General features: G+C 42.6%; 1 protein-coding gene and 1 long non-coding RNA gene across 5 annotated transcripts; one reads left to right on the top strand and one right to left on the bottom strand.

Annotated features, from left to right (window-relative positions):
- Nucleotides 1–66,364: 66,364 nt before the first annotated feature.
- On the bottom strand, nucleotides 66,365–92,930 carry GATA6 (GATA binding protein 6). Of its 4 annotated transcripts, none has more exons than XM_005309480.4 (7): nucleotides 92,781–92,928; nucleotides 90,621–91,537; nucleotides 84,906–85,072; nucleotides 80,946–81,071; nucleotides 79,746–79,833; nucleotides 79,551–79,657; nucleotides 66,365–67,906 (listed from the first exon to the last, which is right to left on the bottom strand). In XM_005309480.4, exons 2-7 carry the CDS (start codon nucleotides 91,516–91,518, stop codon nucleotides 67,739–67,741), a joined length of 1,554 nt encoding a protein of 517 aa, XP_005309537.1. In that variant the 5' UTR covers nucleotides 91,519–91,537; nucleotides 92,781–92,928; the 3' UTR covers nucleotides 66,365–67,738. The 4 variants fall into 4 exon arrangements, with proteins under 4 accessions (XP_005309537.1, XP_005309538.1, XP_042710757.1 ...); XM_005309481.4 differs by lacking the exon at nucleotides 92,781–92,928 and adding an exon at nucleotides 92,195–92,333; XM_042854823.2 differs by lacking the exon at nucleotides 92,781–92,928 and adding an exon at nucleotides 91,876–92,013.
- Nucleotides 92,931–93,025: 95 nt separating this feature from the next.
- On the top strand, nucleotides 93,026–142,326 carry LOC101942429 (uncharacterized). Its single transcript, XR_006175527.2, has 4 exons — nucleotides 93,026–94,163; nucleotides 123,277–123,423; nucleotides 129,342–129,410; nucleotides 134,489–142,326. It is a non-coding gene; the product is annotated as an uncharacterized LOC101942429 (long non-coding RNA).
- Nucleotides 142,327–144,179: the final 1,853 nt, after the last annotated feature.

The following is a 144,179-nucleotide window of genomic DNA, read 5'->3' as shown; positions in this document are numbered from 1 at the left end:
GTTTCCCTTGTTTTTCACCTAGGCTAAGGACCTGATTTCAGTACCAAAGCCAATGTTTAAATATCTGCTAAAGTTCAAAAAGGCAAATGGGGCGGAGGTGTGGGAGGGGAAATACTAAAAAAATGTAAAGAGAAAAATGAGTTTAGCAGAGTGCTAACGCCAAGCTGCACCCTGTTTTGCTCAGCACAACATTCTGAAAAGTTGTTTCGTTTGTGACTCCGGCACTAGGCCAGAGTCTACCCTTGGATACGCATATGTAACTTCTATTGAACTCAATGGGATTTGCATGCACATATCTGAGGACAGAATTATGGGAATCAGTGTTAGAAGCAGTTAATCAATTTCCATCTTACTTTAAAGCATGGTTACAGTCATGAAAGTGTTGTAAAATGTGTTGCCATAACAATACACACACATCAGCTTTCTGTTAGCCCAATTCTGCAAGTTGTTCTATGGTATTAACTTTTATTCTTTTATATATAAATATTTTCCATAGGCTGAGTTATGATTAAGGGAATCAGATTTTGAATCTTCTGACTCCAGACATATAAAATATCAACCATAATATTCATTAACATGGCTTCCCTCTGCCATTGAATTTTCTTTGTTTTAATTTATTTATCTATATACACACACATACATACATAAATTAAAACCAATCAAATAAGTGCAAGAGAGTTTGAGAGTGTACAATGAGATTCAAATAAATGCACAGCATGTACACTCGTGCATGTAGGATCACATGTTCAAATAACTGCCAGATTGTAGGAGAAGGGACAGGATTTGCCCAGAGGCATGGATGTCCCCAGACACAGAAATGGTATCCCTGCTGGGCAGGGATGAGGACAAAATTAGTGGACACCATAAGGGAAATGCATACAACTCAAATAGCATGGAGGACAGCTCTGTGGAACTCCACTGTGTGCTGTAGAACACTACAGGAGGGATGGGAGTGAGGCTGTTTAATCCACTGCTAAATGGATCCACCTGCCATTACTCCTAGCCTAGCATGACATGTCTGGAGGTGAGGACTTCTTACACCCTCAGCTACCAGGAAGCCTCTCAGTACACAGACCACCTACTTGGGCTGTGCATTAGTCCAAGAATTTACTTCTCTGTTGGCTTCATTATCTGTTGCCCTGCAGTTGTGTAGCCATTTACACCAGTGCAAAGTGAGTACAAAGCTGTGTAAAGTACTACCAAATTATAATGAGAGTATTTTACTCATACTTTGCATTGGTATAAATGATTGCACAAAATACAGGGCAATTGAGAATCAAGCCCTGTGTGTTTATTTAAATGCTTGGAGCGCCAGTTATAAGCACGTATTTCTAAACCAAATCTTCTACAGCCTGTCATAGGCACTTGTTTTTGCTGAGGGCTAAGTCTACAGGAATTTTTGAACCTTTTAAATAAGGCTTGAGTTATAGTACTACACTACAACAACACTAACTGTCCAGAAAATGGTGGGGCTTTATAAACTGTAGGGCTTTAGATCATTGCGAGAAAATACTGTAAAGTACAGAAGTACACAAACAAACTGCCAGATGTAATTCTATCAGACTTTCTACATCCAACCTTTGCAATGAGAATAAAGGTCATTAAAAACAACAACAACAAGAAGTAAAGTTCTTTGGGCCAGAGACTGTCTTTCTGTTATGTGTTTGCACCGGGCCCAACACAATGGGCTCTCATCCCAAACTGCGGCCCAACATGCTACCCCAATACAAATAAATAATAAACACCCAAAAATAGGAACTGAGAATGAAAGTGCCTCCTCAACCATAACAGTCTTGCTCCTAACAAGGCACTAGAACGGGGATCGGCAACCTTTGGCATGCCTCTCGCCAGGGTAAGCACCCTGGCGGGCTGGGCCAGTTTGTTTACCTGCCATGTCTGCAGGTTCGGCAGATCACAGCTCACACTGGCTGCTGTTCACCGCTCCAGGCCAATGGGGGCAGCAGGAAGCGGCGGCCAGCACATCCCTCGGCCCGCGCCGCTTCCAAAGGTTGCTGATCCCTGCACTAAAATAATGGTTCTTAACCTTTACTGCAGCCTGCACCTCTTTGGTTCTCAAAATATGTTCTCGCACCCCCACAATTAGCTTAAAATACGTTTTCGCACCCCTACAATTAGCTTAAAAACTTGAAAATAAATTTTTTGTTTGTATTATATTGTTTGTATATGACAGTAATCGTTAAATGTACAATGTTAATAAATACAAAGGTTTGATGAAACAAAGTAGTTGTACTTACGTGCCTGTGCTTAATATGTGTTTTCGATGATTTACCTTCTAAAAAAATCTGGCATGTCTTGCACCCCCAAAAAGGGCATCTCCCACCCCCAGGGGGTGCGTGCACCCCAGGTTAAGAACCACTGCACAAGAACGACTGGCTCTATATATGATCCTTCTCCTCAGATAAGGCCATCTACTAGTTGAGTAATACTACTAATGCTCAGTTTAAAGAGTGAAATTCACCCTTTGTTGAGGACTAGCACAAAGTCCATGCAATATCTAAGTCCCACTTATGTTTTCAGAATGGGGTTTAAGTGGTGCACAGCCCTTGTGCTCATTCTCTTAACAGGGGTGAATTTCACACAGAGGAAATAATTTGAAACTTGTCACTAGAGCAGGCTGAAATTGTTTTTAAAAGTATTTTCACAAGAAATGTTGGGGGGAGGAAAGCAAAACAATTTTGTTTCATTCAGAGTTTCAGGATTTTTAATAAATAAAATATTTGAATCAAAATGGAAAAAAATCTTTTTTTTTGTTTTGTTCTTATTTCGTTTTTTTCAAGTTTCCCATACACTTTACTCCCTTTCCTTACTTCTTTTCTCTGTGGAAGGAGAAATGAAGGAGGTTGTTCCTTTTCCTTGTTTCCTACTCCCCCTTAATTATTTTTCACAAGGGAAAAATATATTAATAAAGAGTAAAAAAAGAGGGGGAAATGTATTTAAAATAATAAAGTTTGGCAGAATAAAAAACATTCACTTTTTTAAGAAAAAGTTTGACAAAAAACGTGGATCACCTAAAATGCAGTAAATGGTCTGAATACTGACTATATAAAAATTCGTACTCAAACTATTTGCTCCTTGCGTGTCTTCAAGTCATATTTTATTGACTGTAAACAAGTTTTTACTGCTGACAGCTCTGCAGAGCCAATATAGTGCTGGAAGAGTGAGACAAATGCTATTCTGGCGCACACAACATCAGCATAACTGTCAACTAATTTCTTATAGAAGACAATTAAAATTCTATTACATTTTCACTAGTAATAAAGATACACAGCTTGATTTTCAGAACCTGGGTTCAGTTTATAGGCCTCACATTTAGAAAAGCCAACCTTTGACTACTGTACTGAGCATATTAGATAGGGAAGCTACTGAGAAAATAAACAGGGAACCCCACTTAGCCATTTTTAGATAGTATTACTGCACTTTTGGATCTCATTCAGCCAGAGAAATTATTCCTTATTTCTGATAGGCCAGTAGTCTTAGATGCTGAGATGTTAAGGCCAGAAGAGACCATTAGACCATAGTCTAACCTTCTGTATATCACAGGCCATTATATTTCACCCAGTTACCCCTGAATTGAGCCCAATAACTTGTGTTTGGCTAAAGCATACCTTTCAGTCTGGATTTGAAGACACCCATCACTTCCCTTGGTAGTTTCTTCCAGTGTTTACTCCCCTTCACTCATGGGAGGTGGGTATTGTAGGCTGGAGGAGGCTGTGCCTCCCAAACAGCCAGGTGTGGCCCCACCCACACTCTGCCACCAGACTCCCTCCTGCTTCCAACTCTGCAGCTCCCCCTGTGCAATGGCCCCGGCTCAGGCTGGGGCCAGGCCACTGTCTTCCCACCCTCCGGGGTTGGGGCCACGGTGCCACTTGCCCTCACGGTGCTCCGGGGTTGGGGGGGGCTAAGCTGGGGTGGGGTTGGCGGGGGGGGCCTCTGGGCTCCGGTGGGGGGCGCAGAAGGGGGGGCCTCAGGCAGAAGGAGCGGGGCTGGGGGCTAGCCTCCCCCAGCCAGCAGTTCACACGCCACCCACGTCTTTACTGTTAAAACTTTGGATCACTCTATCTGGGTGCTCCTAGAGTATACGTTTTCTGATATCATCCTACCTGCTCTATTCTAGTACAAAAACAAAACCAAGCCAAACTAGGGATGAATGAAGCAGTTTGGATAAGAATCAACCAACCCTTTGCCTGAACCTGCATCTTTAGGATCCTATTTTGATAAGACCTCAAACTGGTTTTCCTCTTTGTCCCTGAAGTTTTGTGGTTGAAAATAGCTGTGGGCACAATTTTGTGTCTGTAATTATAAGCTGAAAGTTGATGACATTCAGCTTTCTGATTGTGCCTAGAGATGAAGTCTAGTTTATTCCACTTCTGCCTCGAAACACAAAAATTGTATCAAAATAAATGTGTCTTAGCATACACCTAAATGACATCAGCTGCACATGGTCATAACAAAGGACCTGACAGACCTGGCCTACCTGTGGAAGAGAGGCTGCTAAAGACGCAAGCTGTTATGGACTAATGAACTGTAACCTGGAATTCCGGGGGAGGTGGTCACCCTTAGTCAAAGTAACCCAAGGAGGGACATGACGCATATTGAAATCTTGTTTTGAGAACTGGACATTCAGATAAGTTCCAAGACTGCTTTCAAGGTTGTGTTGTGTTTGAGTTAATATTGTTTGGGGGAAATTCAGAAAAACTTTGGAATGGGGACTGTCATACAGCCTGGGTATTAGCCTAAGGCCTGACAAAGCCTAAACCCCAGTGTAAACACATGGGCAGCTTCTTTTTTGTTGGTTCTGCATTAACAAGTCTGTCTCTTCCCTTTGCTTTAATTTTTTGTTCCAAGTTATAGCTTCAACCAAGCTACAGATTTCTCCATGTAACTGTAGAAAGTCCTGGATCCCAGTCATTACTTGAGAGGTGCATGTAGGCTGGGCGACAGCACAAGGGAACCTTCGTTGCCCTGTTGTCATCTCCTGATCCAACCTTCCTCAGACAAGGAATGTTCAAGAATGGCGCTACCACTGCAGCCTAAGCTGATAGCAATCAGCACCACCCAGCTACTACCTGAGAAGAATGCTTTGTTCTGTTCTTTTCCTCACCCACCCTCAATTTTCCTTTTCTGGCTTCTCTTATCTGAGTTTAGCTGAGGAAATTGACTGGATAAAACTAACAGCTTTGGCCCCAGTCTAGGGAAGCACGTAAACATATGTTTAACTGTAAGCATCTGAGCAGTCCTATTGACTTCAAAGGGGCTGCTCGCATGCTCAAAGTTAAGCACATGCATAAGTACTTTGTGGAACTGGGGCACTTGTGCATCAGCTGATAACATTTAGGTTTTATTCCCCCTTAATATTTCCCTCATGGAAGAGCAGAGATAAGAAAGGAAAAGTTGGTTTTGTAATTAACAGAGGGTAAGCACAAGTGAGGGGAGTGGGGATGGAGGGAAGGGATGGAGAAATATTAATGGTTTATAATTATATTGATTGATTGCAATAGCTTCATTTTATTTCTACTTATTTTAATTAATTATTCAGAGAGTTTCACCTTTAAAAAAAAACTAATAGTTTACCAACTTTTCATCCCAAGGGCAAAATATATGAATGAATGTTTTAAGGGGGAATATATTATATATTTTTACACACACAGCATAGCTACTTTATTAAAATGCAGAGACTGAAATGTTGGTAGGATGTGCTATGACAAAAGGCCTGTTTTATTTGTGGGAGACCTAGTGCGATAAAATGACTCCTTAGCATAAGCTTAAGTGAATCAAACAGGGCCCAAGGGCCTACCCTTAGGTCAGGAATTTTGCCTTCTCATTCTATATAACAAACAATTGACCACAGAGAGACAGGTACGCTGCAAGCTTGCAAAAGTTATCGTGAAACAGGGGGCCAGTTTGGAGGCTTTTGCACTATTCGGTAATTTAGTTGCTAGCCAGTTAAATCATACACATCAATGCGTCTATTAAAAATTGATTGACACAAGTGCTTAAGTCAGTGATCAGGAGTAAGATTATGGACAGCCAGAATGCCACATATAGATCATGGGCAGGTATAAACCTTATTATGGCCACAGAACATGTGCTAATATGGTTATGCATCTGAATAGTTAAAGGAGCGGTATAATAGATATAACCTAATTCCCCAAATATTGGGTTCGTCAGAGTCCTGAAACAGCATCTACTGGTTTGTGACCTGCTCTCTGCCAAACTCCATTGTTTATCTTTGTTTTCCACAACTCTTAGGGGGACGTAAGTATGCCTAGAGTTCTGAGAGCTAGCACTGCTTTTCTTTCTGTAGGTTGCCTGGTTATATTAATAAGTAGACTTATTTGGTGTGTAATTAAAGCTTGTATCAATCTCTAGCATGTATTCCATCAATCTCCAACAAGAACCTGTGCTAAATACTACTACTAATCTTGGTACAGGCACTTACAATGATTGATCAGTCTACACACATATTCCACATTTTGGTCATATAATCACACATTTTTTATGGCTATTGTCACACACTGAATAATTGGAACATTGAGAGGTATGCCTTTAACACTTGGATCAGTATGACAAGCTATTCCTTCCTTTTCACCCTCTGACATTTTCTGATTTCAGCTTGGTAGGAAACAGGGCAAGAGTCAATTCTTGTGCTATTTCCTTCCCCGTGTGGTTGTATGCTTATTCTCTTGCCTGAGCACTGCTTGCTTGACATTTGAGGAAAGCACAAGATGAGGAGAGAGGTTACCTTTGAGTGCAAGTAGAGTAGGTGGGCACATATCTGCTAACAACAGAAGCAGAGTGACAATATTTAACAAGAGAAGGGGCAAAGCAGCACTAGAGAGGATTGAAATATTGATTCTAAAAGAAAATAAAAAAAAATAGGACTGTTTGCTGCTCTACGAAATAAATAATTACTCAGCCATTCTCCACAGCAGTGCCAACTCCTGAATTGTTCAAGCAGGTTGCAGCCAGCAGCCCAGACAATGTCTCAGACAGGAAACTTGATGGGAACAATGTCTGTTATTAACCCACTGAATCTGGCAGTGAAATAAAATGAGAAATCACACCTCCCCAAACCTCAATAAAGTTGTTGCTACTGCTACAATTAGTGTTACTGCTAAAAATAATAGTAAGCCCATTCGTGAGGTCCACGCTTGAGAAAATCTTGTGACGTCAATGGGAGTTTTGCCACTAGCAAAAATTATATCTTCTTTTTTATAATGCTTTTTATGCTGTGCCTGCTTTGTTTGAACTTCAGTGCAGGAAGGATTAGGCCATCTCTGAGGAGGCAAGACAAAACTGATGAGAGTAAGTTCTATGCTTGCTACTAAGAAAAAAAAATGTAGCAGAATTTAATACCTTAACCTTAATAGTGGTTCATTTATGTCATTTGTCATAAGAGAAATTATTCCAAGACAAACAAAGAAGAGGAGGAGAGTAGGATGACAGTCGGATATGGGACTGGCCACAACCATAAAGATTACAGTGGTGGGGCCACCATAGAAGACAAACAGATGATAGGATGCTAAAGAAATTAATACAAAGTAGTCAGGGTCAGTCAGACAGAGGCCAGCCACCAACTAGATGCAGGACATCATACACAGGGACATGACCAGGCTAGTTTTCATGGAGGAACAAAGCCATGGACAGGAATGAATAGCAACAATGTACCACTCCTCATGTCTGCAAGCTGAGAAGAAAGAAAAAATCATAACAGCATCTTCCAGCCAAAAGTCTGTTAATTGGCGGTGTCCCAGCTCCAGAAAGTATTGGGTGGGTGGGTGGGTGGGAGAGAGAATATAAATATAAGTTATTTTAGAAGTCACCAACTGCAAACAGCATATATTGATATCACATACTTTCACTATTGACCTATAGTTGGGATGGGAAATAATTTCTGTAGATCCAATGCCACTGTATGGTGTGGCTTGGTACATATTTACTTTTAGAGGTGCAATTTCTCTTTTCCAATTTTTTTTCTTATAAAAAAATAATTTCACTTGTGGATGAAGTGTGCTGACTAATGTATTCCTATGGTCTGCATTTGATATAAACGGAGATGAACGTAAGTTGTTTCAGCAGTATACAAGGGCATTATCAAAGGATTTTGTTGTAGCTAATGAAGTTTATGACCTGTGTTATACAGGAAGTCAGACTAGATGATCATAATGGGCTCTTCTGGCCTTAAGTTCTATGAATAGTTTGAATTTTTTGTCTTCTCCCTTGTTAGTAGTATTCATCTCCTCCTGGATTCTAGAAGAGAACATATTTCCTAAGTCGTTTTGTCCATTTCGGTACAGCAGACACTGATTTTTGCCCCCATTCCTTTTGTTCTTAATGGAACTTATACTTAACAAGGCATCAGTATTTACTTCTTTATTTCTGCACTACCGTTGTCCATGATGTCAGTTCAGCTGTGAGAGTACAGTTTGAGACTTAACCTGTGCTCCCTCTGCTGGTTCTGCAGCTGCAGGATACACAACACTGTGGACTAAGGTTTTAAAAGATTCCATCTAAATATACAGCACCTCTTAGTTGCAGGCACAAGTGCACTGAAACATTTTTGAAGCACAATTTTAGGTAAAGAGTGCAACAGGAAATAGAGACTTTTCACACTTACAATTGAATGCCAACCAAGTGTACAGCTTGACATGTAAAATTCAGATTTTCAAATTATGTTGTAAAGTTTTTCAGGATTAAGACCTGCATATGCAGAAGTCCGCACCTATTACTGTACATTAATCAAAGCCCTATTGCTCACATGGGCCGCAACTCGCTTTCTGTGGTGATGGGGACCCTCAACTCCTATTAATTTCATGGGACTCTGTGCATGAGTAAGGACTACTTATATGGGTAATGGTTTGCAGGAGCCAGCCCTTCACTTAAATTCTATTGAACAAAGTAAGAGCTGTTCCACACAACCTTCTTTAAAAACAAGTTGTATTTTTAAATGTGCTTGGTTACAACTTATTTCTGTACACAGCTAAAGAAATCCAAATAAGCCATGGATGCTGTTACACCAATATAAAGATGACCATACAGGAATGGCTATACCAATTTGAAGAACTTTTATAGCGATATAAATGCATCCACACTAGGGGATTTATATCACTTTAACTATCCCAGCATAGTTGAAGCCGTACAACTGACTAGTGCAGATGAGGCTTCTGTCCAGTAGTAAGTGTTGGCAGGATTGGGCTCTAACTCAGGCAAATACAGTACAAAAGTACAACATAGAATAACATTTCAGGCATGGAAGTTACAAAGGCACTGGGGAGGATTTCACTTTAGTGAAGTCAATGGGAGTACTTGTGGGAATAAAGTTACGCACAGGCAAGACTGGTGCTTCCTTTTGCAAAACAACTTGAACAATTGAAACAAAACAAGAGAAAAAGCATCAGGAAGTAGCAGCCAAATATTAGTTTATAAATTCATAATCAGGAAACAGACAAATATATAAAACATTAAAGTGACTAAGTAAAAATATCTGGTAATGTGTCAAATATTGTGTAGTTTGCGATCAGTGAAGCTGATACTATCATTATCTAGAGTTAATAGTAATGTGCAGGACTGTATCCATTGAGAGTTTCTCTTTTCTTACCATCATCGTATTTAATAATTTTTAAAATTATGTTTAGCTGGGATGATAAGTAGACTAGGGAAAGGCCTTTTCAGTTATTTACAATTAATTTAATAATCACCACAATAAGTCTGTCTAGAAGAGTTTTGGCAGCCCAGTTCTCATTTGTGACCCTTTCAGGAGGATCAGCTAGCACTTCCTCATTTAGGGCCTAAATCTGTAGTAGATGCTCTACATGAGAAACCCCCACTGAAGTCATGATTTATAGCATTGGTGTGTTTTCCTGTATTGGAACTTACACCAGTATAAGAAATGTGTACAAAAATATCATTCGCTGAAAGCCAAAGTCATCATCAGTGAGTGCTCATTTCCCCTCAAGAAGTGTTGCTTAATGAAGATAAGGATTAGAGAGTTAAGCAAAGAATTCATAGCGCATGTATCTCATGGACTTGCCTATTTTCTGTTCATGAACTGTCAGAAAACAAGTTATTTTCTCAGATGGCTTTATTGTTCAAAATTATTCACTGAGGTTTTTTTTAAACAAATGTTGGTCTATAGAATGGTCACACAGTTTATTGTATGTATTCGATATGGGATATTCAAAATTTGAGCTGTTTATTTTTAACTAGACACAGAGAGAACAGAAACAGCAGTGCATGACTTGGATGAGTGTAACCTTTATAAGCGTATTTCTAGTGTGAATGCTGACCAGAATGAATTCAAAATTTGCTTTCCACTTATATATACCCAGAAACATTTACTATCCCCATCTGTAAACTCATTCACTAGACCATTCAATGGCATGAATGCAAAAAGGAAGGGGGGAGGTAAACACAGGCAAAAGTTTATTTCTTGAGGTATTTAGTCAACTTTAGTGACAATAGTGAGGATAAGCTGCCCCAGAAAGACAGCATTCACTCACTGCTGGCAGGTTTTGGACATTTGGCACCATATCAAATCCTAAGAATCTTCAAATTGGTTGTATCTGTTGACTGTGGCACATTTAATGCTGCTTATAGTTCAGTGAAGCTACTGGCACTGTTAGAGGAGAAGACAGCTCCAGCATCCCAACTTATGAATGGATATGTTTCTTTAATGTGTCATTTATTAGTCCCATTTTAAAAAAACTGATTTTTTTCACCTATTAATCCTCTCACTGAGAGTGTCCCAAATTTGGAGTCACTCTCAGTTTGAGCAAGACAAGAAAAATTCATCATAGACAGGAGATGGAGGCTCCATCAGTTGCAGCAAATAGGAGGAGTTTTGCCTGAATAAGGCCTGAGTCCAAACCTCAAAAGTTAGTCCTGTCAGTTAAAAACTAAGAGCCTCAAGACCCCATGCTTTGTTATTAAATAATGTGTCAGAGTTTTTACCTTAGAAGTGAAAGAACAAGACCCAGAGTATCAAGTATAACCAAGAAGCGCATACTGCGCTTCCTCCTTCCTGAACCTGCTCCAGGCTGGGCCCAAGGGCAACCAGAGCTCAATGGGACATAGGGACAGCTCAGCCATACTCCCTACACTGAGATGAGTTAGGAGCTGCAACAGCATTACACCACTGGAGGACTAGGGCAAACCTCTCAGGATCAGCTACACTGGTTTTAAGGCCACAATTTACCAGCAGAGCAGCATAAAGTACCCAGGGTGAGATTTTCACTTCTGATCCAGCCCCTGTACACCAGGTAAAAGGGATCTAAAAGCCCCAGAATCAGCTAGGGGAGAAATGCACAGGTGTAGAAACTAAGGGTGACAACCATGGGCTATCCTCCAAAAATTCCTTGCAAGCGCTGGTGCAGGGAGTGTGCTGGGATCAGCATGTAACACTGCAGAAATTCTGCCAGTGCTGCTGTCCACTGGCAGCCCGAAGAGGCAGCTATAAAATAAAAGCCCTCCCCCAAGAATGTCTAAATTACCAGAGAGGTTGCTCTGGCCCATGGAACAGTGTAGAAACAAGGGTGCAAAGGTGGCTTACAACCACTTCTGACCCCCTTCCTGCTGGACTGCACATTCTGTGCTGTCCTCTAAGGCCATGTCTATACTGCAGCTGAAAGATAATTCCCAGCTCAGGTATATGTGCATGCACTCGTTCTGCTCAAGTTAGCTTGTGAAAAGTAGCATGTGAGCAGAGCATCATGGGTGGTGGCTCAGGCTGGCCACCCGAGTACAACCCCATCTGAGACTGCAGGTACATACTCATGTGGTTAACCTGAGCCACTGCAGCCACATGGCTATTTTTAGCATGCTAGCGCACATACTTCTACTCATGCTGGGAATTACACCTCCCAGCTGCAGGGTAGACACACCATAAGAAGCACAAAGCAGAATCTCATCCTAAGCATTTTAAAGAGTGAGGGTCAAAGCCTCAATGGTTGCAAAGTGGTGCAGCTCCACTCTAGCACTGAATTTCCCATCATCCATTCCATATAGGCAAAAGTCTGTCCTCAGTTACCTGAGTATAAATCAATTACCCTGGTGTCATTCCATTAAAAGTCCATGAAGTAACTCCAGATTTACAAAGAGAGCAGAATCTAGCCCAATTTTGTCTTTTGTGTACACCCCCCACCTTATATATAAACCCCAGTTTTTCTCTAAATGCTCTAACTCTATTGGCCGTGCTCCACTATGTACATTTTATCTTCTTGTTTCTGTTTTGTCTAACTTCTGTGTCTGCATTCCTTTGGGGGTAAGGGCCTATTATTTGTTTGGCGTGGACCTGCCACTGCACAGCACTATGGCAATATATATATATATATATCCCTATATAAGAGCAAGTCTTCATTTCTGACTCAGTCTTCCTGCAATCAGACTAGTAATGACTTCAGTTTGCATGAGTAAGAACAGCATAAAAAGCCGAATAAAGACCCATGATTGCGCTTCAGATGATTCATTACTGCATGTGGGAGGAATGAGTTGGGTGTTCTGACATGATCTGGTGCTACTCACCTGGTGAATAAATGAACAGGGTTACCTGTAAGGAGGGGCATGGTGTACTATGATCTTCTTCTGGAGTTTAAGAAAAGGGAATTTGAAAACAGGGGAAATGTTTCTGTGAAGAAAAGTGTTGCCAAAAAAATGAAAGATTACCCAACAGAATCTGACTCATGGCTTCCAGGGTACCCTATGCAGCTCTAGTCACTGGTAATCGGCAATTCGGAAAGTTTTCTTGGTAAAGGTTTGAAATGGCTCCTCCTTAGTCAGGTGTGCATGTGTAAGAGGCCTAAAGGGCCTGAATTTACTTCAGTGGTTGCCAGCCTATGCTGGGCAGAAGTTTCTGGTCATGCAGATGACCCCTTTTGAGTTTTTTCAAAATAAGAAACTGACCCAGGGTCTCCAGCTACTTGGCCCTGAAGCTCATAAAGGCTGAAATAGTTTCTAAGGTTATGCTGACTCCATGTATTGGGCTCATCAAGCCAGTAAAATAAATAAAAATACAGAAAGCCATTGGGAAGTTTTTGGCATAGGTAGGCTCCCAGGGCAAAACTGTCCCCAAAATGGAGGGCGTATCCATTACTTAAGTCTTGTGGTAAGGATTTAAGCAGAGCATTGGGCCATGTGCTGCGAGCAATTTCTCCCTTGAAGAGAGATTGAGGTAAGCAAGCATAAGCTTGATAGGAATTAACAGGACAAAAGAAAGGGTAGTTTTATTTTTAAAGTGGTGTATATCATGCTAAAACAATACTTTGCTTAAATTAGAAGAGGGCCTTCTGAATCTGATGTCATTGCAACCACTAGCAAGAGTCTCATTGATTTCCATGGAGCTGAGTCAAGTCCTGTTCACTTAAACAAAAAAGTCAGAGTTGAACATCAAAATAAAAAATAAACCGGGGGAAGGGAGTAATAGAGAGCCATCGAAGAGGTCAAGCTAAAAAATAAAACTGTTAATTGCAGAGTCGTTTCAAGATATTGTTTTGCTGTCAGGACAGAAGGGATGTGAAAATGAGTGAGGGAAGTTTCCCAGTGGGTCTCCCTGAAGATCTACATAACTGCTTCTAAGGAAGAGAGGCAGGGAGAAAACTACTCTGGGCCCACAGGCAGTTGAACAAACTGTATGGGCACAAGTGAGTGTGCAGTATAAAGACAGGGAAACGCAAGCGTTTGGGGAATTAAGAGATTTTTTCCTAAAATTCTAAACTCTACATGCTAGCTGCAAACAATCCCTGCTCATGCATACTACCCTGACATACTTACATAAGGACAGGTTAATGCCCTAGGTAAATTATTGCCAGTCCTGCTTTACATGACCTGATTCACTTCTCCCTGGAACAGTTTATTACATCATTCCTAGGACTCTACCATGAGTCAAGTGACCATGCCTCCCAACCAGTATTAACAACACAACCAACAGTTGAGTGAAGCAATATGACACCCCCCCCCACCTCCCACCAGCCAATATTGACTTGCTTGCTCTCCTTTGTCTCTTGCGGTATTACTATGTGGCGTCCATTCCTTGCTCTACTAGAGATCAAAGGGAATGAGAATAAACATCTCCATCTTTTCTTCTAACATTCTGTCTAATATCCATGGTATTTTTATTGTGGAGAGGAGCGATTTGTAAGAAGAAATGAAAATCTATAGTGTGTCAGCTCATAGAGGCTAATGATGTTTATACAGACATACCACACTGATGGAATAGTCCCAACATTCCCTACACAGTGTAGAAAAAAAGAGTAAGAGGAGTGACCCAATCCTCCCCTCCCCCGCCTCTTTCCTGCTCAGCAACCTGTACTTGACCCTCCCGAGCCTGGCTCTGCTCAGCCTCCATCCCGCCCAGCCGGAGCCAGAACACTGATACCAGGCAGCTGATGCTCTGCCTCATCCAAAACACACACTTCTTGAAAACACACACCCACTGCATACTTTGGGGGAGCGGGGGGAGGAGAAATACCCACCTTCTGTATTGCAACTTCAGTGAATTTTCCCTTGCTCTTGGAAACAATTGGACAGGATGTACTGTGCTGCTGCTGTTTGCCAAATGCTACAAGTGTTAGGAGAAGCTGGTCCACTTCAGTGTGAATATTTTGAATGCCTGGGGCAGGGGGGGAAAGGGGGAGAAGCAAAGAGGAACTGGAGGATGTTTGGCCAAAAAATTTCAAGCCTAGATGTATATGGTTAGGCACTCAAATGCCTGTTTAAGCCCCTGGCCTTATTTTTCATAGGCCCTGAGCCTTCCCAGCTCACTGAAGAAAATAGGAATTGTAGATGTTCGGCAACCTCTGGAAGTCCGGCCATTGATATTGTCTTCTATTATTAGACATTTGCATTACTGCAGCAGCTAGGAGCCCTAGTCATGGACTCAGGGGTGCTGGAACAATGTGTATAGTGGGGGTGCTGAGAGCCATTGAACCAAACAGTAAACCCTGTCTATGATGGAATCCACTTCAAGCCAGGGGGTGCTGCAGCACCCCCCACACCCTTAGTTCCAGCACCTATGCATGGACCATTGTGCTGGGTGCTGTAGACATACAGAACAGAGATTGTTTCTTAGACTTGGGCCACAAAGAGGCCAACATTTTCCAAGCTGGGTGCCTAATGTTAGCTACAGATTTAAGTACCTGACATTAGGCACCTAAGTTTGACTAGGCTATCTTGTTGTTGAAGGTGTGAATGATACTGAAAAAACACTTTTATTGTGGTAGTGCCTATATGCCCACTGGGTTGGGGACCCACTGCGTTGTACAAAGATACAGTAAGTGACAGTCCCCACTCCAAAGAGCTTGCAGACAACACAGTTACAGAGCAAGCAAAGGAACACGACAGCCTGCAACATGGTTTGTTCTTCTGTCAAGCAAAGAAGGCCTAGAACTCATGAGGAATTTGTGATCCTGCTTAATTTGAAGTATAAACGTTTGCATCATGTTGTAATGGATGGCAATGGTCATTTTTCAGTCAACTGATATTTTTAAGCCTACCCATGTTTCCTTTCTCCTCCTCCTTTCATGATGACCATTCTGAAGACTTGAGACATGAAGATCTCCTATTCAGCTACTGATGAGGCCCACCCCTCCTTAATGTGTGAGGACTGATTAGATCACATCCAGTGATGAGATTCTTGAGACCCAAAATAGATTGCAAGGAGAATATAAAGAAAAAGATACTGGTGTCTGCGTAGGGTGACCAGACAGCAAGTGTGAAAAATCGGGACGGGGGATGGGAGGTAATAGGAGCCTATATAAGAAAAAGACCCAAAAATCGGGACTGTCCCTGTAAAATCAGGACATCTGGTCACCCTATGTCTGCGAGAGCTTTGAAAAGCCCACTTGTCAGGCAAGTTTTCATCTTTAAAACCAATAATGTAGCTTATTCAATGTGCTTACAATGTTTTCTAACCCCTGCTCATAGAACTACTTTTGGTATCAGAATTTAAAGTGCCCGATTACAATGGTACCTACGGTACACTAGTGACACTTTTATCCTCAACCCTTATAGTCAGGGATGATGATCATGTCACTCATGAGATATGGATTCCTTTGTTTCCTGTATCTTTGAATTCAGCCACAACATAGCACTATGAGTATCTCGGGATATTTGCCAACTCTGATCTCTGAATATTTTTGTGGATTTAATGGAGAATCATCCTGCAAAACTCCATTTTTCTATGTCTGGGCCTTTCCTGCTTAGGGGGTAGCTTTTAATCAACAAATACACACTCTTCACTTGGGCCACTTTCTACATTTCTATTCAAAGTCCTCGAACAGGGTCAATGCACCAGAAGAAATTTCATTCTGTGCCTGAAATTGAAAGGATGAATGGAGACCTATGTGCCAATTATTTTCTTCCCCTCCTCCCAATAAAAATGTGTTAAATTCAGATTTGTGTTCATTCCAATCTCTGTAGACAGCTCCCAAATGTTATGATTGCACAGAAGATGGAGGACTTCTTCCTGCCATAAGCAGATAGTCTTTATTCTGTAAGCCAGTCAAGCCACTGCAAACTTGGAAGTCTCCATTAAGCTGACATCCATAAGTTTCACCCTGTGTGAGTGGCACACCAATCCTTTTATGAAAGGCATTAATATGAGAGCTTTTTTGTGCGGGGGCAGGGGAGCATTGGACAAATACACAGAAAATTGTGACACTGGCACCCAGGGACCCTTTTTTACTCCTGTTTATTAGTTACCGTGTGTCAGATTAGAATGGAGCTGCCTTCAAAATGTATTGTAACAACATTCCTGCTATAAGGACTTTGATTCAAAGGGTAGAAGTCTTCTGCTTTTTCCATTCTTTTACATGCAAGTGTTAAAGAGTGGAATGGTTTCCATGCGCCTGAGATGGTGTAATGGTTATTTAATGTTTATCTTTCCTTCTGCTTTTGTTTAAAACAAAGGGCACATCAGTTAGTACTTTAGTTACCATTGCCCTAATGCATCTGATCATTTGAGATCCTATAGCTGGCATAAGAAAGCACATTTCATAGGCAGCACTAATCCCAGGTTGCTCTGTATATTGTTGCTGTGATGCTCGTAGTTTCCCCAGACCAGCTGTTCTGAAACTGGGGGTTCTCCAGTCTGCAGAGCAACACTATATTGTTTAGTTTCTTTACAAAATTAAAAAGGAGGGAGGCAAAAATTATTCCCTGCAGGCTTTTATTGTTCTGTGTCCAAAAGAGATAGTGGATGTCTTGAATCATATGGAAGGACAATTAAAATACTGTAGTTAAAGACTGTGCTCCCACAAAGCCACTGCTAGAACCCATAGATTGAAGTATTATAGCAGTCACAAGCCACTGAATCTCAACCAAGCTGAGTGTATGGCCATGAGATTTATGTAGCATCATGCATATGGACTGCCACCTGTCAGTAGCGTAGCTGGGGGGGAGCAGAGGGAGCGTCCACTGCCACTGAGCACATTCCCCAAAAGTGGCACCTTTTTAATTTTTACACTCACTCGGGGGTGCTTCCCAGCAGGGGCAGCACGTCCAGGTCTTCGGTGGCACTTCGGCGGCGGGTCCTTCAGTCGCTCCGGGTCTTCGGCGGCAGGTTCTTCAGTCTTTGGCGGCAAGATTTGGGTTTTTCTTCTGCACCTTTCTTTATGTGTTTGCTCTCCCTGCTGTTAGAACCTGGCTACGCCACTGCCACCTGTGTGCCTTTGTGGAGATTGCAATGCTCCGTGGCAGCTGAGGTAGAACCACCACTTTGGAATCATTGTCCTGTACCACAGAGCTACAGTAATTTCACTTCAGTGCCCATAGACTGAGCAGGATTCTGTACTGAGTGCTCAACCATTATTCACATGAGTTGTAGTCCACTGAACTCAGTGGACTACTAGTGCCAGCACTACTTGGCATGACTTCATGTTCTGGAGTTTAGGCCCTAAACTTATATTGATTAAAAAACTATAAAATATTCTGACATTTCACAGTTGTACAGGTATCGCTCAAGTGTCAAATAACCCTATTCTGAAAACAGCCACTCATAAACTAGCTGACATTCAGCTAAGTTGAAGTACTCTGTACAAAGACTTAAAAATATATCAGTAAAGGTCCCAGTTCTTCAATCCTTACTCATATTGTATAACATCTACTTATATGATTAGTCCCATTGCAATCCCATACAGGCCACAAATGAATAGCCTTGATTTTCTCACATCTATCAAACTTGATAAAATCTCTGTGCCTTTTTCCTATGTTGCAAGGCAAATTCATCCTGGACAAGGAATTAAACAAGGCACAGACACCAGACCAAAAACACCTTATTAGAGAAAGACTCAAGCATTTCATTTCTCCCCATCCTAAAACCTTGTTAAGAAGCTGCATACTGCATGGGGTATTATGATGGCTGCATGCTCAGGTTGAGGAGTACATTATTTTTGACCTCCCTTCCCCCCCCCCCAATTTTTCCTCATTATTACCTTTATTTTCTCTTCCTCTCACTACAAGTTCAGAAACTCAGTTGTAACTAATGTTGTTGACATTATACATTTGCCAAGTTTTGGTATTTCAGTGTTCATACAGCTCTTGTTTCATTCAGTTTCCCCCGTGTGCTTTATCCTTTTTACCTTTGGTCTTATTAATGTGATTGCCTTGTGACAGCATTTGCTGGAATATGTACAGGAGGGCTGGAACAGCTGCTGAATGCTCACTTCTGAACGATCCCATAGCTCAACAGGAGAGTGAAGAACCTCATGTTACCATCCTACTCCTACCGCACACTCCCGGATCAGCTATTCTCCTCACCAGTGACACTGATACCTTCACCTGGACTAGCCCCAGGAATCTCCACAAAGAACTTACAAGGTATCATGGTGAAACTGAACTCCCATCTCACTAAACGGGTTCAAAATCCTTTTTCTTCTGTTTATTTCTCCTTTATCCCACTGACAAGGAATTGTCAATATACAGTCATGATCTAAATACACAGATAAATAGCACATGTGTAAAGACTCATTCAAACATAGGTTATGAATACACACATACTGTACTCAGGCACACTATGCTCTACATATACTCTATTCTGTGGCAGACTCTTTCAAAGAGTTATTTTAGTCTTTTGGAAATTCTGCCTCTGGATTCTTGTTCCTCAACAGATTCCATCTCCAGCTTTGCACTGAGCCCTCTGTATTCTGGGAGAGAACTTCAGGAATTTAATCAGTATTGTTCTGAATACTCCTATACTGCAGACACTAATCAACAACGCTCATACTTTATAGTGCTCTATACCTATATAGTTTTAATGCTTTGATTTAAGTAGGGCCTTGGTAACCTGGGAGATATAATTAATTATATCTGGCATAAGAGCTCAGATTCTGGGAGCCATTCAAGGCATTTCCTTTTCCATAGATTTGTTTCCTCTCAGAGAAACTTGCTGAAGTAATGCCTTCCTCCACTCCACTGCCTCCACTTAATTTTAAAGGCACTGTTAACCTGGGGATGCCCCTCTTAATCCTTAAATGCAGAAACACAGCAAAATATCAAGAAAGAGTTAAGCAATTAATTTATAATTTTGAAAGTCTTCTCTAATCCAGCCTTCCAGTTTAACATTCATGTCCCCACATATTGTATACACCACTTTTTGTCCTTTATCTCTTCCATTTCTAAATATTTTACTAGGGTTTTGTTTTATACAGCTGAGAGGAATGCTGCTTTGATAAAAACAGCCACTATAATCTCCTCAGGCTGCATTTGCCTGGACCTCACTCTTCATCTGCAGCTTTTAAACAAAAATCTTTACTAGATGAAAATAAAGACGGTGAATTTCAATGGTACATTTTAATAATTCATAAATCAAATGAAGTTCAAACAGGTTCAAAGTTTAAAAGTTTAAAAGTTTTGCTGAAGCTTTAGAGTTTAAACTGTCAGACTTTGACAAAAAACTTTTCCTGTCTGGAATAGTTAAGATTGTTAAACTATATTACATACATAGCTATTGCTACATCTTTTTGAACCCAAAAAAGCTGTCTAAGAAAGTCTTGGTATTATAGTTTTCCATATACTTTATACTGCAAATGTAATATTTGTAACATATCAATATAGTAGAGATCATAACTATGTAGCATGGATGTACTATAAAGGTTTTTAGAACCCAACTATATTTTTCAGCAAGAAATAATTCCACTTATTAATGTTGCTATATACTGGAGTAGGAAGGGTCTTTTTAATGGGTTGGAGAATGTAAAAGAAGAGGTCTGAGGAAAACATAGAAGCGTCTTGACTGAAGAGAGTAAATTACATGTATTATGGTCTTTTGAAAACACTGAGGGCCTCATTCTATTCTCTGTTAGACCAACGTAAAAGTCAGGATTAACACAATTGAAGCCAATGGGTCTAAATCTGATCTCACTTACACTGATGTAATCCTGTTACCTTCATTTCAGCAACTCACGATTTATACTGATGCAAGATCAGTCTCAAAAGAGTAAAATATTTTAAACTTTCCTAAATTAGATTAGTCTCATTTTTCCCAGGGGCATTAGCTAAAGAACATTGTAGCGCAGCGCGATCTAATGCATACAAATAAATAGCATTTATGCAGACTCGTATCCAAATACAGGGCCAGATCCCCAGGGGGCATGAATTGACTTCAATGGAGCTATGCCAATGTACACTAGTTGAGGATCTGGCCCAAAACATTATATATATACACACACCACAACTATTAACACAGAATTAGACACCTTCTCTTTGTCTGTCTACTACTATCATTTTAACCAAGGTGGGTGAGGTGATACGTTCTCTCGTCAATGGAAGTTGGCCCAATAGACAAATGTTTGAGCTCATGCAGAGCTCTTCTTCAACCTGACCCTAAGAACAGGTCTGTGTAAGCTCAAACTTTTCTCTGTCTCCAACAGAAGCTGGTCCAATAAAAGATTTACCTCACCCACCTTTATCTCTAATATCCTGGGACCGACACGGCTACAACACTGCATACAGTAATAGACATTACATTTGTCACTTCTAATCTTTAAAGTGACTTGTAAAAGATACTGTATTAACAGGTCTGGAAAGTTAAGTAAGCTATCTGTCACGGTATAATAATAAGTATTAATGGGTTTAATTGATGACTGTCTGTAGCATAGGTTAAGTGGAAATAGGTATTATATGTGCATTAATTCTATGGTAAGCTGGGGGTGGGATAAAGTGAAGCAGAAGAAAGGGAGAGAATCTACACCTTTAATTATAGCATAGGCTGGAAATAAGAAGTGTAGCCATCAGTCCATTTCCATTTTTGGTTCTCAAATGAAATCTATTTTGTGGTAGTTAGAAGGCACCCTTTCACCCACAAAGAGTTCTCTGCCCCTTTGATACTAGGGTCTTGCCAATAAGTAAAGGGAAGCTTTTGCAGCTAAGTCACTTTTCTGCTATCTGTCTCACCCTAGATGAAGGTTGCAGTGCATCACAGCAAAGAACAGTTTGCTTCCATCCTACACTAGCAGAATTTTTTCCCCTGAAGGACCCATTGGAATAGCATGGAAATAAGCTGCAATATTTGCTTAAATTTTGTTGCGTTGGTGAACATTCCTGCCATTTGGAGAAAGTGAGCACAGTCAAATAAAGTCATTTAAAAAGGCAAGTAGATATTTGTGGCAAATAAAAGTCATCACAATGATATCGGTTAGTAGCAAGACTTGCCCGTATTATAACCCTACCACATTTCCATGTAGTTTAGCACAAGTTTCTTTTTTCTGAGTTAAAAGCTTAATTCTAGCACCTTAATATTACAAGTTTTAGAAGCACTTGTGATCAAATAATAATGTTATGACAAGCAGTAGTCATCTCTGATTGAGAGACAATGCAGATAACACAATAAGGGCACGTCTTCACTACCCGCTGAATCGGCGGGTAGCAATCGATCTATTGGGGATCGACTTATCGCATCTAGTGAAGACGCGATAAAATGGATCCCCGATGGCTCTTCCGTCGACTCCGGAAATCCACCGCGGCAAGAGGCGGAAGCAGAGTCGATGGCGGCGCGGCAGCGGTCGACTCGCCGCCATCCTCACAGCCAGGTAAGTCGACCTAAAATACACCACTTCAGCTATGCTATTCACGTAGCTGAAGTTGCGTATCTTAGGTCGACCCCCCCCTCTAGTGTAGACCTAGCCTTAGACTATGGGCCCTTTCCATCACTGGGTGCAGCCACTGTCAAATTTTCCCCTTGTTGGTTGAGTAGTTTAACCATCTGGCTAAACAAAAAACAAAACAAAACCCAACCCCTTCTGGGGTAAGCAGAAGCCCAATGAACTTCTAAAGACAAACATGGCTTCCATCATGCTATTCACTGTCCAGTCCCTCTCTAGGCCACACCTCTCCCTGGATTGCTTCTTACCCTTCAATTTTCCTGCTTCTTCATTGTCCTCTCGGGCTTTTTGTCTGGAGAGACAGAGCTTGTAGCTGCACAGGAGGAAGAGCACACAGGATTACTTAAGGAAAGGGTATGTATGTCCCCACAACAGGTCTTTACTCTTCCCAGGTCTTTCTAACTGATTAAAAGGAAACTCACTCCTTTCCCAGCATACCTTGCTGCCCAGCCTACAGCTCCATGGTCAATCTGGATAACAAATCACAGAGTTGGACTCTGAACCCCTCTTAAGGAATCAGCTTGCCCTATGATAGCCCAGTCTTACAAATACTTAAGCAAGTGAATAGCTTTACTTACATGAGGAGTCCCAATGAAGTTACCCACATGAGGAGACCCACTTGCTTAATTGTTTGCGGCATTGGGACTGGCCCTATAACAGCATAATAATATCAATAATCATAGGGTTAAATATAATCATGAGAGACAGAAAGCCTTCAGGAACAATCACATAAATGACTCCATCCCAAGATGCAGAACTCAAAAGAACCCCAACACTATTATGGTGAGACTCATAAGAACAAATTTTAAAAGAGCCTATTATGTGCTAGCCAACAGCCTGATACCAGATTAGAGAAAATAGAAAGCAAACAGCTGGCTTCTAGTCCTGGGAAGCATTTTGTTTCTTTGAAGGATCAACTGCATCTATTGGAAGAGGATTTTGCACTCTGTGGGAGAAGGATATGACCTAGCAATAATATCGCGCTACTGTTTCAGACAACAAGGTAACCTTCATACCTGGCAATATGAGCAGGTCCCTTTTTTTTACAACATAATTATGCACTTAACTCAGAGCTGTCATATTCAACCTGAACTGTAGGAGAGCTAGGAACTGAAGTGGCTCTTGAGGACAGTTGTCAGGAATTCTTCTCAGGGCTACTTTATTCAACATTGTTTCGACTGGAATGTTCTAGATACAAGGCAAGCAAAGCTTAGTTTTACTTCAATGTCAACAAATTACACAGAGTGCTTTGAACAGGTTTCTAGAATTTAAGAGTTTAGGGTTGAGATTTTTCAAAGCTGCCTACCTAGTTTAGGCATCCAATTCCCATTCAAATCAATGCTTTCTCTTACTCTAGTTTGGGACCAGACTGCTAGCTAGCACATAACTTTTTATACCTGGTCTTCCAAGTCTCACCTCATTAATGTCTATTCATACTGCACAGCAGGGTAGAGTCATTCATGGGATTAATTCTATGGGAAATTGGTGTCTGAAACTCTTATCTTTGCACAAATCTCAGCCTAGCTTTTAAAATATGCCAGTTGGATCCACTGGCTGATAAAGACAGTGTCTTTCTAGTAGGCCATTAGATTTGAAGAACTACATTGAGCTCTAAACCTTGTCTCTCTCATCAACAGAAGTTAGTCCAATAAAAGATATTACCGCACCCACCTTGTCTCACAAATATCTCTTCCCACATTTCTGTAATGCCCATCACCATAGGGTCTATATACCAAATTTAAAAAAGCATCATTTCTGGGGGAGAAAAGTTCACTATCGTATTTACAAGATAGAGAAGAAAAACTTGGTAAAATTTGTCTTATACTCATTAATACTGCACTGGAACAATATATTATTGCAGCTAAGTCTTCTAAGGTGAAATCCCACATGGGAGACATGCTCAATGGGCTTCTGCAGCACATTATGGAGCATATCAAGCTGTTGAATGAAAGGGGGCAAAGCAGTGGATTTTCCTCTCTGGATGGTACAGGCATTAGATGATAGTCAGGGAGCAGGAGAAGCTGGGGTGCAGTTCCCATTGGGTTCATGCAGATTTCCAAGCATAATACCCCCTAGGAGCCATTGCTGGTTTAACTGGAATCCAGTTCTGCCCATTTTAATCACCTATTGAAATCAATGGGACTCCTTGCAAAGTGAAAGTACTATACATCTTTAGTAAGGGTGGCAAAATCAAGCCCTACATGCAACTGCAAATCTTCTCCTTGGCATGCTAATGGCTTGGATCACATGGCTGTTCCGCTTTGAATATCAGATTTATTAGTGAAAGCCCAGATGCTCAAAGATCACTGTCCATTGATTTCAACAGACATTAGGAGCCTTAATACCTTTGAGAATCTAGGACAGTTCCAATTGCAGAGTTTTTCTGCCTTCAGTAATGCTATGCAATTTGCTATGCAGGTACTTTTTAAAATTATATTTATATCCCTACTTTCCATCCTTGCAAATCACATAATTTAAAAGTGACTGAGCTGTTTTCCCACCCCCCACCTTTGGATCCAATTAGCATAGGCCCAAATCTGCAACTCTGCGTTGAGTAGTGTTGAATGCAAAATGTATCATTAGCTTTTGTAGTGCTAACGTGCATGTGTAAGTACTACTAACTGTAAGGGATACCAAAGGGCAGTGGTCCCAAAACTGTGGGGCATACTACACCCCATAAGGGGATGTGGAGGAATGTTCAGGGGGTGCAGCGAGGCCCAGGCCAGTCCCCACAGGAGGTGGGGAGGGAGCGCCATCCAGCCCCACTCTGCCCCCAGCTCTGCTCCAGCCTCACCCATAACCCCACCCCACCCGCCACTCCACTCCCAGCCCCGCTCCCTGCTGCAGCTCCAGGCACCAGCCCTGACCTACTCCCAGCCCCAACCGTGGCCCCCCAGTCCCAACCATGGCCTCCGACCATGACTCTTGCCCTGCTTCTGGCCCTGGTTCCTGACTGTGGCTCCTGGGCGGAGCGTAGACTAGGTAAGGGTCGGGGGAGCACCACCAAAAAAGTTTGGGGACCACTGCCTTAAGGGATGTCTACACTGCATCTGGGAGGGAGCCTCCCATCCAAGGTCCAAAGACTTATTAGTGGGGTTCATGCTAGTGCTCTACAAGTAGTTGTGTAGACATTGCTTTGAGGTGGCATCTCAGACGAGCTAGTTCACTACTGTAGTTTAGCTAATTTACTCAAATGGCTTTGTTAATGCAAACAAAACAAAAAAACAGGAGTCTGTTAGTGCATGACTCCATTAGGTTTTTGTTTGTTGGGGTTTTTTGGGACCACAATGACAACCACTGAGCCAGCAGATGGAGCTCCTGTTAACAATAAGCGCTATTCCCAGAACTGTGCTTAGTCTGACACCGAAGATTAGCCTTATGCAGGGAAGTCAAAGGAAAAGCCATGTTGACTTGTATTCCCCAAAGCAAAGCCCAGGTGAGGAAGTTATTCAGGGTTTGTCAGGTGGAAAGGAACAAAATTGATAGGAAATAAGTGCTATTGCCAAATCTGAGAGGATGATATGAACAATGGAAAGCATAAAGAGAAACCCTAGAGGTCAGGCAGTTGAAATCCTGGCTTGGGTCCCAAGAGAAAGTGAATTTGTCGGTCTAATCTATTTCCTTCTTCTTAGGTTCTTATGTCTCCCATCACCGTGACATCTAAGGCTAGGTCTACACTACCCGCCTGAATCGGCGGGTAGAAATCGACCTCTCGGGGATCGATTTATCGCGTCCCAACGGGACGCGACAATCGATCCCCGAATCGACGCTCTTACTCCACCAGCGGAGGTGGGAGTAAGCGCCGTCGACAGAAAGCCGCAGAAGTCGATTTTGCCACCGTCCTCACAGCGGGGTAAGTCGGCTGCGATACGTCGAATTCAGCTACGCTACTCACGTAGCTGAATTTGCGTATCTTAAATCGACTCCCCCCTGTAGTGTAGATGTACCCTAAGCAGCTTCCACTGATGCATGAAGTGACATGACTAGCCTCTAATCTCCATTTCACCAATTCAAAATGCCACACACTATTTGGCATGAAGCTGCTAGTAAAAATTGGAGAGCCACCTGAGTTGTTTAATTATGTAATCAGGCCCACAAATTGAATGAGAGACAACGATGTGACGCAGTTGGGGGGGAAAAAAGGCGACTATCATTCTAGGCTGAATTAACAGGAGTAGCGTAAGATAGATATGGGAGGTAATTGTTCCACTCCACTCAGTACTAGTGTGGCCTCCGCTGGAGTACTGTGTCCAATTCTGGTTCCCACATTTTTAAGAAAGATGTGGACAAATTGTAGAATCCAGAGCAGAGCAACAAACGTGATAAAAGATTTAGAAAACCTGACCTATATGGAAAGGTTAGAAGAACTGGGCATGTTTAGTCTTTGGGGAGAGAAAAAAATCCGACAACAGCAGGGGGACCTAACATATCTGAAGACTGTCAAGGGCTGTTATAAAGAGGACAGTGATCAGTTGTTCTCCATGTCCACTGAAAGTAGGAGAAGAAGTAACGGGCTTAATCTGCAGCAAGGGAGATTTAGGTTAGATATTAAGAAAAACTTTCTAATTGTAATGGTAGTTAAGTACCAGAATAAGTTACCAAGAAAGATTGTATAACCCCAGCCACTGGAGGTTTTAAGAACAAGTTGGACAAACCCCTGTCAGGAATGACCTAGGTTTACTTGATCCATCCTCAGTTCAGAGAGAATGAGGGTGGGAAGGATGGACTAGATGACCTCTCAAGGTCCCTACTATCTATGAATATTCATGTTTCTGTTCTGTATCTTTCAATGCTAGTTTGCTGGATGCACATATAAAATTAAATAAATACATCAAATAAAATCCCTATGTTACTATGGGTAGTGGGGGAAACTCCATAAAAATCTTGATTCTTTGCTCTTGGTTGGCTTCATGCCTCACTACATAATGATACAGTTTTCTTCTGTGGCAACATTGCCCACACTTATTTGCCATGAGAAGCAATTTATAGAAGGTGGCAAGCTGTTGAGGTCATTAGCTCTATTTGCTTAAGAGACGCCCAGTACTGGAATTGCTCAAGGAGCATATTGCAGGTTAGGACTGTAGCGTATTGACAGAGCTGAGGGAGAACACTTGCATAGTGACATTAACCCAGTGCCATTAGCCCTACATATTTATAAGCCCCAAACTACCTCCCACAAATTTAGAAAAAAGAGGAGGTGGAAAGCAAACCTGTACAATCTTTACACTCAGAGCAGCTGGGGAACAGGGTTGGGGAAAGATGGCTCCCCTGATGATGGAGCCTAAATTACACCAGCAGCAGTGCTCTCCTAGAGACAGTCACTAGCTGAAGATCAGCCAGAGCATTGTGTGCACCGGCCCAGCCTGCAAGACGCCTTCCAAGAAATGGGACAGTGAGGAACATGGAGCCAATGATGCTAGCTTTCTGCCCCTCCACTGCCCAAGAGGGTTCCCTTACACCAGGGGAATCTCCAGGGACTTCTCTAGCACAGCTTTCTGGCTCAGCAGCACAAAGGATGTGAGGTTCCAGCCTGCTGTGCCCAGGTGAAAAATGATTAAAGTTGAAAGTCGATGGAGGATCGTGCCCATGAATCTTAAGGTCAAGGTACTAAACAGCAGACAAGTGTTGTAAAATGATTCTTCTATGTTCTGTAAGCCATGGCTCACAGAACATAAAGTGGACAATGGACTCGGCAAGGGGATTTTTCAGAATACTTAAGTAACTTAGCAACACATTTCCTGGTATTTTTTTAAAAAGGTGCTATGAAACCATGAATGCGGAGGGGATGAATCATATGAAAGTCACTCTGTTTTGCTTTGACATTGCATACAGAATGGTGAGAGAATTCAGGATTTGCCTCTATTATGTTCACTGAGATTTTATAGATTAATGGATTATTCAATCCTCCCCTCCCCACAAATGCATCACATGGCTGGAAAATTCTTCAGAAGAAGCCTCTCTCATCTATGTTATTTTGCTGTCACTTTTCCAGTGGTCAGGTAGTAATTTGCTGCCATAGATGCAATTTCCAAGAAACTGATATGTCCTGCCAAAAAAAATATTAAGTTTAAATATGATGATGCACCAAAAACCCAAGAGTACATGTGACATTGGGTTAAAAAGACCCACCTTTGTTCCCTATGAACACTATTTCATAGACAACTACATAATTAGCTTTACAATGAAAAACAAAACAAAGTATGATGATTTAAAGAGTGTGTTTCAATGAAAGTAGAAAAGAATGAGGGAAGCTGTGTCTTAATGACAATTTTCTATTATTTTTAAGTTGCCTTTTCCCCTGCTTTTGTGACCTTTCATTTAGAAAGTGAGAGTCCTGCAGCCAAAAACTTCCTAAAATCTGAGATGGTATGGTTTTAAAGGTTCCCTTTTGATGACAATTAGCATTTAATTGCAGGCATGAGACTTTAATTGTCTTGAGCAAGGTGTACTATATAGCTCTGTCCATAACCATATGCAAATATTGTTCCACCTGTTTTGAAAGATATTTATTGACACTTAAGCAATTTAAGCAAGGTCATGGACTTTTAAAACAAGTCCCTTGTTTGAAAATTTTATTGTCCATGGTATACTGTTTGACTAAAAGAATTAGCTTCCTCTAACTCTACTTAACTGACACTGTCAATTTAGCAATAATATCAAATTCTTTAAAAGAAAAAAATTGCTTCAAACTGATGAGCCTAAACCAAATTTAATAGAGAGCTAAATTAGAGATTTATATGGCCCCCACCCATCACCACAGTATCTGAGAGCCTCACAATCCTTGATGTATTTATCTTCTATGAGATAGTATTGCCCTTTTATTCTCAGTTTGCAGATAGGGAATTGAGGCATAGAGACTAAGGCCTGGTCTACACTATGAGTTTAGGTCGAATTTAGCAGCGTTAAATCGAATTAAGCCTGGACACGTTCACACGGCTAAGTCCCTTTTTTCGACTTAAAGGGCTCTTTAAACCGGTTTCTTTACTCCACCTCCGACGAGGGGATTAGAGATAAAATCGGCCTTAGCGGGTCGGAATTGGGGTAGTGTGAACGGAATTTGACGTTATTGGCCTCCGGGAGCTATCCCACAGTGCTTCATTGTGACCCCTCTGGACAGCACTCTTAACTCAGATGCACTGACCAGGTAGACAGGAAAAGCCCCGCGAATGTTTGAATTTAATTTCCTGTTTGCCCAGCGTGGAGAGCACAGGTGACCACGCAGAGCTCATCAGCACAGGTAACCGTGATGGAGTCCCAGGATCGCAAAAGAGCTCCAGCATGGACCGAACGGGAGGTACGGGATCTGCTCACCATATGGGGAGATGAATCAGTGCTAGCTGAACTCTGTAGCAGTAAACGAAATGGCAAAATATTAGAAAAGGTCTCCAAAGCCATGAAGGACAGAGGCCATAACAGGGACGCACAGCAGTGCCGCTTGAAAATTAAGGAGCTAAGGCAAGTCTACCACAAAGCCAAAGAGGCAAACGGAAGGTATGGGGCAGAGCCGCAGACATGCCGCTTCTACGTGGAGCTGCATGCCATTCTAGGGGGTGCAGCCACCACTACCCCAACCGTGTGCTTTGACTCCTTCAATGGATAAACACACAGGAAAGCGAGTTCGGGGTACGAGGAAGATGAGGATGAAGATAATGTAGATAGCTCACAGCAGCAAGGAAGCGGAGAAACCGGTTTCCCCAACAGCCAGGATATGTTTATCACCCTGGACCTGGAACCAGTAACCCCCGAACTCACCCAAGGCGTGCTCCCAGACCCTGAGGGCACACAGGGGACCTCTGGTGAGTGTACCTTTGTAAATATTACACATGGTTTAAAAGCAAGCGTGTTTAATGATTAATGATTAATTTGCCCTGGCAATCGCGGCCAGTACAGCTACTGGAAAAGTCTGCTAACGTGTATGGGGATGGAGCAGAAATCCTCCAGGGACATCTCCAGAAAACTCTTTTTCATGTACTCCCAAAGCCTTTGCAAAAGGTTTCTGGGGAGGGCTGCCTTATCCCGTCCGCCAAGGTAGGACACTTTACCACGCCAGGCCAGTAGCACGTAGTCTGGAATCATTGCATAACAAAAGCATGGCAGCATATGGTCCTGGTGTTTGCTGGCATGCAGACAACATCCATTCCTTATCGCTCTTTGTTATCCTCAGGAGAGTGATATCATTCACGGTCACCTGGTTGAAATGGGGCGATTTTATTAAGGAGACATTCAGAGGTGCCCATTCCTGCTCGGCTGAACAGAAATGTTCCCCGCTGTTAGCCATGTGGTGGGGGGGAGGGGTGAAGTGATCATCCCTGAGAATTGGGTGTGGGGAGGAGGGGGGTTAGTTGGGTTTGTGCTGCATGTTAACCCGGAAACCGCAGCCCCTCCTTTTACATTGCAAACCCATTTTAAATGGCCAACCCAATGGGTGCTTGGTATGGGAAATGAGGGCGCTACTGTTTGAAACCATCCCCACATGTTAAGAAGGTTAAAAAAGCCAAAAGACTGTGGCTTACCATGGCTGCCTGCAAGCCGAAATCTGTTGCCTGGCACTCCGTGAGTGATCTCTCACACCAAACCGGCAGGCCCTCAATATAAGAGGAAAAATGCGACCTTGTAACGAAAGCATATGTGCTGTGTAATGTGAACAGCAAAATTTAACATGAAAGAGTGTACCCATTGTTCTCTAAAATGTGTCTTTTTTAACCACCTCTCCCTTCTCCTCCACCAGCTGCAAATGTTTCTCCTTCACAGAGGCTAGCGAAGATTAGAAGGAGAAAATGGCGGACTAGGGATGATATGTTCTCGGAGCTCCAGATGTCCTCCCATGCTGACAGAGCACAGCAGAATGCATGGAGGCAGTCAATGTCAGACTACAGAAAAGCACAATATGAACAAGAGGAGAGGTGGCGGGTTGAATCGCGGGATGAACAGAGCAAGTGGTGGTCTGAAGATGATAGGTGGCGTCAGCTTGCAGACAGAAGGCAAGAGTCAATGCTCCAGCTGCTGGAGCATCAAACTGATATGCTCCAGCGTATGGTTGAGCTGCAGGAAAGGCAGCAGGAGCAGAGACCGCCGCTACAGGCCCTGTGTAACCAACAGCCCTCCTCCCCAAGTTCCATAGCCTCCTCACCCAGACGCCCAAGAACACGGTGCGGGGGCCTCCGGCCACCCAGTCACTCCACCCCAGTTGATTGCCTGAGCATCAGAAGGCTGGCCTTCAATAAGAGTTAAAGTTTTAAACTGCAGTGTGTCCTTTTCCTTCCCTCCTCCCCCACCCATCCTGGGCTACCTTGGCAATTATCCCCCTAGTTGTGTGATGAATTAATAAAGAATGCATGAATGTGAAGTAACAATGACTTTATTGCCTCTGCAAGCGGTGCTCGAGGGGGGGAGAGGAGGGTGGGGTGGTTGGTTCACAGGGAAGTAGAGTGAACCGGGTGGAGGGGGCGGAGGGTTCATCAAGGAGAAACAAACAGAAGTTTCACACCGTAGCCTGGCCAGTCACAAAACTCATTTTCAAAGCTTCTCTGATGTGCACCGCGCCCTGCTGTGCTCTTCTAACCAGCCTGGTGTCTGGCTGCACATAATCAGCGGCCAGGTGATTTGCCTCAACCTCCCACCCCGCCATAAATGTCTCCCCCTTACTCTCACAGATATTGTGGAGTGCACAGCAAGCAGCAATAACAATGGGGATATTCTTTTCGCTGAGGTCTGAGTGAGTCAGTAAGCTGCGCCAGCGCACTTTTAAACGTCCAAATGTACATTCCACCACCATTCGGCACTTGCTCAGCCTATAGTTGAACAGGTCCTGACTACTGTCCAGGCTGCTTGTGTACGGCTTCATGAGCCATGGCATTAAGGGGTAGGCTGGGTCCCCAAGGATCACGATAGGCATTTCAACATCCCCAATGGTTAGTTTCTGGTCCGGGAAGAAAGTCCCTTCCTCCAGCTTTCGAAACAGACCAGAGTGCCTGAAGACGCGAGCATCATGTACCTTTCTCGGCCATCCCATGTTGATGTTGGTAAAACATCCCTTGTGATCCACCAGGGCTTGCAGCAGCATTGAAAAGTACCCCTTGCGGTTTATGTACTCGGTGGCTTGGTGCTCCGGTGACAAGATAGGGATATGGGTTCCGTCTATCACCCCACCACAGTTTGGGAATCCCATTGCAGCAAAGCCATCCACTATGGCCTGCACGTTTCCCAGAGTCACTACCCTTGATATCAGCAGGTTTTTGATTGCCCTGGCAACTTGCATCACAGCAGCCCCCACAGAAGATTTGCCCACTCCAAATTGATTCCCGACTGACCGGTAGCTGTCTGGTGTTGCAAGCTTCCACAGGGCTATCGCCACTCGCTTCTCAACTGTGAGGGCTGCTCTCATCCTGGTATTCTGGCGCTTCAGGGCAGGGGAAAGCAAGTCACAAAGTTCTATGAAAGTGCCCTTACGCATGCGAAAGTTTCGCAGCCACTGGGAATTGTCCCACACCTGCAACATGATGCGGTCCCACCAGTCTGTGCTTGTTTCCCGGGCCCAGAATCGGGGTTTCACGGCATGAACCTGCCCCAGTAACACCATGATTTGCACATTGCTGGGGCCTGTGCCTTATGAGAGGTCTATGTCCATGTCAATTTCCTCATCACTCTTGTCGCCGTGCTGCAATTGCCTCCTCAGCTGGTCCTGGTTTTGCTTTGGCATGTCCTGGCTCTGCATATACTCCAGGACAATGCGCGTGGTGTTCACAGTGCTCATAATTGCCGCTGTGATCTGAGCGGGCTCCATGATCCCAGTGCTATGGTGTCTGGTCTGCAAAAAGGCGCGAAACTAGTATCTGACGGATGGAGGGAGGGCGGGAGGGGCGAGTGACGACATGGTGTACAGGTACAGGGAATTAAAATCAACAAAGGTGGCCCCAGGGAGAAACATAAACAACTGTCACACAGAATGGCCCCCCCAAAGATTGAACTCAAAACCCTGGGTTTAGCAGGCCGTTGATTTCACGGAAGGAGGGGGAAGTAAATGAATACAGAACAAATCTATTTTTTACATCTTAGGCTGGCAGCAGACGGTGCAGCATGACTGATAGCCCTTGGCATCTTCTGGGTGCTTGGCAGAAGATGTTGTACTATGACTGCTAGCCATCACCAAAACGGTTCAATAGGACTGCCGGCAGGACTGAGTCTCCAGGAGACAAAACATGTCTGCCCAGGTGCCTCTGACCAAACTCACTGAGGAATACAACAACGATGGATACCAGTCGTAATACACCATCTACTGCCAAAAGGCAAGGAGCTGCTGCTGTATAGCAATGCAGCCTCACGTCTGCCAGCACCCAGATAGCTGATGACGGCTACCAGTCATACTGTACCGTCTACTGCCAAAAGGCAATTAGCTGCTGCTGTGTAGCAATGCAGTACCACGTCTGCCGGCACCCAGATGACATATGGTGACGGTGAACTGAGCTGAGCTGAGCGGGCTCCATGCTTGGCATGGTATGTTGTCTGCACAGGTAACCCAGGTAAAAAGGCGCGAATCAATTGTCTGCAATTGCTCTGACGGAGGGGGAGGGGCCTGACGACATGTACCCAGAACCCCCCGCGACACTGTTTTTGCATCATCAGGCATTGGGATCTCAACCCAGAATTCCAATGGGCGGCGGAGACTGCGGGAACTGTGGGATAGCTACCCACAGTGCAACGCTCCGGAAGTCGACGCTAGCCTCGGTACTGTGGATGCGGTCCGCCAACTTAATGCACTTAGAGCATTTTATGTGGGGACACACACAATCGGCTGTATACAACCGATTTCTATAAAACCGGCTTCTATAAATTCGACCTAATTTCGTAGAGTAGACATACCCTAAGTAACATCCACAATCACACAGGAAGTCTAACGGAGCAGCAAATTGAACACAGGTCTGCTATGTTTCAGACTAGCACCTTAACCACTGGACTATCTTTCCTCTCATGGCATAAGACTATACTAGACTACCCCAATAACCAATCCTGGGTTTCATCTATATTTCCTCTTCCTACTACATTAACTGGAAAAGAAATGTGTTTTGACACAGCTTTTCCTGTCAAATATAATCAGCCTTCTCAGAATCCTGAGATTCATAATAGATAATTGTGGTATCACAATCACTTGTTTGTGACATCACCCACTGGCTCAACTGCTGCAAGCTAATAGCAATAGTCTACAGCAAGAAGTCAGTCAGGAGTTTTGGCTATCAGCAACGGAGAATAAATATGGTACATACATGTAAACAAGGTTGTGGAAATATATTTAAAATATGCCAATGTAATGGTCAGTAGTCTTGAAGGAGGTCTGAAAACATTGTTCTCCTGTTCCCAGCATAATAAGCCTACCTAAATAAAGCTATACCTAAACTAGATTGCTATTTTAATTTTTTCATTTGTCATAACCATCTCAGCTGCATAATCCCAACCCACTCAAGTAAGAGGACTCACATGCTTGGATGGTTTACCCACCATGAGTGTGCTCTGCTCCCCCAGACTTCAGTGGCATGGACACTGGAGTCAGTAGGAGTTACAAGTAGCCCAGGACCATGCAAAAATTGTTCAACCATCAGAAGATTGTGCTCTGATGATTATCGAGTAATAACATCCTCTCCCAATACTTCCATCAAGTTCAATTGTAGGCTTTGGACACCTTGTCATAGATTTCTGCCAGTTGGCATGTTCAACGACGATAGATGTCTTTCTATTGCACCCAGCTGACTCCGATAAAGTCAGTCATATCCAAGAAGCAAGATGAACCTGCTTGAAGTCTAGTATCAATGAAGTATAAATATCTAAAATACACAGATTAATATTTGAACACAATGGCCCAAATTCTGCTATGTGTTACAGGGACACAGTGATTTCAGTGTGTTTGTCTTGTTCTTGAAGCACATGTGAATTTTGTCACCTTGTCCATACACATCCCCACATGCTGTTGCAAGTACTTTGTCTAGGATATGTTCCTGGCTTCAGCCACTTTTAGTTTTGTCCGTGTTCTTAACCCTGAGAACTTTTACAAAGTGAATGTTGTTGCCTTTGACTGGACTAAAGCTTAGAGAGGATTAAATACCAAATCAGAGGTGGACAAGAGCTCTGGCTTTAAAGTATGCTTATGAATGGGACCCCCCCAAAAAAAGTTAAGTTCAGTAGATGTAAAAATGATTCTGGGGTATTCTTAGGAGGCTTCTTGCATCTTTTCCCTCCCCACGTTAGTCCAATGAATCCTGCAGAACATGCATGAGCATATTTTGCACATCTGCACAGTTTTCTGTGATCAGTGTCATTTTGGCATCTGAAGTAGGTAGGGCTTTTTTAGTGGCAATGTTTGGAATAGTAACACTGCCAGTTTTGTTTCTCCCATAAGGGATCAAAATAAATGAGCATAATAGTTCCCTTATACCATTAAGCTCCTGGAGCAAATACTTTACCATCACTTGTATTTGTGTGGGAGAAAAATCCACTTTCTCAACGGTCTGTGCTCAATGTATGCAATTTTTGCCCCCAATTCAAGAAAATAATTTTGAAGGATGGGGTTAAGGCATAAGATTGTTCAATAATTTGTTCTTCTGGCCCCAGCATGTTTTCTTAAAGTCAGGGATATTAATACAAGCAATGACAGGGATGGCTGAAAGGGAACTATAAGATAATGTTTAATATCCTAAGGGTTTGAACTTGAAGTGCTGATGCAGGCAAAACTCCCATTGTCATCAATGGGAATTTTATCTTTGTGGGGACTGCATGATCAGACCCTGAGTATTGCCCAGAAACAAATGACAGTAGTTTAGCTGAGCAGCATATGCTAAAAGAGTGTCTGGCTGTCTTGACAATCAGTAGATGATATTTTTGCATCAGATAGGCTTACCCCTCCATATTTCTCCAGGCATTCAGGGACAGTCCTTCAAGGTGCTGAACATCCTCAAATCACATTTAAACAGGCCCTAAAAGTGTCATCAGTTCATAGGATCAGGCCCTTAAAAACAACAACAACAACAAAAACAAAACAAAAAACAAACACACACCACAACAACAAAAATACATTAGCATGTTCAAAGGAATCTAAAGGGTTAAGTGCCCCACTCCCGTTGACTTTTAGTGCCACTTAGGTGCCTAACTAAGTATCTCAGCCTAATAAGACTGAGCAGAGGAAAAGCTGTGGGCTGACATTTTTACCCCTGGTATGCAACTGTATCTTTATACTCCCCAGGGAGAGTTAGAAATTTGGCTTATGTAAGTCTATTCCCTCATCAGGATTCTCAAACTATAGAAGACCTCATATAAGACACTGAGCCAAAGACATCCCTGGTGTAATGTCACATCACAAATCAGTTTGGCCCCATCGGTTTAATTGACCACAAAGCAAGCAAGAATATAATGCATTGGATTCTGATTGAAATATTGAGGATTTCCATGTAAGTTCATGGACTTACCTAAAGTAATAAAGTTATGACTCATGCAAGTGGCCTCTAGCTATTCAGCCAGAAGAATACAGCATTCATAATAGATCACTAATCAGATGCACCATGTTTTCCTTACTCCATATCGCCCACACTCCCCCCAAAGAAAATAATTGATTGTTCAGTTTTAGTTTTGAATTAAGTCAGAAGGAGGTTGGAGGCCAATTAGCTAGGTTAGTAACTTCCTTCCTGTCTTAAGCTGAACTCACTTGTGTGTACAATGAGGGTGTTGAGACACTCAATCAGGCCAAGGTCACAGTGGGGAGTGATGAAGGAAGGAAAAGGGTAGCAAATTTTCTGTCCATATGCATCCATGGGAGGGTAGGAAGAGTTAATAGCTTTGAACCATTAACATATTGAAAAATAAATGCCACATAAGAACTAACTAATATGGAGGATCCAAAGAGAGCATCCTAGCTGATTCTGTTGGAGTCTCTCTCAGGTGGTCTGTATGGCCCAATTATCTCTGCCCAAGCAAGCAGCACCATTTCTTGATGTACAGAAAATAAAATTAGTTCAGTTTAGGGCAATAGTCCACATGTGATGATTATGCTCCATGCTAACTATGCTCTGTCATATGTTCCCACAGGAGAGTTGGACTCTTCAGACATGGTGCTGTAATGGATTAAAAATAAAAAGCAAGGGATAAAGGAGAAACCCCAAAAGGATGTCTATTAATTGGCAAGATTTTTCCTGGACAATCACTCCTACTTCCCTAGGGTGACCAGATGTCCTGATATTAGGGCCATATATTATATATATACACACATACACACATACACACACACCCCACGATACTGCTCCCCCACACCCTTGGAGGGGACGGGGGGAAGTGTCCCAATTTCTCACTTGCTGTCTGGTCACCCTATGCTTACCAGCTAGTACCCCTTTTCTCTCTATCCATGGTTTAACATGGGGTCACATAGGTACAGTAAAATGAGAACCAACAAGGTTGTTGGTACACTGGATCATATGCGGTGCTACATGCATAAGCAGTAGCTTCTTCGTGGAGCCGTAGTATCAGTGTCCTACAGAAGCATGAAAATACATACCATAGTTTTGGTGGAAAGTTATCATAGAATATCAGGGTCGGAAAGGACCTCAGGAGGTCATCTAGTCCAACCCTCTGCTCAAAGCAGGACCAGTTCCCAACTATTAGACTTCCAATGCTAGAATGTTTAAAAACATTGTCTAAATTCAAATATAAAAAATAAAGTTTTAAAAAAGGACAATGGGCCAAATCTGATAGTGTATGATTTACACCAGTTTGTCACTAGGCATGATTCCAATATCAGTTTCGTCAGCACAAAATATTAAGAAATTCCACTGAAATCAAAAGGAAATGGCTCAAGTCCTGGTCCCATTGAATTCACTGGGCCAGATTCTCAGAGACTCATAGACTTTAAGGTCAGAAGGGACCATTATGATCTACTAGTCTGACCTCCTGCACAACGCAGGCCACAGAATCTCACCCACCCACTCCTGTAACAAATCCCTGACCCATGTCTGAGCTACTGAAGTCCTCAACTTGTGGTTTAAAGACTTCAAGATGCAGAGAATCCTCCAGCAAGTGACCCGTGCCCCACGCTGCAGAGGAAGGCGAAACCCCCCCAGGGCCCCTGCCAATCTGCCCTGGAGGAAAATTCCTTCCCAACCCCAAATATGGTGATCAGCTAAACCCTGAGCATGTGGGCAAGACTCACCTGCATGAGTTTTTTCCCCTTTCTTGGGATGCAGGCTTCTGATAGTTTCTGCAACCTTGACCTGAAGTAAATCCAGGCCTCCACCGCCTTTAGATCATTTACCCTGGGGCTTTGAGTATAATAAAAGCTGTACCATTTTAACTGTTTTCAAGGTAAAGATGAGGGAGAATCAGAGCAGTGGGTAGAAATGGCTAGAACAGCTTTTGGATGCCATCCCCAAGCGGTAATTTGGTTTGAGGGAGATGGAAGGAACTGAATAGCTTTTCTTCATTTATATGGTTCTCAGCTGGGATCTGAAACCATGGACAAATTTAGCCCTGTTGTAAGTGGGTGTAATTCCATTCAAGCCAGCAGAGCTGCACCTGCTCATACGAGACTAACTTTGGCCTATTAACCATACATTTGGCAATAAAAATAGTGAATTTGGGCATGCAGAATCATAGAAATGTAGGGCTGGAAGGGCCCTTAGGAGATCTAATCCACCCCTCTCCTCTCCCCCCCCCCCCCCCCGGTTAATATCCCAGTATTTCATCTGGAATCTGGCAAAACCCAAAATTAAAGTTGTAAATCTATTTAGTAAAATACAGTATTTGATTCAGCTATCAACTTTCCAAAAATCTCCCTCCTCTCACTAAGGTGAGCAACAGCCCTGCACTAGCTTATAATCTGCTGCAGTCTGCAGGGAACAATGCTAACAGTCCATCCCCTTTTGCCTCCAAAGTGGGCAAATTAGTTGTTCCTGGTGAAGTTGTGCCCTGCCACATTCATCTTCCTGCTCATCTTCATATAGCCACATCCTTATCTAAGGAGGAGAGATATTTCCTCTAACAGCACCACAGAGGACAGAGCTGATCATGTGAGAACCTCTGTCTGACATAGCCTGGGAAGGAGGAGGAAGTCTGGTTTCCTCTCTGTTACTAAAGAATTGATGCAGTGGACTGTGTAGAAAACAATTTGTTGATGTATTTTTCAGCATATAAGCATACCCACCACAATATTTATTGTTCATGTACTACAGAGAACACATTTCTCTGTAGTACATGAATAATAAATATTTAAGCATTAAAACCAATATACATACTTCTAAAAAAGGAAACCAAAAGACATTTAAGATCTATAAAGACATTTAAGGTCAGCCTACTCAGAAAGCCTGAATAAATAGATAGAGCCCACGTTTTTGACTTTCCTGGCATATTGCAAGGCCAGTTTGACCAAGGGTGGGGTGGGAAGGAGTGTGAATGTGAGTCAAGGGCCCTCCACTGAGAATGACCTGCCCCCAGAAGTACAGAACTATGGGCTGTAAGTTTAAGCATCTGGCTTCTGAATTCAGCTTCTTGGGTTAAACTCTAATGAGAAGCAATCTGTAAAATACTCAGGACCCTAACCATAACTGTTATGCAGAGCCAAACTGACTTGCACTTGCAAATGAGTTGTAAGACAACTTGTATCTGGAGCACAGAAACAGTATTAGTTGTATGACACACTGCTATTTAATTACACCAGATGAAGTTTGAGTGGACTAAGGGTTTGTCTACGCTGGCAAGTTTTGTTGATGAAACTAATGTCGACAAGGGGGGGGGGATAAACCACAACAAAAGAAAAGTTGTCAAAGTGTGTCTACATTTTCTCCCTCTATTCACAGATTGTGTCCACATTCGGGGCACCTTTGTCAACTGCGAGAGCAATGAACTGTGAGTATGTATCCCACAGTGTCTGGTGACACCATCCATTGCTAGGTGCTGTGGGAATGCAGAAACGGGAGCACAGCACATTCTGGGACATGCAAAATGTACAGTTATGCACTGCTTTGTGCCCAGCCCTCCAATGGTTTCTGGTTTCCTTTTGCGCCATTTTTCCAACTGTCATTCTTTTGTAGTGCGTGCCAGCATCTGCAGTGAGAGGATGGATCCTGCACTTCTTGCTTATGCGCTGTTAGCTGTCATGAGGACATCGCGCATGGCAGCACAGTTACTCACAAGAGTTATTTGCAAAGTTAACAGAGGATGAATCGCAGGCACCTGAGTGTGATATGGACAGAAGCAACTTATCAGTTCTTTGTGCATTCACAGAGCAGCTGCATAGGGTAGACTGTCACTTTTGGGCTAGGGAAACAAGCACTGATTGGTGCGATCGCATTGTCACGCAGGTGTGGAATGACGACCAGTGGGTACAGAACTTTAGGATGCATAAAGCAACCTTCATGGAGCTATGTGCTAAGCTGTCCCCCGACCTGTGGCACAAGGACACCAGATTGAGAGCTGCCCTTTCAGGAGAGAAGGGTGTTGCAATTGCTGTGTGGACGCTGGTGAATCCAGACTGCTACCGGTCAGTTGCAAATCAATTTGGAGTAGGAAAGTCCACTGTTGGGGCTGTATTACTCCAAGTATGCAGGGCAATAAATTGCATCCTGCTGCAGAGGCCCATGACTCTGGGAAATGTGCATGAAACAGTGGATGGCTTTGCAGAGATGGGTTTCCCTAACTGTGGCGGGGCGATTGGTAGCACACACAGTAGCATAGCTAGCGGGGTGCAGGGGAAGCAGCTGCTTCCCCTCAGCATATGTTCCATAAGCGGCGCCTTTCCAAAAGCAGCTGGAGGAGCGAGGGGGGGCGCAGGCTGGCAGGCGCAGGCTGGCGCAGCCATAGGGGGGTGGCAGGCGCGGCCAGAGGAGTGGGGGGGCGAAGCATGCGGCCCACAGCGCGGCCGGCAGCCGCGGCTGGAGGAGCGAGGGGGGGTGGGCCACGGGGGTGGCACGGCAGGGCTGGAGGAGCCAAGGGGGGCATGGCCAGAGGAGGAGCCCGGGGGGGGTGCCTTTTTTATGTTTGCTTCCCCTCCTCTTAGAAGCTGGTTACGCCACTGAACACACATATTCCAATTTTAGTGCCAGATCACCTTGCTTCTGAATATATCAATAGGAAGGGATATTTCCCCATGGTGTTGCAGGTGCTTGTGGATCACCAGGGGCGTTTCACGGACAACAGTGCAGGCTAGTCTGAAAAGGTGCATGATGCACGCATCTTCAGGAACAGTGGCCTATACAGAAAGCTGCAGGCAGGGACTTTCTTTCCAGACCACCAGACCACAGTGGGGGATGTGGAAATGCCCATTGTAATCCTGGCTGTACCCCTTACAGCCCTGGCTCATGAAACCTTATATAGGGCACCTGGACAGCAGCAAGGAGCGTTTTAACAACAGGCTGAGCAGGTGCCGCATGGTAGTTGAGTGTGCCTTTGGCTGTTTGAAAGATCGCTGGAGATGTCTCAATGGCGGGCTAGACCTTACCGAGGATAATATTCCCGTTGTCATAGCCACGTGCTGCACTTTGCATAATCTGTGTGAATCTAAGGGTGAAATGTTTGCTCAGGTGTGGCACACTGAGGCAGAGTGCTTGTCTGGACAGTTTGAACAGCCAGATGTTAAGGCTGTCAGAGGAGCCCAGAGGGCTGCTATTAATATCAGAGAGGCTTTGAGGAACCACTTTGACAATGAGGGGCAGTAACACGTCTGCTTTGGAGTTGGTGCATCCATGTATAATTTTGGGCCCAAGATCCATGCAACAAAATGCTTTAGAAACCTGTTCCTGAGAGTGAATTGATTGCTATATGCTTTTGTAGAACACAGAATAAAAACGCTGTATCATTAAATACCTTAGCATTTATTTTTGTTAAAAAGGGTAAAGCCTCACAACTGTGTGGAGCTCCAGCTATCATTGTGCAAGCTGTGGGAGGGGGTGGTGTGATGGGGAAACTCAGGAGTGCTGTGAAGTGAAAAGGAATGTGTGGGCATAGAGGGGGGTGGGGTTGGCAAAGAATTGTGCATCTGCATGTGTTGCAGTGGAGGTCGACCAGGGATCTGCTCCGTCGGCAGCTGTATCAAAAGACTTGAGCATCTCTGTCTGATCCTCCATAACTTATCATCCGCTGTGTCACTTGCCTAGCAAATGCAGCATTGGCTTCCCAGCACTCTTTGCGTTCCCTGGTCTGTCTCTCATTGTGCTGCAGCACCTCCTGGAACAGGTCTTCTTTGCTGTGACGAGGGTTCTCCCTTATCTGCCGAAGCCGGTCTGCGGGGGTGCATGGGGTGTTCGTCAAGGTCTGTGCTGAACAGAAGCGGGATTATTGCATTCCAGCAAATAATTGAAACATTTTAGTAACAAGGGACTTTTGCTAGTAGCAATCACTTTCTCTGCATGCGCCTGACGAAGTGGGCATTCACCCACAAAAGCTTATGCTCCAAAACATTGGTTAGTCTTTAAGGTGCCACAGGACTCTTTGTTGCTTTTTACAAGATCCAGACTAACACGGCTACCCCTCTGATACTTTCTCTCTGAGACTCTAGGCAGCCACACAGCTCCGCGAGCATCCCAGTCATGGTGAGTGTTGGGAGTGGGGGGGAGGCAGTTGTACGTCTGGACAAAGGTCATGGCTTACAGGGCAGCTTCGCAGGGAACTCATTCTAAAATGATCACACACTTTTTCACAAGCAGTCAACCTGCTGGCTGACATCTCACTGCTGCGGGTGACCAGAGAAACCAGGGCACAACTGCTGCATGCTTGCAGCTTTCACCCTGCTCAGCTATGTGCTGCTTTGGTCCCAGCTCCAGTGATTACTAAATGGCACGGTACAGTTTCCTACAATGGGGGAACTAAGAAGGCTGCAATCCCTTGGAATCTGCAGCAGAGGATTAACAAGTACCTCTTGGAAACTTTCCAGAGCCTCTGGAGGATTCCCTGCAGGTCTCAATGTCCATGGACACCCTGCTTGGCCAGGCAGATTAACTACACAGGGCAATTACCTGCCTCCCACTTTGATTCCTTACACAAGCCACAGCAACTTACCTGGTGTCTCATCTGCTTCCTGCTCCCCGCTGAGCACTTCTGGAGTGGAGAAAAGTTCCTGGCTGCCTGCTCACTGGGAGCGCCACCTCCTCTTCTAGCTCAACTTCTTCATCCAGAATTTCAGCCTCCGGGTTACCCCCTCTTTCTGCTGCCTGCGAAGTATCCATGGGGCTATCGGTGATGGAGGTGGGGTCACCACCAAGGATAGCATTTAGATCCTTATGGAAGTGGCAGGTCTTAGGTGCACCACCGAAGCGATGGTTCGCCTCCCGCGCCTTATGGTACACCTGACTCAGCTCCTTTATCTTCACTCTGCATTGCTGCATGTCCTGATCATAGCCCTTTTCGCACAAGCCTTGAGAAATTTGCCCATATGTGTCCTGATTCCTATGGGTAACTCGCAGCTGCGACTGAACAGACTTCTCCCCATATACTGATTAGATCCAACAACTCAGTAGTGGTCCAAGCGGGAGGGGGTTTGGTGCAATAACCAGTTATGCTTACCTGGGAAGCTCCTCTGGGAAGCCAGCAAGCAGGAAATGAGATTTAAAATTCCCAGGGCTTGCAAGGGGGAGGGGTGGATTGGCTGCAGGGCAGCAGAGTTCAAACTACTGACCAGAGCAGCAGCATAGGAATTGTGGGACACTTTCTGGAGGCCAATAAAAAAATTTAAAAAAACCACAAAAACCTGTGGTGTCTGTAACAATGCAGTTCTGGAGGGACCCAACTGAGAGTGCCAATTTAGGACAAATTGCTCCAACAGGGCAGTTACAGCCAAAGGCTGGGGTTTTTCCATCTCTAAGGCAAACCAAACCAGCCAGACGAAGAGGACTTTGGTCTCACTCCAGTGGCTAACCACAAGTCACACAAACAATTTCCTTAGACACTCCAGTTTCCCAGTATCACCACCAGTGCCACTCATCATGAGGACAAATGGTTATGAAAACCAATACCCCAGTAAAAGAAAAAGGTTCTCCTGATCCCACAGGACCAAGCCCCAGACCCAGGTCAATATACAAATTAGATCTTACCCACAAATCACTCTGTTGCCAATCCTTAAGAATTTAAAATCTAAAGGTTTAGTCATCAAAGGAAAAAGATAAAGATGAGAGCTATAATTGGTTAGATGGAATCAATTACATACAGTAATGGCAAAGTTACTGGTTTAGGCTTGTAGCAGTGGTGAAATAAACTGCAGGTTCAAATCAAGTCTCTGGAGTACCTCCCCAGCTGGGATGGGTCCTCAATCCTTTGTTCAAAGCTTCAGTTTGTAGCAAAGTCCCTCCAGAGGTAAGAAGCAGGATTGAAGACAAGATGGAGACGAGGCGTCAGCCTTATATAGTCTTTTCCAGGTGTAAGAACACCTCTTTGTTCTTACTGTGGAAAATTACAGCAAAATGGAGTCTGGAGTCACATGGGCACGTTCCTGCATACTTTGCTGAGTTACAAGGCGTATCTGCCTTCTCTCCATGGGTCAATTGTATAGCTGATGGTCCTTAATGGGCCATCAAGCAGGCTAGGCAGAGCTAACACCAACTTGTCTGGGATGTCTCCCAGAAGCATAGCATAAGTTTGAAATACAGACAGTATAGAGCCAATATTCACAACTTCAACTACAAAATTGATACACACATATAGACAGCATAATCATAACCAGCAAACCATAACCTTGTCTTAGACACCTCATTTGACCCCCTTTTTACAAGATTTGGTGCCACTACAGGACTTTGGTTGCAACCATGTTCTCTATGGTCCCAGATTATATCAATAATGTCACAGTGTCTACACTGGCTGTTTGTCGACAATAAAGGGAGGGGGGGGAAAAGTCTCTTGAAGGGGTGGAAGTTTGTCACCAAAACTAGGCTTTTTTGGGGGGTGGGGAGGAGGAGTCACATTGCAGTATGTACATTATTGCTGTTTTCGTTAAGGCAGTTTTTGGCGACAAAACTTGCCAGTGTAGACAAGCCCTAAGAGTAGCATCAAGAAGATCACATTGCCACAATCCAATATGGAGATCACCATAAGTAGGTAATGGAGGCAACCTAAGGCCTGCACCTGATAGGAAAAGTTACTCAGAGAAGATGAAAAAAGCAGTCTTGGCCATTGCTGACTTCTTCTAGATATTCAGATAGCAAGGATCCAAGAGGGCTCCTAGATTGCAAACATTACTATCCAAAAACAGCCATGTACCCTCAATTGAAGAGGTAGATATCAAATTCACAATTTCCTCTGGAAATTTCCTCTGGAAAGAACATCAGTCAGAATTTCTTCAATCTTATCAGAAATTAGTTGTAAGCAGATGGCTATCATCTAAACTGTAATTTCTGGTAAACTGGAAAACCTGAACTTGGTACCTGAGTTGGAGAAACAAATGTGAAGCCAAGCATCAGTGTGATTATGGCACTGCAACAAAAACTGTTCTGTCTCCCTTTATGACTTCATATACATATTAGACAGGGCAGGTGGCAGAATAGATTCTTCCAGAACACAGATTTTCTGTCATGAGACCTGTCACCCAGTGCTACCTTCCAGATCTTTTTCAAGGAAAAGATAACCAAGTATAGAGTTTTACTTTGTTAACATTAACAGGTCAACAATACCTCACGGTTGACAGAAGTAAAGAGGATTGACAGATCTAAGAGGATTAGTGTGGACACATCACCTTTATCCATCACTAAAATGAGACCATAGACCATTACAATCAGCCATACCATACCCATACTCCTTGGCCTACCCAGGTCTAAAACCAGAATGAGAACTGTCCGAGAAATCAGGACTCTGCCAGAACTGCCACAAAACTTTCCTAAAAAATTTACCATAAAAATAAAGAAAATTGGTGAGCTTGCCCATATCAAATATGGTTTGCATAGCACAAACCTAACAGTCATTAATTTAAGAGATGCTGACCCTGTTTTTCTGAAGGAAAGCATCAGTCTCCCTAGAAGTCCCAATGTTCTATCTACATTTTACAAACCAAAGGAGGCATGGTTCCAAGTCACAGGTCACAACCTAAAGCTACTGGATTATTTTCAGACATTGTACAATTAACAGAACTTGAACCAACAACTCACTACTGAGAATTAGGAAGAAGTGGGTTATACAAATGCAGAAACAATTAAGAACCCTTTCACCAAAACACAGGGTGAAAATCTGTCTCCTTTAACTTTTATCATGACTTCCAGTAGCCAGGATTTCACCCAGTTTCCAGAATGTAGATTAGTGAGATGTAAAATGGACATCTTGGTCATTTGGGAGACCACCTGTTAGACACATACACCTCTTGTTCAGGAATTCCTCCTGCAGCCTTTTGGAGACAGACATGTTTTGATCTGAGGGAAGTTGGTTTATGACTCAGTCCAATCCACACCAAAGTCAATAAGTTTTGATCAGGCCCTGAAATAAGATATTCTGAATTTACTCTTAAAGATACATTGGGGATCCAGAGCCAAACTTCAAAGCTGGCCACTCTTTCTTTGCAGCTTAGATCCATCTCAACTCTTATTAGAACGATGACTGAACTCTTGAGTTATGCAGGTTGTGAATAATTGCACTATTGTACCAAGATATTAAGACTCCTTATTCCCTATTTTCTGTCTGCATCACTGCCCACTTTTACAAGTAAATCTCACATACTCATCATACTTTTACTCTGTGCATGTAATATAGACCCCAGGCTGATACCCCAGTGGAACAAATATGTCTTAAAGCTGTCCTAAAGGGGCAGCTGGGGATTCCCCTAGCATTGGGGTTCCCCTAATGGTCTAGGGGGTCAACAAGCATGTTGACAAGGGGGATCCAGTGGATATAGTGTACTTAGATTTTCAGAAAGCCTTTGACAAGGTCCCTCACCAAAGGCTTTTAAGCAAAGTAAGCTGTCATGGGATAAGAGGGAAGGTCCTCTCATGGATTGGTAACTGGTTAAAAGATAGGAAACAAAGGGTAGGAATAAATGGTCAGTTTTCAGAATGGAGAGAGGTAAATAGTGGTATCCCCCAGGGGTCTGTAGTGGGACCAGTCCTATTCAACATATTCATCAATTATCTGGAAAAAGGTGGCAAAATTTGCAGATGATACAAAACTACTTAAGATAGTTAAGTCCCAGGCAGACTGAGAAAAGCTACAAAAGGATCTCAAAACTAGGTGACTGGGCAACAAAATGGCAGATTACATTGAATGTTGATAAATGCAAGTAATGCACTTTGGAAAACAATCCCGACTTTACATATAAAATGATGGGGTCTAAATTGGCAGTTACCACTCAAGATAGATCTTGGAGTCATTGTGGATAGTTTTCTGAAAACATCCACTCAATGTGCAGCGGCAATCAAAAAAGTGATCAGAATGTTGTGAATCATTAAGAAAGGGATAGATAAGAAGACAGAAAATATCATATTGCTTCTATATAAATCCGCGGTACACCCATGTCTTGAATACTGCATGCAGATGTCATTGCCCCATCTCAAAAAAGATATTGGAATTGGAAAAGGTTCAGAAAAGGGCAACAAAAATGATTAGGGGTATGGAACAGCTTCCATATGAAGAGAGATTGAAAAGTCTGAGTCTTATTAGCTTAGAAAAGAGACAACTAAGGAGGGTTATGATAGAGGTCTATAAAATCATGACTGGTGTAGAGATATTAAATAACACTTCCTTATTTACTCCTTCTCATAACACAAGAACTAGGGGTCACCAAATGCAATTAATAGGCAGCAGGTTTAACAAACAAACAAAAGGAAGTATTTTTTCTACACAACACACAGTCACTCTGTGGAACTCTTTACCAGAGGATGTTGCGAAGGTCAGGACTATAACAGGCTTCAAACAAGAACTAGATAAGTTCATGGAGGATAGGTCCATCAAAGGCTATTAGCCAGGATGGGCAGGGATGGTGTCCCTAGCCTCAGTTTGTCAGAAGCTGGGAATGGGAGAGAGGAGATGATCACTTGAGGATTACCTGTTCTGTTCATTCCTGATGAGGCACCTGGCATTGGCCACTGTTGGAAGACAGAATACTGGGCTAGATGGACCTTTGCTCTGACCCAGTATGGCTGTTCTTATGTTGCTTCCTGATTCCTCCCCTCCACAATGTTCAAATCTTTACATACATCTGAAAATAAGTCTGCATAAAAAATGGGAGAGCTTACATTTGTTGTGGTTTGCCTTATGGAGAAGGATTAGGGTTGTTTGATAGCCTGCATGCTTGGCTGCTCAGCAAAGAAATTTAAATTAATAACATGGAGTCATATCCTCTCATTGATAAATCAACAAACTAACAATATGGAGCAACATCTTTCCAAGACACTGATCTTCCTCCAATCATGGGGATTGTCAAGATGTAATATAACTCATGACAGCAACATTTTATGATGGTAGGAATGCTTATTATATAAACCAATTCATGTCTTCATAATCTCATTTATTAATGATACAGAATCTAAAGAAGAATTGCCTTCAGTTTATTTCCTGATGACTAATAGTCAGCTATTGATCATTTTCATAACATAACATGTATTTTGAGTTTAAAAATTGTTTTTCAAAATTATTTCACTAATCTGGCAAATAGAACCTTAAAGCTTCTGTTGACATGGGATGCGATGGGAGTGACATTTGTCTTTTCTGAGCCTTATCAAGACATCAGAGAGAAGCCTGTCAATGAATAATACTGTACACATGTGATTCTATGTGCTTATAAAAAGATGGACAATTCAATAACACCTCTTTCCGAGGCAAACTCACTTGTGCTCCAGTGGATTGTTTCACAGGTGTAATCTGTGTGAGCTGATTAACTTCCTTTGCACCATATCATTCAGAGAGACTATAAACAATGTTGCTTTACCATACAAAATGCTACAAATGGGAAATAAAAACATAAGGGAGGGAAGTTTCATTTTACAAACACTTCTTCCAATCTGAAGTTATAATAAATGTGAAGGTTATGTGACTGTGTATGATGTTTTTAATCTACACATCATATTTTAATATTGGTTTGTGACAGAAATACACCAAAATTGATGGAGTGATGATGTGGCTGTAATTATGAGCAGTGTTACCACAAAGGTTTCAAGAGGTGGTTTCATAATAATGATGAAATAAAGGTTAAAAATACTTTTGTATAGCACCCCCACTTCTCCCCTGCAAAAATGCTAGGGCTAGCTTCTGTGCAGCAGAATAAAAACAGGTCTCATAATAAAAAACACAATAAAGTATCATATTAGGGTTATAAATAATTTGTCCATATAAAAAAGGAATGTCATTAATTTTAGACGGTCTTTCTTACAATTTTGTTCCATCTTGGGCAAAGTACAGTTTTATTGGAACAACCTTGTGCAGCAAACACACCTTTGCTCTGCTGTTTTACTGAAGCATTTATGATTCGTTTGCATTTGGGGGGCAGGGGAAAGGTAAGAGCCGTTTAGTCTTTAGATTACACTGCTCAAACATAATCTTGAAGTCACATCAATAAAATAATTCTATGAATTATTGTCAAAAGAGCTGCTAAATAAAAATCAACTGAAGGTGATGGAGGGAGAAAGGATATCCTCACACCTCGCACTGCACTTGGATTTTGAGACCCACAAAGCACAGTGGCTGCAAACAATACATGTTTTACTTTAAAGAATTAAATAATGTGAATGCTGCCATTTCCCACCCCAAAATTCATCCTGATCCTAAAGAAGGTTAAAAAACAATACATTATTTTTGTTCCTCTTTCTTTAAGCTGTACAGGTCAGCCCACCTGCTTTGTATGTCCACAAAGGATAGCCTGAACACGGAGGGGGATATCCCACTCCCCCTCTATCATCACTCCTCCCTAAATAAAACACTTCAGAGACCTGAAGAGGAGCTCTGTGTAGCTCAAAAGCATTTCTTGCACCAACACAAGTTGGTCCAATAAAAGATTACCTCACCCACCTAATATCCTGGGACAAACTGTGGCTACAACACAGCAAGCATCACTTTTGAAATACATGCGTGTAATTTTCTTCTGCTTTTCTTAGAGTCAGCCGTGCACAAGCAGTGTTTCTCTGTGGAGAAGGGCGAGGTGTCTGGCTGATCAAAACAAGAGCCCATGCAGACAAACACCTAGTCTATCTTTATACATATTCCTGGTGTCCATTTCCTTAAGTACCTCAGAACAGCAAAACAAGAAATGGACTTCGGTTGGCTGGATCACAGGCCAAAACCCAGTGCTACAAGCATCGGGCACAATAGAGATTATTCATTCCCAGTGCAGATTTCCCTCATCATCCTCTCAGTGCAGTCTTCTCCCCCTCCAAATTACCACTGGCCAGTCTGTCCCTACTGCTGTATTAGCGTCACTGGGATTGCTTGTGTGATCAAGGAAAGCTCCATGTGAATACAGCCTTGCAGGATCTGGTCCATAAAATGGAACATGATAATAAAATGAGGAAACTGAACATATGCTTATTTACCTTGGACCAATGCCCGTCTTAAACGCTTGCTGAGCCATACCATTTTCAGACTGAACCTTTCACCTTCACTGTTTGAATGCCATAAGACTTTAATAACAGTGTTAAATAAACCAATATGGCATCTGTTGGGCAGTGCTGAGATACCAAAAGGAAACGTATCTGTGCAACTTGTATGCTGATGATGTGGAATGATCTGAAGCATAGTTGTAGGGTACCTAGTTTATAAGGCATTAGGCTCACAGAAGCTAATGATGGAACAGACCAACCAGATCACTGAGTCTGTTCCCCCACAAGGGCAGGATATCATCATGATCCTCTTAAAACGAAAAAAAAAAGGATGAAATCTGAGCCTTTTACTCCCTTCATATTTGTGTTGCATTCAATTTCCAGCAATAAATCCCTCAAGGTCAGCTGCGTTATTTCATAACACCTTATTATGGAGATTGGAACTAGCCAAAGGTGAAGGTAAGGAATCTCAACAGCACTATAAAGCAAGACAGACAAGCACGCTGGACACTAGAATGATCACAGAAAATTATTTTTGTGAACAAAAAGCAAAACGTATAGCTTTACAGTGGGGCAGGCTAACCATGGGGATGGTCAGGTCATTGCCTAGAGCCCCCGGAATGTGCTGAAACTGTACTCTGCCTAATATTTCCACACAGAGTAATAACCCATCAAAGGTCAGATATTATGCCATGACAAATAAAGGCTCCTAAGCCTCTGGGAAACCAGGACCTTCTATTTCTTCAGTCTAGTCCTTATCATGCAACTTCAAAATATATTTTTCCTATTAAATTATTGTGCTGATTTCAAGTGCCTTGGCAGAGGATGGAGCATCATTTATAGTTAAAACTCCTCAGCTGGTCTCAACTCAGGTATCTGCATTCAAGTCACTGTATCCCAGTTGAGAATTTTGCATTGCCCCTCCCCACCAAAAAAAACACCACACACACAATTTAATGTTGGAGGCTAACTCATGTTTGACCCCATCATCACCGTGGGCATTTTGAAAGGAGGCAAATGCAGAAGTATTTAGAGTTGGGAAAGGCCCACTAGACCACAGAGACCATTATCCTACAAGTAGAGCAGTGTTTCCCAAACTTGGGACGCTGCTTGTGCAGGGAAAGCCCCTGGTGGGCCGGGCAGTTTGTTTACCTGCCCCGTCCGCAGGTTCGGCCGATCGCGGCTCCCACTGGCTGCGGTTCGCTGCTCCAGGCCAATGGGAGCTGCTGGAAGCAGCAGCCAGTACGTCCCTCAGCCTGCGCCGCTTCCAGCAGCTCCCATTGGCCTGGAGCAGCGAACCACGGCCAGTGGGAGCCGCGATCGGCCGAACCTGCGGACGGGGCAGGTAAACAAACCGTCCCGGCCCGCCAGGGGCTTTCCCTACACAAGCGGCGTCCCAAGTTTGGGAAACACTGAAGTAGAGGATACAGTCCCCTGACACAGGACATAGCAGATATCAAATTGATGTCACATTTAGGGCTATATCCGATAGTTCTTTCAGAGGCAAGACTCTTGCTGAAGTCAGTGGGAGTTTGCCTATGTGAAGAATGCAGGATTTAGCCCCTGATTTTAGCCAGAAGGCTAATCTGGACAAAAGCTGCCAAACTGATTTAAAGGCAGTGGTAGAAGCCTGTGTAGTAGAAACAGTGGGCTGCTTTTCAAAGGAAAATCAGGTATATTTGTTTTACTGAAATACATGAGTTTGCGCCAATCAAAAACAGACGTTTGTTAAAAGATAATGCAGTGGCTAGGATTCTCAAGGGCAGAAGACATGAGGAGGCAAAATATTCAGATGCTTGCACCTGAATCAATCTAACCCCCTTTAATCTGCTCTAAACAACCCCTTCCATTTATTTTCTTTAGCTACTACCCCCCACCAAAGTTGCAGCTCTCTTCTGCTCACAGAGCAAGAGCATTAACAAGTTTTCAGCTATGTAGCATATTCATATTTCAAGATACTTTTCCTTGATCTGTTATTAACTTGACATAGGCCCAGGCCATGAAGTTTAGATCCAAAACCAGGCTTACTTTTATAGCCTGCAGATCCAAGATACTGGCATGGCTTTTCAGAGGGCTGGCTGTGGATTTGAACTTCAAAGTTTGTGGGTGCTCAGATGGCAGGTATTGCCATGGAGCTGTCTCTGGCATAACTAGTTATATGTACAATCTTATTGGTCTTTTACGCCATTGGTCAAAACTCCACAATGAGAAGCAGCATTGAGGTGATGCTGCTTCAGACAGGGTTGCCCTATACTAATGTAGCAACTGTCAGCAGAATTAGTACAAGGTCAGTGTCTATTCCTTGCAGGAAAGGACTCCTCCTACACACCCATATGCAAAACAAACACACACTCTTCAATACATATAGGGCAGTGTATTGCCATTTGCTGGCGTCATGAAGACTGGCAAAAATTGCCATGGCAGGAAGCATGAGCTGAGAAACCAAGTCAAACTCCGAGTACAAGGACAACTTCAAGATTACCTATCAGCCTGCTAGGTTTCCCTTCCCATGCAGGGTAGGGAAATAGGAACAGTTTTGGAAGAATTTCTGACAATGCAAGAGGGCAGCAGAACTAATTGCATTAATCAGCACCACAGAATTATTTTTGTTACTTAACAAGCTTATATACAATATCTATTTTTCTGCAAATGAGACTTGTTTCAGAAACCAAAAGTGGTCCACGTGGTAGAATCCTCATTGTAATGCTTTATTTAATTATATATCAAACCATAGAAATGCAAAACAATAACACCTGAAATTAACTTTCCTTTTTCTACTTATTTCCATCTCAAATTTTAACATTCATTACATTTGGGATGAAAGATAAACTTCATGAAAAACACAAAGCATTGGCCATATCCAGCAATAACCACTAAAGATATAAGGACAAATCCTGGTTCTTCTGTGTGCATGCAAGACCCAAAGCAACAGGAAATCCTGAATCTCCACTGTACTGAGTGGGAGAATAAAGGAGGCTGAGGAGAGTCTCTAGAAGGATTTCACAAACGCTGATGTGCCAACGAGAGCTGCTCCATGAGAACTCACTATTCGAGAGCGCAGAGAAGCACGGCAGGCAGGTCAGGAAAAGGTGGGGATTGGGCCAGCGTATCCACATCCAGCACAGATCCACTACACAGGGCTGTGGTTAAGGCTTCTACAGATAGGGTCTGGGGACTTGAATTGTATCTTCAAGTTAAGAGGGAGGATTCTGTCATCCCAACATCTACTTGATTTCCTCATGCAAAGTCCCAGTGGGGTGACCAGATGTCCCGATTTTATAGGGACAGTCCTGATTTTTAGGTCTTTTTCTTATATAGGATCCGATTCCCCCCCGTCCTGTTTTTTCACACTCGCTGTCTGGTCACCCTAAGTCCCAGCTATTCAGGCCACACCTGGAGGGGGACCAGGAATAGTGACACTAACACCAGTACTTAGCAGCACAAACCCAAGTTTTCTAATCTCACTGTACTATGAAAAGCAGTGAGGCATTTTTTTATTCCCCAGGCTCAACATTCAGAGCAAGTTTGCTGCTGTGATCTTTAGCAAATATGGTTTTGCTTGCACAATAATTCTGTTCAGAAATCACATATTTCCCGTCAAACACATGTACTAAGGAGTCACAGCTCAGGCATATCTCACTTGTGCTGACACTAGCACAGGCAGAGTATAATGTGCATTCATGCAAAACACCCAGATTTTAATATCAGGCCTGTCTTATTCATCCAAATTTTATATAGGTTCCCCTTTCATTTCTTTACTGACAACATAGAAAACATGCCATAGTCTCCCCCTCCCCCCTAGGGTGGTTCATGGAACAAGATAACACTTACAATCAGGGCGGCTCCAGGCACCAGCGCACCAAGCACGTGCCTGGGGCAGCAAGCCCCGGGGGAGAGGGCGGCAGTCAGGCTGCCTTCGGCAGCATGCCTGTGGGAGGTCCGCTGGTAAAACGGAGTGGGCGGCATGTCTGCGGGAGGTCTGCTGGTCCCGCAGGCATGCCACTGACTCCGCATTACCACCGGACCTCCCGCAGGCATGCCACCGAAGGCTGCCTCACTGCCGTGCTTGGGGCGGCAAAATACATAGAGCCGCCCCTGCTCACAATAGATTCAGTCAGCTGAAGCAACATCAGTCCAAGAGCACAGCACCTAGCAGGTGAAGAGGCAGACATCCATAGCATTGCACAGACTCTAACTAGGGCTCACTGAGTTCTTATCTAGCTAGCATGGGTAGTCTCTGGTGGGCAGTGACCAATAGGGGGTAAACTATACTCATTCAGTTATAAGCCCTGCACAGGCTGCATGAGTTCCTTACAAACGAGGTCAATTATAAGCCCTACACAGGTTGCATGAGTTCCTTACAGTCTAGAGGCTAGGGCACTGGACTAGGACTTGGGAAGCCAGCATTCAGTTCTCTGCTCTACCACAGACTTTCTATGTGATCTTGGGCAAGTCACTTAACCTATCTGCATTGCAGACCCCCATCTGTAAAACAAGACAATTTCCCTTCATTACCACACCTTAAAGATAGTGAGGTGCTTAGATACTACAATGATGGGGTTCGTATAAGTACCATAGACAAACACACAGGCTTTAATCCATTTAAATTGAATTTTTAGTACAAATAAAGTGAAAATTTGATTTCATTGGTCTACTCGCATAAATAAGATGAACTAGGCTTGGATCCAAAATAGAATAATAGACAATGTATAATGCTTTAAATTAGGAAGATAAAAGCAAGTAACCTTTATTGGAAATGGCCACATTTAAAAAATACAGGAACATTCTATACAATTTGTGCCTGATCCTGTTCTGAAGTTCCTATCTGACGCTATGTTCCTATTTGCACAAATCTCTCTTCCCTTGCAGTTTTTATTAATGAAGTGATGACCAGCCATTCTATTTTTATGTTTGATTTATTATTCTTATCTTAAATGATACCACTACCTGGACTCCAATAAAAAGAAGCTGCCATTTCCTTCTATTGAGGACCCTGACAGATGGAAGGGCAGAATATCAGGAAATGGCTTTCCTCAGTGCTGTGGATTTACAGATTTGCATGACCCTTTAACCTTCAAGAAATTCATGAAAGAAAGTATCCCACACTTGGGAGAAAAACAAAACAAAACAAAACAAATTAGGATCTGAAAGAAAGAAAGAAAGAAAGAAAGAAAGAAAGAAAGAAAGAAAGAAAGAAAGAAAGAAAGAAAGAAAGAAAGAAAAAGAAAAGATTTAAATTCTACAACAAATGCTCTTCCATTTTCTCAGAAGCATACACAGGTCAGTACAGCATTTTGAAGGCTCTATCTTGTGAGGTGCTCAGCACCCTCAATTCCCTCTGACTTTAGTAGTTGAGGGACCTCAACACTTTGTAGGATTAATGTGTATATGTGCTTTCAATCCATTATTAAAAAAAAATTAGCTACCAGTCACCCATGGTAGCTGGCCCTCCCCACGTACATACATTCAGAGATTCCGTAAATCTACTTGTTAGAATCCTCTGACTTCACAACAAAAGGCATATACCATATGACCAGAGATTATAGATAACATTAAAGGATATACTGGGAGGTGAGAGGGACACAGGTTGGTGATCAGACATTCACAGCCAGATTTTTAAAAAACCCACAACCAGGGCCAGATTTTCAGTTAGACTATTTTGGTGCAGGTTTTCCATAGAGTGTCCTCTGTGTAACGAGTCTGATTGAAATGCCCACACTTAGTGACTTTGCTTTCAGTAAATTTGATATTAGTCCTCTACTTCACTTTATAACTGCATGAATGACACACACACTGCATATGACCCATGAACATGGGAAACAATAAATATTATGGACCAGATCCTCAGCTGCTATAGATTGGCAAAGCTACCCTGAAGTCAATAGATCTAAACACCAAAATATCTAGCTTTCCACATGGAAGAGTTAACAGGAAAGACTGTTAAAAAATAATATTCCATGACGTCAGTTATGTTTATGACATGTCCTTTAGTTACCCCTACCAGTATCAGTGTTGCACTTTAGTACAACAAAATAGTGCACACATCAGAGCAAATAATGACTTCATTAATTAGCCAATAAATGTGCTATCAGAGAACTTAAGCAGCTTTTTCTCTTACAGTTCACCTTACATTAAAAAAAAATACTGTGTGCTGTCTCAGTTCTTCTGGTGGATTTTTGGAACAATACATATTCTTCCACCTGCATTCTTTTAATCATCTGTTAACTATTTATTAATAGAAACATGATGTCCTTTCCCTCAGTTGTTGTATTAATTAAGAGAAGCAGACTATACATGTACAGAAATATAAATCCAAACATATCACTGCTCAGCCAATGAATCCCTCCCCACTTTTGTTTCATAAGGAGGATTGAGGAGAACTTCTCCACTTCTTTCTTAAGAAACTCCAAGACCATCAAGAAGCAATTTAGATGTTCATACAACAGTTGCTATTCAGGAGAAGGAGGGCGGCACCGAGGAAGAAAAGAGACCTTGAGAGATGCCAGCCCAGATTCTCCCCAATGCTGTAGCTACCTGGTGCCAAGCTGCCTGCTGATACTGGACTTACATTTGGTATAGTTGGCCACAGAAGGATCACCCCAATGTAATAAATACATACATACATAATAATAACTAGCTCTTATGTAGTACTTTTCATCAGAATGTAGGAGGATCCTCTGGCACTGAAGAGGAGAGCTGCTCCTACACACCTTCTCACTGAGGGAGTGAGAGACTAGAGGGAAGGTGGCATGGCTAGGGATTTTGTGCACTCTGGCAATCCATGGCTTCATATTAGCCTTTTGGGGCTTTGAAAGGCAGCACAAATTAAAGCAGACCTCAGGCTGCCCTAACTTATGCTGGGGACTGATGTCGCACAGCATCAGCTCAGGATTGGGAAAGCACAAAGGTGTCTTTAAGGGCTTTGCTTTATTCTCAGCTATAGCTGAGAAGTTGGGCCACAGTGGCTGCAATTATTACATACTTTTGGACTGGTGCTGCTATCAGTTACACCACAGGCATCTCCACTGAGGTCGTTGGAGTTACACCTCTACAGACCTGGGCAATCAGATCAGAATTAGGCCTATTACATCTTTCTTGGATTTTTTAAAAAGTACACGATTGCACTTCCTGAATTCTGTAGTTCATTGTTCATTCTGCGCTAGACTGTGCCTGTTAGACACAGCCCAGCACTTGGGAAAGGGCTCTCAGCGGTAGGTGATATTGCCAACCCCACGCATTCAAATATCATGGGTCAAACCCTCCCCCCCAAGTCACGAGATCAATTTAAAACATTTTTTTTTAATAATAAATTCTGGGGTTTTGTTCTAATGAAAGCTTCCTTTCTGCCATGGCCAAAAGGTCCTCTTCCCAGCCCCATCTTAGGATGTAGCTATGCTCAGCTGCTCAGAAGTTGTTCTTCACATGCCTATCTGAGTGGGCCAATTTATCTCAGGCAACAAGCACCCTCTTGGGTTGGACTAGGATGGAGGAGAACAATAAGGGGAGAGAGGAGAAGAGGCATGGGGAAGACTTTTTTTCAAAACAAACTTTTTCAACCATAGATAATGTTGGAGGGAAACTAGATGAAGGAGGCCCTCTTACCCGCTCCATTTAGAAAGGATGGAAAGAACAAAAGATCAAGGCCCAAAGGAGGCTGTAAAGACAGCATAAATGATTGCCTAGGGATTTCCCACACACAGGGAAATCCCAGAGTAGTGTAGAGTTGGCATAACCAGTCCTCCACCACCCCCAATCAGAACCTCACTATAGGGGTTATGGGCAAAGAGGGTGTGGCCAGAATGCCTCTGCGCTCCAGAGAGCCATGGCTGCCAGAAAAAGCAGGGCACAACTTAGAGCAGTGTCAGGGGAGGGGACATAAAGTGTAGCTCAGCCAAACCCTCAGATCTGGCCCCAAATGTCTTTTCGCTTTGCTCTTGCCTAGTTTTTACCTTGCTTTTACAAATTCTGTAAGGTGTTCAGCCAACATGGAGAGAGAGAGGGAGAGGGAGAGAGAGAGAGAGAGTTGCTATTTTAAAACACATAGAAGACAACCAGATGGTAGCAAAGAACCGTACTTATGCATGTCTTTAAAGTTAGGCACATGCTTAAGTACTTTGCGGAATTGGAGTCTGATAGAGGTACATAGTACAGTGGGTTTATATATACACAAGGACATCAGTTTTATCTATAATCCAAAAGGTATAATTTCTACCTCTTCCCAAAGGTTCAGTGCTAACTCAGATAAAAGAGTGCCACCTACTGAATCACCATAACTATTTCCTTAAGTACATAGGGTTTCCTTTTTTTCCCATCCAACTGCTGACAAGGCTAAAAGATGCTTAACTCATGAGATCTGATGAACTCATAGGCCAAAGTGGCATTGCTACATTCCACATATTCCTTTACCTTATCTTCTTCCCACAAAATGAAAATCCCCCAGCTGTATACAACTAATTTGCTGAAGAGCTGCATTTTAAATAAATAATAATTCTTTGCAATTCTGTACCCTCTTTCATCTGTGGGTCTCAAAGCATTTCACAATTAAGGGCTCAATTTTGTCTTTTAGGCACAATCTGTGTGGGGGGCAACATGGAGCCATAATTCTCACAGGGGCGTAAAATGTACCAGGATGTAGACAGAATGCTCTATAAGTGCCACAACAATAAAGTGACCAGGAAACTATATTTTCCATGGTGGCAAAACTCTCTTTTCTTTAGAGCTGGTTGAATTTTTTTCAGTCAATATGTATTTGATGAAATACATGACTCTTTTCTGGAAATGAACATTTCTGTTTCTTTCCAAAATGTCTGGGGGGGGGGGGTTCAGCAAAAAACACAAATTGAAAACTAGGACATTTCCACTGCTTATTTATTTTGTCATTTTTTCATGGCCGACACTTACTTGTCTGACAATAATACATTTTCTGACCAGCTCTACTTTCCTTTCCTGCTGCTTCATTGAGCTGTTTTAGGTCATCACAATACAGATATACCCATTTTTTCCATTCTGTTAGTCCACTAATGTATTCTGTTGTTTGAACACCATCCTCCCCTGTTCTTCCTTCACACTAGGAAGAAGCAGGATTAGCATCCTCAGGCGGTGCTGAGTATATACGCTACATTTCCTTTTCCAGTAGAACTACGTTGGTTCTCCTTTAAGAGGTGATCTCATCAATTCCAAAGGTGTCAAACATATAACTTCTTGCTCTTGTAGCCAGTGCAGTCTTTAAATTGACCCATCTTATTTCTTCTGGTGAGTTCTTGAGCACTACCCTAGCCTACCATCATTTAGGGCTAGAGTTCATCTCCTTAAAAGTCTCTATATAAATCAGAGTTCATCTCTTCTGCTAACTCACCGGGAGTTTTGCTCTTGCCTACAGTGGGAGCAACAGCGGTCCCAATATCATTTGGATAACGAAAGACCCTGTTGTAAAATTGCATAAATGGAAAAGGCAATGTAAAAATTTCTCTGAATTTCCTAAACTTTGTGTGATTAAAATCACCAGACTTAACCTTGTGTCCGCATAGTTTTGCCTGCCAATAACAAGTAATAAATGATTAGTGCACAATGCTCGGTCCATCATTTTAGTTGCTTTGAATAGGAAAAGCATTTCCTAAATAAATGTTCTACTGCATTGTTTTGCACACAATGGGGCAAAATACGAATATCTTTCAGCTTCATTTTTAAAATGTTTACATTGGTTTGTCCCAGAAATGCTAATGCTTTGTTTATATAATGTGTGGGTTCTTAATATGATGTGTTTGACACCGTCATGCGCTCTTACACTAGCAATCTTCTCTTGTGTGTGTTTCCACTGAAGTCAATGCAACTACCTGCATGAGAAAGAACTACTCGCAGGAGTAGGGACTGAAGGATCAGGACTGATTTATATTACCACAGTGGTCATATCAGCAACAGTACAGAAGATGTGAGCATCCATAGACTTCCTCGTTGCCTTAATCAGCTATACAGAAATAATAATATAGCGGTGTCTTGTTTACAGTGGGAGCTGGGTGGGAGCTGCACTCTTAAGTTTCTTCCCTTTTGGCGAAAACTGATCACTAAGGGCTTAGAAAGACAAGATGTTTTTCCTGAATTTCGTGCTTATACAAAGCTTCCATTTAGTCCTGTGAATTTCTTGTGATGATTAATTTGAAACCATTAGTGCTTATCACCATTCTGAGGAGAGCACAGGGTTGAGTAATAGGGCTGAAGCTATAATTTTAAAGACACCACTGGCCTGATTCCATCTAACACTTGGTTATGCTTAACATGCCTTTGAAAGAAGCCACATTTTAAAGTTTTCAATAAGTTATCAAAAGTACAATTTGTGCAAACCGTTCTGTATGTAGGTGGAGTGCGATCTGAAAACTTGAAGGAATCAATGAATAATCAACCTGCAGTAAGTGATACTTTAAAGCTTCAAGGAGACAAAAGAGTAAACTTTATTTCCGGAACTCCATGGTTGAAGTCCTCAACTTGACCCGAAAAAACACAACTTTAGCAAATCAAAGCATATGGAAATTATAGGATGGCATTTCATTGATAAGATGTAAAAATGGCTCTCTAGGGGGCCACATATCAGGATACATGAAATATTTCCTTATTCTACCTGTTAAAAACAAAAATGAATTGTAAAATGTTTCACTTATTCAGTAAGAAAAACAGAGCATAACTGTTTTCGTCCACAGTCTACGGAAGACGCTAAAGTCAGTTCTAGCCACCTTCTGGTCTTGGTGTATATTCCTACAACCCTTCTTGACATGAATAATCCTTAATCAAGGCTCATTGATTTCAATAGTATTACTCACATGTAAAGGGTTACAGAAATAGACCCTTGCTTTGTAATTCTACTATTTACTGTACATAAACCCTTATTTTATATAAAGTCAAAAATTGGCAAGGTGGCAGCTGCATTTACCCGATTAATGAAGATTTGGTCCTTGAAAATCTACAACTTAAAGACCAGACTACAAAGCTTCAACTCAAATGTTATCTCCATCTTAACATATTTGTGTGAGAATGGAAATCTACCAATGGTACAGACGTATGCCTAAATGCCTTTGAAACCAAATACCTCAGAACACTAGGTATTAAATTGAATGAATGTATAACAAATGCCAAGATTCGCCAGAGAGTTCAACAACTTCTCATCTCTAACCTTTTACAGAAAAGAAGCTGGAAACATCTGGGATGTGTGTTAAGAATGAAGCCAGAGCAGGCATGCCATTGGGCAGCTGGAGGAACACGCAAAAGAGGCTGACCAAAAATTCCCTCCATCAAACACTACTCAGAGAGGGACTTAACACAGAGGACATGCAAAAAGTGGCCGAGGGCAGACAGAGATGGTGGAGCCTTGTTTGAACCCTAAACAAGGTTGGTGAAGTAGAAAAGATTCAGATGCAGAAACCTTTATTTAAGGAATTAATCATGCTCCCCTTTAAGTAAAATGGAACAAATACAGACACTGTGAAAAAGGAGCAGAGAAGAGGGAAAGCAGAAAAGTCTAATAAAAATTCTCTCTCTCTCTCTGGGACAGATTCTCCATCCTGATCACATGGGGCCAGCGGCCACAGAGAGCCACTTTCAGCTCCCTGACCCTCAGCCACCCAGCCCCAGTTCAAGAGGAAGCTGCACTGGAGCAGCTTTAATTGACACCACTGGCGTATGGTCAGGCAAGGATGAGGTGTAGCAGAGCTTTATGCTGCCAAGCCCCTTCCTTCCCTGCCCCCGCCTTGTCTCCGGAACACTCCCAGCACACCCCTTCCCAACCCTAATGCCAGGGCTAGTGCAGGGCACTGGTGCAAGAGGTGGCAGAGCCTCCTCTGCCAGGTTTGTGCCAATGGAGAGGTCCCCTACACAGAGGGAATTCTCTGCTGGTTCTCTCTGGCTGGGGTAAGACCATTTTGTACTGCTTATGGACCAGAGCATAGGGCACCCTCTCCCATTGATGTCAATGCTGCAGGACTGGGCCCTAAGTAAACAGGAAAGCAGGGGTCAAATTGTGCTTGCTTTTGAGGGGCATAGCATTGACTATAACAAGATTACTCCTGTGAACAAAACAAGCGGGATGTGGCCCTGCCGCTGGATTTTGACACCCTAGCACAGCCTACCCATTCTGAAGATTTCTGTTTTCAGAATCACCAGAGCTCCCAGTTGCTCCATATTCCTCAGGTCATTTTCCCAGCTTGCTCTTATAGGCACCTTTCATCCGGTAACATCCGCATGCCTAACAGGCATTAAGCAAGCCTCACAGCACTGCCCTGGACAGGTGAGGGATGCAGATGTATTTGTTCACACACCACTGAAATACATGCAACACAGGAACTGTTTACCAGGACGTAGCAACAGTTCACACCCATTTTTGAGAGGAAGCAGGACATTTTAGATAGGCAAACCCTGAAGTTCGGCCAGGACACTAGGCCAACCAGTATTTTTAATAATCACCAGAATTCAGGACCTCAGTTTTAGGTCCCATTTGAGAGATTCATAGAGTTTAAGGCCACAAGGGACCATTAGCTCTAGTCTGACCTCTGGTATATCACAGCCATTAAATTTCACCTAGTTACCCATGGATTGAGCCTAATAACTGGTGTTTGACTGAAGCATGATTTTGTTTGGCTAAAGCAGATCTTCCAGAAAGGCGTCCAGTTTTGATCTGAACACATCAAAAGAGGGAGAATCCATGACTCCCCTTTGTAGTTTGTTCCAATGATTAATTGCCCTCATTAATTTGTGCCTTATTTCTAATTTCGATTTGTCTGGCTTCAGCTTCCAGCCATTTGTTCTTATTAATCCTTTCTCCGCTAGATTAAGCAGCCCTTTAATACCCAGTATTTTCTCCCTGTGAAGGTGCTTACGCACTATAATCAAGTCACTGCTCAGTTTTCTTTTTGCTAAGCTAAAGAGATTGAGCTCTCTCTCACTGTACGGCATTTTCCAGCCCTTAAATCATTTTTGTAGTTCTATTCCCTCCCCAATTTTTCAGCTGCCATTTTCAAACATGAACACCAGAACTGGATTCCAGTATCTGTCTCACCAATGTTGTATATAGAGGTAAACCCACCTTCTTACTGTGTTTATACAGCCAAGGATTGCATTAGCCCTTTTTGCGACAGCATCATACTTGCAGTTCATGCTCAGTTGCTTGTCCACGATGATTCCTAGACCCTTTTCAGAGTTGCTGCTTTCCAGGATACAGTTCCCCACTCTCCATATTACCACACACTTAGAGCTTTTCAGTTGTCACGATGCGTCTTTAAGGAAGGTCAATCAGCCATACTATGATAATTTACATTTATATTGTACCTTTAACCTTCACTGATTCCAAAGCACTTTATAAATATATACGTGGGAGGGATTGCAAGTGCTTTGGCGGATAGGATTAAAATTCAAAACGATCTGGACAAACTGGAGAAATGGTCTGAAGTAAATAGGATGAAATTCAATAAGGACAAATGCAAAGTACTCAAATTAGGAAGAAGCAATCAGTTGCACACATACAAAATGGGAAATGACTGCCTAGGAAGGAGTCCTGAGAGGGATCTGGGGGATCAGAGTGGATCACAGGCTGAATAGGAGTCCACAGTGTAACACTGTTGCAAACATCAGTCTAGGATGTATTAGCAGGAGTGTTGTAAGCAAGACACGAGAAGTAATTCTTCTGCTCTACTCCACACTGATTAGGCCTCAACTGGAGTACTGTGTCCAGTTCTGGGTGCCACATTTCAGGAAAGATGTGGACAAATTGGAGAAAGTCCAGAGAAGAGCAACAAAAATGATTAAAAGTTTAGAAAATATGACCTCTGCGGAAAGATTGAAAAAATTGGGTTTGTTTAGTCCGGAGAAGAGACTGAGAGGGGACATGATAACAGTTTGCAGGTACATAAAAGATTGTTCTGCTGGCCATCTTCTTCCCTTCGTTACACCAGTGCCACCCCCTAGCCTACAACGGAGAGGTGCAGGTGCAGCTGAGGGAAGAATCTGGCCCACAGTTTGTTATCCATTCTGTTGATGTGCGAGCCAGAATAAATAGCTTTTAATACTAGCTCTCATTCCCATAGTTGTGCTGACTCTGCAGTACCAACAGGAGTAAAAGTTGTAAACATTTATTTTGTCACGAGACAGCGGGGCTGACAAGGCACACACACAGGGCGTGGCTCTAGGGTAGAAGAAGGTGCCATTTTACACAGTAACTTTTCTGAATAAAACCATACTATTGTGTTAACACAAAACCTGGTTTGTATTGTCTCACTGTAAAGCCACACAGACAGAGTAAACTACATGGTACTCTGTTCTATCTATCTATCTCAGAAGGGAAAAGGGATGAGTTCATGCAACTGTTGCTCCAGGGAATCAAAGTGTTTCATAAATGATGCTTTTTCCACTAAGGAATAAAGGGAGACATTCTCCCCTGTGCTATAGCCCATTTATGATGTTGCGACAGCATTTCAACTAATAAAGTGTTCACGTTAAAAACCCTCTTCTCCATATGCAATTCCCTTTGCTCTCTCAACCCCGAATTCTATGAGACAGCCCTTTCTGCTTACTTAGAACTTGTATAGTGCTTTCACTATCAACTCATTGTGCCAACATTAACTAATTCACTTATCAATCCTCACAGCATCCCTGTGAGCTAGGAAGAGAAACTTTATTAACCCCATTTTATGTGGCATGGAAAAACAGAGGTGCAGATTTTCAGCTGGTGCAAACTGGCATAGCTTCATTGACGTCAGTGGAGTTATGCAAAAAGAACAGGAGTACTTGTGGCATCTTAGAGACTACCACATTTATTTGAGCATAAGCTTTCGTGGGCTACAGCCCACTTCTTTGGATGCATAGAATGGAACATATATTGAGGAGATATATATACACATACAGAGAGCATGAAAAGGTGGGAGTTGTCTTACCAACTTCTTATCAAACTGTCTGTACTGGGCTATCTTTATTATCACATCGAAAGTTTTTTCTCTTACTTAATTGGCCTCTCAGAGTTGGTAAGACAACTCCCACCTCTTCATGCTCTCTGTATGTGTATATATATCTCCTCAATATATGTTCCATTCTATGCATCCGAAGAAGTGGGCTGTAGCCCATGAAAGCTTATGCTCAAATAAATGTGGTAGTCTCTAAGGTGCCACAAGTACTCCTGTTCTTTTTACGGATACAGACTAACACGGCTGCTACAGTGGAGTTATGCCAATTCACACCAAATGAAAGTCTGGGCCAGCAGCTGAGACTTATCCAAGATCATACAGCGTATTGATAGCAGAGCTACGACTACCATTCAGGAGCTCCTGCTTCCCTGTCCCACACTACTGCTAATATTACTGGAAGTCATAGGAAATATTTGCTCTTTCTTTCATCAGCAATTTTTGGGCCCAATCCTGTAGTCTTCATACCCCTCAAACTCCAGGTGACGTCACTAGGATTTTTAGGTGTGCAAGGGAGACTTGGGCCACTTATGGAAAGAATGTCATCACTATCTTGAGATGTGATATAAACAAGAAAGTAGTATTAAAAACTTGAGGAGGGGGGCAGGTGTTCAATCTTATCAGGTATATCTCACTGTTTTTATATGCTACTAGGTAATACGGTGATAGGAGCTATAGAAAATTAATATATTATATACATAAGATACATAGACAGAATGATTAGACAGCTAGATTAAACAGCTAAATATGAAGACATCATTGTGTTCTTCAAACACTGCTGCTGCGTCCTACACATTTCTATAGCTTTAAATACCGCTAAATATTTTGTAATATACCAGAGTGAAACAAAGGAGAAGTCTCATTGTACAGAAAAAAACAATACCCTTTTATTTGTAAAGCTCTGATGAAAGAACAACTTTCCAAATGACATCCCATTTAAAAAACAATGTAAACCAACCTAACTATGGGTCAGTCACTATACAGATTGCATCCTAAATCTTAAAGATGCCTCAATATCTTATGGAGTATTTACATATGTATCAGTTAGGTAGTAACGTTTCATTGCAATTTGTATCTTTCCAGCACATACTTATTCAATGGCAAAACACTGGGGATGCGTTTGCTTTTCTGCACAAAAGTTATGAGCAAATGGATAAGGGTGTTTTTCCTGAGAGAAGGTTTGTTCTTGAAAACTGTGTTTTAACAACTGGAAATACAGAAAGTGGGATGTTTTTGCTGCAATAAAAAAAAGCATAAGGATGCCTAGTTAACTTTTTTCTTTTAAATTATTTACGTACCATTAAGTTAAAATGTTTACATTCATTCATTCATATAAAAACTGTTGTTAAATCTTATGCAAATGATTTAACACTGATTGCTGCAACGCAAATTGCACTTCTTTTTTAAAAAAAAAATTATTTTATATATGGAAGAAAAATATCTGATTGCTACCCTGTTTACAAATTCTGACTGACTATATAGAGTTCAGTCACAAAATATGAACTTTCATAAACCTCAGTCACAGTGTACATTAAAAGTTATAATGCAGTCTTGCAAAGTGAGTAAATATTTTAAAACAAAAGATCTCATTAACTGACTCGACCTTGAGAGACTTGTACCAAACATTGTGATTTCCTCCAGGGGTGTACTTGAACTCTGATGCAGGAAAATGACAGAGTAATGCAGGCATACTGGATACAGACAGTGCTAACAAGAGAACTGACCTGTGAGAGGGCATCAAAGATTTAGTTCAAGATGTGTGCATTGGCACAAGCAATACGCACATTAGCGCTTTCTTAAATTTATCTCACTATCCCTTATCAAATGCTTCCCTTATCTCCCTCCCAAAAGATGACTACACCAATCAAATTCTTTGGAGAGGTGAGAGAGTGAAAACAAACATACAATCAAAAAGGCAGCATTGCTGGATTTCTTGAAGATGTATTTCTGGAACCTTACAAAAGCTCTAGGGTGCTCTTTTTGGCTGTATTCATTTTACCCTGGGAGAGGTTCACTTTCCCTTGTTTTTCTTGCATAGATGAGGAGCTGGATGCTAAGGCAGAACCTCTTTGGAAAAAACACCTCTATCATTAAGGCACAAAAACAACATCAGAGGAATGTTCTAGCCAGCACTCTCCCTGCTGCTCAGACTGCCTGATAAAATAGAACAAAACAAAAACAAGTGTGGACGTCTAAAGGCTGCAACCCAGTGCAGGTATCCAGCTTCATCTTCTCTGAATCATGCTAAAGCTAGGGCACACCAGGAATCCTGTCTCACCGATGCTGTAACTTCAGCTGTGGAGGTCAGGCTGACTCCTGTATACAGCCCTTCTTGACCTGAATACTTGAGTGTGCTGCCTTCAGGGCTGGTGCTCTCTCCTTGGCCAGACATCACTGAAGAACCCGCCTGGAGAACAGGAAAAAAAACATAAGTGTGCTTTAACTCAGACCTATCAATTAAACAAATCGGGAGTCTGGAGAGCTGAAAAGAATTTGCCTTTGTGAAAAATGGAGCCAAAGCTCCATGAAAGCTACTAGAAGTAAGTGTTCTATCTGCAATGCTTCCAAAGCCAAGAATTCTGCAGAAATGTTATCGTCCACTGCGTGCACCAGACTCCAAGCAGAGCCCATTTGCGTGGGGGCTTTGTATGAAGGATCAGGATTTGACCCCATTCTGCCACTCTTGTACCTCAAAACCTCTGATTGAAAAAAAAAAAACATCTGGACAGCCAGCACATTCACCCCAGTATATAATGGACCATTCTGTTGGCATCATCCCACCTCAAAAGCTATCAGTATTTGGGAAATATTAAATTATTATCTTTCAAAAGATGGAAATCTACCAGAAAAAGGGAGAGCTGGACAAGCCGAAAGAAATGGATATTAGTATGATTAGATTGTAATGTGCTAGTGCCTGGATGTGTGTGTACCAGTGCCCCCTACTGGATGGAATCACCTGTCAAGATTTTCAAAAGTGGCTAAAAGAACAGGCGTACTTGTGGCACCTTAGAGACTAGTCTCTAAGGTGCCACAAGTACTCCTGTTCTTTTTGCGGATACAGACGAACACGGCTGCTACTCTGAAACCTGTCAAAAGTGGCTAGTGATTTTGGGTGCCTATATTTTTGGGTACCTAGCTTGAGACAACTTAAGTGGCCTGACTTTCACAAAGTGGGTTTTCAGAACTTTCTGAAAATCAGACTCATTTTAGATGCCTCAGAAAGTGGGCACCCAAAAATAGATGTAGCCAAAATAATTAGTCACTTCTCACAGTCTTGGCCAGAACCACTCAAATGTATGATATCATCCCCATACTGCTGACAGCTAACACAGATTCACTTTTATCTTAAGTGGCAGAGGCCTATGCTTTCGAACCAAGAGGGTCTTAGCTCCATCCTTGCTGTTACCATAAAGTTTGGATTGGTTATGGTGAGCTTGAATCATGAAGTTCTCACCCTCCCATCTACTGCAACCTACAAAGATCTAAATCAGTGAGACAAACCACAGGGAAGGTTTGGTGGATGTGACTCTGAAATCTAATAATCGTCAGTCCATTTATTTTAACAGAGAAACGGAGAGTTGCAAAGATAAAAACAATCCACTTTTTCCATGCGGCCTAAGAGATCTGCTGAAAAGGAAAACTTCAGTGCCAGACTGAGAAAGAGGCAACATTTCACCTAATAAAGGAAATGTTTAAGAGCTGACTTCATGAGAAATTAACTCTTGGATAAATTGACTTTAAAATCTTAATTTACTTGTAAATGGATACTTGTTGGACCAAATTCCTATAAAAGGGAATATCTGACAGTGTGACTGCGGAAATAGCCTGCCCATTATTTAAGTGGAAAGTACACATATTTAATCCAATCATTTCACACAAAAGGAAAACCTCCCTCAGGCCCATCTCTCCGATCTTCACCTGGAGCAGCGCCAAACCAGCAGTTCTCATATATAGAAAGCAGAAACTCGCCTAAATGTTTATGGAAATTTGCACTTTTGTTCAAGTGCAGCTTCCCACAATGCTTTGTGAGTCTTCATGGTGATAGGTGGCAAGATCCACCAGTAGAGACCAGGGCGGCTCTATGTATTTTGCCGCCCCAAGCACAGCAGTCAGGCTGCTTTTGGCGGCGCGCCTGTGGGAGGTCCGCTGATAACGCGGATTCGGCAGCATGCCTGCGGGAGGTCTGCTGGTCCTGCGCCTTCGGTGTACCCGCCGCCGAATTGCCACCGAAACTGCGGGACCGGCGGACCTCCCACAGGCATGCCGCCAAAGGCAGCCTGACTGCCGCCCTCACAGCAACCGGCAGGACGCACCCCCGCAACTTGCCGCCCCAGGCATGTGCTTGGTGCGCTGGTGCCTGGAGCCACCCCTGGTAGAGACAAATTTGTCCCAGGGTAAATTTATTTTTCCATTGAAAGAGGTATTTGTGGTCAGCTGATATTTTCTGCCTATGGTAAACTGGGTCCAGTTTCCCCCTCAGTTGAGCTCATGAAAGTTAGTGAGGGTCCATCGGTATAACCTGAAGAAGAATTGTCTTTGGAAGTACTTCAGAAAGTATCCATTAATAAAAAATAATTCAGAATATCTGACTTTGACCACCAACCAGTTATATAGGTAACACAAGAAAGTATGCTTATTTCTCCTGCCATCTTTATGTTTTATTTATTATATATTATACTGCTATTCAGTAAAACAAAATTATATTACTGTTATAAATATTTATAGGGTGATATAAATGTTATCTGATCAAAAACAGTGCACTTTATGATGCAGATTTATTGCTACTCCTGAAATTGAGTTTATTCTTAAAAGGTCCATTTACCCTGGCATCATTCAAACGTTTCACAATGTTTTATTTACAACAGAATCCCGTGCCCCTCTGAAAAGACATTTTACGGATAATTTGCAGAACTGATCCGAAACCCGAAATTCTGTTCAGTGGAAAATTCGAACATTTCAAAATCAAAACAAAAAACTCCAAATTTTGAAATTTTCTGTGAACTGAAATTTTTTTTTAAAGTCATTTCAGGTCAATCAAAATGTTTCATTTTCTTAAAAAAATTGTACTATACGATAATTTTTGAAGCAAAACATCATTTCAGACCAATAAAGCTTCCATTTCAGAAGTCAAAATTAAATGTTTGGACATTATCAACATGCTTCCTCACAATTCTTTTTCTAACCAAAATGTCATTGAAATTGACACATTCCCGCAAAAAGTTTTAACCTCAAAGAAACGCCATTTTCTGATGGAAAAAATGTTTTGTATGAAAATTTTCCATCAGCTCTAATAATTTGTTTGAATGCTGCACTGCCTTTTCACATAATAATACCACATTGCAAATCCCACTGAATTCAGTAGGACTTTTGGGTGTGCAAGGAATGAATGATAGCAACCATGGCTGCTGCTATCCTTACTTCAATTGTTGTTGCAGTGTTGGGGTAGCCATGTTGCTCCCAGGATATTAGAGAGACAAGGTGTCTGAGGGAATAACCTTTTATTGGAACAACATCTGTTGGTGAAAGAGACTAGCTCTTGAGCTTACACACCACCTACCTGAAGCTCTATGTAAGCTTGTCTCTCTCACCAACAGAAGTTGGTCTAATAAAAGATATTACCTCATCCACCTGGTCATTCTTACGTCAAGTCTCTTGTGGTAGCAGATAGCTTATGTTATTTGTTATGGGATATAACCAATTTGACTGAACCCAGTCAAAATGCGCATTGTAATCTTTGGGAGTTTTGCTTAAGTAAAAAACTGAGTAAATCTGGCAAGATGTGGATCACAGAGCCTTTCACCTGTAGGTTGGTGATTCAAATCCAGTTCTGTCATTAGTGATCAAGGTTTACTAACTGATGCCTGGTCAGTGGCCCATCTGAAAAGAGTTTGATGCTCTCATTCCAATTTGAAGTGAACATCACAAAAAGCAACCAGTCTAATTGGCCTCTTTACTGGTAATCTCAACAGAATGTTAAATGGCCTGGAGACTTAGCTAGCAGAGGGTGGAATCCCACTGCCCTGATAAATAAAGGACAAATAAGTTCAATATATAAAATTTAAAAGAAAGAAAGTTTTCCTTTGGTGGTGCGCTGTCACATCCATGGGCATCTCCTCTCCTTCCCCAGGACTTTCCATTTATTTGTCCTGCTCTAATGGTCTTAGAGCAGCCTACCTTTTGGGAAGAGGCTTTTATATCTATAATATATAACATAGGTTCCTCTTTAACCAGAAAGACATTTTTAAAAATACATTGACCCTCCCTGGGAGGAAAGAGTTTAAACAATATTTTCAAATTTGAACAAGTTTTGCAAAGACTGTGTACACTAGAAATTAGTGTGAAAGGTTCCCATTCACCTATCCCTGCTGCTATTATTCCTTCGGGTAAACAGCTCACCTGCTTTTTCCTTGTCTGGAAAAAGTAATTCACTCTTTCCCTGATTCAATTCTACAAGGGTGGAGCAGAGAGATCTGTTTTGTGTTCCATTTGTGGCTTATCTGTTAACGCTCCCTCAGATACCGAGAATGCGGAGGCACTTCCGGCTTGAAGGCTGCATATCAGTGACTGACCCAGACTGGGTCCAGCTCCTAAAATGAGCCAGTACGAAGTGGGGGAGGAGAAAAGACGTGTGAGGAGGGGGATGGGCAGGGCAGTTTAGTTTAAAAGCCACTCCTAGTTAATGGAATGACAAATTCAATTTGGGGAGTTCCCCAAGTGAAACATGGAAAATAATCTTTAGCCGGTGAAATGGCCATGGCTGAATCATTAGGTTACGCAGGTCTGCTCATGATTAAACATCGCTGCTATTAGTCCCCTAACTTCTACAGACAAAGGAAATATATTATTGTGAATTATTTGAACCCATTTCTTTGCTAGTATAAGTGAGCATGGGAGTGCAATTGAAATCAATGGTGCTATTCCAATTCACACCAACTGAGGAGCTGGCTCCTATTAATAAAATGTTAACAGCTTGAACTTGTATTGCTGTAGTCTGATGATAATATTGATAATCAACTGAACTGCAGCTTCTTGAAGAAAATTGAAGGAGGTTTGTTAAGAAGAACTGGGCAGCTTTCAGAAGCATAGGCCTGCCTTACGAATAGAAAATGACAACCAGATTGGAATCTCCAGGGATGTTTGAACAGCCCAATCCTTTTCCCATTCACATTGATGGGAGTTTGCCATTGACTTCAAAGGAACCAGGATCAGGCTCCAAAACCAGTTCTTTGGATCCGGGCCTGAGTTTCTGAGGATTCCATAATCAGAGAGAAGCCACAGGTAGGATTTACAAGGGGGACTTAGGCACCCAGCTAAATCCAAGATTTAGATTCTCAAAACCCATGTCAGCCTCTACCTAACCCTGTCGGTGCCTAAATTCCCCAGCTGCCTACACTTCCACTGGTAAAGTTCCCTAGGGTCTAAATTTCTGCAGGTGGGCATGCACACAGCCACCTCATTCCTGACCACACCGAGCAGCTCATACCCACGCTCCAGCAGCCTTCTACTTATCTCACTGCAGGGCTCGATCTAGTAGACATGCTCAGAGGCCATCTTAGAGCTCATCTACCAGATTGGGCCCCACAGACAACACCCATGGAGGTGCCACCACACTTACACCAAAAGGTCCGGTGTCAGAGGACTCACCCAGAATGTGGGAGACCTGGGTTCAAGTGCCCCCCACTGCCTGATATAGACCAGGGATTTGAAACCAGGTCTCCCATATGAGTGCCCTAACCACTGGGCTATGAGGTATTCCGCTGAAGCTGTTTCCCTGTGTATAAAATAACTAAGTACTCTTTGGGCTAGCAGGAGAGAGATTGACTCCATAAACCATATGTTTTCAAACTGTGGGGTGTGCCCCCCTCAGGGGCGGAAGAGCATGATGAGTTTATTAGGAGGATGAGAGTGCCTTGGGGTTGGGGGGGTGGGTAGAAGGCTGGTCCCTGGATTCCAGCATCTTCCTGTGGATTGGGCTGCGGGCAGCGCCTGCTCCCCCATCCTCCAGGGCCTCCTGGGCAGCCCCAGGTCTGACACTGTGCACAGCACAGCTGTGACTGTGGGGATGGGGAACTGGAAAGGGGAGGGCTCTGCTGGGAAATCAGGGGTCAGGGCATGAGAATATGGGGTCTCTACTGGGGGGGTGACAGGCCAGCCGGGGGGGAGCTGCTCTGGGGGAGCAGGGCCTGGGTACAGAGGTGGTAGCACTGCTGGGTGGAGATGGGAGACCAGGGAGTTCTGCTGCTGCCATGGAGAATGGGGCTAGACAGGGCTGGTGCCTGAGGTTGGATCTGCTGCCCACTGAAGGGCCAGGCACTAGAATCCCCTCATACCCAGTGGCTCTGGTTTCCCCCACACCCTATAGGGCTGAAAAGCTACCCCTAGGCTAAGTAGCTCTTGGGGTACCCCAAGGGATCCATGCTTTCCCCACAGGCCCCTCCCCTTGGCCCTAGCAGGGGAGGCACCCTGGAGCTCACTAGTCACATGGGGATTTCCCCCTCACCCCGACCTCCTGGGCGTCTCTGAACTCAGCACTATCCAAGTTCCCCACTTTGGGCCTTTTCCCTGCACCGAGGTGGGTGTGCATGGAGCATGAATCTCCAAAGGTCGGTGCAGCAAAAAAGTTTGGGAACTTTGCCATAGACCAAGGAAGTAAGAGGCCTGGGGTCAAATCCCTGCTTCACATTGGGCAGGGATCTGAAACCGGGTCTTCTACATCCTGACCTTGTGCTCTAACCACTGGAGACAGAGTTGACCTGGCTTAGATGTTTGATTCCAGGAGAGGATCCAAAGTGTGACTCCTAAGTGGAGGGAGGCACCTCACTCGCTCGGAGGGGTGGTGCTTAGGTGACTACCTCTCCTTTGCATTTCCTACTGGCTAGCTTAGACAGCTCTCTGCCCAGCGAGCTGGCTTTTATTAATCCCATTATTAGGCACCTAACTCTCCCCATGTCTTGTATAGGAAGCCTGATTCTCTATCTAATTCAGGGTAGAGAATTCCACTTGGCAGCATGACACCTAAACGTGGGGCATTGCAACGCTCAGTCTAAGTTACCCATGTGAATTCCACCCCATGTGACTGTCTTTGGGGACAAATTCAGAGCAGCCCTGGCATAGAGAGAGAGTGAGACTCTGTCCAAGAGGCAGAAACTGAAGAGAGTCAGGCTGGAAGAGTTGGAGAAGGAAGATCAAGAAATTTGAAGTGGCAGGGTGGGATCCCAAAGTTGTAGTGAATCCTCTGCCTAACTGGTATTGTGCTTATAGTTCTCCCGCACAATATAAGATACAGACAGACACCACTACATATATTTTTTACACTAAAGCCTACAAATCTGCTGCCAATTTTATCTTGTGAGAATACAAAAGTTCTTTGTTACACAAAACCTGATTTGGTAAAGATTGGGGGTTCCCTTAATTTTCTAATCTCAGTGTCCCTCCTGTGAGCCCGCCTACCCACAGCACTTCCTCTGAATATTCTTCTTTTGAATACTATTGTTTCCTTTCCTGCTGTAATCGTCTTAATAATGATTGACTTAAAAATAAGTATGAATATAACAACAACGGAATTCTGTTGATTCAGTGAACTTACCACTATGTAAAATTACATTTTTAATGCTGGTGTAATTAATCCTTTTGCTTATACTACAAATGTGTAAGATTACATTTACTCTAATCTCTCCTTTATATTATACCAACATAAATCTATGGTTAATATGTTATTAATTTCCAAAAGAGAGCCAATATTTCAGCCTGGCAAGACTGCTGTCCATGCTATTGTCACTCTAAGGACCCAATCCTGAAGTTCTTCTAAAAGCAAAATTCCAAGTGAAATCAATGGGACTTTTTCCTTCACAAGGACTGCAGCACAAGGCCCTACATTAGACTATCACAATATTTATTTTTATGGCCCTTCTGAGAAAACTTTGTGTTCATTTCCATGCATTAATAAACAAAAACAACCAAACAAAAATGTCCCTAAGATTTTAAATTACCCTGCGTTGAGTACCGTTTTTGCTGCACAGACTCATAAAATTGCACTGTTTTCAGAGTAGCAGCCATGTTAGTCTGTATCAAAAAGAACAGGAGTACTTGTGGCACCTTAGAGACTAACAAATGTATCATATCTATATACAACTGCATAAAAACACACCCACTCAGTTACCAGATAAACAGGAATGATTTCTTCAGTTCCAGTATATTGCTTGGGCTGTATGGATGTAAGTGAGAGCAATAACTGGCTTGCTATGCTTAAAAATTATCATAACCAGGACAACAATAGACAAAGGACCCGGTCAGTCTCTGTCCATCCATGATGCGGACTGAACTTCAAAAGAGTGGAAGTGCTGTCCAGGAGCATAAGCTGCAACAAAATGTAGAGCACCGTCATGGTCCCCGTGAAAGCAAGCCCCGTTGCTCCTCATGGACACTGGACGCACAAAGTACTGGCATGCTGCAGAAAGGTGATCATATCTATTCCACAAGGGAGTATAAGTAGGCAGAAGAGGCTACCCTGCGTGGTCTCTCTACTGGCCCAAAGTAAAAAAACAGATGTAAAGGACAGCACTTCTGGACACGATCCAAGCTGCTTTACAAGGCACCATTTGTGGTGCACATTGGTTCCCACTGGGACATCAAGATTCCTGTTCATTGCACAGGTGGCAGAGGGAGAAGTGGGGCCCTGCCTGCTGTGCTCTGATGTGAATTTACATCATCCAGACAACTTGCTATAGGAGTGTGCCATATTTTATGCCCAAAATACAATGGCCAGAGCAATCCCAATGCCAGGTGAAAATAAGGGGTTGGGCAGCAGTGCTGTAGTGGCACCTCTTGCCACAGAGTTCAGGGCCTCTTTCAGCTCTTATATGGGCCCAATGCTTTTCTGAAGGAAGAATTCCTTCATTGTTGCTGCGTCCTCACTGACATCAGCTCTGGCTCATGGAGACTCCATCTATTGCCATAAAGAGCAGACTTTGTAACAGTCCTTACATTGTGTTTTGTCCTAAAGGGGTAATGGAGTACTGCTGGCAACCATGCCCACTGCAGCCTCTGCACATCTACAGAAGGATGTGGACTGGGGCGCTATGCCTTTTATATTAGTGTATTTCAGCATATTGTTGTGTGCAGTTTTCTCCTCTGCGCACTTAAGGGGGAGCATCAGTGGGATGACGTGTCTCAAGATATAGAGGCAGTATGAAAGTTTCAAATATTCTTTTATGAGGATATAAAGCAACTTCATATAGCCTGTAAATGGTTCTGTTCCATATTAACAATGGAGAAAACTCAGTACTTATACGCCTCAGAAAGACAGAAATGGGCCCAAACTAAAGCCCCTACATCCAGATGTGAATTTTGCAAAGAGCCCCCATCTTTATAACGGGTCAGCCCAAAAGCTCAGATGCAAACACTTCCAAACTTTGGGATGTTCTCAGTCTGGAGCTGGATCCAAATATTATAATTCATGGCCATTACTATTAATCAATCATATCTTTTAATTTTTTTAACTTCTTCAACTAGGGGCATAAAACCAACATTTAAGCCATTATCTTTCCTCAAGGCTGGCAGCCAGTAAAATTCCCTGTATGAAATGTGCAGTTTCAAAGCTGCTCAGCTGAGTAACTGCCTTTCAGAGAATAAGTACCTTCTCCCCCGCCCCCCTGCCCCAGCCCCATTATTTTACTTTTAAAGGAAATGGAAAAGGTAGGGCTGAAAATGAATGTTGCTGACACAAATTCTGCTGAATTTCATTTCCATTAGATTTCCACATTGCTAGGAACTCTTTTGGCAGCCTTGCAAAAGCATAACAAATGACTTTTGTACCAGCAACGGAATTCATTTTCTCTAAATGATTCATTTAGCAATAACATTTCTATGAATTTCAGGCAATAGTTTCTAAAACTTCATATATTTTCCCCTAATGTATTTTGGTTCTTTTTTGTCAATTTAGCATTTTTCTACTCCTCAAAGAAGAAGAGTTAGGGCAGTTAAAAAAGTGTCAGTACAGTGAGCTACATGGAATGAGTTTGTTAGAATATATAGTTCATTATAATTCCCAGTGAACAAGTGTCCACATTACAAAAACACCAAAAGCACAGATGGCCCTAAATGACAATATTTTTGCTAGACAAGCCGAGGACTAAATAGGCATCCCTATGAGCAGTTCTTCCAGCTGATGCCCGTAGATCAGCAGGGGGAAGTTTGCACTGCTAATGTCTGGGCTGTACCTGTTCTGATAATAGAGAATGGCCATCAATCCATCAGCTCTAAAGTCTCATGAAAAAAAATATCAGAATGGGTGGAGGGGAAGAAAGAGGTTTGGCGTTAATATAAAATGTTTTTACATTTGACCAGATTTCGGTTCCATTGATCTGAGATGCTGAATGCCCTTAATTCCCATTGCCTTCCACAGGTCCTGAGCACGCTCAGCAACTCCCCTGATTCAGACCCAGAGACTGAGCTTACTTCCATTAAAGTCAATGGTGAAGCTCCCCATGACTTCAATGACAGCAGGATCAAGCCTTAAAGACCATGACCTTCTGCTTGCACCTTCTTGCCTCTCCTGTTCCTTTCACAGGTTAATTATTGACTGCCTATAGCAAACAAGATTATAAGATCAAATGAGTGGACATGGGTATATATAGTACAGGCCATTATTCCAACTACTTCACAGATTCAATTCTTATAATGTGCATTCATGGTTCAAAATAGACAAGGGGGAGATTACTTGTTTAGGTCTCATCCAATGCTCACTGAAGTTAGTGGTGAATTTAGAACTAAGTGTTTTTTCTTATCAAATGTTTGGGAGAGGGGAGGGCAGAGAGGGAGCATGAAACCCAATCATTTTCCATTTTAGACCAATGTTTTAGTTTCAAATTTCCCTTCCTTTAATGTATTTTATGTATTGTTTGAACTCTCTGAATTCTTTCACGTCAAATACAGCCTTTTAATAATATTGCTTGATGGCATCAGATACAAAAGTCCAGCATCTCTGAGCAGTATCGTTGTAAATAAGTCCACAAACAACAAAACTTGTTTTTGTTTTGTTTTGTTTACAGTGAAACTGCATATTTCAGGAAAGAAACCATGGAAAGGAATTTGGATCGGGAAACATACCAAAAAATAATTATGATAAACAAGTTTCTTTTTACTAATAAAGGAACAGTGAAAGCCATGCTAAGGGTATCTTTTAAAGTAAATGACACAGTAAATGAAGAATACAGAAGACTGCAGGGATGTGGGGAGGGGGGAGGTGTAGATAAATAAAAGAGGTTATAAATTAAACTACTTTGCAGCTTTAACTATAGTATGTATTATCCCAAATGCTGATCAGAGGGGTGATAAGAAGGTGTGGTGTGTAGATGAAAATACGAGTTTGAAACAAACAAGATATTGTTCAGTGGACCTCCTGGGCTCAGTCCTGTGAAGTGCTGAACAGCCTCCACTCCCAGTGGGAATCTTTCCATTGATTTCCATGGGCTTTGGATCAGGCCCTAAGCACACGTCTCAATTCACCCTGCCGGCATACAGACCACAAGACTGAGTTTTGTTGCTTTTAGTGGGAGTTTAAAATTATGCTCGGGGGAGGGAGTTCTGTGTGCGTAATGCATGCACACATTTTTAAATAACTTTTGAAAAAGATGAGATGGGTGGTGCCTTGAATTATACATGCACGCTGGCCAGCATTCAAGGAATTTGTGTTATGTGCACTAATGTTATTGATGTTGTCACTATGCTGTGCATTGCTATTATGTCTAAAAAAAAACAGTTTTAAGATAAAACAATTTAAACTCTTCAAAACAAAATGTTTTTGTTCAAGCTTCGGTTGATTTAATCATAAAATGTATATAGATCTTAATTAAGAGGTCTGTAAAGTACTTCAGCTTGTCGTTTTGTTTACATTTATATGTAATTTCCTCAGAAATTCTTGCTCCTGTATCAGCTAACAAAACTGAAAAGTTTGTTTAGATTATTGTACTGCTAGATAAGATAAAAGCTGAGATAACATATTATACAGTGATCAGCTTGCTTACAAATAAAGATACTATTTTATCACTTACCCCAGAGGCTGTAGTTTGTGTGCTAGGGGAAGCATTTTTACTACAATCATCTGAGTTAGTAGAAGACGTGGATGTCGGAGTCATAGGAACTGCGTTATTATTGTTACCTGCAACAGAAGTAACTGTGATTAGAAACAAATATTTTCCAATATGACAAAATGCTTACATCCAAATATCCTATCTTACAATATTTACCAGAACACGTCTTTGACTTATTTATGTTCTTTGGTTTTCGCTTTCTAGTTTGAATTCCTTCTTTTTTCATGGCAAGAGGCCGAGGAACCTGGGGGGAAAAAATCAACAAGGATCATAAAGACTTGCATGTACGGCACTCAGCAGAAACCAAATTTTACCATAAGATCAAATGGTGCTACAACTAAATCAATTGAAATCAACTATTTTAAAGCATTTTTATGATTATATAGACTCTACTCTCCAAAAAATAACTATTTTTTCCAGTGTTCTAGCAGTGATTCCAAAAAGCCTGAAGTTTTTACTTAGGCAAAACTCTCATTTACTTCAGCCGGAGATTTTCCTAAGTAAGGACAACAGGACTGGATCCTAGGGATTTAGAGGCTGATTCTGGAAAACAGATAAACATGAAGAACCCGATCCTGTTTCTATTGACTCCAATTGTGCATGAAAAGGCCTTGACCTAAATGCTTGCAGGATGGGTCTTTAAACCGTAATATATATTCTTTTTAAGTATTTATCCATGTGAACTAATGCATCATATTCAAGGTTATCTTTATATCAAGAAAATGCGTAAATAGCTGCTTTGGAGTCTGGGTCATTAAAGGCACAATTAACATACCTTTTAAACAGAAAATATGTATTCAAAATTAATATCACTTACCTAATTAAAAAAAGCTTTGGAAAATATAATCAATTCATGTAAGTGATATGATTATAATGTTTTATAACCATCACTTAATTTCTTTTTTTTAAATGCTGGACAAAGTATTGATACATTCTAAAACCCCAATCCTTCAAACACTTATACACATGTATAACTTTACTCACAAGATTTCCCAGAGTCTAGCACTAAATGGATTCCATTATATTCACAGTACAGTTATTTTCTTACATTATTTTTCTACATTTGCTGAAAAAAGTATAACCAACAATTTACTAACAAATGACATTCTGAATCATTTTTGACTTATTCTTCAATTTAACAAACATTTACAGAATTTTTAAGATAGCCTCATTTAGGCTCTGATCCTGCAACGTTAAAGTCGAAGGGAGTTTTTCTATTGACTTCAACGAGCGTAGACTCAAGTCCGTGGAGCCTGCTCCTGTTAGCACTCAGCACACTGAAGTCAATGAATGTTCCATACGAGGATTGGGCCCCTACTAAACAGGAATCAAACGTGGACTGAAATAGCTGCCTACCCCATGAAGTTTCATATAAAGGCCACAGGCATTGCATACTGGCTCGCCCTCTGCATTCCTACGCCACAGAGTTGTGGTTGTGGTGTGACAGTTGGCACAAGACAAACCAAGCCGTCTCGATGAAGGCTAGGGGCAAGCACAGGTAAACAAAAAAATAAACAAACAAATACAAACAAATGTACTTTGCCACTTAACAGCTGGAGAAAGGAATAGACTGGTAACTGGTTTACCAAAGCTATGTGTAATACAAAGTCAATATAACAACATTTAGCTTCTGTAAGCTGCTTCACAACCTAATCTAATTAAGCCCTCCACCCACCCCAAAATGTGGGTATTATTATCCTCATTTTACAAACAAGGAAACTTATGCAAAGAGGTAATGTGATTTTCCCAATTCTGGAGAGGCAAAATTAAAACTCAGGAGTTTCTGATCACCAATTGTGTGTTCAGACCACGGGATCTCATCACTTCCTCTGATAGGTTGGATATGAAAGGCAACGTTTTTCAACAGATTTCCATCAAAATGAAAACCGGGCAGTGCACATAAGTCTCTCCGTGGAGCTTTCAGAGCACTCTCCCTTTTCATAATGTGCTACTGTAAAGTAATGGTTTTGACGCGGCACTTTTTTGTGCTGCCTTAAATTGCCTACTTTTTAAGCATTGCCTTAAATTGGTTTGAGAAAAATCAGCTTCTTTTAATGACCTTCCTACATCAGCAGTGAAAAATGAACATTCCGGTATGGCAGGGATTCTGTTTAAAGCAAAAAGACAGCTCAATTTTCACAAGCTGAACTTCACCTGAAGGGCTGACAGCTGCAAACTTTTGTTTTGACATGGAAAAGGAATATGGAACAGATATCAAAGGGACTTAATATGTACAACAAACAGTGTCATTTTTGTAAAAACATATTTATCACCAAGTGAAAAACAACATACTTCAGGAACATGCTTTACAGAACAGTGCTCACTCTCTGTGTGTGAATGTTCTAGGAAGTCAGTAAATTGGTGTGTGACAGCAAGGTCCATATTATAAACAAGCCATTTATGACACTCTTCAGTGGAGTTTGGAGCCAAGATGAAGCAATCTTATATCAGAAATAACCATATAACAAAGAGCTTTATGACTGCAGACTATATATCATAAGTGAAGCCAGTCCTCATAAACATGTGAAATGAAGGTGAATGGGTTATAAAAGTTCCTGTAACAAGCGCTCTCTTTCACATTCATCACAAGCAAGGAATTCAAGCTACATCATAAATCTGTTATTTTACAAAGTATTGCAATGTCAAAAAATCAGGGACTAGCTATGTTTGCAGGCTGAAAAGATTTGCATAAAGCAGTCAGTTTCAATGCACTGCATTCAGCCCATCATGACCATAAAGAAAGAGTCCACAACAAGAACTAATTTATTGGGCATACGCCCTTTCCATTTGTACCATTTACTGTTGGTTTGCTCGAAATATCTGGAGACCTTTGATACCACACCTGCCACACAGAAAACAAAAAATAATGTTTTCAGAATGATAAGTATTTTTCAGAGCTATGGTCAGGTCTCTTGAATTCTATCCATTTGTGTTACTAAGTAGTGAGCTGTAACTTTACATCACGGTTGTAAAGAGAATTATAAATTAAATATAATTGTTTTGACTGGGAACTATGAATCTAAAAGTCATTACTGGTTGCATACTGAAGATAATCACCAAGCTGTGGTTTCAGTCTGTACCAATTTAAGGCAATACTGATAGAACTGTAGCAAATAATTAGTACTGAAACAGAATTTGTCATATTATGGTAATTAATAAAAGAAAATGAAAGATACACACTGCTTCCAAATTCTGCTTACCTTCCTAAAGCAAAATTACTGTTGAAATCAGAGTTTTTTGTGAACAGGATTTGGCCCCAATGTATATGCTGCATTTTCTAAAATTTACGTAGTTGGATCTTATTACAATTTTTTTTGGTTTTCTTTTATTTTTGTTTGTATGAAAATTGGCATAAGTCTCAATATATTTTATATTCTCTGTTTTCTATCATTTTCTGCATCACTGTTGTAGTAAAATCTAATTTATCTAAAAAACTATTTAACTTTCAAAAAGTTTTGGCACTAAAACGAATAAAATCTTGGCTTTCCTGCTGCAGGAGTTTTACCACTGACTTCAGTAACAGTAGGACAAGGGCCAAAACACGCTTATCATCTTCAAACCATTTTTTGTTATATACTTCCAGATGTATGAATACAATCATACATATATTATTTTGGTTGTACTTATTTGGAATAGATTATGACTATATTTTTCATAGAACACTGTAAAACGTTTGTTTCATTGAGGTCAGATTGAAATCACTGCAATTTACTGTGTTCTGTGCGCACACACACACAAAAGTGAAAACCAGGAACACCATGGACCAGATCCTCAACTCGGGTATATCTGGCTGGTTCCATGGCATTAAAATTAGGAAAGCTATGATCGTTTACATCAGCTGAGGATCTGACCTCATGTGCTGCATTTATTCCTGCTAATTAGCCTTACTTAATGAAATTTGCTAAATAACCAGTTAAGAAATTGAGCATCCAACAGTAATTAACTTTTGGTTTTAATTAATTCTTTGGCTCAAGGGCACTTCACCAGATGAATGTTGACATGATGAAGAAAACGTGGCTTTTAAAAGCTCGTCAAGTGTGATTTTTTTTCCAGTTACAGAAAATATTGTAGAGGATGGTGATAGAATTGTTGTTTAACAAAGAATGGCATTTCTTTTTATACAGTAGAAATATGAAGGAACTGCAACAGCTGGGGTGGTTGAAGGGGTCTTGAAGCTTGATCAGTTTGTCACACTGTCTTCAGACACCGGGGTCCAAGCACCGGTTTGGATTAGGTCAAACATCACTTACTATAACTATCCCACTAATGGCAATTATAAAAAGGAGAATTCTCTTTCTTTACTGTCCTCAACCCAGATTTATTAAAAACAGTCTGCAGTGCCCTCTTGTTCCATTTACTCCTTCCCTCTTCAGTGCCAGTGCTGAATTATAAACTGGGGTTCTGGTCTGTAGTGTCTGTAGTGCATTTTTTACAAATTATGGTTCATTTTTAGCAGTAAAACAAAAAAACAAAGGCTTTTATCTTGTTTAAGCAATTGGTTTTCCTTTAATTATATAAACAAAAATCCCCCAGATCCAGAGAAATGAGCTTTTCACAAACAAGGTACGTCTTTAGGAATTTCTGGCTCCCTGGACAAACAATTTTCAACATTGCAAAAAACTGAAACGTCCGGTATTTTCAGTGTGTATTTTTTAAAATCTGTGTTGCTTCTTTGAGGGGGGTTTGTCAATTTTAAAAAAATACCCAAAGGGTGAACTCTTATTTCCCCAGTTTATGCTCCAACATAATTATGACCTAAAGATGAGCCAGGCAGCAACGCACCAAAAGGACAGCAAGAAGGCCGCATAGGGGGAACCTAGGTTACAGCACAACCTGCTAAGGCTAACACATCTTTTCACAGGTTAGCCTGCAACTTCACCCACGTTAAAGGGGCTTTTCCACTGTGTTGAACTAATTTTCTGCCTGTCAGGACAGGGTCACCCTGAGCCTGAGCCTACAAGGTGCTGAGCACAGTGGGCTCCCACTGGCTCCAGTGAACGCTGTGGGCAATGAAGGCCTGTCGCTGCATAGTTAGGTCAATGGGGGTTTTGCTACAGACTTCAGTGGGAACAGGACTGAGCCCTAGGTTCCTGGCAGGATCAGGGACTGTGTGAGTGGGCAGGGGAGCTAAAGGGCAAATTGTGGGAGCTAGGACTGCAGGCTCAAGCCCTAGGAACAGGGGTCGGTATCTGAAGGCCTGCGATGTCAGCAGCCGTTCACACTCAAAAGGTGTGACTCCGGTTTCGGGGGTGGGGGGGCTGGAATGTGGAACGAGGCTGGCTCCCAGCCGTCTGTGCCTGGCGCTCACTCACTCACCACTCTCTTCTGGGGTTTGATGAGGGGCCTGCTTAGGCCGTTCATTTTGGTGTACAGCCCGCAGGCGTTGCACAGATAGTTGCCGGTGCCGTCCCTTCTCCACAGAGGAGTCTGAATGGAGCCGCAGTTCACACATTCCCGGCTCTCGGACAGATCTTCCAGCAGATCTAGGAGGGGACACAGTCAAAGGAAGGCGAGTTAACAATACAACCATCCCCTGCTGTCAGACGGGGGGAGCGGGCTTAGGAGCCGCAGAAATCAGCGGGCAGAGATTGCTCGCTCTGCGGGGAGGGCTCGGGGCATTGCGCAACAAGACGGAAACTTGCCAGCCCCAGCGGGCTTTGCCCTCCGCTTCCTCCCTTTGACTCATCCTCATCAGAGCCATTTTAAAGTGAAGTCATGCAAAGCCGGGCTGAACCGAGATACCCCACCCCAACCTGCTTCATCATTTGCTCTTCGGAGCCTAGCACAGGCTCAGGTCACGGCTCTCCTGTCGCAGCAAAATGCGCCTTTGGCAGACGAACTAAAGTGACCCATTTGCCATCTGTCCCGGGGGGCTTTCTCGCGATCTTAAATCCCCAGGCCAAGCTGAACCTCCCCCAGCCCTTAGCTCCTCCGGTCACAACACAGCGCAGAGCCACTACTCTGAATCTCTCACCATTTCGGTCAGCGCTGTCCGCTGCAGCTGTTTAAAACATCGTCTGATGATGTTTTAATCAACAGGGCCTTGACACAAAAACTCTACACAGAGAGAGACCGAAGAACAACATTTTTAATTCCTTATTTAAAAAAATAGTATTAACCCACAAGGTGGGATTTTTCCCCCCCTGCGGCCCGATCCTTCTCACGTTGATCACAACGAAAATTTTGCCGTGGTGAAAACCGCAGGACAGGACTACTGGGTCAGTTAAAGATCCAATCGTGTACATTTGAAAATGAAAATCACACAGTGCAATATTTACCAATTTTCGTTTAGTCTGGCGGACTTATTTGGATTTCAGAATTTTACTAACTAACTTTTTGTATGCCTATATTGACCAGAATCTATTTTCAATCATAATTGCTCGCGGTGTTTATTTAAATTATTTATTTATAGTATAGAAAGAAGCAATAAATTAAAAGGCATTTACACCGGGCAGAGATATCTTTACTCAGAATAAATATGGAGCGGGTGTGCAAAACTATTATGTTCGTTGCCAAAATATCCACCTTTCAATGTCCACTTGGGAGTCTAACTGTAATCATAGTAAATCGGAAGTGAAGTTATTTTTGTCAAATAATTCTCAGTCACGACTGAGCAAAAGTGTTTGATCGTTTTAGAGTCTTACTGGGAAAAAATGCTTTACGACTTATTAAAACTTCAATATAAAAAAGTCTTTGCTAATTGGATTTTACTAAATCTATAGTTGAGACAAAAATTTGACCTTAGTGTGTGTGTGGGGGGTGTGTGAGAAACTAAATCTAATTATTAAGAAATATACTAAGTGGAAAAACACCTAACATTTTATCACAGGGCTCTATTAACTATTAAACAGTTAAAAAAGATATACGTGTTAGGCAAAGAATAAATAAATCCCAGCTATAACAACCAAACATTTCCTTGTCTGGAACCCTTTCTTTATCTGATTAATCTCTCCATATTTTAAAGATAAAGATCAATCTTGATATTTTGATATATATATATATATATATATATATATTGTACAGAGATCATTTAAAATGTTTCCCTCTGTATCACTTTCTTAGTTTAAGAGAGGGGGAAGCCATTGTTGCAGAAATGTAGCTTCATAATTGATTCTCGCCCCTTTTAATGCCCTGTTCTACCTGACTTTGTTCGTCATGAGGTTACTCTTTTATGTTTCACATATTAGCTTTGTGTTCCCTAAAGTGAAAGAGATCTTGTAAATGTCAAATAAGCGTTTGATATACTTGTTTGATTATACTAAATGTACTTCGCGTAGAAAGAAATTGTATTTCCCCCTCCCTGGTTTCCCCCCCTCCCAAATTTTTCTCCTCCCTTCATTTACAAAAATTACAAGTTAAAATGAAATCAGAACATGGCAGAGTCCAGAGACCACAGTTCAAATTACACTGTCAGCTTGTAACTCTTAACACATCACTAAGATGTATTAATCTTTGCACTAAAAGCCGCCATTGAATACTGTAATCAGTAAAATGCTTCAGGCTTCAAGGACACTGGAGTTAAACAGTTATTTTTTCCAATTGTTTACTTTAAAAAGTTACCTTCATACCTATGGAAAGAAATTCTATGGAGATATTTCTCTAGCCTTTAGAATAGTTTTTCCTTAATCCATGCTAGATATATTTATAACTATAATAAAAGAATATAGCTTAATTGTTCAGTAAAAGCTTAGAAACTCTTACAAGTTATGAGAATTCTGTCATTGCATTATTTATGAGAATTCTGACTCCATTAAGTTATGAAAATTCCAGGATACTCTTTCCTTACATTTTAAAAAAGAGCTTGATTGCACACACTGCATGTGTTCTGAGTGCTGATCTTTTTATTTGATAAAACGTTTATAGTTGGATCCTTTTTAAATGCGGGAGTCCAACTTGCAGAAACAGAAAACTATTTTTATCATTAGTCAGAAGTGATGTGATGGAATCGGTTGTGGGGTTTAAGTTTTACTTTTTAACTTTGTGCAAATCTCCCCCATTATTTTCCTCTACAACAGACGGATTTCTTTCCTTTGAGTTCCTACCCGGGAATAAAAGAGCGTTCATGGAAATATTAGGAGACCTACACAAATCTATAGCAGATATTGTAAACTGTATTTGTGATATCCGTATATAGTGACTGTATTACAGCAAGCACCCAGAACATTGAATGTCGTAATTATTACAGGCCCAAGTCAATGGGGATGTTTCCTGAGTTAAAGCTGCGGGAGGGAACTCCAAGAATGCTTTACAGAGGACTCTTAATAAATGAACATTTGTACTAAAGGGATAGCATAAGAGAACCTCAAACTGTGGGGGACTCTGATCCGTTTATTCGCTTCTATTTTAATGTTATATCAAGCATATACTAGACCTTGACATCTTCTTAAATAAGCTAATTGAAGGGGAAACCATACAGAAGGCATTTGTGCTGCGATAATATTTCTCACGCAAATATATGCAGTGTAGTTGTAACCGTGTTGGTCCCAGGATATTAGAGACAAGGTGTGTGAGGTGATAGCTTGTATTGGGCCAAGTCTGTTGGTGAGAGACACACACTTTGGAGCTTACACAGAGTTCATCCTTACCCAGACCTGAAGGACAACTCTGTGTAAGCGGGAAAGCTTGTCTCTCTCGCCAACAGAAGTGGTCCAATAAAAGGTATCACCTCACTCACAAACATTATAAACAGATTGCATTCACATGCTACTCTGAATGTAGTCTAAACCTGATTGGGGAGAAGGGGAGAAGAAAGGAGATTTTGAGGTTTGGTGACTGCCAGGACACCTGCACTTTGTGTTTCGGATATACACACACACACTTTGGTTGTTCCTAGTCTGGATCCTGCCTAGAGTCTCTTATTTCCTTTACAATAAGACCTTAACCTTGTTTTGAAGGCTCTGTATCTCCAGCACCCAATGCCTCCCCCAACCTTGCACGTTCCCACACCTTTTCGGTCGCAAGGTCACAAAATCATCTTCGGGGAAGTTTATGGGGGAACAGTTAGAAACATTAAATTATACCCAGTGAAATTAGCGGAACTACTTTCCCGGCCGTTTTAAGGCAGGGATTAAACATATTACACTTCATATAATATTATCACCGCTTTTCCAAAGACAGGGTTGTAGGGACCAGGGTGCGATATACCACCGACTTAATCGTTTTAACACGGTGTGTAAACGAACCAAAAATCAAATCAGTGTCTTGCAGAATACATAAAGAAAGTACATCGGGTATTTGCGAAGGAGAATCAGTGATACAGACACTCGCCCTTCCTGGCAGAATGATCTAACCCTTCTTCCTTAATCTCTTTCTGTTTAGGATTACCCATTCCTTCCTTCCTCTTCAAATCCATGAGCCTTTTCCCCTCCGCCTTCATTTGTCTATGAGAATTTCCATTCCCATAGCCCTCTCCTTAGGCAGATGATATGGTTGCATCCTTGAGGATTTGATCCAGGCCGGTTATCTCCGTGTTTTCCACTTTAACTTTTAAAGTCCTGACACTCAACGTTCGTGTTGCACGAGAAGAGGGTTTTCTGCTTTGCTTTGCTCTTTCGCTGCTATCTCTAAAAAAATTAATCATCTTCATTCTCTGTGTCACGTTAGTAAACATGAGAGTGGGACTTAAAATGCCTAAATCAAATATGTTGCATTGGAGGACTGGAGAAGGGTTGTTTATCGAAGATGAAAAGATTTTTAGGTGGTACCGTCTGTTGTTTAGAAGGAAAATGATACTGAATCCATGTGCATAAAATATTTACTAGTAGTGTGATAGGCAAAAGCAAGCGCAAAATTATATTCTGAGTGAAAGAAGTTGAAGAGATTGCAATAACCAAAAATCATCGCAAAGTAACTCAATCTTCAGCCCTACAGTTAATGTAATGACACACATAATTTCTTTTGCTAAAAAGACGCTGACATCAGTAAATTCCGCCACTGGGAACCTGACTGTGCCAGCGGTTTTAAAACAGAAATTCCCATTGATTTTAATTTTAAAATGGCTAACATTAACTGGTTTTGGATTTGCCTTTGGAAATCACAAACATCCATTGAGCAAATCTCTGTAATGTGCCTGAATCGTTTATTTCGAATAGAAGGTGTAATTTACACTGCATTTTTCACTATTTCTTAATCGAATTATGTTAATACGGGGAAGCACGAATATACAAGAAAGAGACATCTGGAAGCGACTTACATTAACCAACTCTTTTCTTTTCTTTTCTTAAAAAAAAAAAAAAAAAAAAAAGACCAGGCTTAAAACGCCGATTAAAATACTTCCAATTGATGCCATTTAAAAAAAATACAAAAAGGGAGCAATGTTTATTCCAAAAAAAAAAACAACAACAGATTTATTTGGGCATAAGCTTTCGTGGGTATAAAAACCTCACTTCTTCAGATTCATTTTATTCCAAAAGATACTTTTGTATTACCGGCCCCCTGCCTGCCATTATCACCAAAAGCCACACCATTCAAAAACACCAAAAGAATAGGGGTCTCAAAATACTTCCACTGATCCCTTCCAAACCACTGTCCCTGCACACAACTCAGGAGAGAAAACTTATTCCAAAAGACAGCTGAAGGTTAGCGGCCTTTCAGGATTCCTATTTAACAAACTTTATGCATATTCATTCAAAGAATATGTTTATGCTAATGAAACGGCTTCTACTAGCAATTTTATCCCCCCCTTAAAACAACAACAACAAACCCCACACCCCAGGATCTTAAAATTTTCTCCAAAGACACCGACCTCTTCCAATCCTCCTCCTCAAAGGATACACAAATAGGAACTAATAATTCTACTTCAGTGCCATCTGCTTCCCTGTCACTTCCTCCCCTCTCCACAACCACAGTTCCAGCTTTGCAGCAGAAAACACAGGCTGGCCACACACACAAAAATGCCGCCCCAGCTCCCCTTCCCTTGCGGGGAATTCCCTCCCTCCCCCCTGGAGTCATTTCGTTCCTGCTGTATCCCCCCAGAGCCTGGCCGGCCCTTCACACAGACCCAAGCCTGTGGCGGGGCCTGGGAGCTCTTACCTGCGCTGGGAGCCCGCACCGGGATCGGGGTGGCTCGGCTTTGCAGACAGTGCAGCATGGAGTTCTCAAAAGGTCCCGTGGGCCAGGCGGGGGTGAGCTGGGGTCCCACATAGGAGGGGTAGTGGCCGGGGTAAGATCCGTTCAGAGGCCTGCCCAGCGGGCTGTACTGGTCCCTGGCATTGAGGCTGTTGCTGTAGCCCCCCGGCTCTCGGGAGGCCCCGTTGGCCATGGGCGGGCTGGGGGAGTAAGGGAAGCGGCCAGAGGGATGCGAGCCGCTGCCGTTGCTGTACGAGGGGCTCTCCGAGGCCGGCTGGGGCCACACCGAGTGGCTGCTGCCCGGGTGGCTGGGCTGGGCGGCCCCGCTGCCCTGGAGGTAGGGGAGGGTGGGCAGCATGGAGCCCACGCGGGTGGTGGGCACGTAGACCGGGGAGCTGGCCGTGGAGTGCATGAAGCTGCCGGCAGATCCATCGTAAGGGGCCGGCGGCCCTTGGCTGGCCGAGATCGCCAGGGTCTGGTACATCTCCTCGGGCTGTTCGGCGCCGAAGGGGCTCAGCTTGGAGCCGCGGCTGGACCAGAGCAGCTTGTTGGTCTGGTCTAAATCCGTGAAGAGCAGGATGTCCTCCCAGCTGGGCAGGCTGGGCGCGTGGGGGGCTCCGAAGTGCACGTAGGGGGCGAGCAGGGACCTGCCCTCGGCGGCGGCGGGAGGAGGAGGCCGGGTCCCTTCGGGCTCGTGCTGAGGAGTCTTGGAGGAGCCGCGCTCGCCCGGGGAGCAGCAGGAGGAAGACGCCGGCGAAGGAGGAGAGGGGCCCGGCTCCCTGGCGGGGAAGGGGCAGGAGGAGTCGCCAGCGTCCGCGCCGCACCGCTTCACCACACACCAGCCGCCGTCAGTCAGGGCCATCCAGGTCCCCGTCTAGCCTCTGGGGAAGGGAGGGGGGAATAGGGAGGGGAAGGCGCGGGGGGGGGGGGGCACAAAAGAGAAGAAAAAATCCAGTTAGCAAACAGACCTCAGCGTCTCCCTCTTTGTGAGACCCGCTGGCTGGGAGCCGAGGGGACCCTCTAATCGCTCCTGTCGCTTTGCGGCGTTGTCTGGCTCCCGGGCAGAATAAAGATCAGCCAGCAAAGGTCATTAACACCCCCCAGCCCCACGTCCCACCCTCGCAGCCTCCTAGCAGGGCGCGCTAGCGGCCCGAGCTCAGCTGCCCCCAGCAATAGGTAGAGTAGGCAGGGAGCAGGGCACCAGGCTGAGCTTTCCCACCTTATCTTGGGTTGCAGATCGAAAACGAGAGGGAAAGGGATGGGGAGAGCGCTGTTTATTGTGGGCTACCCACGCGCCCCTTCCTTATTTTCCGATGCATGAGTCATCTGAATTCCTCCCACGAGGAAAGCAATTAGCAATGGCACGGGTCAGGTTCTCTCTAGCTCTTGGGAAACAGACACGCGGCGTTGCATCAATCCGTGTCTTTCCCTCAGTTTTGTTTGTTTCAGACAAAAGGTCGCAAAAGGGACGGGACGGGGGGACGGATGTGCAAAGCCCACCCAGGAGAGGTGATCTACTAAGGGCGAGGGGCATGTACCTTTCGGAGGAAGCTGGTGCCAGCCTGCGCCACTTACTCGGGGCCTGTGGAGTTGCAAGTCCAGCCCCACAATAGCACACCTTGGAAATGGCACCAATCCACAGTCAACAAACGCAAACTGCGGCACGTCAGACAACTTGGGGCCCCCGGCGGAGATCACACCGCGAGCGGGAGCAGCCAGCATTAAACAGGCCACACACACCCCCAGCCCAGCCCAGCCCCAAGTCCTCGGAGGCGAAGGGTAGAAAGCGAAAGACAGAGTTTGGAGAAGGGGGAAGTGTCAGCCGCTCAAGCAACAAAAGTGGACGCGCACGTTTCCTTCTCTGAGCTTCCCAAACCACCTCGGGGCTCTTAAGATAACCACATGAATAGCAATCCCAACACACAAACCCCCCTTGCAGACAGGCACAAAATACGTCTCTCCCTTTGCAAGATAACTAGGAGATAAGGGGCGGGTAGATAAGGCTTCCAGGCAAAGCGAGCAGAAGTCTGTCCAGAGCAACTCTTCGGGCACCAGCAGAACCTTCAGCTAGCCCGGATCGTGTTTTAAATCAAGAGCAAGAAGAAACAAAATAAGTAAGCAAACCTCTCGTGATTGCTTCGCATTGGCTTCCTTGCTTTGGTCTCAGCAGGCTTTAATCCAGTGAGCGAGGGGAGAGGAGAGCGGCAAACTCGAGTCCAGCGGCTACTGCGAGCGGCTCATGTTATAAAAAGGAGAGAGGAGGCGCCTCTCACAGCCCTGCCGGAAAACTGCAGCCAGCAAGTCCTGATTGGATTCAGTGAGCCCTAAACAAACACTGCGCTCCGGAGGGGTGCCAGTCCCGGCGCTAGTCACAGGACAGACGCACCGCTGCTCCCAGCGCTGTCGTGAGAGGCAGACCAGGCACAATGTGATGCGCTCTGAATGCGGGGGGAGATAGAGATCAAAAACCACTTTTCAGAGATATCAGTGTTAGGCAAATGCTTACAAAAGGGGATCAGTGACTAATCCAAAAGTTGCATGCTGCTAGAATGCAAGCTGGGGCACCATCGAACCCCTTTGCCCAATTATATTTCCCCCCAAGATTATTCTGTCTAGCTAAATATCCATCCATCGCTCTCTTCTCTCTGAACAGAAATAGAGACGGTTTCGGAGAGGTAGCCCTGTTAGTCTGTATCAGCAAAAACAAGAGGAGTCCTTGTGGCACCTTAGAGACTAACAAATTTATTTGGGCATAAGCTTTTGTGGGCTAAAACCCACTTCATCTGATGCATGGAGTGGAACATACAGTAGGGAGGTATAAATATACAGAAAAGATGGGAGTTGCCTTACCAAGTGGGGAGGTCAGGCTTTGTTTTCACTAAAAGCCCATTTCACCGGTGAGTTTCCCTTCCCGTCATTTTTTTCCCGCAGGTTGCGGAAAATTACTTTTAAAGAGTCAAGGGCCATGATGTTATTTCTTTCTATAGGCTGAACTTCACCTAGGTCATACCGAATCGGCCCGTGTATCTTTTTGTATGAGCCACACGTTGTTTGCCTCACATTCACATTCAGAAATCAGGTGAATCGCCATCAAAAGGTCCCCAGGGTTTTTCTGGTAAAATCAAAGCGATCCTCGATTTGTTGTAGGACTCAGGTAAAGTCAAAGGCAGGCTATGAGAACCCGCTGCGTCCACTCCAGCCATTATGGCTACGTTTTTAGTCTCTTTCTTTCTTATTCTTTCTCTTATCTCAGCTGTGTACAAACTGATACGGTACTTAGCAGGAAAGTGACTGGAAATTAAAATAACTTAGTTCCCCAGAGGTTATCAGCTGGATATCTGTCATCATCAGTTTGTACAGAAAGAGAGTCATCTGTAGCAGGGGGCTAGATGAAGCATGTCTCCCTCCCTGTAGCCATCAGAAACTATTCGTTCCGACAGACACAATTAAAAAACCTGCTGATAGAGAGTGTTTATCTTGGGCAGAGGGTTTTTTTTTCCGGGCAAGGTGAGTGGGAAGCGAACAGTTTGCATGATTGGAGATAAAATATTGGGTGTAATAGTTTGCTGGGAGCGCGCGTTCAGTGCTTTGAGTTTCACTGCGTTGCTTTATTTTGTTGTGTATATGGAAGGAGGATTTCTTGTGGAGAAAAAGAGCCTGTTTTTGGAGAAACAATTTCTCTGCTGAATTGCGGGAGAATCCTTTCAGCTCATGTTTGCCTGACTAATACTGCTCATCATGTCCAAGTGTCAGATTTAAATGATTAGGGGCTTCCCCCCCCCCCCTAATTTGAGATGCAAGTTAAACAATTTAGTAGGCAGAGAGGTCTGGAAACCGGTCCATTTTCTTGAATGCAACTGCAGGTCTTCCAATTGACTTTACTTCAGTAACCCACAATACGTCTCAGTAATGTTTAGATTTGCTAAAGTGAGAGACCCAAGCAGACTACCATAAGGTTTAATGATATGTAACAAAGGTAATTTCGTTCCATGGTGGTTATTAGCAGTAAATGTTTCTGCTAAAGTGGGTGAAAGCAATCGGCTTTAAACATTACTTTTCGTTCACATTCTCCAGCAGATCCTTGATAAAGTAAACCAGAAAGTATTACATCGGTTTATGGAGCGGCATCTAGGTTGATATAATGTGACGATACTGGATTTTCACTGAGGTGAAATTTCGATGAATGCGTCACGGATCTATCCCTCACCAATTTTATAACAAGTTTCTTGCTTAAATGGGTGTTGTGCCCGCTAAATAGTGCTACTTTATATCCTCACGCCACTCGTGAGGCAAGAAATATTCGAAGGCAAGAAAATGCCTTCCTCAGCACGTCAAGAGTCACTAAGAAGTTGTAATATTGCGTGTTTCTCCATGATCTCTCTCCTACTCCGGCTGGAGAGAAGAGGGGAGGTATGGGCAGAGACACTTTAGCCTGGCAGAGATCTGGCTCTAATGGCTCAAAGGTGACCTGCAATTTACCCTCCAGACTTCAAAACTTTTTCATCACTGATTAGCTGTCTGTTTACTTTACAGCCAGGCTACAAATTTCATTTTATTTTCTCCATTAGAGTCCGATAAGAAACTCCTGTGCACTGTGTCAGAGGCAACGTGGAAATTATCTCACCCCCTCCCCTTTTCGTTTCAGTTTTGTTCCAAAACCACTAACCGCAGGTTGGTTTAAATTGCTCATTTCTAATTGCCACTCCCCTCCCCCGCACCCCACTTCTGAAGGACTTTCACCCAGCAGCGAAAATAGCAAGTTTTTCTCCTGGGCTTTAAACCGTTCCTAGCTGTGTTCAGCTCTGGTCCTCTTCTGCATGTTTTACCTCCATCTGACGGAATGAATAACTGGACTGAAATGAGCCTGGGCGGGGAGCAGCCCCTGCTAATAATCTTGGGATGGTTGAGAAGGGAAATAGTTGCTGAAATAGACATATAGAGTAGCCATCGCTGTTTAGCCATTCCAATATACCGGCCATTAGATTGTTCCGGCTTATTTCGATCAATCAAATCATAATGCTCAAGAAAGGCTCTGTGGCTGATGAAGCCTGGATGAAGGAAAGAGTCCCTCGTTGTGTGGGTTTCTTTAACACAACACTGCAAGCGGAGGCTGGCTTCTCTCTTCTTCGGCGCTCGCTGTGGAAGCGCGTGGTTTATTTTGGCTGGATTACATCCATCTCAATTTTAATTCACTCAGTAACTACAGTTAATTTAGGGAGAGGGGGAGAGATTGTTTTTTTAGGTTATAATTCGCTTCAGTTTGCGGGTTGTGAAAGCCCCGGAAAAGAGGATTAGTGAACAATAATACACAAGTTCAACCCCCCCGTAGTCTCATTTGACAAATCTATGGGTTACACAAGTGGCTTTAAAAATAAAAAATAAAATAAAAAAAAGAGCGAGAGTACTAAAAATACAGCTCTGAAGAATATAACAAACATATTAGTGTGTGAGAAATGTATGCCCTCTTCCTTGACTACAGCTCCCTTTAACTTATGCAGCTATCCTTTGCAGAGCTTCACAAGCTTGTTTTCATATCCAATGGTGAACCTTTATTGCCAACTTTCGACTTGTTTCTCGCAAAGACTGGATTTAGTGTTATAAATGTTGGCTCTTCTGTTAGCAAAGATCATCTGTAACCCTTTGGAAATTTTCCTTGATACTAAATATCCCCAATCACCGGAAATGTGTTCTGAACGTCCTCCCATGTAACATTTATGGCTAAGCAGAGGGATTCCGCTACCATTTGTTTTATGAAATAAGCAGACATAGCCAATTTACTGTACTGCCCATTAACACAAAGCCCATGTTTAAAGCGAGCAAGCACAGGTTCTCCCAATGTTGTTGAGTGTCGGAATGTGCATTAATTAAATCGGGCTCTAGGTGAGATACAGTAAAGGTCACTTTGGTCGCTATCAAAGGATGAAATGCATTCTTTCCCGTGCCATGTTTATGTAACTTAATGTACTTTAAAACTTGCTGGTAAATTTAGGCCAGGCTGATAAGCAGAGGAGTTATTAAAGGCTACCTGCTGTGCAATTCCCCCCCATGTCTCTTATCCAAGCTCCTTTAAAATATAATGTTATCAAGGCCAGCCAATGATAGGAAGTATTTCCACTCTCAAACAACTGTGACATTACACCAGAGCAGATTGGGGGCGACACGAAAACGCAGTGGATTTTCAGCCTATTTGGTAGGCTCCTTCGAGTTCTCCTTCCCTTTAAAAATCCTTCTATTTAATACGTAAAGTTAAAACCTAATATAGTTTAAACTCTAAGCTAGGCAGACACACACACACAACATACCGCAAGAAGGTAAAAATCCCTTTAAAAACAACAACTATCGCTGTTGTTCTTCCTACAGTGCAACATTTAACTCGGTTACAGTCAGTTAGAGGGAATAAGCTATTAGGAACCAAGTTTTGCTCGGCTGGACTTCAGAGGAGCAGGTGCTAAGTAGGATTTGACCCTGGTCGCCTTCTGTTCTTATGATTTCTACCTCCCCTCATGAGTACCTGGAAAGACAAACGTTTCTCAGTCTATATCCCAGGGGTTGACCTCCCCCCGCTTTTATTTTCCAACATGTTTTCAAAATGTGCAGCGGGTGGTTGCAGAGGTGCGGAGGCGGGGCGGCAGAGCTCAGGATCGGACGCGAGGGCTTTTGGATATTTACTGCAGAGGGTGAGGAACCCGCGGGTGTGTCACCACCACCTTGAGCAAGGAGAACATGGTATCCTGACCCTCCCCCGGGCCGGGGGAAAAGCCCCTAGGATGACTAGCCACGCTTCAGGGGGAGGGTTGAAAGGAGAGAGGGTTTGGTTGCAAGCTGGGCTCCGTTCTTTCGGTGCCTGGGGTTGTTGTTGTTGGACGTTTTGGCTCCAGCCATGAAATCCAGATCAAACGCTGACCTTAAGCGAGCTGCTCAACGGGTTCCCATTGTGCTCGTCGGCGAGTCACCCTGGGCAGGCGGTGGTTCCCCACAGCAGCCGGGGGCCTGACTCGCCGGGGCTGTGCTTTTGGGTGATTTCCACGGAGCCTTTTCAGCCTGAGCTACACAAACAATCCATCGGCTTGCAGAAACCAAACCGGCTGTGTTAGGCCAGAGAGTTTTTTCTCTTCATGGAAACTCCGGGCTCACTTGTCTTTTAAAGGGTGGAGGTGTTTCTATGGGAAAGAGAATTCTGGAGCTTTTTTTTTTTTAAATAAGATTTTTTTCAGTAATAAATGGTGGGTTCTTTTTCTTTGCCTTCTGGTTTCTGAGCCTCTCCGCTGCCGGTCACTTTTCAAGCTTTTCTTCATAACCACGAGGGCAAGAAACTTTTTTTTTTAAAGTTGAGATTCGCATATTATCACCTGGCTCCAGGAGCTGGGACTTCAAATAAAACAGTCCATTAAAATGGTGAAAGTTGCATAGAGGTTATTTCTAGCAGCTCTCACACAGCCACCAATCACACTGAAATCAAGGGACTTTTGCTAAATCAGGAGTGTGTTAGAAGTGCTGAATCAAGCCCGAGGAATGCAAGGCCAGCCCTTGATTGATCCAACAATGATTGCAGCACAGTCACACAGCTTTAAAAATCATTGTCTTAGTTTGGTAGTTTTCCTCCCCAGTTTTTCCTCTTCTGGGCACAACTTTTTAAAAGTTATTATGATGTTAGCATTACTACGTAAGCGTTGCCCTATTTCAATATCTCCTGTCAAAATGATTGCCTATGTCCGTTTCCAAAGCAGTGGTTTTTTTTTTATTTTATGACACAGAGTTTATTTTTTACACAGTCAAGATAGAAACTATAATCCAGACTTGTTTTCTCAAATCAGTTGTATGAAATGTTGGTACAGCTTTGCCTTTGTGGAGGATAAAATTGCAACAAAAGCATAAGCTCTCCACATTTTGGAACATGTAAGGGACTAGTTCTTCCTCCATGGAAGTCAATGCAAATAAAGGGGTTATGTTCAGTTTGCCTGCAGCTTTCATTCCTCCAGCACTTAGAAACCACAGTCATAGGTGCCTTATGAAATGTGAGACCTGATTCTGGCATCCTTGTATTTTACTCCACAGGCTGTCATATTGATCTCAATAAGACTGTAACAGGGTCTCCCCCAAATCTGGCATGAGACCCTGCCCCTGCCTAAGCTTCCCTTTAATGTCAGTTATTCACCAGCTCCCAACCCTGTCAGGTCTCTGCAGTGACTTCGTCCTCCCGCTAAGTCCCAAAGTCCACCACTTCCGGAGTTCAACACAAAGTCCAATGTAAACCTAAAACCAAATCTTCCACCCAGACTCTTCCACTAGATACAGCCCTCCCTCTGAAGATCTGCCCTTTTCACCTTGTCTTCAGCCTTTCCCCCTACTTTAATCCACCCCTTCCATACTTCCTCATGGGGTGGCAGGAGAGGAGGAACACACCCACCCTGTACTATGGGCTCCCAGCCTAAGAAACCCTAAATTTCCCTGTCTTCCTGTCCCACAGCCTCTTCCTATACACTCCCAGCCTGATCTCTTCACTGGCTCTCTCTCTTGGCTGCTCACGACAGAGCACTCACTTGCAGATCTGCTTTCCCTGGAGTCTCCCTCAGCATTGTTCTCCCTTTGACCATAGATTTCTCTTATATTCCAGTAGGCTTATTTTCTAAGCCTTTATTTTTATATGGTTAGCTCCTTTGAGATGTAATCCTGAATTTCTTCTATCTAAGGCACACGTTCCCAACCATGTGGCCCCTGCACACCACTTCTCCACTTGGGGAGCCCATACTACACACATCACACAGCAACAAAAACATCTTTGCTCATTACAGAGCAACACTTTAGGGATGCGCATAGGCCCGGATTCAGCAAAGCACTGAAGCATGTGCAGATGAATAGATCCACTGAAATGACGAGACACCTGTTTAAAATGTGCTAAAAGTACTTTCCTGAATCAGGGCCATAATGCACAGGAAATGATGAGCCCTAACATACAAATCTAATTTACAGGGAAGTGTGGTAAATCTTCCCAAAGACCCTGGTAGGAGCCTCAACCTCATGGCCACAGGCACCCCACTGCTCTGCAGAGTGATATACCCCATAATCTTTCAGCCCCTTGGAGCCAGCCGGGATTAGCAAGGTTCAAATCAAGTCCCAGCAGTACACCTCTCCCTCAATGCAACATGCTCAGCCATGGCTTCCTGATCCCTCATTCCAAAACCTTCTGAACACAAGTTTTCTCCCCTTATTGGGATGAAGATAAAATGGGAATCTTTTGCTTGCTGCTAAGCCTTTTTCCAATGGCAATTTCAGTTAAAAAAGGGGACTAATGCAAATTAGCTAAGGCTAGTGCTAATGCAAAATGCTAATGCCTGATCCTACTAGCACTGAAGTCAATTAGAATTTTGCCATTGACTTAAATATAGTTAAGAGCAGGCTCTAATGGAGGGAGGGGACTAATGCCCTGCTCTTTATGTTTCTGCAGAGACATGGCTTATTGTATCATCAACTCAGAAAGAAATATCTCCCAAGGTTGGGGGGGGTGGGGGTTAAGGCTACACAACCATTGGAGACCTGTACAGACACAGGTCACCCCCCTCCCCTGCCTTTTATGATTTTCATCCCACTCCCATATGGTCCATTTGGGCCATCGGTGACTTCAGTATAAATATTAATACTGATGGTCTGATAAACCCTTAGTTATCTGCAGGGCTAGAAGCAGCTTCTGTAAAGTAGGTTGTCAGAGATGAGGAACAGAGCACTGTATGTGGTAGAAGTGGAATGAACATTACAGAACAGATCTAAATGTTTGAAAGACCCTTACATTAACTTTTCATTCTTCTGTGATTTTAATTTAGCCTCATTTCATTTTTGCATGATATTTTCTTGTTCAAGTGAAAAAGTAAGATAGTCCCAGGAAGCAAGATAAACTGTATTATTTTTTTACTGAGTCTAATAGCAGCATGCCTTGAAACTAGAAAGTCTATTGTCCTGTGATCTCTATTAATAATGTGTGGTGGATTGTTATTACTTCTGCTTTTGTCTCTGTGAATAGTTAACACACACTATTTTGTTTGTATTTCGGTGGTAGGAGCTTTGGGTTTTTTTAAATGTCATATTCACTTCTTTGGGTTTATGGACTTTCTACTTGCATCTATCTGGTACCTTCCACAAATTTTATATGTAGAAGGGGAAAATTCTGGCACTTGGCTCTTGGTGGGGTAAAAATATGCTTAGCTCCTTCAAGGCCTAATTCTGAATTTCTTCTATCTAAGGCAACCATTTGGTAATTAGTATCTGGGTACCTCATGCTGTTTAATGTATTTATTCTCACAACACCTCAAGGAGATTAGCACTTCTCTATTATCCCCATTTTTAAAATGGGGAACTGAAGCACAGAGACTAAGTGATTTGCCCAAGTTTACACAGGAAGTCTGTGACAGACAGAGCAGGGACTTGTATGTTGGTCTCCCCAGCCAAAGGCTATCACTCTACCCACTGGACAATCCTTTCTTTCATTCTTCCTTGAGCATCCAAAACTTCCATTGATTCCATGTCATTGGAACACTGGCCAGTAGTTCACTTTGGTACAGTCCAGTGGTGTGTTTCTCTTTGTAAAACAGAGAAGAACCATCTCATAGGGCCCAATCCTACACCCACGGAAGTCAATGGCAAAACTCCCATTGACTCCAATGCTGCAGGATCAGCCCCATAGTGACCTTAAATATAATGAAACTCCATTACCAATGAAGTAGAATGAATATCCAAAACTGGTTCACTGCATTGCAATATACAAACCACTAATCTAGTTACAATGAACTTCAAATTAGAGGAAAAAGTCTTCTATGAAATAAATGACTTCACAATTAGACAGTTCCACAGTAGTATTATTTTCAATTAAAACAGAAAATGATGACTTGCCCTCACCATCTGATTTATCCCACAGGGATTTTATTTCTTTTAGTTCCCCATACAACTTGTATTTTAATTCAGTCTTAATCACATTACTAGATAAAAGCCCCAGTAGTGATATCGAAGACACATAAAATACTAAAGCTATTACAGCCCATTGCAATCCTTATCAAAATGATCAGCTTATAAAGTGTGTTACATCCAGTAAAGTGAGATTATATTCTTCCCCCATTCTCACAAATCATTCTCTAGAACAGGTTCTTTACACCTCTGATTATTATTTTTGTAATAGAAGCAGATACCAAATACACAGTAAATGCCAATCATACCTTAATTATCCTTATTGCCAAACTAACAGTTTTCTCCAAGCAAAAAGGTCATGCAGGCATCATTTCTCCCCCCCCCACCCACCCCCGACTTTTTTTTTTTAAACACTTCAAAAAAGGAATATTTTCAGGAACAAGTGGAAACAATTTACTGTAATTATTGCACCTCACTAAGAAAAAATAGTTTCTGTGTAGAAACTGCTAAAGAATCATTACAGGGGCTTTTATTTCCTATTTCTCTGCTAGGAAAAAACAATAAATTAGTATAGCCGGTTGAACATTTTCCAGTGTAATGTTTTTTTCCATTGGAAAATGCCAATTAGTCAAAATCTAAAGATCCAGCAGGGACATAACCATTTCCACAAAATTATGCTTTTGTGGGAGAGGAAGCCCAAATGAAACATTTTGAAGCTGAAATATTATTTCAACATTTTCAGAATAAAATACTTCAATGTTTCATTTCGAAAGAACTTATCAATTATAAATGTATTTTATATTATCAAATATACTATACAATTAAAAAGTCAAAATCAAAAATAAATGTTTAGATTTTTATTAAAACAAAACATTTTAATTGAACAGAAACAACAAAAAATTGCAAATTTTGTTTCGCAGGAAATTGGGACATTTTGACTTTTTGTTCCAATTTAGGATGACATGAAATTTAAAAATATGGGAATTTCCTACACAATGGAAATTCTGAGTTTTGACCAGGTCTGTAAGTGAAAGACATTTTGAGTCTGGCCTGGAAAATCAAAATACTCAAATCACAGATTAGAGACTCCAGATTTAACAGGTCACAATAAATTATATGGCCCTCTTAATAACTCTTACCTCTCATTGTCATGAAAAAAGTAACTCTTATATGTAAAAAAAATCCAGATATTATGCACAGGCAACCATGGCTGGGAATCTGATTGTCAGACTAATTAATATCTCACAACAAAGCTCTAGTTACATGGCTATAATTTCTCTAAATACTATATTCAATGCATATGCTTCAACTACTGTTATATATTAAATATATTAAGAAGATTAAATCAAGCCTTTATGACATGAATATGGGCTGAGAAAAAAAAAACTGATATCCCTACAAAGGCTGCAATTTCAATTGTATATACTTTGGTTTGACTTCCTGGACATTAGACTATGAAAAAGGTGGTTCATCTCACCGGATTGGCTTCAATTTTAAAAGAAATTCAGCTGTACCCTTCTTGAATTGGCTAGTGAAACTTTCTTCTCTTTCCTTCCCTACAATACAAGTTCATCTTAATAAACTTCTGTGTTCCTGTAAAGACCTGGAAATTAGCCCAGGAAATACTGAATGTGCCATCTGGTTACCCTATCTTATGAGCCCAACTCAGGGAAATCCAGATTTAATTTGCATCACTGATTTAAACTGTAATACTAGAAAAAACATTGGGATTTTGTGTTTAATTGCTGTACTAGGTCCAGTTAACATATTTCACTTGTTTTAGCAACACACTTACAAAATCTTCCTCATTTGTAGCAATAGTCAAATACAATGATATAGAAATGTTTGTGAATAAGAGTGCTGAGTTCAGATCACTATGATTCTGATAGTGCAAACTCTTTATGGCACAGACTGTGGCTTCCTATGTTTTTGTATAGCACCCAGAGCAGGGCCTTGATTCTGATTGGGGTGTGTGGGTATTTCTGTAATACACACAAGTAAATAAAAATAAAATCAAGTGGGCAATATTATTAGTTATTCATGGGTATTTGTACAACTGCTGGGTATTCATCAAAATGTTTGCAAATCTTGAACCTGATTAACTTAATCATAAATTAATACCAGAAGTGTGTTATTTGTTGTACACTATCCTCCTGTTCCAGTCATCCATTCAGAGAGCAAAAACAATCCCGTGTGACTTCACTGAGCCACCAACCCACATGAGTTAGTAGCAGTTTTCTAACTACTATGGACTGAAAACAATTCACCCAGACTATTCAATAAATACTTATGAGTAATGAATACATTTGAGGACAATCAGGATTGATTCACTAATGATTCACTAACAAAACAAGGGACTCAATTTGTAATGAATAATTATTCATAGCAAATAGTTTGACCAGCTCTATTTATTTGCATGCATACACAGTTAAAACATTTTTTTATTAAAGATGATACAAAAATTAACACAATTTAGTTTATTCAATTTGATATATTTCTAATGGGACCTCTCTACCTGATCTTGATAAAATTCTTATATTGCCACTATCCCTGAATGAAAAAAGGTTAAGACCAACTGGGAGCAGGACACTGGTAAAGAAATATACATAGAAAACTGTAATCAGCGGAGTCTCATGGGTTTCCAGTAGTTGAGGATCTGGGCACCAAAGTGGTTAAAATCTTGGGACCTGAGTCACTGCTCTGTTACACCAGTTATTGTGCTGGCATGATGCCACTGAATCGGCATACACCTGATAGAGTGGAGTGGCAAATCATGCCTATATTCTTTTATTTTTTCCCAACTCCAGAAATACAGGCCATTTAGCAAGTTGCAGGAATCCGAGTGGCAACAAAAAGGGTGCAGAGAGGCACAGGGATCCTGAGAGAGATTAAAAATAAGTCTCACGCCTTTGCTTTGTAAACTGTGCTTTTGCCTGAGTCTGTTTTTCTCCTGCTTTTGACAGCACTGATTTTCTTTTGATTTGATTTACTGAGTGCTGTCGTTTTTCTGCTCTTTACTTTCACAATCACACATTCAAACCTGATAAAGTTCAAGACCCCAAATGCTTCTGCTCTCCTAGATTTACAGGGTCTCAGCCTCACTGCATCCCGAGCAGCAACAAGTCTGATTGAATCCTCATGGACTCTGCAAGGAGGAGTTAGCAGAGATAAACTCAAAGCCCTGAGAGAGTCTGAAAAGGTAGTTTCCATCCAAGCAATTAACATCCACATCAAGACAGTTATTCACAGATAAGATCTCACAGCCGAATCACCTCTTTTCTGAATCGCCTCAGAAAGCAACTGTTAACTTCCTCTCAGTGTTAGTGGTTTCATTTACATAGCTTTGTATTGTAGTTAAGTAGTACATATGTTTGTGTACATGCAAACATATGTATTATAGGTAGATTCCTACATGAATACAGTAAAGTCCATTTAATTCATTCAATCAGTGTCAATTTTTATCCTTTTAATTTAATCAAGCTGCAAGCACCAAACAGTTTGTAATACAAATAGTTTCCATCCTTTATATTGATCTCTTCTGGCAGGTGTTATTATACTGCCCTATCACTAGTAATAATGAATTGCCTTTTTATTAATAAGGAACACCAGCATTTTGAATAGTAAGAAAAGAGCCTATGGAAGGCCTTGAAGATAAAAGATGGTTATAATTAACAGCGTATTATTCTAATGTTACTAACATGTTAAGAGCTGTCATATGCAATTGAATATCTGGGATAATAATTATTTCAATTAAAATGATATAGACTAGACTGAAATAGAAGACACTGCTATATTCAGATTTATCAGAATATGTTGAATTTTTATCTTTAAGCACTTCTTATTCTGGCAAAACTCCCATTAACCTTAATAGGCATTATGCCAGCATCTAAATATCAGGATCTAACCTATAAATAGCAAGGGAGATGGAAATAACTTCAACATATATTATTTTTAGTATTGTTAGAATAAATAGATTTATGCAACACTTTTCTCTGCACTAGGTTTTTAAACAAACAGACGGGTACGCCAGACTTCAGGCAGACACGTCCAAGGACAATTATTTCCAGAAAGAATGATGGTGACAAACCAGCCAATTGTACATATGCTGTGAATACAAGAAACCAGGAGTTTTGCAGATATTTTAAAATAATGATCAAGAAACTATATGCTAGTCTAATTTCAGAAAATTGCCTCTATACTCCATGAATATCCAAGGATGACATCTCGTACATATTTTTCTTACTGATTTAATACATTAAATATTAATTTAACTAAATTAAACTCAGGTTAAAACTACATTTCGTTAATCCTTTCATGTAGCCACATACATACTGGTTTAACAAAGTTAATCTTGCACTAGTATATTTAGTTAGATTGGTATAACAACTCTGTAGATCAGCCCTTGAGGAGAAGTAATGGATCTATGCTAATGTAACTCCACTGACTTCAATGGAATCAGTCCTGACTTACACCTATATGAGTGAGAAGAATTAGGCCCTCCGACTATAATGGAAAATACCTATAAGAATGATAAGTCTTGATAGTGAAGCAGTTGTGACGTTAGTAGTGAGAAGAAGTCATTATCTCCCAGGTCCAGATCCACACAGGTACTTAGACTCCTAAATGCCAGACTTAGGTGCCTAAGGGCTTGTCTACACTTACCAGAGGATCTACGCTGTGGCAATGGATGCATCGGTGGTCAATTTAGTGGGTCTAGTGAAGACCCGCTAAATCGACCACCAATCGCTCTCCTGTCGACTCCTCCACCTGATCGAGAAGAGTCACGTAGTGTGGACTCCGCGGTAAGTAGATTTAAGCTACGTCAATTTGAGTTACACTACTCACATAAGTCAAATTGCATAGCTTAGATCGACTTTTCCTTTTAGTGTAGACAAGGCTGAGGTTCAGGTCCCTAAGTCCAAGTTTTAGATTCCACTGTGATCCATAAAACTCCTACCTAACCCTGTAGTGACCTAAACTCTCTCAGAGCCTAAGTTTTCAGGTTAGATGTTCCCTAAGCTTCTGACTCTGGGCACATGCACTGCTGCCTCAATCTAGGCATCTGGGGGAAGACAGGTGGGTAAGTGTCTATCTGGAGGGGAGAGGGATGCTGATTTGGTAGGTGTGCTCAGAGGCCACTTACGAGATTAGGTCCCATTCCTGGCTAGCAGAGGAGCAGAGGGTGCCCACTTTATTGCTTTTAGCCCAGTGGTTAGAGCACTCAGCTGAGATATGGGAGCCCCAGGTTCAATTCCCTGCTCTGCTTGAGGGGAGGAAAAAGATTTCTGGAGGGGTCACACACACCTTTGAGAAGAGTGCTCTAACCATGGAGCAGTGGTTCCCAAACTGGGGTTCGTGAACCCCTGGGGGTTCACGAAATGTTACAGGGGGTTCTCAGGAAAAAACTCCCTAATGGCGGACAGAGCTGTCCCCAGGGACCCCAGGCAGCACAGGGCCAGCTGCCCAAAGCCCCTGAACGTCCAAGAGCTAAGAAGATCAAAGCAAGTATTTCTATCACACTGAGGAGATTTAAACATCAAGATTCCTTACAAGAAATGGAAAGGGAGGTGGATATTTTTTGCTGTTTTTAAAATTAAATAGGCGGCTAGCATTGTTTTTAAAATTATTATGAAGAACAAGTTTAAGCTTTGTTGTAACGTGCGTTGTTTGCCTGGACTGCTCAAGACCTGAATGCTTGTGTAGGAGGAACTCTTTGAGTTGTCTTCTTAAATACCTTCATGCTGTTTCACATCTGATACTCCTTGATGAAACATAGGAGCCTTGTCTTATAACAGGCTTATTCAAAGTGATACAAGCTACGAAAGTGAGATCTTGGAAGAGTGTTGCCATTTTCATAATGTAATACAAATTCTGTAATGATAAATAATAATTAATAGTGTGTAATAAGCATGTCAGAAAAACACATTTTATATTTCCAAGATCACTGCTTTTATAATTTATACTCAGGTAAAGGAGAAAATCCCTGGAAATATTCATTTTTAGGAGGGGGTTCACGAGACTTGACATTTTATTGAAAGGGGTTCACAAGTTGTTAAAGTTTGGGAACCACTGCCATGGAGCTATGGGATAATCTGTTGTGGGGCTCCTTCAGTTGCTCTGCTGAAGCTGTTCCACTTTGGATAAGTACTCAAAGAATCACTGGACCACAGGGAGAGAGCACGAAAAGGAATGACTGTAGCGTGGTGGTGAGGGCATCCACATTGGCGACCCAGTGTCCAGTCCCCCTGCTCCAATGACTCTTTCATTATTTACACATCGAACAGCTTCCACAAGCGAGATTGAGGGAGCTGCACATCATCTCATAGCTCAGTGATCAGAGCACTCTCCTGAGAAGTGTGGGAGGCCCCTCTTCATAATCCTTTCTCCCCATCAGGCAGAGAGGGGAATTAGACCTGGGTCTCCCACATCCTAGGCAAGCACTCTAACCATTAGGCTAAAAGTTACAAGGTGGGCTCTGCTTCCTACTCCTCCTGCTGTTTATGAAATGAGGCAGGCACACTACTCATTCTCACAAGAAACAATTTAGGGTCTTAAGCTGCCTGACTCCAGGAAAGGGGCTATCAGTTATAGAACACAAGCAGAGAGAGGCACCGCCCAGCAACCTGGACTTAGGTGCCCATCTCCAAGAGAGGGCTGGGACTTAGAACACATCTTTCTCATCATTTCCATTTGGCTGGCTTAGGAAACTCACCACCCAGTGTGCTGGCTTCTACGGATGGGATTCTAAGGTATCCCTTTCCCCATTCATCATATAGGGAACCTAAGTGCCTAACTCAGGCTTCGTGGATAGCAGCATTGTTCCTGTGATTTTCTAGGCAGCTAAAAGTTAGGTGTTGCAATGCTCAGCATCACAGCACCTAAGACTCTTTGTGGGTCTGGGCCTGAGTGCATTAGGAACTGAAAATTCAGCTGTACTCAGCTTGGTCTGATGGTGCTCTCGAGCAGAAAGCCTGAAATCCTAGCAATAATACAGCAGATGTATCCATGGTGCATCCTCAGTCAGAACACTGAGTCTTAACACTGAATCCAGCCAACTTCCCTGATTGGACATTTTCCTTTCTGACGTACAGTGCCGCACCAAGGATGAGACTGAACAGGGAAGAAAAGAAAATCTGCGAACAGTTATATTCTCTCTCTATGTATGTGTCTAAAGAGAGTATACATGATTCTGCGATGTGCTATGAAGGTTTTATTGTCAGGCCTTTCCAATGGCTGTATTCTCACAAGGGATGAAGTACAGTAAATGATGCCAGTTATCTCAACAACAGAGGCAGATTAAGGTTTCCTGGGGCCCTGGGCCAGAGAAAGTGGGGGGCCCCACCCCAGCCCTTCTGTCTGTGATCCTGCCCTCATTCTGCCCCTTCCACCTGCGGTCCTGCCCACAGCCCCTCCCCTTTCTGTCCCTTCCCTGGGGCCCTGCCCCTGTTCCACCCAGGGTCTCCCGCATTCCACCCACACACACACAACCTGTTTGCTCCTTTCTGCTTCCCCCCCCCCCCCCCCAAGACTGGGGAAGCTCTGTCCCTGCACCATGGCCCCAAGGCCGCAGCAGAGAGTGAGAGCTCCTCCAGTTCCAGAGCTGCAGTGGGGGTTCAGGTGCTGGGGCTTCTCCCGCCACTCCCAGAGCTTCTGCAGGGGACTAGGGTCGGGGTGCCGGGGCTTCTCCCACCCTGCCCACCCAGTGCTTCTGCTGGAGAGTAGGGCTGGGTGCAGGGGCTTTCCCTGCCATCCCGCGGCTTCTGCCAGGGACGGGGCTGGGGGGGGCTTCCCCCACCCCACAGCTTGTGCCTGGGATGGCATTGGGGGTCACTGGGAGAGCTTCCCCTTCCCCACTCACTGGGCAGCAGAAGCCAGGGCCCCCCCAGTTGACTGGGGCCCCGGGCCCCATGGGCCCAGTGCCTAATCCACCACTGCTCAACAAGGGTCAATAAAAGCTTTATGCCATATCCCACCTGCCACACACACACACACACACACACACCCCAACTGTCAGATATTCTGCTCTTCTTCGTCTTTGCCTTATCTTGTCAATTGGTGTCAGCAGCCCTTGTTCTTCAAATCCAAGCGTTCTGGTCAAGCACATCTTCCAAGCTGAAGCAAACCTTCTTCATAGCCTCTTGTAACATCTCAAACCACTCCCTGTACTCTTTGGCCAACCTATTCTGCATCTCATCATCTCACATGATCCAGCCATCTCAGTCAATGCTCCCTCAGCTTTTCCATGACGGAAGCCACCTGCATCATGGCTCATACAATTTTATTGCATAGCCTAACAGCTCTCATCTCACCTAGCGTCCACCTGAGCATTCTCATTTTGGCGGTGTCAAGTAATTGTTTGCTCTTTCTCCAAGGTGAGCATTCTAACCTGTACATCGTAGCTGGCCTAATCATGGGCATATACACTTTTCTATTTAGTTTCCTTGGCATATTCTTATAGCAGAGAATTCCCATCAACTCCCTTCATTTGCACCCAGTGCACTTCATGCAGCTCCTAACATCCACATTCCCATCATAGTTCATTGTTGAACTCAGGTATCTGAATTGTTGCACAGACTAACTCTATGCTGTCTAGTTTTACTGGCATCTCATTATCCCCCTCTATGAAGCACTATATGTATTCCATCATTTGTAGACTGTTTTGTAAACCGTTTTCTTCTAATGCAGCCCTCCAACGTTCTAGATCCCTTTCCAGTTTGTATTTATCTGTGCAGCACAATATCATGTCAGCAGTGAAAAGCATGCTTCTATGGAGCCTCTCCCTTAATCGCTTGTGTCCAGGTGCCCATTACAATCACAAATAGGAATAAGTTTTAACTGATCCTTGGCATAGACCAGTGGTTCTCAACCTGTTTATCATTGTGGGCCACATATGCAGTGCACAACGTGTTACATGGGCTGCAGGTTGAAAACCACAGTGCCCCCCAAAAAACCGCCCACAGTCCTCTATGCCCAGCACCCCCACCCAGAGTGGGGCCAGGAGCGGAGCCCTGGGCACAGGCCAGACAGCAGGCGGCCGGACCACAGTGTGCAGGGACGGGCAGAAGGCGGACCTGGACCCTGCTGTGCGGGGCAGGGCAGCAGCGGGATCCAGACTCCTCTGCGCGGGGCTGGGCAGCCAGGACCTGAGTGCTGCAGCACGTGGATGGGCAGCCAGACCCCCGGTACCAGGCCAAAAGTGGAGCTCCCGGTGCGGGCCAGCAGCCAGGACCCAAGAAGGCAGTCCAGGAGTGAAGCTCCACTTAAAACCTGGGGCTGCTGCAGCACCCTGGCAAACCACTAGTTCCCAGTGCCCCTCACCGTCCAGAGCCTACCCCCCACAAACCTATCCACAGACCCACTCTCCTGCCCCCTGCGGTACTCACCAGCCCACTGCTGGTGGGAGCGCTAGTGCAGGCTGCAAGACGCTGTCTCCCCCTCAGCCAGTCCTGCCCCCTGCCAGAGCAGAGTGGCACATTTTGAATTTTTTTTTAGCACACAGCTGCAGCCCAGCTGTGTGCTAATTGGGCCGTATGCAGCCTACAGGCTGTGGGTTGAGAACCTCTGGTCTAGACCTACCTTCACAATGAATGACTCACTGTAGCTGCAGTAGTTTCTCACTACTGTTGTGATACCCTCTTGCATGTCTGATTGCCAGAGATGCATGTTCAGACTGATTGCACAATCATAAGTACCACCATATTATTTCTCTAGAAACTTTGTCATAAGCCGTCTCTAAATCCACAAACAATAATGCAGTTCCTTGTGTTTTCCCCTATACTTCTTCTGCAATATTTAGGCTGCAAACACTGCATTATTTGTTGGCCTTCCAGTCAGAAACCAGAACTAGTTGTCACTTAGTTTATGCTCCAGTTCCCCAAACAGTCTTATCCCGATAGTTCTTTCAGGTATTACCACCCTGAAATAATATCAACTATCCTATTTTTACCCCATATTAAATGGAAAACTGAATGCAGAAGCGTTGTCTTCGAGGGTAGAAAAAAATATAATTAGGACATTTAAAAACCCTCTAAATATTATATAAAAAATATTTTCCCTTCATAAAGATGCCATTTTAAAGTCAAGTGTCCTGAGATTTTCTAGGGCTACTAGCCAGTGGTTGCATGTAAACTAGAAATGTTCTTTGCTAATGGTAAAAATCTCCTATTTGTAATCCTGAGATATCAAGTTTTTAGCTAGTTCAGGAGTAAATATTGGGCCTCAGAACAATGTAGTTTTAGGTGAGTGAAATTCCACATTTGGGCGAGAAAGGAGAAAACATTTGTCTGGCAGGTAGATTTTTTTTTTTTTTTTTTTTTGTAAGCGATGGATGTTTGCAGCTCACAGCTTTGGAATGCTGGTAGCCAGGACAGAGGTGGATCAGTGGGCAGCATGCGGGTAAAGTGGTCAAGGTGCATTATTGGCGTTTCGCAGGTAAATTCTCCAAACATCCTTTCTGTACTAAGCATTTTCCATTTGGGGATGCTGGGGCTGATCTGGACTTTCCCTGAAATTGCTCCTCCCAGCAGCCACATGTCACTGTGCTGCTACACACAGGAACTGAGGGCAGGGAAATGGTCTCTCCTGTGCTTCCAATGCTCCTCCTGCTGGTGCCCAGACAGCAAGGAGGAAACAACCTGACATGAATGTATAGGGTTGAGGAGCTAGTCCAATGTGTGTTGGGGTGTGGGCCTGGGATGGGGATCTTAGACTGGATTGGGATGAGGACAGGCTGGAGGGGTCAAGGACAGAAGAGGTCAGGATTGGGGAGACGGGTGGAGACAGGGGCAGGAGGATCTGTAACCACTAATGTACAACTCCCCCCAGAATCTGGAATAGAACCCAGGATTTTTGAGTCTCAACATTCCTCTGCAGTCAGCAAATGGTTGTGAAACCCACTGTCAAAGTGTGTGCCTCATCTCCTTCAAGAGGCTCGCTCATGTTGAGGATGACAACCTACTACTGCTATCAGTTAGCTCAAGTGACAGATGTCTGTCCTTTGGATTTAAAGTTTCTAACCCTGTTGAACTATTTGGGAGTCCATATGATTCTACATGACGGAATTTCTGTTTTTTCAGTTTGCTTTTTTTAAAAACTAGGGAACTGAAGAATGAGGCAGGAGTCCTGTGCAAATGATAGTATGTGATCATGTAATTAAAGAGTGTACCATAAAGCACATACACAAGGGGGCTAAATTAAGGTTTCATCGACAACTTTAATTCTGACATTTCCTAACTTTTGAGTGGTTAATTTTGCAGTCTTAATGTTCTTTTAAAGAAGTTTTTGTATGTAACATATACACAAAATAGTGTGTGTGTGTGTGTGTGTAAGTAAGTGATCATGATAAGATAATTCCATTCCCCAGATACTTGATGTGGGTCAGTGGGAATAAGCATTGGCTTTTAAATGTGATTGTGGGTAAGTCTACATTGCAATTAGAAGACATCGGTGAATGGCCTGTCCCAGCAGACTTGGGCTTGGGCTAAGGGGCTGTTTAACTGTGGTGTAGATGTTCGGGCCTGGGCTGTAGCCCAAGCTGTGGGACCCTCCCACCTTGCAGATTGTTAGATCCCAGGTTCCAGCGTGAGCCCGAAGGTCGACACTGCAATTAAACAGCATCTTAGCCTGAACTGCACAAGCCTGAATCAGCGGATATGGGCAGCTGCAGGTTTTTCACTGCAATGTAGACATATCCTCTGAGTCCAAAAAGGGAACTTCAGCTCTGTTCTGCTTTTCACTCTAATTGCCCTTAATATATTACTGTCACTCTCATAATTCTTGTCTATGGCCTATGCTAAGTTTTTAAACTGGAAAAAAGTATTTGAAATCTTTAGTTTTGATACTTTTCACAGAATTACGGAATGACTCTTCCTTTAGGAGATGTCAACACTGTATATAAACACCCACAGCTGGCCCACATCAGCTGACTTGAGCTCATGGGGATTGGGCTACTGATTGTAAAATTGCGGTGTAGGTGTTTGGGCTTGGGCTGGAGCCTGGCCTCTGGGGCCCTTCCCCCCTCAAGGGGTCCCAGAGCTTGGGGTCCAACCCAAGCCTGAACATCTACATGGCAGTTTTGCAGCTCCACAGGCCAAGCCCCATGTGCCCAAGTCAGCTGACACGGGCCAGCTGCGCATGTTTAATTGCAGTGTGGACGTACCCTAAGAGGCGTTTTCAAAACCAATTCATTTTTACCGTGCAGGAGTAATTGCTTTCAAAGAGCGGGAAAACATACTTTGTTTGCTCCTGTGAACCTCCTGGGTTTTCAAAAACTGACATATCATTCGCAAGTGTTTACTGTAACAAAAAGCTTATGGTGAATAAGCAATTAGTCAGGAGCTGTGATTGCTGCACTAGAAGTTTTCTAAAAATGTCGGAAACAATGATTCAACAATAGCAAATCTTAGATGCTGTGTAAGATAAAATACATTGGGTGTGACTCTATAGAAGACAAAGAATCAGAGTGTATAGAGCTAAATAATAATGGGCCAGAAATCTTGTTCACTTATACAAATAGGCCCATTGACTTCGTGGGACGACTCACCAAAGTGAGCAGCTTTGACTCTATAAAAGCTTAGCTCAACATTAAATAAGAGTATGTATGCTACACCAGCTGTCTTTAATTGGATTTAAGGGTTAATACATACAACTAGCTAAATCACAGGTAAAGTATAAAGGGGTCTTCATACATTAGTACTTAAGGTAGAATTATCTTACTGCTAAAAGGAAATTATTGCAGACAGCAACATATCCCCTTTTGATCATGTAACATTAATGATGGTTCCCAGTATTTTAAAATCCGAATGCTACAATCTTACTGTACAATGGACTAAGTTATTATAAGTTCTGTGCTATTTGGAAAACAAAATACTACCGTGTGTGGCACACGACGTTCTAACAACTGGGTATCAAATTCCAGTGGGAGTTTTGCTGCAGAAAGGGCTGCAAGATTTGACCTAATTACGGTAATTGAAATGCTGTGATAAAATACCTTAGCCTTTGCTTTATAACATCAGTGTCAGACTCAGATTCACGAAAACATTACAAGTCAAGCAAGTTGGTAGTTATATAGTTACATCGTAGTAAAAATGTGAAAGATGTGTTTCTGGAAACGTGTTAATAATTAAAAATACACTTCCATCTAAATGCCCAATATCTACAGTACTTAGAAACAGCAATGGCTTAATTACTTCTGTTGATTTCAGTTATTCATTTGTGGTTCATCAAGCTGTAAAATAGTATAATTTATTGACTGCAATATAAACTGGATTCGTGCCCATATTATTCAATAAAAACAATACGCTGCAAAAACAATACAGAGACGAGGTCAATTGCCTGGAGTTCATGAGACAGTTATATCATCTATGAAACTGAATCAATATATCCTAGCTGCTGTTCATTTAAAGACAGCTCAATTACTTGCTTGGAACTCATAGTGGATTCACAAAGGTACTCAGGCACTGAAAACCCAGAGTTAGGCTCCACTGCAATTCACAAAACTCCCACCAAGCCCCGTAGGCACCTAAACTCACTTGGTGCCTACATCGTCAGGGTAAAAGTTTCCTAGGGATCTAAGTTCCTGCCTCCAGGTCTGCACACTGCTGCTTCATTTAGGTGTCCTTTTTCCTTCCTGATCCCTGGAGCGATAGACAACCTGGGGCAAGAGAACACCTGTTCACCTGCAAGGTCATATCTGGTAGGTGTGGTCAGATCATGTCCCATTGAAAATGGTCACCTTTATAACTTTCACCTCAGTGGTGAGCGCATTCGCCTGGCATGTGGGAGACCAAGTTTCAGTCCCCCCGCCCTCCCGCTGAAGGAGAGGGTGGATTTGAACAGGGGTCTCCTACCTTTCAGGAGCATGCACTAACCATATGGGATATTCAGATTTGGGGCTCCCTCAGTCTCTGCTGTGGCAACTGTTCCACTGTGGATAAATAATTAAGAGTCATTAGAGCAAGGGAGCTGGACTCTGGGTCTCCCACATGGATATCCTAACCACCAGCTACACAGTCATTCTCATACTTGCTCTCTTGCTGGCCCAATGACTACTTAATTATTATTAATAATTATCTATAATTAAAGAGTCATTGGACCAGAGATTTTTCTAGGCACTTAAGTCCCTTTGTGAATCTAGCCCCTAAGTCTTAGTTGGAGTCTTATGGCTATGTATATTAAAATATTCAGTGTGATCCTACAGATGAAATAGGAGACAAAGTAGTATTCCATGGTTCTAACCTCAGCTCATTCATTTATGGGCTGTGACATGTTGGGCAAGTTACTTAACCATTCTGTGCCTTAGTTTACAGGTCTATAAAATGGAAATAACAGCTTCCTCAATCTCAGAAGGGCATTTAGCAGCTTAATTAATCTATTAAAAATGCTTTGAGAATCTTAGAAAAAATATGCAACAGAAGATTTTATTAATTACCTATTATATTATTATTAATATTACCATAATTCTGAAAAATACCAGCACTTCCAATGCTACATTGATAATCCTTATGGTACAGTGTCTCCTTGTACTTATCAAACAGAGCAATATTTGTATGTGTATGCCTGCATGTTACGTTTGAACAGAGGTGAAATGTTAAGGTATTTCAGCTGTAGCACTAATTTTTAGTCAGAGCTTTGAATGCACTCTACAGATTCTCATCGTGTAGCACATAGAATCAGAGAGGTGGCCAAGACCAGAATGAAAACAAATTGAATTATTTTCATACTGCCAAATCATATCTGTACTGCTGCCAGCAACCTTTTGAACTGTTTTCAAAACGTTCTTTGAACATTAGCTGTTGTCTAAAGAATGTAAAAATATTTTCTTTGTCTGGAATCTAATAAAATTGAACGTAATAAAGTCTTGTGTTGCATTTGTTATGATCTTTTTATTTTATTTATTTTTGACTTTTTATCGTTTGATATTATTTACATTTTGTATTTAAATATATTTTGACTGGTGGCATCTAACTTACCATGTAGTAAAACTAGTAGTAACAGATGACCAACAATCTGTGTTCAGAGAGTGATTAGGCAAATGTTCCTTTATGAATCTGGACAAACAAATGCCTGCTACACCTTTATTGTGAATGATACTTGTTCTTATATGGTGCCTTTAAAAAAAGAGACAGACACAGCAAGGCCTAATAGACTATGCACAAGACTGGGAGCCAGGAACTCCTGAGTTCTAATCTTGGCCCAGCCACTGATTTATTATATAAATGTAAACCTTGTCTGCACTGAGTATTTTTACATCAGTGCAAACTCCTAGCATAGACGTTCTGCACTGATGTAAAAATGTTTCAAATCAAAGTAAGTCACCCAAGAACAAGTCACTTTTTCCTTAGTCAAGTCACTAAGGCCCTGTCTATACTAGGATTTAAAAGGTGCATTGTTAGCATATATTAACCAACACATTCTAAATGTGTAAGGCAACACATATTGTAACAAATGGCAAAATATCTGAGTTAAAGTCTACACTCCTTCCTAGGCTTTAACTTGACCAGTTTAGCACATGGTAAAGACAGTGTTGTTTGCATGTGGTAGACTGTGCCTTTAAATTCTAATCTAGGGCCCAATCCAAAATGCATTGAAGTCAATGGAAAATGGCCATTGATGTCAATGAGCTTTGAATCACTCCCTGAATCTCTCAAGATAGCTCATGTCATACATAACCTTTGGTTTTTGAGACTATTATTTCCATCAGCCATTACCTTCCCAAGCCACCTTGCTGTAGAATAGTATCCCAGAACAGGTGAATCTCCCTGATGCATATATCCTGCAGCTTTGCCGGGCATAAGACTTCGGTGCTAAACCCCTCACCTGCCACCCTGTGTTTTAGCCACACTATTGCATTTCTTTTCTGCTCTGGGGAGAGAGGTTCCAGTCTCAACTGGGGTTTCTAGGCTCCAATGTAATGCAAATAAATAATAAATACAATAATAAAATAATAATGTCAGTAGTTTTATTTTCCTCTGTTCTAACTGAGCACCTCCCGGGCACTCAAACATCTCTTCATGACATGACCAATATCTAACAGCTTGGGCAGGGATTTACCCATGAAACTCATGGGGCCTGTATCTTTCACTACTCTGGGGACCTTAACCCCTTTCAAATTCTCAGCTCTTCTCTAAACTTCTTTCCATACTCCAGTGAGGACAGACAAAGTCTCTCATCGTTTTCTTGATTTCAATTATTGAGCTTCATTTCTGCCTACTTGTCCTTCAAAGAACTTCTCTCAGTAGTCTAACTCATAGCTTTCCTGGCCCTATTCACCAGAGAAGACACAGAATACAGTGCTGTGGATGGCATATAGGGAGTCTACAGTTCTTTCTACAGCCAGTTAGGATCACTGATGAAAACAAGAGGGTGCACATTCTGAGATCTGCAATATTGAGGTTGAAATCCATTGTTTTAAAGTAAGGTATTTTTTCCTCTCCTAATTTGCCTAATTCCCCTAAAGCATATCTCCATCAGGTTGGTGGTTTCCACACAGATGACTCACACTATTTGTAAAAAGCAGCTGCCATACACAGCCAAAATTATAGGAAAAATACAGGAGCAGACAAGTGATTAATCCATTTTCAGGTATGTCGGCCTCTGACCTGATTCGTGTACAAATTCCCATCCCAATCAAGGGACCATATAGTAGCCTAAATACAAAAGACAAAATTCCATCCTTGGATGAATATACAGCTCCCATTCAATCGTTTCTGCATATGGAGTTTGGTCCAGAAGGGAGTCACTGTGGGCCAGAGCCTAGGGTATGGCTGATGTGCATGGGGAGTAAATTGAGAGAAGCAAAGCTAGGTTCGGGCTCACATTTGTGCTCCCCTATTCCTGGTGCTACTTGGTGAATTGCTGTAGTGTAGGTAGGATGGTAGAACTGATGGAAGTTCAGAGCAGGGTTGGATGGCACAGTGGTAAATAGACCTGAGCAGTGTCTACACCGCATCTTTCATCATTACCACCCCATATTGAGCTGACTTGGTGGATACTGGTGGTGAAGCAAAGGTCTCATTTTTGCCAGCATAGATGGAGAGATTTAAGCCTAGTTCTGCAAAGCCTTTAAGCGCACAGTTAATTTGAAATATGAGCTTAAGTCCCACTGAAAGGAAGTCAACTTTAAGTCATATCCAGCTATGAAACTTTATGGTGCCTGTGACACGGTTAAGGTGGGCCCCATCCCGTACGGGGCGAGTGCACCTGCCTTTCTCGGGGAATAGGGGCTGGTACACGAGCCTTACGTGCCTATCTCCCTCAGCTCAAGTCTGCATGTCTGGGTTTAGCTATGGGTTAGAGTGGCCCAATGGCCAGAGTCTATGCAAAATGCCCCGCTCATTCAGGGTAGTACGGCCTAGTGGCCGGAGTCTATGAAACTTGCCCCTACTGTCAGTGTGGCCCAATGGCCAGAGTCTATGGGGTCACAGGCCAGAGGGGGGCCTGGGTCCACCCGACTCCACCTGGCCCCAACCCAGGGCCCTAGTAGCGGTGATACGACCAGCTACCAGCTCAGTGGGGAGTCCCATCAAAATATGCTGAGCTTACCTGGGAGATACCACTCCGACACCATCCCTGGGTCACTACTTACTGTAGTCTCGGTCATCGTAGTCCAGGAGGCATTGGGATCTCTTAGTTCCCCAGCACTGGCCGCTCCCTGGGGCTCCATGGGCTGCTGGGGTCTGAGGCTGTGGTCCACATCTCTGCTCCCCTCTGGCACAGGCTGGAGACCGTCCTCATCAGGAGGTCCTGGCACACATCCTTCCCCACCAGCATCTCCTCTAGACTGAGCTGGGTTGCTTTATACTGGTACAGCTGGAACATGCCCAGTAGGGAGGTGGGGGTGTGGCTTCCTCAGCCCACAATATGGTGTTAACCCCTTCTCGTCCGGTGCGGGGTGAGCGCACCCTGTCATAGTGCCCCTTTAAACCACACAAAACTGCGGGCATAAAGGAGCCCTGAAAGTGCTGTATCAGGCAAAGGGAGGATTCCTCCAGCATACCGGACTTTTAGTTTCCAGTCAGCACTGCTAACCGGACACTCGGGTCCCGTTTTCTACTGGAGTTTCCAGTCTAAAAGTGGATACCTGGCAACAGGGCTGCCAGAAAAGCCTGGGGGGAAGAGGGAGAGGTGCAGGAGGGGCAAGCAATCATTTTTAAAAGTGAGAGGGCTAAGCTTTAAAGGGGGGGGCAAGTGGTGGGTGGGCTAGGGAGTGGAGAGGAGCTAGTGGGCAGGGCCATGTCTGCTGTACTGCCCAGCTAGGTTGGAGACTGTGGGGATCAGCTGACACTGTATCCCCAGCCCAGGTGACGACAGCCAGTGGTGGATTTAGAGTTAGTGGGGCCCCCAGGCCCTGTGCTCAGCTTCATTTTTGGGGCTCCTCCTTGGGACCCAGCCAAGAAAAAGACCATTCTCTCTTATCTCCTCCGTCCCCATTTTTCATTCTTTTTTTCTTCATCCTCCTCCTATAAGTAATAGCAAGTAAATGAAAATAAAGTGAGGTACCTTGATTGTTCTTGTAGTCTAACTTATTTTTCCACAGACCACTTGAAAATCATGGAGGGTCTCGATGGACCATTTAATGATCTTTCCAAATATTATAAAAAAAACATTGGGGTCTGGCCAGGAGCTAGGGCGAGGGAGGGGGCTCAGGGTTGGGGCAGGAGGTTGTGGTGTAGAGCACTTACCTGGGGCAGCTCCTGTTTGGTGCTCAGGATGGGGGTGAGGATGTGGGGTGGTGCAAGAGTCAGGGCATAGGGTGTGGGAGGGAGCTGGGTATGTGTGGGGGTGCAGGAGTCAGGGCAGGGGGGTGGGAGTGTGTAAGAGGGGTGTAGAAGTCAGGGCAGGGGGTTGGGCTGTGTGAGGGGGAATGCAGGAGTCAGGGCAGGGGGTTGGGGGGTGTGAGGGGGTGCAGGGGTCAGGGCAGGGGGCTGGGGAGGTGTGAGGGGGTGCAGGGGTCAGGGCAGGGGGCTGGGGAGGTGTGAGGGGGTGCAGGGGTCAGGGCTGGGTGTGTGTGAGGGGGTGCAGGACTCAGGGCAGGGGGTTGGGGGTGTAAGGGGGAATGCAGGAGTCAGAGCAGGGGGCTGGGGGGCGTGAGAGGGGTGCAGGAGTCAGGGCAGGGGACAGGGGAGGTGTGAGGGGGTGCAGGGGTCAGGGCTGGAGGTGTTTGAGGGGGTGCAGGGGTCAGAGCAGGGGACTGGGGAGGTGTGAGGGGGTGCAGGGGTCAGGGCTGGGTGTGTTTGAGGGGGTGCAGGGGTCAGAGCAGGGGGCTGCGGGTGTGTGAGGGGGGTGCAGGACTCAGGGTGGGCAGAGGGCTGGGGTGTGGGCTGGGGTCGTAGGAGTGCTCACAGCAGGGGGCTGAAGGGTGTATGCCCAGTGATGAGCTGCCAAAATCTTAGCAACCGGTTCCCTATAAAAAGTTTTGATTTAAGGGATGTGCCACAGTATGCATTTTTTGTACCAATAGGGTTACCATACGTCCATATTTTCCCGGGAGGAATTTTTAAATTCAGCGATTTAAGAACCAAAAAGCCTGACATGTCTGGGAAAATATGGATGTATGTTAACCCTACCTAAAGTTTTTTTTTTTAAAAGATGGACCTGAACTAGAAATGAGCTCTGTTTCACATGTGTGGGTCCTCGCCACTCCCTGGGAGTGTGTGCACATGTATGGGTCCCAGCTATTCCCTGCCCCCTCATTGAAGCAGGTGTGCAGGGTTACTGCCCTGGGAACTGCAGGGCACCAGTGCACGTGGGGCTGGCTGCAGACAGGGGCATGGGGCAGGGCTAGCTTCAGGCAAGGGGGTACGGGGATGGCTGCGGGCAGGGCAGGGGGTGCGGAGCAGGCTGAAGACAGGAGGGTGCGGGGTTGGCTGGAAGCAAGGGGGTACAGGGTTGGCTGGAGATGGGGAGTGTGGGGCTGGCTGGAGGCAGGGCAGGGGCTAACTGGAGGTAGGGGCTGGCTGCAGGCAGGGCAGGGAGGTGCGGGGCTGGCTGGAGACAGGGGGTGTGGGGCTGGCTGGCTTCGAGTAGGGCCGCAGGGGGGTGCAACAGGGGTTAGCAGGGCTGGAGACAGAGGAGTGTGGGGCTGGCTGGCTTCGGGCAGGGGGGTGCGGCAGGGACTGGCTGTGGGCAGGGGTTGGGGGCTGGCTGGAGACAGGGGCTGGCTGCAGGCAGGGTGGTGGGTACTCATGTGGAGAGTGTCTCGGAGCAGCCTGGGCAGCAGGACGCAGCCCAGGCCCAGCAGAGCAGCCGAGGACCCACCAGGCAGCAGTGGGAGCCCCAGGGCCAGGGGTCGGGGGAGCAACAGCAGCAACAGGGCCCGTGCCCACATGGCTCCCGCAGCACAGCGCCCCCGGCGGCCGGAGGAGGAATTACATCACTTCCCGGACAGAGCCCATCAAAGCCGCAGCGCTCCCTCGCAGGGAAACAGGTTAACAACCGGTTCTAAAACTGCTTCAAAATTTAACAACCGGTTCGCATGAACCGGTGCGAACCGGCTCCAGCTCACCACTGGGTATGCCCCGATTCCAGCCCCTTCCCCAAGGCCCCGCCTCTTCTCCTCCTCTTCCCCAGAGCGGCAAGCGGCGCCATGGTAAATCCCGTACTGGGGGTGGGGGCACACTGGGGGCAAAAGCAATGTCTCAGGTGCAAGGCCACACAGCACACAGTGCTGCGGAAAACCTGGGCAACACTGGGCCCATGGAACAACCCAGGGAGGCTGCTGTAACTTAGATACCTTGGGCTGTCTTTAATATGATAGGAGCTGGTGCAACCCAGGATTAAGAGCCTGCAAATCTGGTTTAACCTCCTTGCCTCCTGGGCTGCACATTCTGTGTGGCACCTCTTAGAAATACAGCTCAGAATCTCTCCCTTCGTATTTAAAATATCCCGAGAGACTTTACAAAGAGCAGTGAGTTAGACGCTGGTGGTCAGTAACTGCGTAGGTAAACATAGCAGCAGTTATGAACCCAGAAGTAACAGGTCTCTCTCTCTCTCTCTCTCACACACACACACACACACACACACACACACACAGCCATGAACATGCAATCCTGTTGTACAGAGAGCGAGAGAACATGCCCAAACCACTAATGTTATCAGTATCTCTTCTCGCAAAGAGCCACACGGGATCTTTCGTTTCCACTTGGACAGCCAGCAGAGCTTTATTCTTCTGCCATTCATGTAGGCACACACAGTGTGAATCTTGTGAAAACAGTTCCCGTACCTGAGCGTTGTGTGACCCTCATAAAAACAGCTGCGTTTTTTAGAAGGAGTGTAGCAGTGTCAGCTCTTGTATCTGAAGACCCTCGACAGCAGAAAGTGAGTGTGTACCATTCTACAGCCAGGAGAAACCTCCTTGTAATAATGTCCTGAGATTTCAGGGCGGACAAGGAGAACTATTCCAATATACACCTCCCCCCTAGTATGTGGCCAATTTGCTAAACTGGTTTCATTGATATGGGTTGTGCATGAGTCATGTACTACATTGGCAAATTCCTATGTAAGAGAATCAGATCATTTCTATGATACACACTACAGACAGGAACAAGTGTGATAATATTAATAATGTCTTGCAGTAGCATTTCTAGAAACTGGTAGTAAACAATTTTTCCATGAGCACAGGACTCACCTACCCACTGAAGAAAATTTGTATTTAAAGCATGAATGATTATGTAATTTGGGTACATTTTAAAGATGCCTTTTTGTATTATTCCCAAAATACTAATATTAGCGTATAGCCAGATATCGGCCATCTATGCCACCGTACTAAGAGTTTCCTGGGGATTATTCCTAACGGTGGCCAGAAGAATGGAAAGAATCTGCACCAGGCCTGTCATAAATACACTGCTAGATGTCTTTGTCTACCTGCCCCCAAACTGTAAGCATTCCTATTGTATTCAACTTGGGGGGTACTGTGGGTAGGGGAGGCAAAGGTACGGTCAATGTGTGTATGTACAAATTCCAAATTGCTAGCTACACCCCTCATTAACAATAGCTAAATATACTGACAAGGGGTGCAGCATACTTTGCCTTTGCTGTACCCGGACAGCTGCCACTATTTCATGATGGAGGGAGTATCTCCGTGGGAATAGTTAAACTGTCCTCTGAGGTGGTATCTACCCTCCATGTCATTCCAGTGGACAGATCCTTGCCTGTGGTTTAAGGTGTTATCAACTTAAAGGGAAAGTCTGTGGATTTCTATGTTGATAAATTCATAATGAAGTGCCCTCTGTTCTTCCATCACACACAGTCCTACTAATAAGCTGACAAACTAGGAAATGTTAGCACCGAGAGCTACTCACTCTGGACTCTATGAATAGGATCGCCTATTTGCCATTGTTTTTCCATTACCCATGTGGAAAATAAAGACAGGTTGTAATAATATTATTGAAAGGCTTGAGCTGATGCCTAATTAATGCTCCTGAATGTTATGTCCTTTTTGTTAGATCTCTGGCACCATAACTGAGCAGAGCAATAGATGAAAGGACACAGGACACAATCCTGCTCTCATTTAAGTCAATGGGAGTTTTGCCAGTACTTGATTTTTAAATCTGGTACATCTGAAAGTTTCCTCAATTCAGTTCAACTCAGATTGTAACATTATCAGCACCAAAAAGGAAAATACAACTCTGAGCAGGTATCTTTCCCAAAGTACTCTAAAACAATGTCTACACACTGCCTAGAGTCAAAATCTTTTTACTTTCCTCGGGGTTTGGGCTTTATTAACAATTAGGCAACAAATTTTAGCTCAAACTTTCTCCCCAGGCTTAGCTGCTGGTAGGGTTCCTGCCTCAGAACTGTCTAGATCCTCTCACTACTGCCTCTTCTGTTTCCCTTTTAATTGGACAAAATAACAAACCACCCGCTTCATTGAGCCAGCAGAGCTACTTAAGCCTTTCCCAGTAAGACCAATACCAACAAACAGGATAAGCGTTTCAGGCAAACACCACCAGCTTGTTACAACATAATAAAAGCTTTATAAAAATCAGGAGAAAAACCATTCCCTTCTGGGTGCTTTGTCTGTAGACAAGTCCTGTAGAGAGACCTGTCAGTTTTTTGCCGCATGAGCATGTTGCACAGTACCAAAAAATAACCTAATAGTCACAGTTAGAACCAGGTAAATACTGCAGCCAATCTATTCACAAATGTATGTTCAAATAAAGACTGCATATTAGCCTTGATTACATTCATGTTCCCTTTTCACTAGTGTATGGTGAACAACCATTCATGGCAGATCAATTCAACAGAAAGTCAACAGAAAGTGAAAGTGTTATGAATGCTCATCTGATTAGGTATTCACACCTGAATACACATGCAGGAGCCTACTTGCAGAAGTATTTGCACCAGAAGGGATTGCGTGGCCATCTTTAAAACTGCAGGTCTGGGAGTCAGCCAATCAAGAAGCAGAAACAATACCATGTGATTTAGGTGACTATTTACACCATGCAAACAGCAAGCAATCCATAGGCTGACTGATGTTCACATAAACGCATTCACCTAGTAATTACAAACAGCAAACAAATGAGTAAATATCAAAGTCTGTTCACAGATAATTTGCAAACAAAAATAAGCATTAAATTAATCAAACTAACTGAAAATAGCTGACCGACTCTAGTAGCAATTCTTTATAATTGTTTTGTCTCAGATAGCCATAACATTAAAAGGAGATTAAAAAAAACTACTAGAGATTAACAATTCAAACCTAAGAGCGACTATTGGGCAGTGCTAACTAGAGGCTTTATTCTAGAAATAAGGTCAGCTTTGGAAAATAGCAACTATGTCTTCTCTGTGGACCCAGTCAAAACTAATCAAAACACTCCTGGTAACACAGAGGAAATATCTCAACACTGTGATAAGGAAAGTAAGTGTAGCTCTTTAGTTTCTCAAATAGTTAACAATGATCCGATGGTACAATACTCAGCATAGGAATTAATAGTCAAGAGAAATTTAGCAGAAGAAAGTACACTTTCAGTTTTCTTTCCTACAATTAATTAGAAAATCCCATATCTGAAAGGAAACATTGTGGAAATGGGAGTTATTTGGATGTGTATTAGGCCATACGCTATCATTCTGCTCTATGAAGAATGCTTTATTAATGCTAATCTGATCCCTATGCTTTGACAGAAGTTACAGTTTCCTTCCTCTGCAATTCCTAAAGCTGAATTCTATTATGGGGATTTTTTTATGGGGGGGACATTATTATTTCACTAAATTACTTCATCTTCTGGGAATAAACTTACCCTTGAACTAGGAAACTAAATGGCTTTTTTAAGGATGCAAGTCTATTTGGAAATAGTGTATTGATGAATGCTATTTTTTTCTGCTTAATTCTGCTTTTTTTTTAATAAACACAATCTGGATGTAGTGGGAGGTAGCTCATTTATGAAACCTTTTAAAACCAATCTATTCTGACAGCTAGCACTGATGCAAGTGGAAACAGGTATTCTGAATTATATTCAGACACCACACAGAACCCCTTTGTTAAATTAAACACCCTACTTTAGGTGGCCTGGGAAACTGTATTAACATATCAATAGCATTCTGAAATTCAATACCATTCATATTAGAAGAGTTCTGAGATGGGGTCTCTTCTGCTCCCATTGTAATCAACGGGGAAATTTCTTTTGACCTACATAGGACTGTGGTTGGGCCAATGGTTTTCCTGGCCATTGTAGACAGGGCCCTGTTAGTGTGATTTTATAGACTGGTTTATGGCATGGGTAGGCCTTGTAAACACTGCCTAGAGAAACTAGCCTCTCTGGTATGTCTACACAGCAATAAAACACCCACGGCTGGCCCTGTCAGCTGACTCAGACTCATGGGGCTATAAAATTGCAATGTGAACCCTTCTCCCTCACAGAATCACAGAGCTCAGGCTCCATCCCAAACCTGAATGTCTTGCACAGATGAGCTGATCTTCTGATAGAATCTGTGCAAGGCTCTCTAAAGTAAACTTTTCATCCTTTCTCTGAACTTTCCCTTGAAAATTACCTCTAATTCACTTGCTGAGACCCTTCACACAGAGATGGTTTCAAGTCTCCTGATTACCTCTACAAAAAACTTTTTAAGTAAGCTAAACTAACTATAAAGTGACTAAATGAAGCCTTCTACTTCTCCTTATTCCCTGCAGTGCTCCTATTTACACAATCTTGGACCCCACTTCCCTGTTCTTATGAGTTTTGTGTGTGAATTCTAATAACTTAAGCTATTTTTACCAGCGCTAGTCCAATGAAAATGCATCTGGTAGAAAGTCATGGGAAGCAAAATTGTTATTTTCACCACAGTCCTTGGAATTGCAAAGGATGGATGAGCTACCATTATGGTTACCAGTCTTGCTATTTCTTGTTTTTCATTGTAGTTAGATTTGACTAAACAGCCAGTGGGCCCCCTTGATGATCGAGATACAAAAGGAGCGCTTAAAGACGATAAAGTCATTGCGGAGAAACTAAATGGATTATTTGCTTCAGTCTTCACGGCAGAGGATGTTAGGGAGATTCTCAAACCTGAGCTGGCTTTTGTAGGTGACAAATCTGAGGAACTGTCATGGATTGAAGTGTCACGAGAGGAGGTTTTGGAATTAATTGATAAACTTAAAATTAACAAGTCACCGAGACCAGATGGCATTCACCCAAGAGTTCTGAAAGAACTCAAATGTGAAGTTGCGGAACTGTTAACTAAGGTTTGTAACCTGTCCTTTAAATCAGCTTCTGTACCCAATGACTGGAAGTTAGCTAATGTAACGGCAATATTTAAAAAGGGCTCTAGAGGTGATCCCGGCAATTACAGACCGGTAAGTCTAACGTCTATACCGGGCAAATTAGTCGAAACAATAGTTAAGAATAAAATTGTCCGACACATAGAAAAACATAAACTGTTGAGCAATAGTCAACATGGTTTCTGTAAAAGGAAATTGTGTCTTACTAATCTATTAGAATTCTTTGAAGGGGTCAACAAACATGTGGACAAGGGGGATCCAGTGTACTTAGATTTCCAGAAAGCCTTTGACAAGGTCCCTCACCAAAGGCTCTTATGTAAATTAAGCTGCCATGGGATAAAAGGGAAGGTCCTTTCATAGACTGAAAACTGGTTAAAAGACAGGGAACCAAGGGTAGGAATTAATGGTAAATTCTCAGAATGGAGAGGGGTAACTAGTGGTGTTCCCCAAGGGTCAGTCCTCGGACCGATCCTATTCAACTTATTCATAAATGATCTGGAGAAAGGGGTAAACAGTGAGATAGCAGTTTAGTATCATCTGCAAACTTTGCCAAAGATAGTTAAGACCAAAGCAGACTGTGAAGAACTTCAAAAAGATCTCACAAAACTAAGTGATTGGGCAACAAAATGGCAAATTAAATTTAATGTGGATAAATGTAAAGTAATGCACATTGGAAAAAATAACCCCAACTATATATACAATATGATGGGGGCTAATTTAGCTACAACAAGTCAGGAAAAAGATCTTGGAGTCATCGTAGATAGTTCTCTGAAAATGTCCATGCAGTGTGCAGAGGTGGTCAAAAAAGCAAACAGGATGTTAGGAATCATTAAAAAGGGGATAGAGAATAAGACTGAGAATATATTATTGCCCTTATATAAATCGATGGTACGCCCTCATCTCGAATACTGCGTACAGATGTGGTCTTCTCATCTCAAAAAAGATATATTGGCACTAGAAAAGGTTCAGAAAAGGGCAACTAAAATGATTAAGGGTTTGGAACAGGTCCCATATGAGGAGAGATTAAAGAGGGTAGGACTCTTCAGCTTGGAAAAGAGGAGACTAAGGGGGGGATATGATAGAGGTATATAAAATCATGAGTGATGTGGAGAAAGTGGATAAGGAAAAGTTCTTTACTTATTCCCATAATGCAAGAACTAGGGGTCATCAAATGAAATTAATAGGCAGCAGGTTTAAAACAAATAAAAGGAAGTTCTTCTTCACGCAGCACACAGTCAACTTGTGGAACTCCTTACCTGAGGAGGTTGTGAAGGCTAGGACTATAACAGAGTTTAAAAGAGAACTGGATAAATTCATGTTGGTTAAGTCCATTAATGGCTATTAGCCAGGACGGGTAAGGAATGGTGTTCCTAGCCTCTGTTTGTCAGAGGGCGGAGATGGATGGCAGGAGAGAGATCACTTGATCATTGCCTGTTAGGTTCACTCCCTCTGGGGCACCTGGCATTGGCCACTGTCGGTAGACAGGATACTGGGCTAGATGGACCTTTGGTCTGACCCAGTACGGCCTTTCTTATGTTCTTATGTTGACTGAAAAAATGTTCATCAAAATATTTTTTCAATGGAAAATGTCTTTTTGAACAAAACAAAAATATTTGTGGTAATTTTTTTTTAGGCACAGTTTTCTGTTTTGTTTTGTTTTTTTCAACAAAAAGCTGGACACTGAACATTTTTGGTTTTAGGAAAAATTATTTGATTTTTGTTTTTAAAACCTGAATTTTACAGAAAACTGTAAAATTTCCCTCTAAACAGTTTTCAACCCCCCCCCCCTAATTTTTGGTTTTAGTCTTTTAATTGAAACAATACACACTTGTGAGAATTTTTTCAGTGAAAACTTTTTGATATGTCCCATGAAAAATAATTAGCATTTTTCAACCAGCTCTAATTGTAGTGACCAGTAGAGCAACATGGAGCTCCCAGTACAGGAAAGGGGACTGGTGAATGTGATCCCAGGTGGTGGAACATTGAATAACCTGAAGGCAACGAAAAATAATATGTGGGAAGATCTTTTTCTGCACATAGGGAAAGAGATGAAAAGTGACCTGGACCAAATGTTCCTGTAGGAGGAAGAGGGAATCATTACAGGTGGACAAGTCACTTATGCAGAACTACTGCAGGAACAAGAGGGAAATGTGAGTATGAAGAGAGACAGTTCCAAAGAGAATATTTTAATGAGTAGCTAAGGGCTCAAGAAAAGATAACAGCACAGCTGTCTCAGGAAGCAGCCCCCGCACCTGTGCTCTACCACCTGCTCAGAATAACTTTACTCCCCTCCCTTCTGCCTCCCTTTCTTCCCTGCATTTCTGGAAGCCAAGTTGGCTGAGCTTCATATCCTCTTTTCTCCTTATCCCTCCCACATCCTGATGGGAATGTTTGGCCCAGTCACCTCTTCCCCATCTCCCTTATCCAGCTGTTTGGGCATGCTACAGGCAGTTGGCATGAAGAGGATTTACTTGATATATTGTACACACAGAGTCCAATTTGCATGAAGTATAGCCACCATTTTGATTACATGCCTATTAATGCTGCAACTGTTCTTTTCTCTTGACCATTTTTTGCAATATGTTTAATAGTTATTTGATCCGTTGGACACCAAATGGTTTTCTGGCTTGTTTTTTTTTAAATTAAAGTATAATATTGAAGAGCTAGAAAGGTTTAACTTAATTTTAAGTAGCTGGACTCAAACTCAGAATTTCTGATTTTAATTCCCAGCTCTGTCCCAGGCATCCTGTGTAGACTTAAGTAAGTCACATCATGCTCTTTGCCTTAGTTTCTCTTCTGTGAAATGGGTATAATACTTCCTTTCTTCTTGTCTTTGTCTGTCTTGTCTATTTAAATTGTAAGGGCTATTTCTGTCCAGTACTTAGCATGAATGGGTCCCAATTTCAACTATAGCCTCTACATGCTACTGTATTGTAAATGATAAATAATAATCATAAACATCTATAGTTTCTTGATCTGATTATATTATTTAATACTTGATTATAATTCAAGTATTAAATTGTTAGCAAAACAAAATTTCACTTTTTCGTATAACTCCCATATCAAGTGGAACTCCACAAGTCTCCTCCAAACTTTACATTTGAATTATCCCCTCCACTAGAAGAATTTTAAGATTATGAATTCTCAGATTTGCTTTTTTCTTGTTTGCTTTTCCCAACGCTTTCATAGCACTCTGTGTAAGCATGTCAAATCAGGGGACAATACTATGCCATGATGGGTCAAATAATTAGCCAGCTCTGGGGAAGTCAATAAAACAGTGCACAAAGTCCAGGTTGGAAATGTCATTTTGGTCTTATTGTAGGATGATAAAGCAAACAGTTTAGAATTAAACAAATTCTCCTTTTCACAGGCTGGTAAGCAAAAAAATCTCTCTCTCTCCCTGTACATAGTGTTAATCAGGTCTCAGCTTTTGATGTTAAAGGTCAGAGCCAATGTGGTAAACACAATCCCACATCCACCCTGCCAAAGAGGAAACCTTCTCCCTCTCCCATTTCTATCCAGGTCATCTAATCCTGAGCCCAGAAGATTCCCAAATTGCTAGCTCAAGTTAATCTACGGTCTCATCTGGAGCCAGATACCATTCTGATGTTTGTGTATGGAGGGAGAGGGGAGGAAGTTCTATGTCTTGAATTTAAAATTTAGTAGCTCTATTTAGATCCCTTAGCTTCTCCTCCCTTCAGTGCCTAAGGAGAATTATGCACGCACACTGACTGGAGAAAAGACCCCCTCCCCCAAAGGAGCTTATGCTGTTTGATGTTAGTACACAATATTAAACTGTGAACCTGCATCATTACTAACAAACTGGAAGCTAGAATGTCACTTTTAAGCATGGTCGGAGCCAATGGGAGCTGCACATGCTCTGAAAATTAGGCCACTTTTATTTGGTGGCTAAATATAGATTCAGGAGCCTAACTTTAGGCACAGAGCTTTGAAAATTTTGGCCTCGATGCCTGTAGGCCTCAGAGCATCTTAAATGGCCAAGAGTTTCAAAAGGGACTAGTGGTTTCTGGTACCTCAATTTTTGGGTACTCAACTTAAGGCAACTTTAGGTGTTCAACACTTTCTGAAAATGATGTTTCTTAAAGTTGTCTTAAGTCGAGCACTGCAAAACTTGAGACACCCAAGATAGCTAGTCAATTTTGAAACTCTTGGCCAATGAGACTAAGCCTTACCTCATTCAAGTGAATGAGAGTTTTGCTATTAACTTCAGTGGCAGCAGGCTTGGGATCTGTATTTTCGCATTTTTGTAGCAGTTCCCAGAGATGCTATGTAAACAGTTGCTTGGCAGGGTAGGTTTTCTAAACTTCAAGCCTTGCCTTGATGGGCAAAAAGGGTGCATTTACATTAGCACCACCAAGTTAGCTCAACATGATTGAAAAGCCCTGTTAAGTTGCAGGCTAATACATTTTGAAGCCATGTTAGCTGCCCACATTTTTGCTTAGTGGGGAGCCCAAACTACAACATGGCAAGCTAACAAGTGCATCAAGAAAAGGCCTAAGTTACAGTGAATTAACTGGACCTGCTGATAAACCAAACACTAGTGCTATTGACTAGTCAACCACCTAAACAAATGCTGCCACAAATCTTGTCTGTGTTTCTCTTCTGGCAGCAGCCTCTCTAATCTCATGCTGCATGCACACACAAAGAATACTCTGGACTGATGACAGATGTGAGGTAATGTAAATAATCTATTCCAGTAGGGCGGCCGTCTTCTATGTTTTCCATGACTGGCAGTATACAGAGGATATTTATAGGCTCTCAGGAATCTGTTCTCACGACAACAGTGCCTGGCTATATCAGCTGTCATCTTTTTTATTGTTTAAATTTTGTAGCAGTTTTCTTTCAGTTTACATAAATTAGGTAAGATGATATGTCCCAGGTAATATGAAATAAGACAAATATGAGATTGGAATGTGGCAAATATGAGCAGATTGAATCATAAAAGGGAAGACATTGCTGTGCTTATCAATTAAGCAAGGCAGACCACAGTCAGCCAAAGATACCTAATTTATCAGGAAAAGTCATACACACACAGATTCTTCAGTCAAAAACCAGAGATATCACAGGATTTCCACTTTGTCAGAATAATGCATTTTCATGAGGAAAGTTTAAAACATGGGGACAGGTTTCTTGATATACAAAAATATGATCAGTGTTGTGATAGGGGTTGTGCTAATTCCCAATAATAACATCATCCTGAAGAATCTAGTGAGACTGGAAGTTCTTTGGAGCAAGGAGTGTCATTTATAATGATACATGTGGTAAAGTGCTTAGCACAACAGGGACCCAATCCTGATTGTACCTGGTAGATGCTACCACAATACTACTACTACTACTAACAACAACAACAGGCAGTCCAGCACAATCTCACTTCATCTACTGAGTTCAGAATTATAGCTCTAGAACTTATCTGAAATTGAGAGTCCCACCAAGAATAAGTCATTATAACTATATTATAGATACTTTATTGGGTCTAAAAACTGAGTGAAGACCTCCTGATGTTTTCCCAGATGGCAGAACTATGGAATTTGAGTGCTCATTACCCTGCTTTCTATTTCTCAAAACCTACCAGAAGTGGTAACAACACAATAGTCATCAAATAGTGGTAGATTGTGTCAACTGAAGAGGCCTGACCTAGGAAGTTTAGCAGATTGAGGGACTTCTTTACAGAAAGACCCCAGTTAGGTACCTCACCTGATGATAGCTCTGAAACTAGGAGTGGTCCAGATAAAACTTTTTTTCCCAAGAACCCTTATCAAATTTGTAGCTCTTTTTTCTCTAACAGCCAATCATAATGGCAGAATTCATGATCTCAATAAACAAACCTCGTTTTAAAACCTGAACTTGAAAATTCCCCATTGGCACGATCAATGACACCAAGGAGGATGTCAAAGAGAATGGCATAGGAACATGTAGAGCACTGTTTTCACCATACCTAATTCCCTAGCACAATAGTTATGACAAAGGTCATCAATGGATATAACTCTAGAACCAGGGGACTGCCCGGTGTAGAATGTATTTTAGAGACTTGGTCACATAAGCATTTTTGAGGAAAAAGCAATGTGAATTTCATTATCATTGGTATTAGACCAGTAGGATTATTATTATTACAGTAGCACGTAGAGTATGCAACCTAAATGATGGTCCCAATGTGCTAGGTGCTGGACAAATGCATGGGAAGAAAGCTTCAAGAGCTTACAATCTAAATAACATACATTATGCATACATAGAACACACATGCAGCAATTATAAATATATATATGATTAATTCCTTACCATTTCATAGACCGTAAGCTGCTTGGGGAACAGGCAATGTCTCCTCAGTGTTCTGTACCATAATGCGTATAATCTCACCACTCAGTAAATATTCACTCTGATTAGAGATGGACCTGAACTGGAATTCTTGAACTTTGGGGTTGCTAGGGTCCATCTTCTCAGTTTTGGATCCAATCATGTTCACCATTTAGAAATGGACCTTTTCTGCCTCTAGGATTTCGAAGTGGAAGTTGGGTTCCACTCCCAGCCCTGCTCATATCGCAGCCTGAGCCCACTCGTTCCCTCCGGCTTCTCCTTCTTGTCTCCACCACTCTGCTCCTCTGGAAAATGAAACATTCCCCATTGGTCCCTCAACCCTTCCCTCCTCAGAAATAACCATTGGCTCTTGGACAGCCAGGCTCCCTCCTTCAGAGGCCTCTGCCTGCTCCTTTTAGGGGCAAGGGGAAGCAGAGAGGAGCAGAGGGCTCAGCTATGGGAGGAGGAGCAGCAGCTACGGGACCACAGACCATCTGTATACCAGGTGTGTGGCAGCAGTAGCCACAGAGCCTTGCAAAAAAGTAGGATCTAGCCTAAGTTAATTGAACTGAGGAGCTTTAATTCCCACCTTCCCCGTCTACTCCCCTTCCCCAGCCAGAAACCGTGTCCAAATTTCAACGCAATCTGCTAAACACTGCGGCTCTGTCTCCAGTTGAAGGGATAAACTTATACTCAAGTACCGCAAACACTACAAGCTACCTTGCCTCAGAAAGCAGATATTAAACGTACTCTACCGGATATTCTGTGAAAATGATCTTTTACTAAATTTCACACAACTTTCCAGGGAACAATACCAGATAGATAAATAAATCAGGAACATAAAAGCATTTAAGAAGTCATTTGGCCAAGAAGCTTTAACCCATTTAGACAAACTAATTTTGCACTGCTTCCTTAGATCTACACCAGCAAAAATGCCTGAGCCTCGTCCATGAGAAACCTGCACCATAGGATGTTATAGGGGGACTGCATCATCCAAGCCAACTCCAGAGCCGGTAGAGAGGGCATATGTAGCAGGGAGGAAACACTGCACCTTCGCACATCAGAGCTGCTCACAATGACTTTTGTTGCTGATTGCGCATGTTTGGTTCTACTTGTTAAATCTTGTTAAACAGGAAACAGGTTTTGAGGCAAGAGGGTCCCTTGGAGTTCAAACTCCTGCTTTCAAATGTTCTTACAAGATGCACAATTGGCACAGACTTACAGGAAATATTTAATTGGAATCGGAAGGCACTGGCTCCACCAACCTTGTATTATATTTTCTGTGTGCTCCTGTTACAATGATTTTTGCCGGTAGTTTAAATTGGTGATTTGTTTATATCAATCAGTGGAGAGTCCAACAAAATCAAGGGGATGAGTGGACTGTGGTGATGCAGTGGGGGGAGGGGCGGGGGGAGCACTAAGGAATATTCTTATGAAGTAGAAGGGCTGCGACTAAACTGAGAGTGACATATTTATGAGTCCAGTATCGGTTGCCTACACTGATAAGCCACGGTCATTAAAGGAAGGAAAAGTCACCTTTGTGTATATAAAATATACAAGATTCATAGCCTGAAAAGACTGGACAGGAAAGCATTAGGTAAATAAAGGATATCCCATAAAGCATAATGTGAATATTAAGTTACCTCATAAGGGAGGAAGGTTGTCTGTGTTTGCAGTAAGAATGAAGGAAAAATTAAATTCCTTTATTTCATCCCAACGTTAATTGGCCTTTTGTGGTTCAGTGGGAAGGCTGGCCTTCTTGTTGTTTTTTTGAAGGATATATTCAATGTCCATCCCATCTGAATGGAATCTCCCTGTGTCCCCTAAACTGTTCACCATAGGCCCACGGGGGAAGCTCTGAATGAGCATCCCATCCATTGTTAGAGTGGATAGAAAAATGGAAACACAATGTCACAGAACTCTGACATTTCAAAGTTGTTTCTGTTTTGCAGGATTCACAGGGGAACAATTATTTATTTTTTTGAAATTCTTGCAAAACATTTTGAAATTTCATTTTTCTCCCGCCTTCCCCTTTTTGCCGCAGAGTGCAACATCCAAGGTCTGTCTGTCTGTTTCATTTTTCCTTTTGCCACTCTGTAACTTTCCAAAGTTACAGAAGTTTTGAAAATTTACAAAGTGGCACAAAAAAAAAAAAAAGAAAAAAGAAAAACTGGGGGAAACCTAGAGAGCATTCATTTTATTACATTCAATAGCAAAAAGGAACAAAGGAAAAAGGGAAAGGGGGGGGGGGGGGGGAGAAAAAAAATATAAGCAATTCAACATTTTGAAAAATTTTGACAAAATCAGCCATGACAAGTTCAGATTACAACTGGTCGAAGTTTTTCAGATGAAACCCTTTTTGCTGCAAAATGCAGATTCAGGTAGACTGAAACATCTTGTGAACTTGTGTTGATTTGGCTGAATTGTTTCAGACAAAATGAAACAATAAAAAATTTTGTTTTGACATTATGAGAATGAAACTTTGATTTTTTTTTTAGCTAGACTCACAAGGGGACTTAGGCACTATACACAAACTGAGGTGCCGCTCCCCTGCCCTTAGACCCAATAACTTAGTAATTAATGGAATTGACTGGGAGGAGGGAGATCCAGGTCAAAATCCCCACTTTCAACTTGAATCCAGATCTGCCCATTGCTAATGAGTGCCCTCATCACAAGGCTATAGGTTATTCTTATGGGTTAAGGGGTTGACCACAATATCTCCTGTTCCATGTTGTATAAATACTTAAATATTAATTGGAGCAGGGCCTGGAACCGAGCTTCCCCCCTCCCACATGGTGTCCTATCCACAGGACTACTAAGTATAAGAGATGCACCAACCAACCAATATCGCCTCTGTTTTGTGAATCGAGAGCCTTCATTTCCTTTGCTTTAACTAAAAAAGTTAAAAATGCCCAAAACATTTAGTTGGACCCAAAACATTTTTCCAACTTTTTCAATTCACCAATTTTTTTTTTTTTTTAAGATCAGCTTTAGTTCAGGATGAATGGAAAAATCGATTATGTACACAGCTCTATTCCAGACTGATAAAATAGTACGGAAATTGTACGAGTGATGGTTTTCAATACAAAACAAGGAGCAAGGCATATTAGACCTTGCTCAGGCAAATTTTAACTGAATGACATGAATGACAGTGAATGTTACTTGGCTGGCTAGCTATTGACATTACTGTTGCATGTTAACATGTCACAGTGAACTAGATATCAAAAGAGGGGAACTATAAATAATTCCCCCCCAAAATCACTTTATAGACTCACTGCATTAAAGAAGTATTTTCTTCTTTCAAGCACATGTATCCAAATAAATACACAGGGCTAGTTCCTCAGCTGTGCAGCTCAGCAGAGTTCCATTGATTTCAGTTGAGCTATGCCAGTTTACACCAACAGAGGATCTGGTCCACAGGAACCTCCTTTACATTTATGGAAAGATGTTGTTTATTTTTATCATACCTCTTAAAGATATCCTTTAGTTCTACAATCAGTATCAGAGTCTGTGTTTATAGCTAAGAAGCTGTGCGGGTTAAGAAACAATCAAGCAGTGATCTGTCACCTCTGGAAGTGCAGTCGAGTCCAACACTGGACTAACTTTCCCCTTTAACCACAGCCCTCGAGGGGGAGTTTCCTTTATTTTTTGTTGTTTGCTTTTAACATGTTGCACACGGTTCACTTTTAAATGCGATATTGTACGATTCAGAAGATGAGGGAAACAGAACGTTATTTGCACAGGCCACCTTCTAGGCAATGCAGCTTCACTTCCCTTGGATTTTTGACTCCCACTTTCTCCCTTTGCTAGTGTCCCAGCTCTGTCTCTAATAAATAACTAGTCCACATCACTAAACTACGGCACATAACTCAGAGCAATTTGTTACTGTTGGCAATGTCTGTATAGTAGAGGCCCAGGAATAGGCCAGCATGGAAGCAGCATTACCTCCCACTCTTAAGGAGCATGATTTCTGCCTGATTACGAAAGGGGTCATTGGTAGGACAACATAGGGAAGGTCAGACACATTGACTTGCACAGTAACTGCCTGGGCTGAATTCTCCTTTCCATGAGGAGTTACTCCAGATTTACCCTGGAGTATCTGAGAGCAGAATTCGGTTCCATCTTTTCAGCACTGAAAATATAATGGTACATTTTAAATCTTTATATATATTTTTTAAATTACTGATTTTTTTTAAATGTCTTAGGCAAATACAGTCCCATGCCCAGAGGTTGATTTAAAATATATAAATCCTTCTAAAAGCAACAACACAACACCACCACCACTAAGCCTACGGACTTTCCAAAGCACTACTCTCAGTGTGTGGTTATAAACCCAATACATCTGTATAATTTCAAAGGTAACTGGAAAGGATAACGACCTCCTGAGGTCTCTTCCAACCCTAATCTTGTATGATTCTATGATTTGCACTGATTCCTGCTTGGCTTGTGTGTTCTTCAACTCTGGGGCATGTCCAGTGGGTGTCATGGGAGGAGACAGTAACGCCCCCGTGGAAGAGCCCATGGAAGAGTAAATATTTTCTTTGTGTTTGTCCCATGAAATAACTAATTGGGAATCAGGGATGGAAGGAAACTGGAATCTTCAGGGTTCAGCATAGAAATTTGGTGGCCATTAACCCTCTTAATAATAAAAAAATAAAGGATCAATTGTTTTCTGTCCAAAAGGGGAGGAGGGGAGCTAAGGGCTGCTGAAGATGGGAGCTTCCCTCCAGGAAATTTAGAAATGCATAGGGAGAAGGAGTAGCAGTTGCTGCCTCCTATTCAAAGAAGGGTCATTTTCTTGTGAGATACTTAGTCATACTCAGAGGTGATGATCAGTCTCAGCTTTTCTTTGGTGTTTATTGGTAAACACTTTCCAACGTGTTCTTCTCATCTGCTCTTTTCCCTGTAGCCATCTTCCTTAAGACAGCTTGAGTACACAACCCTGGTAAGGTACAACATCCTCTGGCTATTGTGATAAACCCAGGCCAGTTGGGTACAGCAGAATAGCAGAAGGCAGATGTACTGGCCACTGGATTAATAGTTTTCTGTTCCCTGATTGACCAGAGCAGGGGCTGCTCCAGGCTAATGAGAACACCTGACTCCAATTAACCTGCAAAGAGTCAGGTGAGGCCATTAAGCTAATGTGACCACCTGACTCTAATTAAGGCCCCGCTGATACTATAAAAAGGGCTCACTTCAGTCAGACAGAGGAGAGGAAGTGTGGCTGAAGGGCTGGTTAATGAAGACACCCTCAAGTTATTGATAAGGGAGCCCTAAGGTAAGGGTGAAGAAGGGAGAAGCAGGACAGCTGTAGGGAAGTGGCCCAGGGAAATGTAGCAACTCTGGCAGTGAAAGGTTGGCTGCCAACAGCTGCTACCATTAGGGTCCCTGGGCCGGAACTGGGAGTAGAGGGTGGGCCCGAGTTCCCCCCAACCCACCACTACAGGAACACTTCCTGGGAGGGGAAGTCAGGCCCCTGTCAGGACAGGGGGCTAAACTGTTCTAAAACAAGCCCCTAGGGACAACAGAGACTGTGGGAATTCTCTCACCAGCCTCCTTGCTGGCTTATGATGAAAAGGGCTCAGTAGACTCTAACCCTGGCCCTAGAGAGAGAAGGGCTACATGAAGGGTCACAGTGAGCCACTGAGGCTAGCATATACCACCTAGAAGTGCAGGACCCACGGGGGCAAGGTCAGAGCTTTGCCACAATATAAAGAAAGAGTATCTTATCTACAAGCCACATTTTCAGGAGTTGGTAAGTGAAGTGCCAGGATTCTTCGAGCGAGTCTGCAAAATATTGGGACCCATAGAATACAGTCAGATGGCAGGTGACTCCTGATACTGTAGCAAGGCAGGAGGTCAGGAGGAGCAGCAATGGGATGGACAGACATAGCTACAAAAGCTGACTTGTTATGGCTGTCACAGCCAGAGCTCGGATGTAGTTTGTGCTCTAGAGATGGTCAAAAAATTTTATTTGAAACTTTTTTTTGTTGACAAAAATTGTTTTTTAAAATGGGAAATTTTCAGAAAAAGCTTTCTTAAAATTTTCAATGTTTTCATCAAAACCAAACATTTCTAAATTTTGCTATTTCAAAGTTTCAAAAAGTTGGTTGTCCGTTTTTATGGTTTTCTCCCCTCTTTCTCCCTTTTTGCCATGGAATGCAACAGAATGAACAATGTCCATGATTCGGTTGGTTGGGTGCTGGGATGGAGGATGCTGGAGGGATTTTTTTAGTTTTTGCCACTCCGTAACTGCTGAAAACGTCCTCAAATGTGTTAAACTTATAGCGAGGCCAAAAAGAAACTTGAAAATGAAAAAGTGAAAAACGCCAAACAAAACAAACCCTAGATATCATCCATTCTACTGCATTCTTTGAGACAAAGAAAAAAGTGAAGTGGGGTGGGGAAAAAGGGGAGGGAAATTTTTGAGTTTTTCAAAAAATATGTTGTGAAAAATTTCAAGGAAACAAAAAATTGTTTCATTTTGGAACAAAGATGACTTAAATGTTTTCATAACGTGTTTTATTTTTCTTTTGCCAAACTGTTCTTGTGTGTTGCAAACAGGATACGACAAGAAAGAACCAGTAAGGCACCCACCTGCCTTAAGCATAAAACCAAGATGATTGTGCTTGCTCTGGTACTGGGTGTAGTACAGTGTAATGTTCATTTAACAGAGGGAAACTCAAGAGCTTTATATAAAAGCCCCCAGACTCATCCATGACATTCACTTGGCCCAGAGAGCTCTCTGTGACAAGTGCCTCATTCCCAGGTAGACTAGTGAGAACTGAAGAGGAGGATAACATAGTCCAAGCAGTGAGTGAGGAAATTATTTTGGCTGCTGCACTGTGGATATACTGAAAGGGACCAAGATGGGGAAAGGCAGCCATTTTGAAGGAGGCTGCGGTAGTAAAGGGGAGATAAACAAGGCAATAAGGAGAAAGCCAGTGGGAGATGCTCCCCAACCTTCTGAAGCCAGGCTGCCCAGAGAGAATAGCAGACTTTACCACTCAAAAAGCCACAGCTTAACTGGAGTTCCACAATAACATAAAAGGTAACCATGCTGATGACTAAAAATGTCTACGTCAGTAATCTAAGGAGGAGAACAATGGAAAGTGGCCTATTATCTTCAACACCAAGCAGGAAGATAAACTTAATAGCCTAAAGGACAAGCAAACGATAGCCTCTTTCCCCATCTCCCTTAAGACTTATCTTGGTAGGTTGATGATTAATATCAATGTGCGAGTGCCCCAAAATATTGTATAAGCCCCACACCACTCTGCTAGTTACTAATTGATTGTCTTAAGCCAACAACAAACTATTCCTAAAGAGAAACATTAAAATACATTTACCAGTTCTAATTGCATCATCCACAATAACTCCATCTTATTGGAAAAGAGAGGATACAAATCTCTTACAGCTACAATTTGGGGGTTCACTTCAGTTTGGATGTTTCAGATTTGCATATTTCACAGAAGTAAGGGACTGACTCAGCAAGGTACTGAAACGTGTTTAACACGAGCTCTAACTGTGAGTCCATGAGTAGTCCCCTTGAAGTCAATGGAGCTACTCACACGCTCAGAGTTCGACACCAGCTTATGCATCTTGTTGAATCAATTAAATTTCTGACATCTCCAGAACTGGGCAAGAAATCTCTCAAGAATTTTCACATGACTTCCAGTACTTACGGTTTCTGGCTGGACTGCAAATCTTGCAAAAACATTCCTCAATACTCCAACTTCATTTGGGCACTGTAATTCTAGCCAGAACCAGGAAATGCAGAGTTTCATGAAAAATTAAAAATAGCTTAAGTTGTGCAAATGCATTCAAAACTCAAAAAGATTCAATTTGGTTCAAGTTTTGGCATACGGTTCAGCTCCACTTAATTATTTTTAATCTGAATTAAATTTGCCTATTGTTAACATCTTTTCCATTATCTCTTTCCCTGACTCAGTCTTTTCCAACACTGCCAGAACTGCTAAATCTACACCCCATCCCACTTAGTTAGCTGAAGAAATAGCCCCTTATATACCATTGTAACTAACATCCATCACTGTATCAGCACCTGTCTGAACAGCACTAGAGAAGGGTCAAGGTACTATTTCCTACTCTTCATAGGTGTTAGACCAGTGGTTCTCAAACTTTTTTACTGGTGACCCCTTTCACATAACAAGCCTCTGAGAGAGGACCCCCCCTATAAATTATAAACACTTTTAATATATTTAACACCATTATAAATGCTGGAGGCAAAGCGGGGTTGGGGTGGAAGTTGACAGCCCGTGAGCCCCCATGTAATAACCTCACAACCCCCTGAGGGATCCTGACCCCCAGTTTGAGAACCCCTGTATTATAGCAACTCTAAACCATTCTAAACTTATAAAAGTTTCCATTTAAAACATTTTTAAACGAACTTTTTCTCCTGCTATTCCTTCTTCCCCACGGATCCCTCAGCTCCAATGGTGCGAAGGGTGAACGCCTTTTACACTTGCACAGAAGCAAAGGGAGGGACAAATTTTCCTTTTACTGTATAGCAAGACTCATTAATAAGAAACAGCAAATCTGTGCACTCAGTTGCACAACTGTATGAACTGTACACCACTCTAAAAACAGGAACTGCCACTCCTAACATCAGTCGCTGCCTAACACTCTGTGATGGGAAATCTGCTGCTTAGTATGATCAGATTCAGACAAACTGTAGCACTAGCTAACCAAAATAATCCCTCATATAGAAAACACACAAATATAGGTATGACACCAAACAGATATTAATGCGCTTATATATATGTATATATATATATATATACATATATATATATATACACACACACACACACACACACACACACACACACACACACACACTCTTTATAAACTTTATTTATTTCTATTATAGAAGGTATAAGAACCCCAATCAAGAATCAGGGCCCAATTGTGCTAGACACGGTAAAGACACATTCCTTACCCCAGAGATTTTAAAATGTAGATGTCTGTGAGGATGCAGCAGTTGGACAAAACAGACAAACAGGTAGAGGTGTTTGGGAAGGAGAAGATAAACAGTTTTAGAAGAGAAGTAGAAGTGTGTATATAACACTTATAACACTGATATATTATTAGATTCCTTTTTTTCCTCTGTATTTCTCAATTTTCATTTTTGCTCCCTGTACATATGTTTGCGTGTGCATTTGTATATACACACACAAGCACACACATGTATACACACACACACAAATATTTGCTATACTTCCATTATCTTGCTAAATTCTCTCTTTACCAGGCTGTTGTTCTGTTCTGCATTTTATTTTGCAGTTTGTGATTTGCTATTTTATTGAGAAGAGTCAAATAGTGGTTTTTTAAAAGGACAGGTGGAACCTTTGTAGCTAGGTTGGAGTAACATCCAGAGTGTGAAAAGTTTAAAAACAAAACTCTCTGCCAGTGCCAAACAGTGTGAGAGAAGTGATAATATATGGTAGACTGGGAGACTAGCTCATTCTCACACTGTTGAAAGATGTCGTCTATTTTCACCCCACACATTTCTCATTTGTTAGACATTCATCAGATGATGCAACCAGTGTCTCATCCAAGGAAAAAGTCAAGGCCTTGGAGAGTTTGGCTTTTGGGACTCACAACTCTGATTGTTCTAGACATCCTCTCCCTGCTGGGCCTAAGTTCATGCTAGTCAGCAAAGTGCCACAGAAAACAACAGTTTCCTGAACTCTAATGTTATAACTGTATTTTTCCCTGTGGCACTCCAGGAAATGTGAAGGGATTTGTATATCTAGATAATCGTGTGGGCTGACGGGTTATTGTTATGGTTGTTAGTATGTATTTAGAGCTTCCCCCCCCCCAAAGGAACATTCACCATTCTAAAATTTCATCCCCAGAAAGTGCTCCTCCAGAGGAATAAGCATGACATGTGACTTTCACTTGCTAGTGATCACTGTTGAGAAGTCGCAAGTTTACTGCCTCAGAAGTATTTGACTAGGAGAAGGTTCACTGGATGCTTTCAATATGGGTTTAAGAAACCTTTACATCTCTCCCCATCCTGGGGCATCCAGATCATAGCATTAAGCAGAGCAGGCTCAAGGCTACTTCTACTTTACTTACAGTGGCTACTCACAGTCCCCAAGGTTGGGAAGCACCACTACGGTGGCTCTATGCCATCCAAGGAATCCTCACAGGGCTGGCTTACCACCTAATTAATGATTAAATGAATCTAATTAGAGGATAAATAAGAATCAACGCCAAAGGATTTATTCACCAAAACCACACAACTTCTGGACTAACATAACTGACCCAGAAGCTCTTAAATCATTTGCAAAAGCATATTCAAACTGTAGTGCTCTGAAGTCCAGAAAAAGAAACTGCAAAAACAAATGAGGGTAATAAAATAATACACTATGTAAAGGATAAAGAAAAGGTTAAAGTCAGCATTTTATCTGATAGGTCTTCAGGAAATGCCTGTGAAAACAGCTTTGGAAAGTAATAATTTGCTTTACGGATTCCTCTGCAGATATTCCTTGAAGCAAATAAGTCACAAAGTTCTAGTGCTTTTTTTTTTTAATTGAAAACAAAATAGCTTTCAGTGGAAGCAGAGAGGCATCTGCCACTGC

The sequence above is a fragment of the Chrysemys picta genome, chromosome 2 (assembly GCF_011386835.1).
Source record: "Chrysemys picta bellii isolate R12L10 chromosome 2, ASM1138683v2, whole genome shotgun sequence".
NCBI classification, from domain to species: domain Eukaryota; kingdom Metazoa; phylum Chordata; order Testudines; family Emydidae; genus Chrysemys; species Chrysemys picta.
The sequence above is the reverse complement of the archived record's forward strand: the minus strand, read 5'-3'. Positions and strand labels throughout refer to the sequence as shown.

Bases quoted from the DNA above. Each gene is read 5' to 3' on its own strand.
- GATA6 (XM_005309480.4), bottom strand. From the start codon at position 91,518: ATGGCCCTGACTGACGGCGGCTGGTGTGTGGTGAAGCGGTGCGGCGCG. The intron at 85,073-90,620 runs GTAAGAGCTCCC...GTCCCCTCCTAG, and splicing joins GGTGCGGGCTCCCAGCGCAG to ATCTGCTGGAAGATCTGTCC. The intron at 79,834-80,945 runs GTAGGCAGCTAT...TTTTCCCCCCAG, and splicing joins TTTATATGAAACTTCATGGG to GTTCCTCGGCCTCTTGCCAT.